Genomic DNA, 123,167 nt, shown 5'->3' on the forward strand with positions numbered 1-123,167 from the left:
CTGAATGTACAATATGAATGTCTTTACACAATGGTTCAAGAAAGCGTTGAGGTTTTGCGAAAGCGACCAGTGGTTTACAATGTATTTGAAGTCAGATGTTTAAGCGAATTTAATTATAATTAAGTGAATATTTAACTAAAATATAATAACATACATAAAATGAAAACTGACGGTCTTAAGAGGACGTCACACACCCGTTATTTTCTTCAAAAAACCCGCCTTGCGCGGATTAATTTTACAAAAGCTATAATCAAAACTAATAAACCAAATTTTTATATATATAGACAACAACAATGTCTGTGTTCTACCATCGCCCTTTTTTAATATTTCAACCAGTTAATGAATAATTAATTAATTAAGAAAGGACTTTTTTGAATTTTTTAAAAATGATATAACGTTGGTTGTATTAAGTATATCGAAAAAATACGGATGCTGGAACACAGATAATTTTGTTAAAAATAATACGTATGAATTTCTTTCCTTAACTATGTATAAAGCCTGAGAAATATTAATCCGCGCAAAGCAGTTTTGATGGCAAAAAAATTGTATTTTATGCTATAGAAATGACTGTGATAGTCTGACACAAAACATGGCAATTAACAAAATATCCTCAATACTGTATTGATTCGTATACATTATAGGTTAAACTCTAAACTAAGATTTTTCGAAAAATTGTCTATACTTTACTCCTTAGAAATGGCCGGTGTGGCGTCCTCTTAAAGAAAAATAGATCTTTTAAATAATAATGATATGCCACCATAGTTATGATGGTTCCCTCTATGAGCCTTATCAAGTATGAGTTGAGTATAGCTTTATGCACTAGATGGGGTTAGATGTTCTAACCAAATATTATATATTCAAAAAATTTCAAATTTTAATTCCTTTTTTTTTTTTAAATGTTTAAATTATTTTATAAGGTATATTTAAATACGTTTCTTTGAGTTACAATCATTATAATTGTATGATATCAATGACAGTAAATGGTAATGTAAAAGTAAAAATAGTCTTTTCCATTATGACTTTAGTTTATGACTTCAGCAAATAGTTACCTTGTGCGTCAGGAAAATGACATTTTTGTGATCGTCAGCATTGTAGAAAAACAACAAAAGTATTGACTGTGTATACAAAACTAAAATTCAGAGATAACTTAGTAAAAGTATGTCCAGAGTGTTTTAGTATTGGGTAATTTTTAAAATGAAGTATAAGATTAAAAATGCAATGTATAAATATAAAAAAATATACATAAATTAAGTTTTATTTCTAAGATGTATGACAAATACGGCTGGTAGACGTATGACTTGATCTCAGATATTGGAAAATGGTACTGATGGACACTAGGTTTAGTGGAATTCAGCACTTGACACAAGCCCTGTTGGCGCATTCAGCATTGTTGCTTCGTGGTGTACCTGCAGCATTCGAAAAGCTGGAGTTAGTGGCATGTGGGGTCTGTGGACATCCGACAGACGATGTGTACACACATTTTTTGTGTATCATGACTGTAATATATATAATTGTTAAATGCTGCATAGACGAGTAAGAGAGGCCTGTCTCTCGAACAGACAGAGTTGTATTATAACATATAATTATAATAAATAAATGACGAAGGCCTGGAAGTGAAATAACTAACGTCTCTACCACACCCAATGTCTTTAATATAATGTAAAAAAAGGTTAACCTAACCTTTGGAGATACACTATTAAAAATGTATGAATCAGAAAAAATCTATTCGGACGCATCTAAAAACGAAAATGGTGTCGGTATTTCGGTAATTTGGAATGAAAGAAACATCTTTTCAGACTTGTTAATTTCACATCTATTTACACAGCAGAAGCTATTACAATACTCCAGGCAATACATATCATTCAAGAAAATAATATAATGAAAGCCACTATCTTGAGTGACTCTCTTAGTGTCATAAAAAACCTAAACAACGTCTACAAACCCTCTGACACAACCACTCTGATTCTTAACCTATTATATAAACTTAAAAAACAAGGGTCTTTAATTAAAATAATGTGGATTCCAGGTCACTGTAACATAGCTGGCAACTAAAAGGCTGACATTGCAGCAAAAGAAACAATAACATCACAATTAGCGGAAACTACCAACATTCTCCCTCACATTGACCTAAAATTGCACATACGATTAACATATCATCAAGAATAGAATTCGCAATGGAGATCCTTACACACAAAGCTCAACGAGTTCAAAAATCACATTAATAAATGGATCCAGCCTACTGACTTAGCCAGAAAAAACCAAGTCCTCATTACCAGAATGACAATTGACACGCACGTTTGACGTATGGTTTCTTGATGTCTAAGACCGAACCTCCTCATTGTGAAGTATGTGGAGTTCGGCTTACTTTGAAACACATACTCACAGGATGTACACAATACCAGACCCAGCGAACTAATAACGGAATATCGGAGGATCTGTCGGAAACTCTCGGACCTCTTCCCGAAGCAATCAACAAATTTATTAATTTTAAAACCCAATCTAACTTGGGTAATTACTTATAAAAATTAACTATTTTTTTTTTACTCAGTGTTTCGCACTCTAATGTTCAATTGATGTATAATCAAATGTGTTGTATTTTATGTTAATATACTCTAATGTAACCCAATGGCCTTTGCTGCCGAGGGTAATAATAATAATAAAAAATACAAATAACAAAAAGAGAAAAAAATGGTTATACTGTTAAGTCGAATATTAAGATTTAAAAAAAATCAGTAGAGTGGAGTGGGGGCATAGTAGTGATGGATCATATTAGGGAGGGGAGGTCATAACTGAGAGGGATAAAAAACATTTTAATATAAACGCTTCGATACGAATCATTGCGTTATAGCATTGTAAAAGCTATGTTGTGCTTAAAATTATATTTTGAGTTTTAGACAGAATACAATTAGGGTTAATATTCTGTCAGTGATAATTTGTTGTCATTGTTACCCATATATTGTAATTAACAATACAATAAAATATTGTACTTTAATGATTGCTGAATTTAATGCATTACTTATAAGAAAGAGGCTTTTATATTTTATGACAAATTTAACGCAAATAAACATCAGGTAAACAATTCCTTTACATAATTATTCTATTTTAAAAACCATTAAAATAATTTCAGATATTATTTTATTTGATTGCAAATACTGTGTGGGTTAGGGAGGTTTTTCAGTACATGATATATGATTTAGAGTCATGTGGGAAACCTCGCAACGCGATGATAAGCAAACAGAAAACATTGGCGATTGGCGTAGGTGGAACAGTGTCATCAGACTCCTACAATTAAAATAAACAGAACAGAATTTCATTAAGCGTCAGTTGTTTTGTACAATTGAAAAGCCAGTCGGTGTCTTTTAATTGTTTTTTATGAATTTGTCTTTGATTTTAGTGCTGTTTCTAAAACCATACAATTTGACGAATATCAAGGCTTTCCTCTCAACTGAGAAATATCTTATGTATAACGCCATCGGAATCAACCGATATCGACCGTAGAATATTTATTGACTATCGTTAAACCAGATTTGCCACGTCATTTCCTTCCTTCGCTACTGAAAACTACCTGTAACAATAAGCTCAAAATCCTAGCTAAATTTTATGTTAATAGGTTATGGTATTACTGTTTATTTCAACAAAAGTAAAGGTTTTTTTAAAATTTTGTCGTTAACATACGCGTTTTATTTTTTAATTTATTATATTTATTATTACCCAGCTTGCATCATTCCTTAAATACATTACATTCTACATTAAATCAAATGCGACTTTCATCACGTAGTGTTTTATTGTCCTTTATATTGTTTAATATAATTTAAGAAAAACAAACAATAAATAATGCTAAAAAAAATAATGATGGCAGCTTGAAAATTATTGTTGATGAAAAGTTGGCTTTATAAAAAAATTATATTCAGTATCTTATGATTGACAACCGACTCAGTAATCACGGCATTGTTTTTTGAGATGAGAAGCTTCCAAAGTTTATTGCTCTGGAACTATTAGTTGACGTGTTAAAGGTTTAAATTTGTATATAAATAATTAATGTAATAATTTATTATCTAAGTTATAGTGTCTAAGATAAAAACTCGCCAAGCTTTCTTTGCAATAAATTATTAAATCTATATTAAATCGTTAGAAGACCAACAATAACACAACCGTCGGTTTTCCTAAAATATTAAATATGGCGGTTGAAAATTGTTAGGAATAAAAAGTTTTTACGCGTATGTATGGCGGTGATATTTAATTAAAACGAAAACCGTCTAATTTATATGCACAAGTAAAAACCTTGGATCTGCATTTAGTAATTATATACTTGTATCCTATGTATCTTTAAACTAATATGAATATAAGTACTCAAAAACTCGCATATTGTAATTGCACCTATATACCGGATTATCCATTTAAACAATATTTAAAATACTAATTATATTATTTATTTTTTAATTATACATTTGTAATAATTTATATAGTAATTTCAGTTTTAAAAAATATCTGAGACCGTATTGGTTTTACAATGACTCTGAAGACGAGTTCATTTTTTTAAGCTACATAATTTACTCAGGTAGTATCTTTGTCGATCAAATCAGAATTAGGTTGTTATTTATTTAGGAGCCTAAATTTAAAAGAAAATGCCGATATTTAAATACCCAATAACTTACAATTAAAAAACGGTAAAATCGAGTGTTTTTTAACCCGTTATCTAATACAGATAAATTAATCAAAAATTCATAATCGGTATAACAACAATGTATACCATGAAAACCCACCAAAAAAGTGATAATAAAATCAAAACATATATATACAAACAAACATACGTTATTGAAATATATTATTAAGGTAATATTAACCTTCTAGCTTCACAATAAAACTTAGGTGGATAACTACATTTTTGTAATCGCTTTACTGTGTATTTTGTATGCTTTCCACATTCTCTACATTCTTTGCCTAAACAGCCAGTACAATGTTTATTGTCTTAAGCTAATTCGATTGTGGAATTTAACCGAAACTCCGTTTAATATAAATAGACACGTGGTGATAAAATTGTCACGGTTTTATTTTTATTTGTTCAGTGTTTTTACAAAAACGCTAGCACTCCTTATAACTTGAAAGGTAACCGTTAAACGTCAAAATATTATTTTACACTAAATAATACATTTATAACCATAATAACGTATAAAGGTTACATAAATATGTTGGCGACAATTGATTAGTATAACAAATATCTTTATAATATTTTACTAGAAATTGAACGTATAGCTCGAATTATTTGCATAATTATTATATTTCGTATTCAAAATTATTTTTTGCTTTTTAGTTATAGTTCACAATGTAACTGTAAAATTATAGTGTACTTATATTTCTTTTTATCATTAAAAATATTTCCTAAACATTCAAGACATATAAATAGATTAAATACAGTATGATCTTTTTATAGAAAGACGGGCAACTTGATATTTGATAGTTTTTAAACGGCGCAAAGGTTATGCAATATAGGGCCATCTATGCATTGAAACCAATCTCGTGTATAATACAAAATGGATTATTGTCCAATTATTAATTTAATTAAATATAAATTCTTATTAATTAATTATACTATTTTACATGTCTCTAAATAAGACTTTTGTACAAGTAGAAACAATGTGATATTAAATTTTAACAATACATTTGATGTGATGACGTTAAGAAAATATTAATACTTCTTAAATCCTGCGTGGGTATTTTATAACGATAGAGGTTTTATTATTTAATTATGAATAGTTTAGAACCATGAATACACCTCAGAAATAATCCATCAATTTCTTGGTGTTACATAATAGCTTGTTAATGCCTACGCTGCAATAAGTTCTTGTTTAGTTTTGGGATGGTGGATCAATAGTACCCCAATGTTAATTATTAGCGCGTTGATGATCAGGAATTCGGGGTGTGAAGCAATAATAATTGTTCATAGAACGCGTTTGTCTTATAGGCTTACTATAATTGCCTGACTTATATGAACACTTATGAGTAGGTTAATTGTAAACAAATTGAGGAAGTTTAAACGCAATTTTTACTAAATAAAAAAAAAACTTCTCTTTCCAAGAAGACGAAATGTTTTGTTTCAATTTGATATATACACATCAACCTGATTTTATGGCAGTGGATTTATAATACTGCATGCTTATATAAGTAATATGGAAAAATATTGTTTGTACAATAAAATTCTTATTCGATGAAACTCACAGAAATGCTTCAAACTATAAAACATTTTATTTTAAAGTGTGTTTTTAAATAGGACCAAACATTGCGTGCAAGTTCTTGAAATGAAATATTATATAAAAAAAAGTTGTATGATATAAAATGTTGTTAATTTTCATATTTTTTAATTAAAATAATTTGAATGTATACATTAAACATATGTTTTAGGGGTATTATTATTTTATTATTCAGCCGTTTGGGTTAAAACAAGCTTTTTTCGGCCCGAGTAATGTATAAACGTTGAAAGTTTTTACCGAAAAGTGTATGATAATAATAAGAGCGATTTCATACGGTGCAATCTGGGCGTAACATTTCCAGGAAATTAATGTAACGATATTGAAGATCATATTATTTTTAATCTTTGTAGAACGTAACATGTTGTTTGAAGCACGTTTATCCATATTGAATATTTGTATAGCCAGGCGAGTTTTTAGTATAATAATCAGCACAAAATGCCAGCACAATAAGAATGGAGAATAGTGGAGATGGGAAGGATATAATGTGTCTAAATGAAACGCTTAAATTCGAATCTGTATATCATAAAATATAATGAAAGATTTTATATCAAGAAAAATTACAACATATAAATAAATGTGTTTATTTTTAAATAACTGGATTTTAGATATTTTGGTTGTTTTTTTATGGTACGAGTCTAATAGTTCAAAGTTAAGACCTAAAAACTACTCTTGAAAAAAATAAAATAAAAATGTCTTCTGGGTAAATATATTTTTCTGGGTTTTGTAATATAAATTTAAGAGTATCGAAAAAAAAAATTGAATATAATTGACGATTATTCAAAAGTTATAGCGTTCAGTATTTTTAAGAAGAAAAATATGTCAAATTATGGGCAATTTTTCTTACTTAAAAGGGAAAGGGTGAATGTTTTCAACTTTACGCCATATAAAGTACATACAGTGTACAACTTTTAAAATATACTATAAAGAAGTCAGAATGGCAATTAACAAGTAATTGGGGTTTACATAAAAATCAATAAAGTATACATCATTATAAAGCCAATACCTTCTTAGTTCCGCCTCGAAGCTTAAGTACAAAATTTCTGATTAAAATAAATAAGCAAATTAAATAAAAAAGTATAAAACAACTCTCTTATCATAATATAAGTTTTCCAATTAGTCATTGTCTCTTACTTCATTTTCTCATTTATTATTCTCCTTCTATTCAGACAAAATATTTCTTTTAACACAACTTCTATTCGACATCAGTCTTGCATTTCCTAATAATTAATGAATACAACAAATTGAATTTTAGAATTTTATTCAACTAACTTAAACGTTAATAAATATAAATATCTAATTTATTTGCAAACGTTTAGACTCAAATGTCATGTTATTTTTTTAATGTACTAATTAATGATAAAATTATAAACGTTAACGAAAAACGTAATAGTCAATATACGTGTAAATGCTTATAGCATTTGTCGACTATCTGTATAATAAGATTTATATAAACTGCGAATAGGCCGATAACAGTAATTGACATTTTGAATAGCGTATCTTACAATAAATGTAGTTGGGAATAGTACTTAATCCTTAACTAACTCATCGGACGGTTCTTAAAAACGAAATGGGATTATTTTGTCAGTCGAGCAATAAATAGATACAGGCTTGTGGTATAAGAACTCTTAATAATAAAATATAGGACGTTCTGTTTGCACGCATTATAGATTTACACTAATGCATTTAAAACTTTAACAGGATGCCATAAAAGGTCATCTTTGTCACTTAAAGTTCACTTATGGGTTATAATAATAGACACGAATCGATTGAATGTGGTAGAGTGAGTCAAAGACGAGTTGACAATTAAAACTACGATAGAGAATAATTGTACTATAATCGTGTCAGGGTAGTTATTTGAAATATTTTGAGCGAGAGTGCGAATCGTTACGTCATCTACTCGGCTAGAGGCTTAAACCATTTAAATTCAACATAAATCTGTAGAAGATTAATTTCAGCACATTGTACCACACTTAACTAACTTATTGTAATTTAAATTGTTTATTTCAAGCGTCTTCTTAGAATAAGATTCTAAGAAATTATCTTGATTAAGTTTAATATAAAAATTATACATTATTTGAAAAAAGTTTATGGCGTTATACTTTATACAATTTTGGCTTAGCAAATTATAATTATTTATCGATACTTTTAGATCGTTTTATTAGGTTTATATAATTTATTTCATAATTATATTGAATCTCTAATAAAAAAATATATTAAACTAATAAAACCGAGAAAATAATAAAACTTATTAATAATTTATTTTCTTATATTAATAAAAATAAGTACAATATTTTTGAATTACAATTATTTAGTTATAAATATAATATCAGGTGTTGATTTTGTTTGTCCAAATAGGTAACAAAACATTTTTCACAGCACTTGATATGCATTATAATTGTTTCCAGTATAGAAACGGATGTCAAACATGACTGAAATTAACTATAATCTATTTGCTGCAGAAACAACTACTTGTGTGTCTAGGGAATTGGAAAAATTCATACTCCAAATGTTTTGTCTAGTACTAAATGTCTAGTATATTTATCATTATTTATGCGAAGAGAGGGGTCAACAGAAACAGCGAAAAAGGATAAAATAAACAGATTTTCCTTAGGGAGGGTGCTAAAAAAATAAAATATAAATATGTATATAATAAATACAAAAACCTGTCAAGATCTCAAAGAACAGTTATATTTAACTTGTCTTATTGACTCACCGTGAAGTGAAAATATACAAAATCCTTTAGAGGTAACCAATGTATCGATATATAGTTACACTATATAGTACTTATACAGTATTAAATATGGTGAAAATTAAAAATTCTGCCACCAGAGGACCTAGCTAGGTCAAAAAAGACCTTCGGCATAAGCGACATACGTGAACAATTATTTAAAAGTAAGTATTTTGAATAATCATATTTTTTTTAATCGAACGACCAGACAGTTAAATAGGGATATAATTATTAACTAGCAGGATAAAAAAAATAAATTGTTTTTAAAATTGGAATATTTGTAATCAAACATACAAAAATAATTATGAAGATATTTTTCATTCAGTAGGTTAGATTCAGGATTTAGGTAAAATATTGAATACGTGTAAAATAAGTCTCTATGAGAATCTCTAGAAATGCCCTAATCCCGTTTTATAAACGCAATTAAATTAAATGACATTTTGATAGGGTGTATTTACTACTTTATGGTTTAAAATGTAAATGGCAATCTGAGTTTAGTTATTCGTATAATATTCCTCAGGGTTAATAAATAACAACAAATAATAAATTATAAATGGACAATAATGTGTAGTATACGTGTAAAAAAGTTTTTAATTGTTAAATAAATAAATACTGACTGTGCGCTTAAAATGGTCAGACTAGGCGAGTAAAAAACGTCTTCTATAACAAGTTAAAACCTGGGTTTATCTGTAAATATTAACGATTATATTTTGACAAGCAAACTACACACATACAAAATTATTGAAATATTAAATCCTGGACCTTCGTGAAAAATAAATTCCAAAATTTGAAAAAATCGCCAGAAAAAAAAATGTGTTATTAAAATATCTTAGAACTTTTTTGGCCTTTTTTTAAATTTAAACTGTCGTTTTTCGTATTGAAGCTAGAACTTAGGATTTTTTTTTCTTCAGCGAAGACAGATCGCTTTTCTCTCGTTTTTCTCCGATCTACAATAAAGCACTTGCTCGTATGTATACCGAATACTCATACAAATACTATAGGTTAGTAACAGTATGTGGACGGCTTAGGCTAGTTAGCCTTTGTTGCAGAGCGTCCAACACGCTAAGGGTACTCTTGGGTCGCCGACAGAGTGCGCTTAAGTTTCGGGGGCGCTCGTGAAGCCTCCCAGTAATTTTTTTTTGTCCGTCGCTTGGCGGTTGCTCCGACTATAGAAGCACAAACTTTGGCATACAGTGTTACGGCACCGGATCACCATAACGCACTAATCATTCTAACCGTGCTTTCGGACTACCACCAAATATCAGACTCGACGGGGCGCTGGTAGCGAAGCGGCTATTTACAGTATAACGGAGACGCTCGGCGGTTCACCACTGAAACAAATACATAAACACTGCACCACACACGCACATACTCACTGAGCAACAGTTACACAGAGAATTCGCTTTTACCGAACTTTCAGCGCGACTGCCAGGTAATTTTTTTTTTTTTACACTAATGTAATATATATATTTATTTATATATACTAGGTATCTAATTAAATTATTGAATATTACAAGGGGTTAGGAAAATTATATCATAAGCAACACAAATTATTTAAAGTACTTATTTTTTAAAAATCAGAAACAATTTTTTTTTTATAAACACATCGCATGTTTAAAATGACAGTTTTTGTTTTTATCAAAATGGTTAAGAAATAGCCAACTTTGATTTTAAACAATGATAAAAATATTAGACTCCGCCTAGGACCAGTATCGACGAGAAAACGCATTGCACAAATTTAACTTATGCATGTCATTTTAAATTAATAAAAAAATACAATGCATTCAACTATAAATACATATATGTTAATGATGGGTAAGAATAAGATGATAAATGAAACACATACTCATTGAGTAGATTGCAATACAAATATTATAATTGTATTATTTTACAATAATAACATAATTTGTATTTCGTTTTAAAACCAGTCAGAACTCAGAACTACATGGTTTTGAATATACTTTAGTTTATTGGATGATTACAACATTTAATTTAACTAAGTTAAATAAGAATTCAATTATTATTTTAGTAGCATTAATATACGTTATAATATTACATTTGTTTGAACTCATACATTTTTCGGTCTAATAAGTGTTTTTTTTAAATAATCAAAATAGTGTACATTATACAAAAAGTCAATACAATAGATTACCATGTCTAATAAAAATTAACATTTTATAATCGAGCCGTCGACAACAAAAAAGGCGTAAGTCACGTAAGTTAAAAATTTACAAACGAAAGATTAAAGTATAAAAGCTTTATATTTATTATAGAGTGTCAACAAAATAAAAGTTCCATGGTTTTCTGTAAAAAAAAATGGTATTTTAATGACATACATATTAATTCGAACAGTTTAAATGTCTAAAACACCAAAATATAGTATCCAGTTTGAATTTTTAGTCCAGTAAATGTAACATGATCACAAATGTATACTTCAATAATGTTTTGGTTAAAATATTGAAACAAACTTCGCTATGATTTTAAACATTATTCCAACAATTTAATAAATGTTCTTAATTTTGGTTAGGTCGTTGCCAATACACACTACATGTCAGTTAGGCGTCAACATTAGAGATCAAAAGATTATAAGTTACTGGTTTTTACTTAATAATGGAAATAAGTAGTGCTTTCTTCAGTTTAAACTTTCAGTTCTAACCGAATTCTTTTCTGTTCAGTTCTTTCAATTTTTCTTACTGTATTACATTATTGTACTCAGATTGTAAATAACGTATTTAATACCAATTGTGTAGCTTTTAACATGAAAGTTAAGTTAATTATTTAAATTACGTACGAAACGATAATATGATATGATTGAAATGTATGAATAGTATTTTTAAAGCTATTAAATTAATATTTTATAGTGGGCGTTAAATGGTTACCAATAAAAAAAAAAGGAAGTATTTTATGGACATTCATACAATTTATTATGATCAAGCCGAGATAAATTAATGTAAATAATTGCTCTATCAAGTACCGGTAAATCTAGACAACTTTTTTGATCGGTTAATGATTAAAAATAGCATAGTATCTTATTAGCAAACTTGAATAAGCATTTACGATAAAAATGAAAAATTGGATTATAAAAATATAGTAAATGACCCAAAACTCTATAAAGAAAATGAAACTATTTGTTGAGACGATGGCCGGTTTTTTTTGTGTATATATAGTATACTCTTTTTCTTTTATTATAAGGAGATATTCTTAAATTTATCATTAAATTAATTTGATACAGTACACACTGCCATTAGTATTATGCTAAAATAACGGTCATTAATTTTGTAGCAAAAATCTTACCAGCGAAAAAAAATGTTTGAGGATTAAAAATGACATTTTTATGGTTGGCGTTTAGTTTTTTTTTTGTACTCATGTATTAAATATTTAACCATGTAAAACAAGTACACTCTTCTTCTAATATTATATTTTACTTACTACGCCCTACACTAGTTTACTCTTAAAATAATTGCAAATTTGTAGTGTTTAATTTTTAAAATTTTTTTAATTATGTTACTGTATAATATTTAAAAATATTAAAATTTTTATTATTTTTAGTATATTTTGCTAATGCTTTATAAATTTTTAAAACTTAAATGGTAACGTATAAATTAATTGAATTTTTTAATTAAGAATAATTTACTAAATTTTAACTGGTCGATAACCAGTTTTGAATTATTTTTTTAAAAGTTATTTAAGTTTGAAATTAGGGACGGCAGGAGGAATACGGCTGAGTAATGTACGCAAATAAAAATAACTCTACTCTCCATCCTAAATTTTAAACTAAAATAACTTAAAAACCATTTATTCAAAACTGGTTATTGACCAGTCAAAATATTGTCATCAAGCATAAACAAAACAATGTTTAAAAAAAAAACCCAAATTTTTAATTGTTTTAAAAGAAAATTGATGTAGTGTATTAAAAGAATCACCCAGTAGTGTTGTAAGTAGCTTATATTTATAGTGTACAGTGGCATAACCACTTTTTCGTTTATACATCAAAGCAGCGTTTAGTAACTCTAGTAATCTACGTGGTTACTGTTTTCTATCCTGACATAACCTATCCATCCTTTATAATGCAGTCTTTGCTTTGGGGAAACAGCTATATTGTTTAGGTATAGATGAGTTTTATTTTGGTAAAGGATCATTGGACAGTATCATAAAAATCTTGCATTGTGTTGGTTTTTTTATTATGGACGGGTATAACTTTTTTTTTTTGTATGGAAGGATTTACTCTATACTGATATTTTTGTGCTGTCTCGTTAGACGGCGTTAGGAACCACAAAGAAACTACAATGGAACTCACCGGGTCGGGGATATGCGATAATTGAGTATAAATAATCCGTCATCAACCCTTGCTGGAGGGGAAACATTTCTGGAATGAAAATGCTATATTTACTCTTTTGTCACGACTGAGAATTTGAAATGAAGTAGGTCCCGCGTTTCGTTGTTGTTAACTCACAGTATTGACAATAACGCTTAACCACAGCTCGTGCATGGATACATATCCAGACTTGATATACTTCTATAGAAAAAAAACGTGACTGCATTTGCATAAAAGTAACATCGTCATTACATTAATTACCTAGGTCTGTGACAATACCATTTGCAAATTCACATTGTATAAGAAATAATATAGTTTACTGATATATATCTAAAGGGTTGGTATCTGAAGTCCTGAGTTCAAAATTAAACAGTTCTTTGCATAGTATAGCAAAATTTTAAAAGCTAATGTTAATCTTCATAAAATTAATCTAGTTATTGATGAATGAATAAAAACAAGTTAACTATTTGTTGCATTTACAGTAACATAATATTATGTTGCCTTTAAAAATATTTTACTTCACCTTATCAATACGTCAATATTTTAGGATTTTAGCTTCAATGAAGTTATTGGTTTTACAATTATGTGTTTTTTTAGTGTTTAAAAACATAATAATTTTTTTTCTCTGGAAACAAAATCAACAATATAATAAACAATATCTTAAGAGAAAGTGGTAGTATCATTGATAGTTCAAATAACCCTGTATAGTTTTTCGTATCTGTTAAAATACGAGAACATAGAAATAAAAATCAATTTCGAGCAAAACAACATTATTTGCACGAAAGTTGAATAAAAAAAAAAAATTAATCTGTTTTCCATCTTTTTATTGGGGTTATGAGTAATCAACTTTTTTTTTATTAATTTTAGCTATTGGATGAGTATGACTATGGGAAATAGGTACGGATATTACTTTTGATACAGACATTGAAGGCGTAAATATCTGACAATCTAATACCGTACTGCAAATTTTTAATTAGAGCGTAATAGAAAATTGACGATAGCAGACCAATTATCGGCACATGCCTATTAGTTTATACTAAATGTATACTAAACTATATAAGAGGGTTGATTAAATATTAAAATGTCGAGGCATTAAATTGAAAAAAAAAAGTTTTACGTGTGAGTGATTTCGATTGTAATGTAATTTCATATTACAGGTATTGAATGTTATGTCATTTTAAATAAAAAAATAAACTGACAGATGTCATACTCATATAACATATATGTTTCCATATTCTATGATTTTATTTATAATAAAAAATAGCACTGACAGTTTACAGAATCGAACGAGAAAATGCAGTATAGATATTTTTAAAAATTAAGGGTATTGGTGTCTGATTTATCAATGGTAGTCTTACCCCTAAATATATCTTCCTCTTTTTAAGAAACGTTTAAACACAAAAAGCAAGGGTATGGATTTATTGCCATGAGTTAACAAGTGGATACTAACTAAATCATAAGTATCGGGTAAAGAGTAAAAGTGAACACAGTTAAAAAAATACTTAAATATTATAAAAAGAAACTGGATACAAACCAGGAACCCTTCAACTGACAGTTTGATCTTGTACTAAATTAATCTTATTTTTTTCTTCAACTTATTTTTTTCTAATCTATAATACAATCGGCCAGACAGTATTGAATCCAACGTCATTGTTTAGTGTGGACTTACATCGTTAGAAGATGTCCAAATCCATAAAACAATTTTTACTCATACACAAATATGCGTATTCACGCAATATTCACGCAAAACAAGTGTTTTTTGGATTGGTTTTTTACTAATACTAAATTCTTTTCGAAAAGTTACTCTAATTTAATTTAATTTATCTATAAAATTTTCATAAATAAATGAATCAATAATTTACGGTTATTAAAATTAATGTCCTTTAATATTTGAATGGAAAGTTTTAATTTTCAATTAATTTATTCTTTAAGGGCGATTCATTAAATATAATATTATCTACTATATATTAAATTTGAATATGCAATTGAATTTTTAACAGTTTATTTTAATATTAGCATTTAATTTTAATTTTCAAATTATCTCCCAACTTTGTATAAACGTTTATTGCGATTATTCTTTGAACAATACAAGTTGTAATTAAAACTAAGTTAATTAAAATACTCGATAATCAGTTTAAGAGTGCGCCACATTACGTTCTTTGCATGTAAAATCACGTCTCGGATGATACCCTTTTTTAAAGAAGTTTGAGCAGTTTCATCTTTAAAAATATTTATAAAATTAAATTAAGATCAATAGTTTTTCTAGCATTTTGATATGGACAATATTTTTGATAAAATATTTTTGGTCAGAATTATAAATCATTATACAATTATAAAATCCAACAATCCCTATAACTCAGAACTATTTATGTCAAAATGTAGATAAAGTTTTGATATTACATTATATACGGTTAGGTTAGATTTTCTCGATATACGGCTGTGTCTCAGTTAAGGGGATTGCATGCGGTTGGTTTTTAAGGAGTTTTGTATAGGCAATATTTAAGGAAAAAGTGGTTTTAATAAATTTCGATCATGTCAATTAATTTGCCGGTTAATTTGTATTAGCTTCATGGTATTATTTTTAATTTAAATTATTTTGTCTATGAGAACAAAACCATTTTAGTTAATATAACATACATTTTTTGTTCCATCGCACAGGCTGAACCAGTAATCCGATAAGTAATCAGAAAACATATTTGCATTTGTCATAAAGTTTACTTATGATCGGCCAGGGTACTTTTTTGATACCTTATTCCTACTATGTACAAAACACACGTTTGAACATTATATAAAATTTCAAATTTTAAAATCAAATTTGAAAAGGATTAAAATTAAAAATTGAAAAAAGTACCCTGGCCGATCATAAGTAAACTTCATGGCAAATTAAAATCTGTTTTTAGATTGCTTATCGGATCACTGGTTCGGTCTGTGCAATGGAATAAAAATGATGTGTTTTGACTGAATAAACGGCCGCATGCAATCCCCTTAAGTGCATTTTCCGAGGTATTATTCCGATGTAAACTTTAGCTTCACGACAAATTGTCTATACTTAATTGTTTAAAAAAACACGTAGTTTTTAATACGTCTATTGGGTTCAAATAGTCCGCTGTCAAATTTTATAGGCTGCATTTTAATACAACTATAATAATGATAATGATACAATTTTTACTTTTAAATCAAAACTAAAATTAATAGATTATATAGCTTTATGGTAAATGGTTACTCGTATTTTATTGAGTTCGGTGTTTTCGGATGATTTTATTTTCATAAGCTAAAACGGATTGTTTTTATCGGCTTAAAAACGAGTTCACGTCGAAATCAATGTATTATTTAATGGTTTTCTTTTTCTCGTTAATTGACGGTGTCGAGTCGGCGGATAAACGAGCTTAAAAGAAAACTTTTGTTTCGTAAAAAAATATAAAAGAAGAACGCGCAAATCGTATACGTAATATTTTGGAATTGCAAATCCCTGGAGAAGATTACCGACGGAACGTTTTCTCATTTCTCAGTTTGGAAAGACCAAAGAAACATAAATAATCGCTGGTCTTAACAACAGGTCGCTGACGTCTGACCTCGGGAATTTGATTAATTTAAGCCTGTCGTCGGCATCCTGCATATAACGGCTAACCCCACTTAAGCGCTTTCGCCCTCACTAACATTGCATATCCGCCAACAGCTCCGTTCTCTGTCGTTTTTCCCAACACCTCCGCTGCCACCTCAACAGGTAAACGAGATTCAGATACATACACGTTATTAGCTACAACACAATGAAAATTCTGATTGTAGAGTATGTTACCCAACGCTGTATTATTTTTTCGCACATTAAAATATTTCTAAAAGACAGATAAATCATTATTTTACGGTTGTACCAATCGTGACTTACGTTGACGTTTGATACTGGAAACCCGTGGCCAAAGACAGAATATCCATCGAGTCTTTTTTGCTTATATTAGTTGTGTTATACTATTATAGTGCCTAACTGTCGTTTGTGTGTGTGATACTGTATATTTATTATGTATAATAATATGTTAGCTCGCCATTATGGTGACGCGGACGATGTTACCGCATCATCATTCATCGGTTGACGGGGAAGAAACATTTTGGTCGGGCCGCAAACCCGAGCTCTCGGATCGGGAAAAAATATCGCACAGCCTAAAGCGTTCTCACGATTAAGGGGACGGTGGTGACAACAGCGTATAGGTATTATATACTTGCGCCATCCGTGGGTATACATCAGGCATATTATACTCGGTTTCTTCGTAGGCCCATTACCGACCCTATCCTGGTCTATCTCTATCTTTCCCGGTCTTTTCCCGTTTTTCCACAGCTCGGGCGATATACTCGGTTGAGCTCCGACACAAGGAAGACGCCAATCAATTAGGATTTCCAACGTTCTACAAGAGTGACGTGCGACAGTTACTCCGGTTCACATGCCGCACCACGCAGAGTCATTATATATCCTGTGGGTTTAGCTTGGTCAGGTTAATCTTGTCAGCCAATTATTTATGCGTGCGTTTTAAAGCCGCTCGAAAACGGGCCCGTGCGAGTGTAAATTGTTTACATAAACGACGGTCCCGCTATAGGTATTATTAATACCATCGCCACCAGCTAACTATTTCGCGCCACATCCCTCCTCCACTTTGTTTCCCTGGAATATAAATTATTGTAGTGTTGGCACAAAAAGACACGAGACGCTCTCAACTATGTTTCTGTTAACCTAGAGTCTTATGCATAAATACCGAAAAAAATTGTGATCCTGTAAAATCCCGGACCCTGTAAAAATTGCCCGAATAATTGGATAACTAGCTTTTTATTATTCATATATAAAAGCCACCGTGAGGTACATGTCATTATCAAAATTGTCATTAAAATAATCAAATAAATTATATTATTAAACATTAACATTGGGCTATTAAGATCAATTGCTTTGTTTTTCAGATAATTTAACGTTAATTGGTTATAGCATTGAACATGCTTTAGCCTTGGCCCCCCAGCCCGAAAACGACACTTAATTGCGACACTAAAGCAGCTCAATAACTAAGCAACAGATCATTGTTTATTTGGCCAGAACATATAATTATGACCATCATCATAAATCACAAAGAGGTTATAGATAAAAAATAATCACTATTCAGGAGCCAGCAGGCTAAAGTATATTCCATATTTTATAACTTTATCCGTAAGGTTTTCAGTAGACTGTAACTTATTTTACTGTTCGAATCAAATTAAAAAAAAATAATAACTATTGATGGGTTAAATAGTGTAATGTCAGTGTTTACAAAAGACAACATAATCAATTTTACGGTTAATATAAAACTGAATACAGCAGCCAAGTTAGATTTAATTGTTTTATGTTTTATAGCCCAATTTCAAGACAACAAAAAACATATTAAATTCCTTTTATTTTTTATTGATACAGATTTTATTTTATAAAATATTCTGAGTAACGGTCGAACGTAGTTACTGAATTACTGTTCAGTGTAACACTCAAAAGGTATTATATGGAAAACTATTTCACCTTGAGCAAATCCAATTTTATAAAAAAAAAATTAGAAAAATCAAACAACCTTAGGGATGTGTAATTTAGTTTGTAATAAAATAAAAGAGCTGTTTTATAGATGTCATTTAATTCAATTGTGATTGAATCACATGATATCTGAACAGCTCTTTTATTTTATTACAAACTAAAAAACAGGTGATGGTGTTTTAAAAATATTTTATTGGTATTTAAAACATATGTTGAAAAAAGGATTACTATAAGGTCAAACTAAATAAATACATTTTCTTTTATACGGATATTTTCAAAGAGAATGGTTAATAATTAGATTTAGTTCCAGCATCCTTCCACTCTTGTCATGTGGTTGTGGTTGGCCAGTCAAGTATATTGTTTTAGTCGATAAAAAAAAATAATAGGATATAAAACTGTTGCGTTGTTTTTTACATTTATTGTATATTATCCGAGATTTTCTGACAAATGCGCAGGATGTTTTTCTAAAAGTGATTTTATCGGCTCCAATATTCAGGTTAAACATTTATTATTGGCAATGATTCTGCGAGAGATAACTTTATTGGTTTTGAATTTCAAATAGGGTAGGACGCGACCGTTTAAATTACGTTACTTTATGGTTGCGGTACTCGAGAAAAAAATACTTTTTAAATTACACTATCCGGTACGGACGACCTTTAATACGGTAGCCATATATTATAACTATTTCATTGTGGTCCTCCGACCAAACGTAAAATGTATTTTCAATTGTTACATATTGCCGGAGTCGTAGTTATACATAATATTATGGAATTATTGTTCTAGGCAATAAAACTCACGTGGTCCAACAAAGTTTCAACGGCACGTCATGTTTGGTATAAATTATTTTATTTTCAGTCTCTTTTTTTTTATAGCCAATTTTGTTTACTATAATAGTAACAGTAAATGTAAAATATCATTGAGGTCACCATTAGAATTTCTTTAAAAAAGTATCTATAACAGCTAATCGTTCCAATTTTTTTTTTTTTTGGGGTTAGTAGTTTTGAAATTTTAATTTTTCATCACGGCTAAAGCTGGTTACTTTACTTGATGTTTTTCGGTCTTAACTAGTGACCCATAAGAAGTACATGTCGCATAATTGCTGTGTTTAATGTTGTCTTTACTTTGTAACCGTCGTCAAATTTCAGACCTATTTCTCTTTATAGTTTATGCCACACTTAAATTTTAAATACACACACATGTATGAATATAAATATTTTTCAAGATAAGCCTTAGTTCCCACTGATTGTTTATAATATTTGTTCGTGCTGTCAACTCGTGAATTCGTGCACGTTTATTGTATATGTCGTGACACTTATGCCAAATATATTGCGCACGTTATCAGCTATTTGAACTTTGAAAACGGCACCATTGTGCTTGACGAACCGTCAAACTGCACGGGATGTATATTTGAATACGCGCATAATATACTATTTACATTCACTTGAGTTCATTTAACGGAAGCAACTCTGACTCCGTTAGCATTAGCAGGTCTAATCAGACTAATAGAACGTTGGAAAATTTAGCGTTGACGCCGTTATATGTCTCATATGTAAGAATAAATGTATTCAACTACTAGAATACAATAATATTGAAGGTTGTCGCAGTAATCCTGCTATGTCACTTGATCAATATTATTATATTTTTAAAGCTGAGGTTCGAGACATGACTTGTGAAATTCCAGGAAAAAATAAATTACTTTAATGAAAATAAAATCCAACGTTTTGTTCTTTTTCTCGTCTTGAAATAATTATTTGTCCTTTTAAATTTTGTTTCAATCATTCTTTTTGTTTAAAAGAATTCTTTATTTACTATGTAGTTGGACTCAGTCGATCACGTCCCGGGCAGCAAAGTATAAAATGAGCTTTCAAGAACTTCGTGAAAATAATGACAAACATATTTTGTGGCGTTAACCCGTTTAAAGTCCATAAATAATATTTTTACTATATTTAAAAAATTAAAATGTTTTGTACTGACAAGGTTGTAAGATAATAATTAATAAAAAAATAATAACTTCTGTTACTAGTGGTTTTCTGTAATGTTTTCTTATAAGAAAGTATGCTTTATCCTATGTTAGTAAAAATTATGTAATCCTTAAATAATTACATTTGTGTAAAAGTAACTTACTAAACGGAGTTTTAAACTTTCCCGTCTCGTACGTTATTATCATTATTTTTCTTATTACTTATTAGACATTGACCATATTTCCTTGTTACGATTTTTTACCCTAGCTGTTCCGCGTTCGGTCCTAAACAACGTTTATAAAGTTCTAAAACGAATGTATAAGTCAAAACTTTTTAACATTTACTACATAAACAGTTTTTGTCGCCGGAAAATATGCTCACGTCCGTACGATTCTTTATGCTGAAGTCAAAATTGGTTTTTGGCAAGCTTTAGTAGAAACAGGGTAGATTGACCGGTCCCAACTAATTTCGAATCATCCCTTACCATACATGGGTACATAGGTGTAACATACATAGGTATGCCTTAGGTATAACTCGGAGTTGGTTTTATTAATTTGGTGAATCTTTTGGCGTATAACCACGTTCGCAAACAATACTCTTGTGACCGTTGCAGTGTGTGGGTTGCTGCTGTTTAAAAAAAAACGTTAGTTTTCCTGGAGGCATTTATCCAAGGAATTTGCTGCTACGTCGGTGTTGTCGTGATGAATTACAAGGCCTTAGGGACGGAAATGAAAAAATATGTCTAATTGGTTTTCTTCCCGCGGTACCTCTTCGCTGCCGTTCCTATTCGTGCATAATATAAACTACACTTTTCACTCGCGGCTTACCAACCCTGAGATGTTGTAATTACCGCGCCGGAAAAGCCAATGGTCGTTTTACATGCCGTTGTAGGATTTTAACGAACAAATCCGGCATTTCGTCCTTAATAGGGGAAGCAATAGAGATTTATAGTTTTAACAATGTGTACACAATATATCCCGGAGTGTATTTAGATTGCATATCACAATACGTCATGTGCGCATGTTATTTATTTTATGCGTTACTCTCATGCAAATTAATTATAGTTTTACTTTCAGTTGAACACTAGAAGTGTTTTCGGATCACCTTAATGTAAAACTTGCAGAAGTGAAACCGATGGCGACACGATAATATTATTTTTAAGGCCTGTGGATAGTGATTACTCGGTATGTCAGCAGTACCTCCGTTTTGTTGTTGCATATAAGTTGAACGTGGTCCATAGAGGGAGAAGAAGAAATTAAAACATTGAATAAGGGAGGAAAAACGAAAGTCAATATGCTTTGAGAGCTGTGACTAGTATGGTATAAATATTTGTTTTAGTTTTGTATCTGATTACATATTGTTAAATATATTTTAATATGTACTTTTATCCCACACACAGTGAAACACTGTCTGAATTGTGTAGCTGAATATAAAAAATTACCACGTGAACGTCGAGGACTGTTTAATTAATGTGAGATTGGACACCAGTGGTAGGTCTTGATAAATTCCCGCGTTATAAAATAAAAACAATTGCTATCGAGCTGTATAGCGGTTGTTTTTGTTTCGCTCTTGTTTTTTTAAAATTAAACCTCTACGCTTGTCTTAGTGACTAATGGGCCGTAAAATATGCATCGGCCGGGAGATTATTAATTATTTTCATATTTGTTTACGTATACAATTGGTTGGCCGGACAGATTAGGTTACGCTGTCAAATATTTTAAAAAGGGTAGCCCAGGGAAAAATATTTAAATCCGCATTGGTCTCTTTTACCGTTGCGTCGATTCGCCTAATCTGACTTAAGGGGTTAAAGTAAACCAAACATGGATGGTCATAAAAAACGTATATAATATATACTTTACTTTTATGCATACAATTGATATTAGTTGGTCATTAAAAATACGTGAGTAATATATGTATTTTACAAAGCACGAATATTACCAATTGACCCGGATAAGCTCATATCGCATGTACATTGTAAACTTAATAAATATAATTAAATGAAATGCGTCTAATACATATTTTATTTATCAACTATTATTTATATTTTATTGTATTCATTTATTTATTTTACGGGGTCGCATTCTTAAAGTTCTTCAATTAAGTTATGACAAATCAAGAAGTAAAAACAATTTTTATTTTATATTTTAAATATATAAAACATATCAGTATACTACTATAGTTTCCTTTAAATAAGCAACTTGTTTGAAAAAAAATAAAATCTTAATATAAAAAATATTGAAATTGGTATGTTTTATACAACCCTTACATACATTTTTCTGTTATTTTTTTTAAATTCGTAATATTATTTAGTGTGTCAATTTTGTATACACATTTAGTTAAGTGCTCTTATGTGTATTTAAAAATAGATTAGCTCATTATTTATTACTTATGAGTTATGAACATGGCAGCAAATCGCAGTAGACGGTTTGAAAGAAGTTCTATCAAAAGAGTGACACATATTTTTTAATAACTCACTTTTGAACCTTAAGTCACTAAAGCAACATAACTAGACGCTAAGGAAAGAAATGTTATATGGAGGGATTGACAAAAGGATAAAAGAGGTATAAAACCGTAGGAAATTAAAACAGAGTAAGGTAAAAAAAAAGCCGGAACCGCACATACTATTAAATTATATACCTTGAATCACAATACCAAATTTGAATGAAGTATATAAATCAATTAAGGTTTTATGCTATCGTCGTGTTATGGAATCATTTCTTACCTGCTATAGTTGTATAACAACAAGTTCAGACTCCAGACTTCTCGACAAGTAGCAATAAATGAAACAATTATGTTTTAACTTAGTGTATTTATACTTACATTAATTTATTTTATGTTAAATTCGATATTTATTATTTTAGAAAATTGACAAGGTATAAATAATGGGCATGAGTATATTATTTGGAATAAAATACAATTTGATGTCCTCTGCGTTTTTAAATTATTTTCACACAGAATAGATTCATTGCTTATTTGTATCTATGTAAAACTAATTTAAATAAAATATATTGTTATTCGTTGTTTTTTATTTAATTTAATAAATACAGCTAAAATGACATAATAAAAAAAAATATCTATAAAAGTTTTTAGTACAAAGCAAGCCAGGTCAAATCCAATTTTTTATCTACTCTTACATTTTGTTATATGTATAGTTGTTGACTGTTGGATAGTAAAAACTTAATTTAACGCGTCATTGAATTCTAAGCGATTTTTTTATATTCGAAAATTGTTTCAGGTATCATGAATTTAGTCTTTCTGAAAAAACATTTTATTGAAGGGAATTCCGCTTTAACGGTGTAATTAAAATGTGTTCTTTGTGATGTGTTATAAAATTCAATGATTCTTAGGCACTCGAAAAGCGATTACCTGAATACTTCCCAAAATCACTATCGATGTATACTTAAGCTAGTATTAATATTGTATAATTTCATAATTCATATTACATTTTATGTTGTAATCTTAAACAATTTTTCCTAAGACTAATAACGTATAATTGTTTAACTAGAAATTTATTATTATTACATAAACAACACAGATTTGTTTTTTGTATCCAAAATGTATATAAAGTAGATCATACTTGAAAGAGTAAAAGATTATTTTTATCTATTTGTTTTTGTACTGCAAAGATTTAATAATTCTTTAGCCTAAGTTTATATGTTACATTTTTTTTTTTTTTTTTATTATATTTTAGCTAAATTTCTAACTGTTGACTGTTTGTTTTATAGAATGGCTAAGATATTGTTTTTTCACAATACTATTTGCTGACCCTATTCCGTTAAAAACTATATTCGCCGCTATTGTGCCACTTTTATAATAATATAATGAATGTCCTCCATCACTGTCAGCTTGAACATGTCATATGTAATATTTGCTTTATGGTTTATTGAATTGCATTAAAAATATAAAATGTAAGCGTTCGTATTTACATACACAACGCACTTCCAAGATGAAAATGTTAAAGTACTCGCATGCTATTTAGTGGCTTTTATTGTAAAGCGAAACATCTACAGAATAACGTTTCGTGTAAATTCCAAACGACTGAGTACAACAACGTGTTTTAAATAACAAAGTATTATTTTGTGTGCCGGAACATTTTTTTTGTTAAAAAATCGCGACGGTAGACATTGATAGACACCTTGCGCGTTAGAATACAATTTCACATTTTCTTCTCAAAGAATAATGAAAAAATAAACTAAAAAGTTTAAATATGTCTTTTGTATACGGTCAGTGTTGTAATAAAAACCAGAAAATAGTGACCCTACTCTGCTCAGTGGTCAACTCTGAGCCTTTTTAGACCCACTCGCCAAATAACTTAAATGTTCTTTACTCTGTAAAGCTTAAAGATCATACGTTAAATGTATAACTTATTTTCGTAAATCCTTATAAGTTACCATAATACAAGTTTTAGGAAATAAAAAAAACTTTTTCTTTTGTCAAATGTACACATTGAAATTTTCTATTATCTTATTAGAATTATTTATTTAGCGACTTAAACTATTAAAGCATGAAAAGAAATATTGTTTAGTTTAACGTAAAGTTAAAAGTTCTACGACTTAATGCGTTTTTCTAACGTATTATTTTGTTCTGTACTTACTATACATATATAAATCATCAAAATATCTGATTGACAGTAACTTTTATACTTGATCCTTAATTTCTGGGACCGCGTTTTTCATTGTCAGCACCTCTAGACATCATAAATAATATCTAATTTGTACTGAAAGGATATCAGTTTAAATAGTATCTACCATTAATCTCCCCCTCCAAAAAAAAAAAACGAATCCATACATTTTCCCCCTATTGAAACCATTTTTTTAATAACACATGTGGCTTTGGTTTTTAATTAACCTACGTGGACCTACCATGTAAAGCTGAATCATTCGTATAAAAGTCGATCGATCGATGAAAAAGCTCTTGTTTGTTTAGATAGAAAAATTAAAAATAAAAACAAAAAAAGACATATCATTAAAAAATCAATACCACTCGAGTTGACGTTGAAGGCTTAAGTAAATAAGTTACTCCCCTAAATTGGTAAATTAATTAGCCTAATTTTTATATGGACTCTTCACTTTGTGTTAGACGTATCGAGCATCGCTAAGTTTTCAGAAATTTAAAACTCTAATTATGTTGTAAAAGACTAATGTAGTCCTTATATAATATATGGTAGACATATTAAAAAAAAAAAATATTAAATAAAAAAAAAATTAACATTTAAATGTTGAAAAAATGATTTTAATTTCTCTTTTTGATGTGCATGTTTTTTAAATATTGCGTTTTATTCAAATTCCAAACGAAATAAATATTTAATTAAAATGGTTGTTTTTTAGGAAAGGATGGGAACTTTGGCACTCGTACATTATTGCCATGGTAATGTACCAGTTGTGCGCGAGTTAGGGTGTGTTTTGGAATTTTCAAAAATCTACCCGAACACAATCCTTTTTCAGGATAGAAGGTTTTGGTACACGGACGTTCAAAGCAAAGGAATTTATATGCGTATTCCATACATATATAAATGTATATATATTATATATTGTTGCCTATAGAATTGTTATTGTTATTATTTGTTGTCGGCTGCTCGTCGATACGTGACGTGCCGGCGAAAAAGTCCATATTATACTGCACAAGAGTGACTTCGATCCCTTAAAACGGATATCGAATAACCATTATAATAGTTTAAGTTATGCTACACGTGACGCGATAAAAAAATAAAAAAAATACAACAATATGAACGCAATAATAATATTTATAATTCATGTATTGGTGGATCGCAAAAAAACTATGAAACCAAAAATGATTATAGCGTTGCCACTTTGACAATGTTTTTTTTTGCTACATATAATATTTCTAGTCATGAAACGCCGGCACGTTGTTATAACGTGATTTCCAGGCATGTGACCACCCTGCTGGTACTTACACAGATACACATCCGAATAATATAAGCGTATCGTATTACCCTATATATCGACGAGTGTGCGTTAAAACATGTATACATATAAAGCGAATAAACATGAACGGTATAAAATGTAAATAAATATTCATACATATCCATATACAGATAAAGAAACGTGTATTTTTAAAAAGACACACGAATTGTAAGTGCCTCACCAGTTTTTCACACACCTATAGCTGTGGTGATCAACAGTATTCTTGTATAATGAACACCGATCTTCTTTTGGTATTACTCATTCATATTATTGTATTATGTTATACAATAAAATAATATTGTATTATGTTATACAATAAAATAATATTGTATAAATAAAATATTATTTATGTAACTAAGCGGGCCGACTCCGAAGTGACAGTCCACAATGCCACCTCTTGTAATAACTCACAATTTTGCGTCGAGTATTTAAGCTTCGATGCGGAGCTGAGCTTTATTACATTAATGTGGTTATTACTTTTATGTAAATTGTATGGACCCTATATCTCCTAAACCGCTGAAGCGATTCTTTTACCAGAATTAGTACCTGAAAAGTACTTCAATAGGCCAAAAATTCATCCCTAATTCTTCAAAACATATAAAAACAGTAAAAATATACAAATTTTTTATTTTAAAACTACGACACGCTATAACTTTTTAACAGTAGACGAACTTATACTTCCAAACATGTGTGAGATATTCTTTAGATATATAATACTAATCGTATCCACCCTTACACTAAATTTACAATTTCAAACAAATTATTGCCTTAATAATAATTTGTATCGATAGTTAATATTTGTACAATCTATATTTTATCACACGCCTATAATAACTTCTTCAGTCTTGTGACTACATCGACCATACTACACAATGACCTCCTTACCCCCTACTATGCACCGATCTCACTGTACTGGCTATTTTTTTATCGAGAGGTAGAATTTTTGTATTGACCCAATCAAGTCGTGTACCTAGATTATATATTATGATAATATCTTCTGGGGGTCCAGGGGTAAAGCAGACACGCCGACTGGTACAATAATAATACAGTTGTGCAGATAATAAACAATACTGGGATATATTCGGCAATCTCCGTGGACGTATCTGGCATTCAAAAGGCCTTTCCCGTTACTAAAAGTATATAACACGCCCTTATACGTTAGGTATATAATGCGATACTGCCGGTAATGCTCAAATAATGGAAAAGGTCGACATTAGCATTGCAATTTTGTCTAACGTCGATCAATCAAAGAAATATACATATCGTAGTATACAACTTGTAATGGTTACTATAACCCACAAACAATATATGTTGGCGTCGGGGTAACGGGTATAAGTAGTTTTCGAAAAGAAATTATCTTTTGTGGAAACAAGAATAGTAAAAGAAAAGTCAGGACAGTGCGGACGAAACAATTGACTGGTTTGGACGGTCACTGATTTGTAGTTCTATTAGGGTGTTTTTAGGTATATGCATATGGCAGTGGTGATTTGCAAAATTAAATATTTAGAACGGGGGGGGGGGTGGGGTGCGGTTGAGTAACACGCGTAGATAAAAATAATACTTCACTACACCCTTCCTCCCGTCCAAACCTAACCTAACCGGTCAAAATTGTCGGCAAATTATTCTTCTTTCAAAATGTTATACAATATTTAATACGTTCCGATTTAAATTTCAAAAGTTGATAGCGCTCAGGAAATTACTGAAAAGGTAAATATTTGGTAATTTTATAATATTATACGATAACGTAAATAAAAATGTATTCATAAAGAAAAACTAAAAAAAATTATAATTATTTTCTGATAAAATGAGTGTCTTACGTTAAATTGATTGCCGTATAATATCTAGTACGTAGATGGGAGAAGACAGGTGGCGATTTATTTTAAGAACGTTTAAAAAGTATCTTTTTAAGTAACCCGAAAAAATCTAAGTATACAATATTTTTTTATTATTGTAGTAAATCATCAAGGGTATGAGATAACTTTACGATCGTGAAAATAATATTTTGTTTTCATGAAATTAATTGCTTAATTGAATATAATATTAAATATGGTTTCAAAAGTGTTATTAAACAACTAGGTGAAACACTAATAGACGAAATACACATAAAATTATATTATGACGGAACAAACTAAATCTTAAAAAGTTAAACCTCATTATCTTATTAACAACTTTTTAGCACAATAATATACTTTCTAATAGTTAATATATTAAAAAATGTTTCCTTTATTATCCTCAGTAAACAATTTTCTACCCTGTATTCTAGTAAACTTTTAATAGTGTCTATTGTATTGCTATGATACATCTGAAACCCCTACAAAATAATTTAATTGCATTTTATACAATTAGAAACTAGTTTAATCTCATTTTTCTATCTTAATTGTCCAGTTTTTATCAGATGGATATACATTTTAAAACTAATGATGCTAATATAAAACTTTATTGGCATTTTTAATTGGGTTATTACTGGTTTAACTCTGGGTTGTCAGTAAAAAAGTAATTGTTTTTTAGCAATTACTGTAATTATACATTTTTATCTTGTTTAGGAGGATGTCTGTAAGGGAGAATTATTCTCAACAGACAGAATTATTATCAATATTTACTATTTTGAGAAATATATTTCCTCTATTATTATTTTTGTACTCTATCTGCAATTTCAAAATATTATAAAATTCTAAAAAGGATTAGTAATATACATTAATTAATACTTACTTTTAATTAAAAATAATACTATTATTGTTACAGAGAAACATTATTTAAAATTTTTAATTAAATAAAGCAAATTACTAGGTATTGAAATGGAAACGTTAAGCTATAAAAAAAGGCATTACCCTTAGGCTAGCCTCGGGTCTATTTAAATTGAAGTAATCATATTAAATTTAAAAAGTTTTAATCACCTGAAATCAAGGAGCCTCTGCAATGTATTTTATATGGACAACAGATTCTGCATTTAGGCATCTTAGAGATATATTACACTATATACATTTAATTAAGAAACTAATGCTATTGGGAATTAACTTGTGTGTATTCTTAAAACAAATTCTATTCTAGTATAACTAAAACTGTACTCGAATTAAAAATGTAAAATGTTCGAAAGATTAAAATAATTTAATTAGTTGTATATAGAACAATATAATCCTGTTATTATAAATTTGATGAATTTAGATAGTTTTAAATTCCTTTGGTCTAAAAACGAGACATACCTTACACTATCTATTAATTTCAAGTAATGTTAATATTTTTTAAGGAAAATGTCATATTTTTTAGGTTTGGCATAAATTCAGATGTTTGACTATAAATTACAATACGTTATTTTTCGAAGACATACTATCGAGGGCACGCGGTATAATATAATGTAATATACTGGCGTTAATAGTAATCCACGTTGTGTGTTCACGACAAGAGTTATTGGTCTTTTTTTATACTTCGAAAATAACTTAGATGAATAAAAATATGTTCTATAAGGTATGGTGAAACCCCTTATAACAATAGAAATAACTAGACTGGATGACTGTTTTTACTGGGTGAATAAATAAATACTAGAAGGGAAAAACAGCATAATACCAATAGCGTTTATGGACAAATAAATAAAACGCGTTTAGTACTCCAGTGAGCAATTCCAACGTTGTTCACTATTGCTTGCCATTTGTCTATGCGTATTAGCCCGAAGCTTTGAAAAGCAACATAGGGCCCAGCATCTAAAACCACAGGGACACATAATATACTATACACAAAAAGGTTATTTAGTTTACAATGGCACCGCGTGTCTAAAAAAAGTCTCCGCGACACAAACAAATAATATTACTGTTAAAAGTAAAATATACAGGTCTGTGGAAATTTGCTTGACTTAGCAGCTAATCTTGTCGTCTGGAAAATTACTTGTCAGCTATCGTCGTCGTGTGCAATCATTAAAAAAAAGGAGACTTTTCTTAAGAAGGTCAGACGATAGCAGGGTCGGTAATGTGTACATTCTTAGATACACAATAGTGTATATACATTATGCGTTGAGTACACTCTCCTATACATAAATATTATCATGCGATTACCGAAGAGTCGAGTAAAGACTAAAGACGATATTCATTGACTATAGCATGTAGGTATAGTTATAAAAAAACGTTGTAAAAAACCATTTTTATAATAAAAAAAAAGTCGGATATTATCCGTTATTAAAGTAATCAGTCTCAATTTATTATGACGTGTCATTATAATTTAAAAGTAATTTTTCACCGAAAATTAAATTATTATATTCAGTGTTGTAAAATGTAACAACTATGAAAAATGGTGTTGAATTGTGAACATCGACATTTGTAAAACTCTTTGACCAGCTTTTATTTTATTTTTTTATGAAATTAACTAAAATACAATAATTTATTTACGATTAGTTCCTGTTAGATAAAAAGTATAATATTATTGTTTTTAACGGCAAAACGATTTTACAAATTAACTCTTACATCGGCTATTGTGACTGAAGCATTATAGACAAATAAATGTTAGTAGTTATGGTATAACTGAATCAGATGCTATAAAAAGAACAAAAGAGAATATTTGAATAATTTGGATAAAATGCGCGAGTGAAATTTCTATGGAGAATGAAATTAAATGATCAGGGTAAAATGAATTAGGGGTTTATCTGTAATTGTGTCTGTTACAAGTTACCATAATGTATAACTTAACATTTTTTGTAAAATAAAGTTATTTATAAAATTAACTAATTTAATTCTAAAAATAAGACAAGTTTGTATTTATTTGTAAGATCTTTATTTTTATTTTGCACATTTTTTTGGACAAAATGTATTATGATACTTCATAGCTTTACAAATCATTCAAGTTCAAACGGGTTTAACGGGCATTCAATGTTTTTGGTTAATGGATTGAATAATATTAAATAGTTAGTACTTGTGAGCCGTTACATAGTTAAATTTATACTTTCTCCATCAGTGAACGGCACAAATTTGTGACCTAATAACATAATTATTATAATATTTAGTCTGTTTAAATTATTTACTTTGCGAGTTTAGTTACCAGTTTTAGGTCCACATTCAGTTACTGGAATGTACATTTCATTAAACACACTATTCCATGTCTAATGAACTACAGACATTACGCAAAAGCAAATCGATAAGTCGGCCAACGGAGGAACTTATCTCTTCGTTAGAATCAATGTATAACGTTTTCATACAATATATTTGTTACGATGTAACACGCGTGTTTAACAATACATAAATGAATAAATTATAGGCATTTGGGGGCAAACAAGTTTTGACATTGTGAACTTGGTAATTTATGTTTACACGAACACGTGTACCCAAATAGACTATATTTTATACTTATAGAAACATGTTAATGTATCATTCATAAAATATGTGTCTTCTTTGTCTCTAGGAATGGTAAATAATTTCTATTTAAATTAAAAAATATTGTACTAATTTAGCTAACATATTAATCACTATAGAAATACAAAGTATGAAGTATATGCATGTACTTAAGTCAAAGACAAGAGGCCTACAAGGGAAAAGTATATGTATAAAAATTGTTTGACGATGTTTTAATTCTTTATTATAAATAATAATAATAGTCAATTAAGCAAGTTCATATTATTCTGGAATAGGTTTTTTCATGAAACTCTTAAATATTTGTACACAAAATATTTTTTATAATTTAAGTTATAAAATGTCCAAACCGTATAAAACAAACCATCAAGTCAAACCCGTATCGCCCTCAAAACTTTAGTGCTTTGATATATTTAGAGAGAGAAAGTGGAAATACAATTAGAGAGGAACCGTTTCAAAAGTTGATTTCAAACGTGACTCATAAAAATGTTAATTAATGTCTAACAAAAATGTTTTGTGAGTTTGCAAATATTACTTAACTAGACTTATATTCTGCATTTGGATTTTAAAACGTTGAGTAATCAACGATAAATTAATTTCATAACTATTATAAATTGTAATACGGTAATATAGTGTATTTGATTTTTAATTATAAATAATGTCTTTATTAGTATATTATATGTTTTTATTGTATAAAAATAAATTTTAACATTTAGAAAAAACATAGATATAATTAATTAATAATTTTTAGTATAAAAGTAAAATTTTAATTTTGGCCGTAATTAGTTCTTAAGCAATAATAAAAATACAATAACTACCACATAAAAATATTTTATTTAAAACATAACATTTTTTTTTTAAACAAATTCGCTCTCTGTATATACATGTATATATAATATAATATACTCAATGGTTATACGTCATATTTTATAAGAATATTGCATTTTCATAATTATTTTTAGTTTTTTTGGAACTTAAAGAGACTAAAGACGACTGAGCAGTTGATAGTTGTTGAATTTAAAAATGAATAAAACAATTTTTCTTGTATATATTTAAAAAAAAAGTGTACTTAACTTATTAACCGTTTTCTTTGGTAGTTGGTTTATTTGATTTTAGTTTATTGCGGCTGGCTTATTAGATAATTTAATTTTTATTAAGGCTAGTACTTAAATAGTAGGCTACTGAGGGTTGAATTTTCTTAACCGGCCGATATCGTTTATTAGATTATTTTGTCCTTCTGACGGTTTTAAGCTTTAGCACTTTAAACTAATTGACGCAAGTTCAAAGGTTCACGGACTTTTCGTATAGTTAACATGACCGTTGATGTTTTTCAATAATAAAAATATAGGTAATTATTTTTAGGCATATTAAATAATATATGCAAAACACAGCAGCATTGGCCTGGTATTTTTGGAAATATTTTCTAAGCACGTTTTAAAATAATATTACTCCGCAATAATAAAAACAGCTATTAGTCGACATTAGTTTTTATAGTTACCTTTAACGAGAACGGCAGTTAAAACGGACGATTATTACCGAAAACCTAAAAGCCGTATTCGGGCCAAAGATAATAATAATTAAGAAACACTTATTATTAAAAAATAAGTAAAATATTTAGTATTGATTAGGTGTTACATAAATTAAAAAAATATATATTTGATCAAAAAACAGATAATATTTGCTTTATTTTTTGTATTCTATAACTGGAACAAGTACAAACCTAATTTACGTACACTTAAATCTCAATACCTAGGTATTAAAAACAAAACTGTTAGCAGATGTATTAATAATAATTTATATGTAGCTGTAATAAACAAATATTATTTTTAAAGATTACACTGCATTTGAAAAAAGTAAATAAATATTGTGCTCCTTCGATTCGTTAGCTGGATAAAATTAGTATTTCACTCTTGTGCTACCTTTATATAATATGCACTGACAGCAGACGTTCACTGTGATCAAAGTTTGAGCATATAAAAAAAAACTATTACATAATAATGTACATTACATGCCATTCCAGATAGGTATAAAAAGAGAGTTTTGGAAAAGTTTCCAACAGTTTTTCAGGGCCCTTCTAGATTATTTTTTAAACCTGCTCTTAATTTTTTATCTCTTAAATATAATTACCATAGAATATAGATTATGATTGATATTCTATGGTACACACGTATATAAAGAACAAAATAATATTCATCTATTTTTTTGTTCTGCACATTTTTTATTCCCAGCTTTATAAATTCTGTAAGTTTTTCATCTTGTTCGCAACTTAAAAAAAACTGTATGTGAATACCACACATAAATAATATTTTTCATCCTTGCAACTTATATTCGTTTTGCGGCACTCATAAAATATTCTTATAAGTGTTATTCTATAAATGTTATTCTAAGTAAGTTGTTGGTTACGCAGAACACGCTCGTATTGTGTTATATATTTCTTCAGAAAATAAATGATGTTCAGAAGTATTACTACATTTAAGGCGTGTTATAACAGTACTGCATAACATCATATTTTTAATCTCGACGTGACGCTGCATAATAATTAAAAAACATACTTAGCAATATGTATTATTCCAGTAATGAATTAAGAAAATAAATCTACGTTACACCTACGAAAACAACACGTGTATCCATAATTCTATAATCTTGTTTTTCACAAATTTGAGTTTTTGATAAAATCGCAGAATTTTTTAAATCCCTGTGTCTAAACATTTTTCTTTTAATCCATACAAAGTATGCGAGTTGTCGAGACGATTCATATAGAATTTAGATTTTAAGAATTTTTTGATATAAACAATATAACTTAAATTTTACTATCAATATACATAATGTATTTTCCCTCAAAAAATATAGTAAAAATATCACGTTGCCCGTTGGTGTATAATATATTATAATATTGTAATGCACGACGTTACGTTGTAATACTACTAAATTTCTGACAATGGTAGTGTCTAAATTATTTGGTATATTTGCATACAGAATGAAACCCATTACTCTTCTTTACTTTTGACTGAAATGTTTGATAGAAGATATAGTTGATTAACATTATTTAAAGATGTAATGTCGAATGGTCTTAGACAATATATAATAAATACCCCTATATTGTTTTTCTGTTTTTTTTTTGGCTCCAATACTAACTGATAATATAGTCAAATGACATTATTAATGTTTAAAAAAATATGAGTTGTGCCAGGTTAATACGCATCCTTTATTTAAACTTAAGACAGTTAATTCTGCATTGCCATTACAATGGAAAATTTATATTTGACAATTTATTGTTGTCTAGTGCGTGGCAGACTATAACGTTGACGTTCAAACACTTTGATAGTGACTTAAACTTCAAAAAATAGATTAATCTATCCTGTTTAATTATTTTTATCAACGCTGGATACAGTTTTCAATAATTTTCATCGAGTGTTTAAAATGTCATTAAAATTCAACAATCATGTCTAAAGCGTTTTATTTTTATTGACAACTCGTGGCCGTTCTCATTAACTTAGCCTTACATTTAAGTAGAGCTTAGCCTATAATTTTTGAATTTTTGAACTATAACTAAGTTTTAAGCTTAATTTGTGAGAATGTCAATAACACATATTTGTTTAAGACATTGTATCTGATTACAGACACGGGGAAAATCATGGTCACACGATTTTTTCTAGAAATTGCCCAAGTTTAATCGAATTAATCTTTTGGTAATATTACGGTACACGATAAAACAGCAGTGTTGCTCATGAAAGTAGGAGTGAAGTTTGGTTATGAATTAAAGAACTAGCAGACTTGGCCACAATGTAGATACCACTACTTTGATAGGCTGATAATTTTGGGAGGGGGTCTGGAACTTGGCCTTTATTCACTGTTAGGTTTTTGTTGGGATTACTATTACTCGCTGTACCGGTAGGCGTCTAAGCGGGAAATGTTTATTATACTGCATCACCGTCAAACTTAGGCCAACTGTACATAAGATAATTTATAATATGGAAAACACTCGTGCCATGATAAAAGCACACACATACATACACATGCCTATCAGCTCTCGGAGTGGCAAGCGAGACGATGACAGGTTGTGAAATTACATTAAACGAAATCCTCTGAGACAAGACAAAGTGCTGATATTATTGTAAGCGTCGTATGGGGTGAATGTGACCCATTCAATTGTTACAGTGTATAATAATAATAATAACAACAACAACAACAACAACATATACGCCACAGTTCAAGCAAAAAATACTTCTGACTACTACAATAGAACTGGGTTTCGTCATATAACATAATATACTACTACCTAAAAAAAACAAATTATCCCTATAAAGAAAATGAGAATAATAACAAATTAAGCTTTATTGATTAATAAAAAAATATGGTTTTCTAAAATGAAGCTCCGCAGTTCACGTTCAAATTTACACCTTTAGAATTTACTTGAATTCGTTATTTTAAACATAGTAGAAAAATTACTAATAACGTACAACAAAATATTATTTAACTATTAAATAGTATATTAAAATGGAAATATGCTAAATTAAAATGCATCAATTGTAATGTATTTACAGCTTTTGCAGTTTATTTTTCTAATTCGCCAGATAAACCAAACTTGATTAATAACTGCAAAAGAAAATTTCCGTAATGCCTAGTGATATTTATGTTTACGTATTTATATTATATATTTATGTATAGATACTTGTGAGTTTTTTATATGCAAACTCGAAAAATGAAACAATTTATTGTTAGCTTTTTAAATGTTTCAAATTGTTTCTCAACTTCCATTTGGTTAATTCATTCTAGAAATTCGTTTTATGTTCTCTGGCGCTATTGCACTTAACTGTACCTACCCTACTTCTATCCTAGTGTATTACTGGGATAGCATAATTACTTAAATTGTTTATGACCAACTCCGTACTTGCAAACATTGTCATCACAAAGGTCAACATTGGCTTTGTCATGAGTTTAAACCCCATAACTCAGAAGAGCTGAATGATAACTAAAACATTCTTCATTTAACTTTCATGTTTTAGATTTTGATAATATAGCTAAAATGTTAGCAAACTTATTTATTTTAGTTTATTTTTATAATAATTTTACAAACAAATTATACATATATAGCTTATGACCATAATTGGGAGGAAGGGTTCCAGAGTTTAACCTTCTCCCCCAGCATTATCAAAAGGCTTATTTTTTATTTAAGTTACATATCCCGAAATAATGTGATGGACACGATCATGAACACAAACATACATTTGAATATTAGTTAGATGACACTTTTATCAAACCCTACAAAATTGGAATAGTACCTTTTTCCAAATTTACTTTCCCTGTATATTTTTCAAATTATAATGGAGCATAGTACGTTTTTTTTTCTTTTTTATTATTTTAACGAAATCGCATAGTATGTTAAGCCAATAAAAATAGCATTCTGGTTTTTATCAAACAAATATCCTCAAATTTAAAGGACAAATTTATTGGAAAGTCCATTTTATATCATATCGATAAGATCTTAGATTAAACGCATTAGTATGTATTCATTTTATAGTAAAACGTATTAGAGTAGCGAGCCAACTTTTTTTTAGTTAAACAATTATGTATGCTTGATAGGTAAAGGAATATTTTAATCTAAAAAAATACAATACGTGAAGTTATATTTATTTATGTAATAGGTCAAATAATATAATATTTAAAAATTCCTTTCACCACAAAAAAAAATACAATATTATACTAATCACCATCTGCACTTACAATAGACTAAGATGTTTATATATGAAAAGTGTATAATTTTCGTGATAAAAGGTGTTTTTAAATATTTTATAATAGTATTACTTAAAGAAGATTTTAAGTTAAACTTTATTACATGTAATCATTATTTAACATATTTCATTTTTAAAATACTTATTGTTATATTGTTGCATGGTTATATTATTCCATTGCTAAGCTGTAGTATTTTATTATCAAATTTTCATTAAGTTTTTGACTTATCAATAAAGGCTTAAGAGATACAGTAAAAATATAAATATAAAAAAAAGTTCATGCTAATAATTTCACATTTTAAGAGGTCGAACCTTTTTTCTATGCAAGTTCCGCAAAATAGAACAAATATATGAGTCTATGAACTACACGACTACTAAAAAGTACGACGAATATATTATTGTTCCTGTTGTTACGTTACAATATTTATGATCGAAAATACAAACACTCTTTTATTTCATTTTCAACGTTATCCAGTCAACGACAATAAAAAAAACCAACAAATAATATCTAATTAGAAACATAATTTAGGTTAGAATAAAATTCGACTACCGTTATAGTTTCATCAAAATATAATATATTCTATTACTATTTACTACTCAGTATGTATTGTACAATGTAATATACTTCGTAGTTAGACGCCTTAGTGAAAAATATTGTTAAAAATGCAACTCCACCATGCATAGACAGAGTTCGTAGAATGTTCCACGCACAGTTTCCAAAAGTACATGGCATATCACATTGCTATAAGTAAAATAAAAACCAAGACCATCGCACTGTCATTAGTTAATAAAACCATGATGGATTGAGGCGGTATATATTAAATATATAGTTATATATAGTTATTGTATCATACACGGACATCCACTCACAGGCAATGTTTTAATTAGTAAATAAAGTTTAATGTTTCCGTGTGTAGTATGTATCCATGTGAATGTGTTGAAAATGATCACGTGTCTTTAAGTGTCAAATTAGCCAACGTGACAGAATGACTGAATAGAGCAATTTCGGATTTCATATGTACCAGTAGGTATACACTTTTAGAAATGTCCTAATAATATGTTTTCTGGAGAATTGTTAAAACATCCAGTTAATCCAAATTATAAATTAATTATTTAAAATCAACTTGTTTTGAAATTATTTCTTAACATGTACTTCAAAATGAAAATAAGGGGTAAAAGTTGCTTTACTTATTAAAAAAAAAAACATTCAAAGACTTCACAACATGCTATTATTTCAATGTTTGATTAAAGGATATACTACTCAACGTGCATTTTAGGAAAATCGTTTTGTATTTCATTTAATTTATTATTTATTTTAATTTAAACAAAAAATTATGTATACTAATTTCAAAAATTGTAAGAACTTAAACTATTAAAACATTTTTTTGGTACCTTTTACATAGTTATATTTTTTGATTACAGAAATAAACTATATATTTATATTAATTTTTTTTAAGAATAACTCAAAGAAACCTAAAATAAATGTTGTGTGCGTTTAAATGTTATACTATAAATCATTTTATAGTATTTTCATCGTTATCGATACATTGTCATAATATATTAACATAAATGCTACTTGGATAATTTACATTACATTGCGTGCGTAAAGTGTTAATTATCGCATCGTGGTTATAAGCAATAAACTACGTGAGGCACAGTGTCGCTATATTAATGTATAAGCGACTAGAGAGGAAACAATATTTTAACCAGATAGATTAGGTTATTGAACAAGGTGTAATTATAATATTGTCGAAAATCCTACATATTTTACAAAAACTGTCTCTCTTTCAACAAATTTCCTTTGGGATTTTATGCAAATTTATCACAATGTCATTCAAAATATTGTAAGATGTTTACCCATAGTATATCTTTATAATGTTTATTTCAATTACGTGCCACAATATTTTTTGCATCATGGTAAGTAGTTTGACAAAGTAATTATGGTACTCTACCAAAACGACCAAAGGAAAAATGTCCTCAGCATAATATTTAACCAAACAGTGTCTGAAACAAAAAAAAATGTCCAATTTGTATTTTTCTTGGAAAAGCTTGTATAGCGGTGGACATTATATTAATAATTGAAACTCAGAAGTTTTTTTTTTTTTTTTTATTAAGCGACACCTCAGGTCTACATTACTTTAGTTAGAGTTTAATTAGGTAAAGTTTAATTCATGTATACTTTGTTTAAAAATTAGTTTTTTTCGAATTGATTTGGAAAAAGTGACGTAATACATTAAAACACATTTTTCACAATAAGTTCGACACAAGTAGTATTCCAAGTTATCCAGTTTTATTGTACTGGTCTTTATAGAGAATAGCGATAAATATTTAAAATTCCTTTAGTAGTTACTCACAAATAAAATACATATAATTTTTTTGTATTTATCACTTGCGCTAGTCTTAAATAATTACTATTTGTTTAAAAGAAAACGTTTCCTGTTTTTATAAAATAACAATACTATTTAAAAAAAAACAAACTTATGTTTTCATTTAATAATACATTTAAATAATTAATGTAAATTTAAATATAGTGTATAGTTTAGTGAGTTTTGTGCTAACGGTGAACTAATTTGGTAATGCACGTAAAATACAGGATTTTATTTCGATTTTGAATTATATTATATAAAATAGTAATTCGTTTATAAATACAATTAATGTGATTTTCTTTAATCCTGCTGTACATGGGTTTCGAATTAAATTACAAAAAGTTTACGATTGCGCACTAGAAAAATGTGGTTTATAAGTAAGTAATTGTTAGGATTACAGCTTGAAAATTTGTTGTTTCTTATATTATAAAATGTATATTGTTTAATTGTGATCAACGAGTAAACTCAAGTTAAATAATATTTCTCGGGATAGTTATGCACAAATTGTTTTACTAGTTGGTCACCTAGACAAAGTGAAATACTTCACGCGGCCTTTTTATTAGTTATGTATTAATTGTGTAAAAACTACATTAATTAGTTGTATTAACACGTAACTAAATAAAAACATGAATATCCCATACGATTTAATCCATTATAATGTATAATTTCAACCCTTAAAATCTTTATTTTTTTGGAGTATAAATTGCTTTTAAACCTTAGAACCCACATTACTCTCCTTCTCCTCTTATTCTAACAAAAATAAGAAATCAGCTAAGCGTTCAACGTTAAGTTTTCTTTGTTACCAAAAGATGCCATCTTTTCTCGAATAGTAATTTTCCAAGGGCTTATACGTCGTAACGAAGATTTTTAGTGTCCAATCTGTAGTTCCCCGCCAAGTTTTGGTAAATCGCTAACTCGGTTGCTCGATGATAAATGAACGTTTTTATCCTCTTAACCGCGACAAATAAGTGGCCTCCGCTGTAACATTTTAACTAATTTTTATGGTCGAAATAAATTGTCTAATTTAGAATTTCCGTCTGGCCGAATTTGTAATTGTAATTTGACTTGTATAATTACATTTTTAAGGAAACGGGAACTTTTAGACGAAAACCATTCACTATTTAGGCGCCAGAATAGTAGTAAAAAACTGATGACAATCTTGACGCGGTCGTACTGTGGACGCAACTCACGGGTTGGGGTTAAGTAAGTAAGTTCACACAGAAACACAGTATATTTTCGATCACGCAATATTTAATACAAATTATATTAATAAGTTAACATTTTTGCATCCTGCGTCGGTGTGTTGGAAGTGATGTACTACCAATGTAATAATGTTGGCTTAATATCCGATTCAACGCGCACAAACACTCGGCTAATATACGTGCACCGAATATCTCAGTGGTGTAAATATTGTCGGTCAGTAATAATATACTTAGATTGGATACAAGGTGCACGTCTAGGGAACAGCTGGACCATTAGGATCAAATAAGATGGTGATCGCTAGTCGTGGATAGGCTGGCGGCTGCGGTGGAACGGCCAATAACTCCTGCGCAATCCCGATGCATAATAAGAGTGAGCCCCACTTGTCTAACTGGGGTAATAAGGCAAACTATACCTTTAAATAGCCATTAATCATGCAACGTTCGCCGCAGCGTTCAATTTCCCCCTTTTCATGCGACGCACAGCAGCGGCAAAACTGTCACATCAGCAATAACACCAAAACCCAAACATTCTTGTTATAGAAGTAATATTATAACTAGCAGTAGTATACGGGTTTTTTTTTTAAATAATTCTCTCTCAATACTTATGCGTTAGGTAGAATAACGTTTTTTCTTCAGCTTTTGGTTATACTACCCCACTTTTGGAAATTATATAAAAAATAATAAACTCAATTGTAGAATAACTTAGAAGTACAATAAAACTTATCATCATATCAACATAATGTTATAAAAAATAAAAATACATAATATTATTAATTATAAACAATTGTTATCAGGTCCAACTGTATATTTTTAACTTTTAATATATTATATACTCTAGATACTTTTCTAGAATTTGTAAAACTACAATGTTCATAAAAAAAAGGAATATAAAAATATGTGTTTCATCTAGATAACCTTACTTTAGAAAATGGTATGATATTTAATTCTAAAAAAGCAAAACTTGTTTTCGGAATTGCTAATTCTAAAATGTTGATTATCTTTTGTAAAAAAATATGTGCGCAATTTGCATAATAGAACATTTTCGTTGATTATTTTTACCTACATTGTGTTGTTATAATTGCGTTCCTTATAAATAGTTGGTAGTATGAATCAAATAACTTTTTTAATTTTACGGGTGCTTTGAGACCGTCGAGGATTGAAATATATAGGTGACGTTCAGTCAAACTCAGTGGACCTTATAATGATATTCATGAGAATTCGATACTTTTTATATTGCATTAAGTCATATATTCTACTGAATAATACGATATGCTATTTAAAAGTAGGTACTTAAACAAAACAATGTTATTCAAAATATTCAAATTTTTTCTGAACAACTTAATAGTCCTTCCTTAAATGAACGTCTTTCTTCAGTACTTTCAACAGTTATAGTGTCAATATCGGTTGATTCCCATAATAGTTTTTCGAGTTAAAAAGGAAACCCGCTTTGAATGTGCTTGAAATTCGTTCTCGAAGTTCCTGTCAATACTTTAATGATTTATGCGATGAATTGAAAGAGATATTGTATTTTTTCAAAGCTGAGTACAATAACAATTCGTTTAGGTTCGAACTTATTTTTTATTCATTATAATCGATTTATTGTCGACGGCGTATTATTTATTTATTAACAAACAATGGAAAGGATATTCAAAATGATATTGACGAAGTATAACATGTTGAATGCTTGAATATTTTTTTATGCCTACATTTTGGTCAAGTCAAAACCGAAACCAACGTGACTACCTGATAAAAAACATCTTCGTGCTAAAAGTAGCGCGCTAAGTATATTATTATACAAGTATTCACGTTTTTGTTAATAAACTTGTATTGTAGGCACGTCAATATACAAATATTGTAGTCCACAAATTATTGAGTATAAATTTGCTAGATTAAATCACATAAATTGAGATACAGAAAATTATATGAAGTGTCTGATTTTCGAACCGTTAATGGTTTTGTTTTAAAAGACCAAAAACATTACAGTAATGAACTATGTTTTACAATAACGCAATGTAATTTTATATTATATTAAAGCTGCTGATAGGAAAAGCTTTTGCTTTTACTCGTGTACATTAATAATTACGGACTTATTCCGAAAGCGTCATATCTCAGAGTTAACAATAATAAAATATGTCATAGATAAAAATGAGTGGGATATATCTTATCAAACATCATAATATCCACAGAGGAACATTATATAACGGTAGAAGATGAAACAGCGCTCAGATCTTTAAAATTAAACGGTGCTTTTATTATCAAATCCAGATTAAGACGTTTTTAGTGTTTTACTGTGTAAAACAATTGCAGCCCTCTTCTCTTAATGCTCAGTTATATGCATACCAAATTAGCCAGTTAAGATATTATAACAAATCTAAAAGGATATTTGGCTGCTATTTCTTGAAAAATTCGTTCTTAGTTTATGTAATTTACAACTATTTAAACGTAATGAGATAAAAACAAAACTAACAAAAACATAATTTATACGTTTTTTGATATCTTAAAACAGTAAATATCTAAGAATTATGTGCAGATATAGCTAATATTTTTTATGTGTATGGAGAACGGAATGTTTGAGAAAAATGTATGTATTGTACATACTATAGTATTATAGAACTGCTAAATACTACCTTGTTAATAATCAACAACAGACAACATTTGAAGGGCTGCGGGGAAAAAAGATTAATGTAATTTTTTAACATTCTGAGGAAATCATGTTTTTAATTTCAAAACGTAATACATTTTGCCTGTATGCTTGAACTTCCGGTGGTCGTTACTCTCGACTAATTTGTTTTTTTCCCTGGTTCGAGTCATAAAAAATACAATACATCAATACAAATAATTTTATACCAAAATCTCGTTATCAAAAAAAATTGACATTGATCTTTTTTCCCCGCAGCCCTTCATTTATATAAAACACATTCAACTTTCATATTTTGAAACAACAACAATTTTTTTCGAGAAGAAACCATCTATTTTATCTATTTTAAGCATCAACTATATTCTTACAATGCAATTACAAAAAATACATAGCACATAAACTTATTTTCCACAAAAATGTTTTTTTATTTTTATTTTCTACCAAGAGAACAGTTCATTGCATAAGCATATCTTAAAAAGCTTTCGACTTTGTTAAGCTATATCTTTTTTTGTATAACTTAAATATACAATAACAAATAGGGTTTATTAAAAACTTGTGTAACATTTCTAGGATCTGCAATGTAACTGTTACATAATTTTCTATAGATCAATGGGTAAATATTACATTGTTGTACTCCTCGAAATTGTATAGCATTAATAATAAACAAAATTAGCTGTAATTTATTACATGCAATAAGCATTAATGAATTATCATTTATTTTTCCATTTATAAATTGGTGGTTACATTTTGTTGTATGGCAAAAATATAATTATATCAATTTTTATTGGTACTTAATTTTATAAAGTATAGACAAGAGTGTTGTTATTTACAACACTTTATTGATTGAACCAAGGCGGTGAAATGTTCTTTTCAACGACCCGCTGTAGTTCTTAAGCTAAAATTTTAATCTAATTTCGGGAAAATTATTAATTTTAATTGCCAGCTGACTTTTCATAATTATAAGTGTACGCGTTCATGTCGGACTTGGGTGTAATTAAGTGAAAGTAATTAGTGTTATTGTGATACATATCAGTTTGTTTGTTTTTTTGCAGATAAAGAGTACAACGAGCTAAAGTATAAAAAAGAAAATGTCTTCTATTTCGCAATTCAGGAAGAACAAGCTCATGTATGTGTTCCACGTCTTTTTCGGTAAATATACATTTAAATTATTTATTTTCTACAATATATAACTATTTAAATAGTTAATTTATTGTAATATATTATGCTATTTAAAAATAAAGTCGAAATAATATTGTACCTATTATATATAAGAAAATGCTCTGTAAAATAATAATAACGGCTTAATTAGAAAATCAAGCTAATCTGATCAGTTAAATTCGCGTGAGTTACCTATTTAAATATATTCCATTCATTCGTGTTTAAGTATTATAATGATTGCGTGGGTAGTTTGGAATAATCTGAAAATAAAAAAATAAAAACATTCTCACAATAAAAAGATATTTAATATAAATCCTTAAAATGTTTAACAAATGTAAAAAAAAAAAATTATTTGCACCAAATGGCAAAATTAACAAAAAAGAAGAAAATATATATTATAATAATAATCATTTATTTTTAAGTATGGAAACTCTAGTGGTGTAAATTAAAACGAAAATTTAATTTTAAATATAATATTGTGTTACAATATAACATAAAAGCAATAAAAACTATTTAATTTTACGTTTTTTTTATATAATTCAATAGTTTAAACTTATACGTTAAATTACTTTTCCATATTTGTTTTGAAATATTGTCATGAACCTTGTCTTGAAACCTTTTCTGTCTCGACATTGTATGCAAAACGTCTTCTTTTAAACAAATTAAGTTGACATTTCTTTATCTATTATAATAACTTACTTCCACGTGGTGTAAAGTAATTTATTTTGTTAGACAAAAGCGAAGATCGTTAAGATGTTTTTTTTATTTATTCTGTCTATTGATTTTGTATAATACACCTATATATATATATATTATTACATTATTATGTCATAAGTCATAACTCATATTGTTAAAAAGAAGTAGCAGCTAACAAGCATCTGAGGGGGTACCTTTAGCAAGTACAATTTATTTATACATTTACCTTCTTTAAAATTATGTCAGCCGCTTTAATTTTATACATTTTTTTATTATAGAATATCAGATAGTAGTATAAAAATTACATCACCAAGATTCTACTATGGTAATATTATCTATAGAATTAGTTGGCGGACTATAACTAAAAATTTATAAAATATTTTATAATATATAACCACACGTGTTGCAAGACAATCAACCTTCTCCTTTATAATAATTAAAAATTAGTATTATCTTTATTGGTTTTTAAAACCATAACACTCAGTTGATAAATTCTTGACATAATCAAATAAAGAATATTTTTTAAAGTAGTTAACAAAAAAAAAAATAGTAAAATGTTAAACCAGAGTTTGTTTTTTGCCATATAACGATTAGTTTAAGTTGTAGTCCCCCAGAGCATTTATAAAATGGCTTTCATATAATGCTCTTATAGGCTTGTAGTTTCTTATCTCGGATCTATAAGAACCTATATTTAATGTACATATATATATATACAATGTAATGTATATATCAACATGTATACTATAATGATAAAATATACGCCGTCGTGTATGTGCCAAGCAAAATTTTGATAAAATTTAACGTTTAACCATCAACGTGTTATTTTTCAGACGTCAACTCGAGTGGAACCATAGACAAGAAGGATTTCGAGATTGCCATCGAAGTGAGTGATTGATTTTTTTCCATTTTCTTCTTTTTTTAGTTAATAAATAATAATTATTTATTGATACAGTGAGCCAGTTGTAAGTTAAGATAATTCCAAGAAAAATTACATAGATTATTTTGTATTAAACATTTTTTTGTTTTATTATCTCACCTATAACAATTTTGTTCATTTAAATGTAAGTTAAAAAGATAATAATTGTCTAACAATCTCATACTATCTTTACTATTTGTACATAAATGTCCTAAGTAGGTATTGGCAATAGCAATGCGGTTTTTCTTGTAAGCAACGGAATTACTTAGCATTCAAAGAACAGCGTGGCTCCGCTCTATATAATATATATTTTTATCAGACTTATTTTCGATGAAGTTCACACTATATAGTTTGCCAGCTAGAACGCCACGTGTGTATTATATATTCATAAAAAAACACAGTTGATTGGTATACAAGCGCGTTATGCAATTTAAAAAAATTGTATCTGACCTATTAAATTGCGAGACGCAAATTGAACGTTGGCTGTCGGGTTTTTGTTCATCATTTGATCAATTTCTAGAAAACGTTTTGTGGGGTTCCATTGAAATGGACCAAAGTAGATAACTCGTGTACGGCGAATATCATGAGGCAGGTACCTATATATAAAATTGATTATAGAGGATGAAGCTAAAAGATAAAAACCGTCAGAAAGACTTGTAATTTATAGACCAACCGCGGTGTATACACATTTTATATCTATCGACTCTCGAGAAGCACTATACAATTTTTATCGAATAAAATGTTAAATATCAACTAGGTATTATTATTATTTATTTTAAGATTTATATCTAACTAGTGATGAAAAATATGAGCGCTTTAAAACTATTTATATAAGTGTAGTTTGAATTTTTTATTCGGATTTGTCCACTTATTATTCAGAATAAAATAAAAATATACAACTGCAATTGTATGCTGAAGGTGCAGTGATTTGTGCATGTACTGTAATCAAGCCGACATCCGGTATATTTTAATTTATTCGGTCTTTGTACCGGAGCCGGTATAGAGAAAAAGCTATCAAGTCGTAGCGTCGGTGTCATTAAAATGTCTCACTCCAATAAACGATGAGTGGCTATCATTTTTATTCCATCAAAATTGACGTCGTTAAAATTTAATTCTGGTAATAAATTACAACTATACTAATGCTGATGGATGGGATAAAGCATTAAAAAAAAATAATGAAACACTATGTCGCTGTAATTTTGTGAATATGTCTTTTTTTAATTATGCCATTTCCCCTACCCTCAAAATTCATGGACTGGCATAATATTAATTTACTTTTGTATTTTTCAACGCAAAACTCCGTTATTTTATAAATGTGTAATATTCTTCTACCAAAGAAAAACATAATTTAGCACTAGAGATAAATATTTAATATGAGAAAGAAATTAAAAAAAAAACAGAATTAGTTTAAAAAAAAAATGTATTGAATAATTTCCACTTTAAAAATTATTTTTCTCGTTAATATGTATTGAAAAATAAAATAATTTTTTATGGTCAAACACAGTAATATGACAGGGAAGTTTTAATGGCTAGGTAAGTTATTACTAGTAATGAGTATATTAAGAAAGATATGAAGTTTATTCAGCATTAAAAAATAAAGAGAATTGGTTTAAATAATTAAAAAGACAAATTGTAAAATATACCATGTTAGTATTTGAGTAATTTTATAAACCTTCTTCAGTACAATTACATGTTACCATTTGATTTATACTATTGTATAACAAGATTATCTGTTTAAAAACTCAAAAGTTATTATACAAAAAAATGCTTCTTTTAGATTTTCGTGTTCTAAATGAAATAACTAAACAATACTTTGAATAAACGTTGTCATGCTTAGTTGTCTATACAAATAGGAAGAGTCTTTTAATTACGTTTAGTGCGAAATGTTCAGCAGAGGATAAAGTACAGAAGGTTCAAATGTAAATAGGCTGAAGTTATAAAACCTTTTCCATCTCCATTTTTTGTTATAGCTGAACAAACTGTTCTTCATTTTATGCAATTTTTTTTCCTTTATCTTTTAATCTCGGGACAATCTTTGTATGCTCTTTTATTTTTACTCTTCAATCCCAATATGGCGGTTTCGCCAAAATATGTCTTGCACATAAATAACGTGTTTTTCAGTAAGTGACATTTTTGTTTTATTTTATTGCTACTAAAAATAAAGAGAGAGACTTTTCCTATTAACTCTTTCGAGTAAAATAGTGAGTGAGAGAGATGGAAACACCAAATTCATATACGAGTTACAAAAATAAAATATTACCAAAATATATTGAACGTTTAATTTACATTGAGTTTTGCGACGTATGCAAATTTCTATGTATTTTTAAATAAAAATCGAGGGAGAAAAATGATCTTTTCTGGTGATGTTAAAGAAAATGAATCATTTATGATAGTAGAAAAATATTAATTTGAAAATGTAATACTGAATTGTTTGCCTCTTATGTATTTTTCATATTTATTCATGTGAGAAACACCCCAACACCGAGATATTGTATTTAAAGTAGGTATGGAAAACTATATAGAATAACATGAATATCACTAATATAAAATTCATATTATAATATATTGATTTTCCAAAGATAACCAAAAATCAAAACACAACTACTTGCACCTATCGAAAATACGATACTCATAAAAATGATTTATTAGTAGTGTATATTGAATAACAATATTGTGGCGGCCTTAAATAACTATATTAAACATTTAAGTGTAGTAATAGTACTGAAACTTTATGCCTAAATATACTTGAATAATTTTAAGTATAAGAGAGCGTATGGTCATAATGGTTTTTTTTAGTCAGTTATTAAAATTCTGTCCAGCAAAATGTATTTCAACGAAATTAGCTTTTCCCGGTTATAAGTTGAATTGAAATCCTTAATTTCAATTTCACTTTATCTCATAGGAGTCGATTTCACCTGAGGTATTTGTATTACGCTTCAAGCTACCCTAGAAGGGACCAACCAATTGTCAATGGCGACGGACAGAGCCACGATATAGCATCATGAATTCACAATTCGACAATAACAAAACAGAAACAAGGAAAAAGCGATTTTATTTTGCTATCGGTGGTTATGGCTAAATGGACTGGCAACTATAAACAAACCGACGGTCACTCCGAAAAAGCAAAAAAAAAAAAAATATATACTAGTCAAGAAACCGAATAGTAATAGTTAAAAGCGCTACTCGGTCGCACAACTTCTTCAAATAGAAATAATGTGTACACAATAATCATAATAATAACGGTAACAATAAAAAAAAATACAAAGTACTGTCGGGCCAGCTTAAAATGAAGAAAAGGCAGTACAGTTTGTATAAAAGTAATCACATGGATTTAAAAAAACGATGCGTGGTGAATCTAAAGATGTTGAAAAAAACATTAAATACGCTGAAAAAGCACTATTAAGTAAATTTATTTTTATTATTATTATTACTTGAACTTTGTAAATAACAATTTGTTTCTACAATTATGAAGAAAAAATGAAAAAAAGAAGAAAAATACGTAACAATTTAAAATGAAGGTATAAATAAGATAAATTTTCACAACAATAAATCAATACACTAGATCTCGTATACAGTATAATTATCAAACTTAAAATCTTGTAATTGCTAAAAAATAATTTGACTAGATTTTACTGAGTTATTGATGAGTTAATGTTGCTTTACTTTTTCCTTGCCTAAAACTATTTTCTTTCTCTGTATCTATTATACTTTATTTTTTTTATTTTTTTATATCAACTAGCATTTTATTATAATTTGATGAATGTATTTTTTATTTACTTCTTTTCGTTATTTTTTTGTAATCGAATGCCAAACGATGAGATAATTGTTTTCCTTAATTGTCTTCCAATTAATATCTTCTACACGTGTTTTAGCAAATCATCTTAAAAGGAACTTATTTTATATTTAAGAGGGTTGCATCCTATTGTAACTTCTTGTGGTGACTATTCAAACTTTGTGAATTGAATTCTTTCAAGTACATTTCAAAGAATAATTCTGCTAAAATTCAACGAATTTGACGCGAGAAATGTAAAGAGTTTTTATTTATTTTGCCACTTTAATATTTACACCAATAATATTTCAATAATCCACGTAAATTATAGTTTTATTTTTTTTACTATTTTATTATTTTAGTATTCCACGACTTTTGAAAAGCTAAGTTGACGAGTTTTTGCAACACTTTATACTTACTTATTCGAAAATTGATTTCATGCCTGTTATTATGTAAAACTAGGTATCTTATACCATTCTGCTAATTTATCCTGACAGAATATTGAGGTTTTCACAATTTAATTTTTGTCATTTGATGAGCTAGTCAAATTTCTAAACGTGCAAAAATGACAAAAACGTTAAATATACATAGAATGCAATTTAAAATGTCTACATTGAAATCAATTGCAACTTAGCAAATATAACATATAGAGTATAGACAAACAACTTAATATGTCAACTTCAATATTTAAAAAAAAAAAACTAAAAACTAAATTAATGATAAAATAAATGTATATCCATTAAGACAGCTTTAGTATTTGTACTGTTAAAATATTAATAGTGGTAATTTATAACAACTAACAAGTCCACTTTGATAAAAACGAAGCAATTTCAAAAATAGAAAACTTTAAAACGGTTCTCTTGTAAAATTTGCTATATTTCAAATTCTCAAAACTATTGTTAACGAATTACTCGCTGCAAATACATGTTCCTTGTTAATGGTGAATATGTATATAATATTATGTATAATATCGAATGGACAAAACAAATGGTATAAATGAAAATACCGGCGTTATGTAGTGTTCATAATTTGTCACCGGCGGCGACTCGAAAAATATCCTTTCATGGGGGATTTGCTGGATGACGTTATGATAAAGATGAGGCGATTTCGGTAGCAACAAACATAATAATATATATTTCATGGCGCACAATAACAAATCGGAATCTCGACGGTTGCGGCTTAAGCCTTAGTCTATAAGTATTTTTGTATTTCACATTTTTATATTCCGCTGACAAACACGTATCCAGTTCCTTCAACCCTATTGCCATGTGGCCGGGATCTAAAAGACGGGAAATTCGCAGGGGACTGCCCTCGGAACGGGATTGTCTGTCGTTATTCAAAACAAGATTAATGAGAACGCAGACGTAGTAGGCCCATTATAACGTTTGTGTGCAAATATTATGAACACAGCAACCTCTAACGTCCCAATCCCGCACTGCAGTGTTTATATATGTTTTTCCTTTTACCATAGACCTCGGCCCAAACATGTACCTCAACGCAACAACGATTGAATTTACCTGTTTTTGAAGAAAAAAAACTGCACACTTTTACACATTTAGTAATATATTATGTTTGGCTCGAGCATAATCATTGCCGATCCAATTTATGCGGTTCGTGTCTTGCATGCGCTAAAAACCTATTGTAAATTCGTTTTCCAATATTGTATAACCGGCGTGCCGTTGAAAACGTTATGCATTTATAATGCAAAATTATACAGTGCTTAGAAGAACCGAAGTTTGGAACTGCTTCTTTTAAAATATTAGAACGAGGAACTGGAGAGAATTTCTTTTTTGTGATATGTAGAATTTCCACGTCTAGTAAGCCATATTACCTGATAGTTAATTGGAATACTTAATTATGAGCCTTAAGTATATATTATTCGATGCGAAAAAACAATTGTTTAACGTTTAAAATTACAACTTGAAATATCCTCCATACCGTAGTTCAAGTAGAACTCACGTGTATATTTATTTTATTAAATATGAATATACATGAAACTGAACCAGTAAACTATATCTTTAACTTGCATTCTGCGCGTAGTTCACTTGAACTGTCGAGTCTCAATTCCCAGACCAGTATGAAATAAAATACAAAAAGTTCAAAGTAATGGTCCTTATCGTACGGTAAATAACGCTAAGCACAAGTACGTTTTGTCGCAAACGAGAAATATTTTTGAACAACAAGACTGTAAAATTATGGTTTTAATTTGAATAATAAATAAGTAAAAAATACACTTACAAAGTTGTAGGGTTGGATTAAACTTTAAAGCCCTTTATGCTTGCACTCGTTATTCAAAGAAACCAACGTTTTTCTCGACAGGGACTATAAACGTTTTGTTTTGAATTGGAGCGGATGTTTTCAAAATATTTTTATTTTTTGTTTTTATACTTTTTATATTATTGAAAAAAGTATTCGTAATTTTTACAGGAGATACTATTAACGCTGTAATAATATTTTAATGTTATAATATAATATAAATAAATCTCTTTATATATATTAAAGATTGGTGTTACAATATTTGACAATACAAAATTACTTTTGTTTTAATCTATTAGGACGTTTTTTGAGTTAGGTTCGTAATTTCAGGTATGCGCGATAAAGATTTAAGGATTACAATTTTTTAGGCGACATGCCAATCATGGCCATAAAAAATCCCTTTAATGTGATTAGATTAAACTTATAACTTCAGAATACTTTTTTTTAAATTAAAAAATTTGCTTTTTAAAGTTGTCTACATAAAAACATAGGAAAAAATGGGAACCCCAAATTCAATATCATATATAATTATATAATAAAATCATTCAAAAAGATATATTTAAAGAGATAATGTCATTAGTAAAAATTAAAAACTATAATATTGTCTGTTACAAATTGGCTCGAACATAAAACAGCATACTTTTCTTTAGGATGACAGCATTGTGGTATGGCGTATTGTGTACGTGTATCCTTATTTTATTTTCTAACGTTATGAAACCAATGGGAATAAGTTTAAACTCTAGTGCAACGTTAAGTCAGCTATTTTCGGGATACAGAAGGAACCATAAAACTATTGCTTGTTAAATGAGATGGCGGCGAGAGGATAACGAAGATATGAATTTTATTAACAACGACCGTACTTGTTAATAATGATTTATGACGGCTCTTTTTTTATATAACAATGTATTTGTAACTCTCGAGAATTTGTCATTTTAGGAAAATTCACGGTACATACTTAGTTTTGTAGAAGTACTGATTAATACAAATACTTATGTAAACATAACTTATTCAGTTTATTCTTGTTGAATAGTGTACTGGATGTATTATACACAATAAATTATATTGAGTGTCATATATTAAAGTTATAAGGTATAGAAAAAAGGGGAAAATATTATTTGACATTTATGTTGTACCTGGCAAATAAAAGCCACGTAATAAATGGTAATCGCCATTATTGTAATCAACTTTTGATCTTATTTCGAAAAAAGAAGAGGTACAATACATACAATTGGTTACATAGATAAATCGTTTTACGCAGATTCCAGTAAAACTATGTCAATTAAAAACCACATTGAAAAATTAATTAAGTTTCCCTACATAGGTAAAAAAAATAATAAAACTAGCCATCATGGTCGAAGATCCTCTCAGGAATGATATTATGACTTACAGTTTAAATAATTTTAGTACTTATTGGTTTAACAAAAAAAGGAGTTGGAGATGGCATGTTTTTTTTAATAGGATCTGTTTTTATTTTATATAAATCAAATTGAAATTCGAATTTTTAACCTACCTAGGATAGCTATTCTGTTTTGAAATACAATTAATGATATTAATAAATTGATAATAATCTGTAGGGTGTTATAACATTTTAATTTTACAAAAATAGAAATAAACACATTAAATAAATACAATTTTTTTTTTTGTAAATATTGGTAGCATTGTTTACAAGGAACAGCAATAATAATCAGATAAAACAAACACATAATTTTGTTCTTATGATACAAAATTTGGTAAATTCAAAAATAACTACACATTTTCAGAACAACAGTTAAGAAAGTACAACCTTATATAATTTCTCTGTCAATTAAATTTTTGATCAATAATCAATTTGTATACACCCTAAATAAGGGCTAAGAGTTAAAGAATCGACCTTTGTTTGCCACCAGTTTAATAGTTTTTTTTCGAGTGGTAAATTTATTAATATGCTGTTGAAAGCTTATATTTCAGGCAAAGAGACTAAAATATAAAGGACGTTAATGCAATACTAAATAATGTTATTGTTTAATAACGACTCATATGATTTACTTAGTCATTGTGAAACGATTTGTCTTTGGAAAATTAAAGCTTTATTATTTAATCTATTCGTTTAAAAGGAGTGTTTTTTTTCAACTAACAAACTTTCATTTAAAAATGTCTAATTGTATATGGACCGTGTACTTTTTTAAATAAAATGTCGATCTTATAAATATTTTAGCTTACGGTTTAATTTATAAAAATCTCTGAGCCTTTTTCATTTTGCCACTCTGTTGAACAGACTTATAGTTTAATATATATAATTTAAATTTTATTTAATTTTAAAAATAATACCATCTGTAAACTAAATGCAGACTTTTAGCTTTTTTATTTACTTGTTTGCAACCATAGTATTTATGTTTTGTTAGAGACCAGCTGTTACGCACAAGTGCTTTAAACCGATGTTATAAATTATCGTTGCTACGAACTCAACATACCAAATAGTATTTTGTAGCATTGCAGTTTAAACAACCGCAACGGCAGTGCTGATTTCGATTGCCGTGTCTTTAGTTTTTTGCTGCATTCGAAGCAATAAAAAAAAGGCCTCTTATTTTAGAAAAAATGAGAGTCTTATTTTATCACCCTGTATAGAGTACCACTTATCTTTATTCCTTAACAACGTATTTTATATATTTAACATTCTAAATACCCAGCAGATAAGGTAAACTTTATATTACACCTCAACCTCATCAAACATGGGATAAAATATTGTAGTTGACACATGCAGTGAATGCTATTATTACAAATTGTTTAGTTACTTATAATAAGATTAACTACTAAAACCGTGTGCGGTTGAATATAATATAGATAATGTATCCTATAATAATATCATAGGATATCATTCTAAATACAAATAATATACATTTGGACCATTTTCTATTGATTGGTATGTGGTTCTTAAAATAGGTAGTGGTTTACTAAACATTTTTAAAAAAACCTGTTCATACATATGTTAAAACTACTTGTGTTCATTGAAATCTAGTTTTATAGTAATAAGATCAACACGTTGGGTAGAAAACAAATTGCCAAACCCGTTGACATTTATAAATACAAATTCTATCCATTTTTACTATAAAATGTTTTTTTTACATAAAACATGTCATAATATGTTGTACATTTTCCAGAGATTTTGTAATATGCGTGGCTGGAGTGGCGATGCGGAGAAAGTGGAAAAAACTCGAACTTGTTTGTTGAAAGTTTGGGATGGCTTGCAGTCTGGAGCTGATAAGGATAATGATGGACAGGTAATTTTGGAGTTGTAAATAATAATTTTTTATAGTTGTTTTCAAATAATATAATTTAAGAATAATGTCCGTTGTTTATGATATTTTTATATTATTTATAATAAATCAAAAAAATGTTTTTTGGAGAAAGACATTCATTGACTAAAATTTGCGCATGGAGGAGGTGGCCAAATACATTTGATGTGGTAGGTTTGAAAATATGGGATTAAGGGAGGGATAGTAGGAAGTTAATCGACAGTAGTTGTTAGATTTTTCATTGTCCTTTTCACATCGAAAAACGAATTACAAGACTTTAGGTGAATTGGCTTGCAAAACATTGTGTCACGTCTGTACAGGAAGTGTTCGGGAAAAAGGGAGGAAATCACCCTTGAGCAAAACCCAGCAAAACCGTTCGACCCAGTAGCCTATACTTTGAGTTGGGCGCGTGTTGACCGTACTCCATTGTAAGGTGTGAGATTACAAAAACTTAAGGACCGACGTTGAAGGAGAGTGTGGACGTTCATGCGGCTAACGGATGTGTTTTTGTTCCAGGTTTTCATAAATCCTTTGTAATTTATTGTTGTTTTACTTTTTATTGTTTTGTTAACCTATTATTTTCGTGCTGTCTGTTTCACGGGATTTCGTATTATATAAATATTTTTCTTACACTTAACTCACGGATTCTTGATTTATTGTACTTACGCTATACGTTCTGAAATCCGTCGCGTACGTGTTTTGTCGTCCGTTGTTTACCTATATTTTGTATGTTGTTTTGAAATCTCAAATCCATTCGGTGATGTCAGACTCATATCTATAGTACCTATACTTGATAGCTTTTCGGTACTCATTCTTTAAACATTTAACGATCGCCAAAGAATCATTTTTGTTACTTACAACCATAACCATTTAATTTGACAAGAATAAATTTTAAAAATCTCAGCACAGTGGAGTCCCAGCATAGTAGGAACAGATCATACTAAGGTCGATGTAGTCACAGAACTGTAAAAATTATTATAACTGAGATTAATGAAATAAGAAGGGGAAGTAGGAAAGGGAAATTAAAAATAAAAATTGAGGGACGGGGAGGAGAGAGCCATTTGTAGTTTTTCCGTGCAGTCGAGAAAATGTCCCATTTTTTCTTGACTATTAAGTGAACTTTTCAAATATTTGGCTCAATAAAATACCTTTTAAGTGCGATATCTGACCTATAAACTTGCTACATTAAAAAAATCAGTTCAGCAGTTAAGGAAATGTCACGGATGTCATAGTCAAATAAAAAAAACCTTGTAAAAACAAACCCCCTTTCAGCTCCTCATCGAAACTACTATTAAAATATTAGAACTACAACCCATTTTCAATAAAAATTTGAACTCACATATCACGTTCCTAAAATTTAACGACTTAAAGCTGCAACCTGACTAATTTTTAAGTATATGTATTCATAATTAGTATTAAATGTCGAAATGCCCTAGAAACAATTTCTTAACTTCCATTATAAATTAATTATTTATACTGTATGCTAAAAATTTAATAGAATCTAATACATTATAATTCTTTTTTACCTAGTCTGTATAGGAAGATAAGAAGATTACTACAATAAAGAATAAATATTTTTATATTCAGTCATCATGCCAGAATGTATTTGAAAAAATTCGATTACATATTTGATAAATGTAAGAAATTATCGAAACTTGTGTATACCATAGGTAACCATACTTTTTATAAATAATTGAAGTAGTACATACTCCAAATGGAAACGTAGGTAAAGCTGATATCAGCTTGTCTATGCAAAATACATAGTTTTTTAAACCGGAGTTTACCCAGGATTCCTAGAAAAATGCAATGCAGAGGAAAATAAATAACTTAAAGTTATAAATCCAACCATAAAACCCCTAAAACCATTACTATCAATCGGTGTCGCATTATATTATATTTATATTACAGTTGTTAGTGTGTTCTTAAAATTGTATTTTTATTACTTTGCGCAATTAGGTGACTCAAGAAGAATGGTGCGCAATGTGGGATGAATTTTCCAAAAATCCAAGCGCAGCGCAAGATTGGCAAACACATTACATGAATTTTATGTTCGAACTCGTCGACACATCAGGTAAGCAATACTGTAATATTGCTTAATCTATAAAAATAATTAGTAAATAATTATGCTTAAACGCTTTAACGCTAGTATACAATATACCATTGTATTGTTAAGAACTAATGCAATAATTGGTTTTATTGTAAATAATCAAAAGTATACAGACAATATACTTTAACAAAATCTAACACGGACTAGCAAAAATAGTCACCTTTCGTTCATCCCCATCATTGTGGTCTGTCATTTGAAACTTTTTAAGTATTAAAAATAAAATCGATTCACGTTACTACAAAGTAATGCGTTTATGTAAACTGTAATCAATCATCTTCATGCTATATTATATATGTAAAAGGAAAGTATCTAATAATATGCAAACCGTCATTTATTTTACGCTTACCTAAACTCACCATCTAAAATATGTTGGTTAGTTTTTATGAAATAGTTATACCTAAAAATAATTTTCTACTCGCTCTAACCCTTAACGGTGTAAAATGTTATAACGTAAATCTGATAATTACCAATTTTCAAAACTACCGATTTTGGCTTACCTTCTTATTTGGTTTTCTAGTCGTTATAGCGATTAGGATGTTACGTCAAACACTTTCCTAATGGCTTTTAATTTAAAATGTTTGGTTTTTTATACTTTATAATATTTATTTAGGTAGCGAGCAACGGATAGCAATTAAAACGCATTCAACGAGTGTCTTCACTATGATTGTTTATTTGCACAAGAATCCTACCCGTCTATGCTATAGCTGTACCTATGTTTCGTGCAATAATTCATCTCGGCGTTTTAATTATTAACGTTACAAAATACTTGTTGTATTATAATTAAAAAATGGTTTGCGATTTTCTCGCACACATTCCGGCATACATCTCAGTGAATTCTTGTTGTTGTTATCGTGTAAAGGATTACCTAAGCAGAATTCCGATTGTCATTCGAATTTCCATATCACTGCACTGCGTTATTAAACGTCACCCCTTACCAACTACTATAACGCCCCTTATTGTTATCTTATTATTTCATCAACTTGAACTAGTTCAAGAGAACGCTGCGAGTGTGTTAATACCGTACTAAGTGTACGGTTATATAATAATAACTTAAAAACAAATTTAAAAAATTGCTGACTCTTTGCGTACTATTTGCACTTACAAAATTTGTATCGTACTTATTAATAACAAATAATGATATTGAAACAAATATTGAATAAATAACAGTGGTAATTTACGATACTCTAAAGCTATTATTTCAAGAATATAATTTTAGAAGGATTATCTCTCAAATTATCGTTGACTAATGCCAGAGCCATTGGTGTAGATAATAAATTGGAGAAAAAAATTAAATTATTAAATCGAAACCTAAACGTACTTGTATTTGAGATATTTTCGGGATAATGATCATGATTGATGGGTTAAATTGTCCCAAATAAAATTGATATGCCTACCCAAATCCATAATAAGAGCGGTTTAAATGTAAATTTATTTATTCTTTAATTTAAACCCATATTGTAAGTTGACCTGTTTAGACAAATTGGTATTCAATTATGGGTCATTACATGTGAAATCACTTAATGGGTGTGAGACTATAGTTCAAAAATAATTGAAATTTGTACTTATAGGTCCTTAATGCCTATACCACTATCGATGGTTAAATTACAGAATCAGAAACAAGAAGTGTTTTTGGATAATTTTTTTTTTAAATCAAACTACATAATATGTATGTCCAAAAAAAATTTTAAAAAATGTTTCACATTGTTTTGTCATTAACGATATAAAGATCTATAAGTAATGTGTGATAAACATTTCAAACATTTTTGAACTATAGTCGCACATTCATTAGGTGATTTCACGTGGAATGACCTTTATGTCAATTCTTCTGTGTAATTAAAGAATCCTAAAATAATATAATAGTTAATACAATTATTTAATTAAATTAAATTTGTGTTTTTCTTTTACCGATTAATTAAACAAAATAATCAAAATTAACTATTAAACTTCTTCGTTTTGTTATTGATTATGACAAATTCAAACAAATATATTGCGTTTATTTTTTTAGGAGATGGAGCCATCGACGAAGCTGAATTCACCGAAGTTTGCCAAAGCAACGGAGTGTCTCCCACAGAGGCTTCTGAAGCATACCAAAAGTTTACAAAGGTTTGCACAGTTTTGTTGTACAACTAAGAAAGAGCTTTGTATTAACAATGGGAAAAATGTATAGGTCTAAAAAGAACGTGAAAACGAGTGTAATGCAATCCATATCTATATGTAACAAGATAGTTTTACTTACTTTATTTTCAAATAGAAAATAATTATTTAAACCTTTTAGCACATTCGGTCAACCGTGAATTCACGCTATCCCTCCCTTGCTCGTTTATATATTTTTTCTTCGACATTATTAGATTATATGCTCTGTAGGATAATATTATTATCAGACTTGGGCATTATTTTTCTAGAAAGTTTATCTAAGTTTATTCAAACACAAATATTATTGTATACAACTTTTTGTACGAATAACTATTTAAATGAAACTTTGACCATCTCTGATTATTGTACATGGGATAAACTCAACATTGCTATACGATACCATTATGTGAACTCGAGAAATAGCACTACTTGATGATTTTCCCAGAACATTACATCGGTCGGTTTGGCGAAATTGAGTTTTCGTTCAACATTAAATGCCCTCCGGGTTTACACTTGAGTAGGCAAATTCATCGGTAGGCTAGTGCATAGGTACATAATTGGATTATTGAATTTTTGTTTCTAACGTTTGTTTTTTCTTAATATACACTAATTCAATTTAAGCTGTCTACGAAGAAAATCAATAAACGCTGCGAGAAGTTTATAATAGGGTGCCCATTATTTTTGCTTTTAGATGTTTCAATAAATATAATTCTGTTCTATCACAGCTCATGAGTATACCTTGGGGTTGTATGTGTTTTTCATTTAACAGTAAATCATTTTGCGAAATTGATTTAAGTTCGTGTCAAAAACTATTTTTATGTGAGAGCCACAGGCCTGACCCTCGAAACTAATCTTCGCCTTAACCTAATCTCAGATGAGTTCTCAAATAATTTATCCATATTCCTCCCTAGCAATTTTGTAGAACGGTTTCATTATAAATTATATTTTTTTAGACATCTCGTATGAGTTTATCGTCCATCGTATTTTTAAGTGACTCAGATATTGAATCTGATGTGTCTGATTTGTTGATAAACTAATTTTATTTTATTTAAAATCGTTTTATATTGACACTTGAGTGTAAAGTTGTATTAATAAAAAAATAAATGTTTTAGACCCATAATAATATTGAAAATCAAAATGTGAACATAATGATTTCAAATGAGATAGTATAACATGTTTTAGTTGTTGCCGGTTGGACCTATAAACTGAGGCGTCGCAATATTATAATAAGATACCATGTTTTCTCTAAGCACCAATGCACAGTTGTGATTTACTCGAGGTATCACGTACACTACATAATATATATGTATAGTTATGTATACTATATTACTTATATAGTATTTTAATTTTTAAAACATTTCACCGGTGTCCCGTAAAAAAATATACGAGGGTATCCCTGCCTACCGGGCTCACCACTAGGACAACAAACCGTTCGCATACAAAAAACAAAAACTATTGTGAAAAATATTTATCTGCGAACGCTGCTGTTGATGTATGCGATTGACAAAAAAATCGCATGGCTCGCTGCCACATTATTATTCAACAGGGCTAGTTTTATCGTTATATTATTGTATTCAATTATTGTCATGTCACGTTTTTGTGTGTTATTATTTTCACGCCACCTATACATAATTACATAGCATCGTAGTCGGTCGCGGCTACAAAACGACAATAATAGTAATTGTACACGTATTGTATAGTGTAATAGCCGTATAATATACAATGTAGCATTTCGCCATTGTCCGTGTTCAATATTTTGATGAATTGCTCCAATTCGTTTGCGAATAATAGTGGCAGTTAAAAACAACAACGTTTGTTTTAATAGTTATATTTTTTTGTCTACAGGGTGGCACAATTAAAGTGTCTCGCGACGAATTCGCCAAATACTGGGTGGAATTTTTTGCATCCGAAGATCAATCCGCTCTGGGCAACTTCATATTCGGCAAGACATCGTTCGACTAAGCTAGAAAAAATCAATACACATCAACCCTAACCCAATACGCCTCTTAGGTTATAAAGTTTCTTAATTTGTTTTGTCCCTTTTAAAAAATTCGAAAGAGCAAAACACCTATAAGGCCATTTTGACAAGCATACCTACCCGCAAATAAAATGTATTATGTAAGACGTCCTCTTCGCTAGATTTCAACTCTACATAATAATAATATATTATATTAAACTATATCATCTAGGTATATACAATTTTAGACGAGTGTTCTCGCGTGTAGCGATTTAGGATATTAGTAAATAATTATATTATTAATAGTCTATAAACCTATAACAAAATATATTATTATATCTTTAAGTACTATAATTGTTAAGCGCTACCGTAGGCAATTTTGTTTTTCGAGATTAAAACTCATGTGATACACACCTGCAGTGTTCCATGTAATATTTTTATTATTTTATATCCAGCCTTCGTGGTACATAACGTGCCGAGTAGAACAAGTTATACCTAATAAACCTATAATAATAATAATAAATTGAGACGCTTATAAAATTCGAGGGATACATATTTCACATGGGTTTCTTTTGGCGCTTTGACGTTTGGGAACTCATTTGTTGATAAATTATTAAATTCATTATATAAAAAAAAGTAATAATAATAATAATACATACCACAGTTAAATCCAAAAAAACAGTAATTTCGGTATTTAATTTGCGTGATTTTCTCTAATTAAAATATCATCAAAGTTCATGCGCTCAATTAAACATTTAATACATATTAGCATACTGTGTGTCTGTATCCATCACAAAATAATAACAATACGTGTAACCGTGTTTGACGTTCAGCCGTAGAATTCGTGTCGCAAAAAACCATCAGTGAAATTATTAAACATATTTATCTCTAAATAATTATAAGTACAAGTATACTGAAATCAATCAGGATGAAAAAATGATAGCAATCACAAATAAATTTGGTTAAACCATTTAATAATAATAATAATAATGATATAATTCAATAAAAATTATAAAATAACAACAAAACAATTAATTTGCATTATCTCTCACTTTTTTTTAACAAATATATCATAAGCGTAAAAGTTACTACAACAATATTAAGTAATCAACATAGTTCGAAGGATAATTATCTTCTATATTAATTATTATAATAACAGTAGCAGTAGTGGCACAATAATTATTATTTTATGGTATTGTACTTGAGTATTATATTATACTTACTGCTAATATAGCATAGTGAAATAATATTATATCATATTATTATAGTATATTGTAGTATAGTATTAAATATAGATGTGTTTCGGAAAAGTTTGTGCGCAATTATAATCTTCTTGTAAGTTTTCAAAATAATAATATATTATATTATCACATGTAAGACGACGGCTGTCATTTCTGTAGTTTTCGATTATATATATAAATATTAAAAAAAAAACGTAATAAAACTCAGACGTAGTACCGTTTGATTCAATTTTGTCTTTTTTTTTAATAGAACTATAAGTCATACACTTTCAGACGAGTCTTCTGCCGTTGTAACTTGGGCCGCGTTGGTGATCGACGATTGCCGTTCGATGGATCTGGCTACTTGCCTGGCGTGGACTTCGTCCAATCTTTCAGAGATCTCATCGCTTCTGGCGTTCGTTTCGCTGACCTGCAAAAAAAAATAACCAACTCAAATCGTTAACCAACAACGATCCTATAAGAACCATCAAAAATAGTTTTCAAACTAAACACATAGGTTTTTTTTACAACAACTACACGTACGTTTCAGACATATGCGTTGTTCTCAGGGATAAGTAAAAGTTTCCTAATTTGTGTGATGTCTACGAGAGACTAAAACGCCAAGCGAATAACTCGAATTTCGATCTTGATACAATTTATATAGAGACTTACACACACACACACACACAATAGGTTATATATTTGAACGCCCTCATACAACTAATGTATACTGTACATATGAAATAACAGCCCAACTCAAACTATAAAAAGGAACGCGCCAGAGAAAGTTTTTGCCGTTTATTTAAATCAACGCTATTCGGAAAACGAACGCCATGGGAAAAACAGCTGAGTTAACACTTAACAGTAGTGAACTCGCGATAAATCACCGACTCTTTACCTAATCACGATTTACACGCTTCCGTTTACCCTTTGATGACATCCATCTACTCCGGTCTTTGTCTCATCTCTTTATTTACTTTCCCACTTCTCAAACTATTCCTGTCTACATTCTCTAGTTTTCTATGTTTTTGGCACAACTACATGGTATCTATTATAATACACTCGTCTCTAGTTTATTGTCTGGGCCCTTCATAGTTAGAGAACAGAGGGGAAGGGAAGCTTATGATGAAGCTAAATTTTCTGAACATTTAAATGCCATCTTCAAAAATGAAAAAAAATTGTTCAAAAGCTTTACTACATAATATATATGGAATCATTTTGTGGTAGTTGAGTATGAAAAGGCGTTAAACTTCCACATAATGCCATTGCTTCTTGCTATTTTTATTTTCATGTATTTATCGAAGTCGTTTGAGTATTATGCAATTTTCCTTTCACATTACTCTAAGAATTTTTAATCGCATACACTCTATTTGTCACCTTGCTTCACTTTATCAGGATATATTTTAATATTTTACTTTATTTATCTTTTAGGAGACCCAATAGGCTTCTCTGTTCAGAGAATTTGTCAACCCCGTAAACTATTCCCTACCGATTTTATACTGTCAGTTCGCTAAGCCCTTAAGTTTTTGAACAAAACATGTTTCGTTTTAGAGTGAAGTTATTCAAGTGTTACTGATAGACCCGTCTTAATTGTTTTATTATTTCAGTTTTAAAACAAAGACTCGTGCCCTCAAAAGTCAACTCAGCATTAATAATTGTTATAAAAAAAACTCTACGAGTAAAAGATAAAAGTTTCATTTTAATCATTAAATGGTAGGTAATTAAATTAATTTCGAAAACTGGAGACATAATAAGTTTTACCTTAGAAATACCATAAAAAAGTTAAACGTTTCTTTTGAGAAACAAAATAAAATAGCAATGAAGAATAGGTATTGTGATAAACTGTATACCTACTTATAAAAGGGCGCACACCAGTTGCCTCCCAAAAACAACGAATTGCCTCCCTTGCTTATCGTAACTTTTAGGGTTAAAAACTACTAGTTTTCTTCCTTGCCGGTACCTAATATTTTTTATCCGAGTTGTCTCCCAAAGATATCCGAATTTACTCCGGTGATCTTTATTTCTTATCGTAACTTTTTAGGTCAAAAAGTACTAGTTTCCTCCCGTGTCAAGTACTTAATATTTTTCATTCGAATTTCCTACCAAAAAAATCTGATTTCAAAAAAATTGTATCAATAATTTGTTTTTATACAATAATAGTATTTTATGTTCTAATCATTTTTAACTCGACAACGTTTGAGGGCTATCGATATAGTTGTTATCTATGGGTATCGCGATATCAATGTTATTATAGATTAAAGTAGTTAGTCTAAAAAGCGGTAATTGCGTGGTGTTTAATTTCATTTAGGTAAAATGGAAGTTACTAAAGAAATGACAAGTGAAAAAAGTTAAACCCTAAAAATTTTAAATGGTTTTAAATTCAGTTTCCACAAAAAACTGATAAATAACATAGAACGATGGACTTGTACTGCAAAAACTTGCTAAGCTTATTTGAAGGTAAACACCAATGCGAAAATCGTAGAATGTAACTTAAATCATGATCATGAAGCTCTACCAGATAATATATAAAAAAGGCAAATCATGAGTAATACGCTAAAAAGAAAAGATTGCAAGTATTTATGTGAAATTATTAAAAATAAGTACAGTTTCGTTGTACTGTGTACCTGGTTTAAAAGGGATCGTTGGGAGGGAATTCGGATATCCCTGAGAGGTAACTCTGATGAATAATATTGAGTACCTGGCACGGGAGGAAACTAGTAGTTTATGACTCAAAATATTACGATAAGAAATAAAGGTCACCGGAGGTAATTCAGATATTCTTGGGAGGCAACTAGTATATAATTTTGACAACTACCTGAGGATGGGAGGCAACTAGTGTGCGCCCTTTTAAAACGATTTATACTCTTTAACCATCAAAATATGATAATTATTCTTAAACTCTGGTCGTTATTTGTATTGATTTGAAAAACCTATTACGGCCAACGTGAAACATACTTTTTTGTTTTTTTCTTTTATGCTATTTAGTTTTTTTTTTTTGTGAAATATTACTAAAAAGTAAACCTTTAGTAGGTTGTCATAACTAGTCATGACCAATTTTAGCAAAAATTAAGGTTAAACTATTTTGGATTCAGAATATAAATCTGTTCTAGAACAGTAGCAGTTAATTAGTTATGACTGCCCACCGAAGACATGTAAATGTTATTTTTTAATATTTTCAATTGGATACACATTTTATTAATACTGCTTTTTCTATCAGCTTCAGGTTGACATTTAAACATTTATTCATAAAAACTATAGCTACTAGTAGAATGTCTCTTCATGTTTTTTTAGGAATCTACACATCCTAGGACTTGTTAACTCTCAAACAGTCCAATTCCAATCGAATCAGGTAACTTATTATGTTAATTTTAAAAAAACATTATTATTTTAAAAGTTAGTGGTTAATTTCAAAGTTTTTAAATTGGCCTTTACCTGTCTGAACAACCCTAAGCATTGTTCTTCTAATCTTTTCAATCTAGCCGCTCTTCGTTGCAATCTCTCCGCTTCGTTCGGTCGTAACACATCACTATCTTGTGATAGTCGGTCTACACTTTCTTCAGACTGTGATATTGGTGAGTCCTGCTGAAGCCTCTCTGTTGGGTCAGCACACGGAACATCCGCGCTTTCTTGAAGTCTTTCCTCGGTGCTAGGTCGTTGAACTTCTAAAACTACTTCTGCAGTTATGTTTTCGTCGTTTGGTGACACTATAATTGATTCCGAAGAACTGACTTCAGGCATTTGAGTTTCCGTCTCCGATGGTGCCGTCTCTTCGTTGTCCAATGAGACTGGACGACTTGAGCGGCCATATTGGCGGTGTAACTCGTTTAACCGTTCATTGATGGAATCACTGGTTCGAGATGTGCGAACCATCTGGCTGAGTAACGACCTGTTTTGTTCTTCTAGTCTTTTGAGACCACTCGTTTTCGAAGATGTTTGAGTTTCGTCCACGGAATCCGATTCCACGGGCGTGTCCATGGACAATGATTTGAGCCAATTCTCATCGTCGTCACTACTGCAACTACTGTCGGCAATGGCAACGCGGCTGTCGTCGTCTTCGTCGAATCCACTCTCAACCGAAGTGCTGCATTTACGACGGGCGAACTCCTCACGCAAAACCTGCCAATCTTGTTCCGTCTGTGTGTTTTTCACTCTGGCTTCGTCCCATTTCTCTTTACAATATTCCAGTTCCTTCTTCAACTCGGTCAGTACGTTTCTCTTGTGCTGCAGTTCGTATCTAAGAATCTGTTCGTGGGTGTGCAGCTTCCTGTGTTGATCATTCAGCTTGGAAACGGCGTTCCACGCTTTATTTAATTCGGTAGTTACATCGGCAAGCCTTTGTTGTTGATGATCGAGTCTAGATTCGAGATGATCGTTGAGCGTTTTCAGTCGTCCAATGTCTTTGACCAGAGCGTTTTTCTCTAAAATCAAATCTTTTAACTTCAAAAACGTTCTGCTCACCGAGGCGACATGAGATCCAATTCTGTCTTCTGGTTTTGAGTTGTCTTCGGCGGTTTTCTCGTCGTAATGGCTAAGCAACTCCACTAATATCCTCCAAACTTTGGGTAAGTTTGAAGCTATTTTTTCGCGACTCGAAGTGCATTCGGCTTGTTCCGAACGTTCCAACGTGTCACCGGCAATGTCCATTAAAACGGAGGCTGTTTCATTGATGTCGCCGTTAAAAGTCAAATCTGATATTAGTTCTCTGTTTTCCTCCAACATACGAGCGAACCGATCAAAATCTGGACCCTCGTCACCGGATAGTAGCGTAGAAAACAAATTGTTAACCAAAGACATTTGTGAAGCCAAACTCATCCTGTCCGCCGATGTGGTCATGTACTTGGCTTTCATTTGTTCGTACTCGACTTGTTTTCCTTGTACTTCCGTTTCCAGTTTAACGATAAAATCATTCATGCCCTGCTTGCTGTTGAGTTCTTCGGCCAATTTGGCCTCTAACGCGGTGTTTTTAGCTCTTTCCTTGCTCATTTCACGCTCGTGTCCCACGGCGGCCGCTTCCGCTCTTTCTTCATAAAGTTGACGCAAATTCCTTATGTTGTCTATCTGTTTCTGATACTCCACTCGCAAGTCCGACAAGCATTCGTCCGCATGTGACTCCATATCTTGCAACCGTTTTTTCAAATCCGTCACCTGTTACAAAACACAACTACAATTTTACTTTGAACTCGCTTGAATATTTATTTTGTTTTGTATAGTACCTGAGCTTCTCTGATTTTCAGCATATCGTTGCTTATATTAGCCACTTGTTTGAGTGCTTTGACTTGTTGCTCTAACCCTGTCTTCTCTTTGTTTACCATTTCCAACTCTTCCTTGCACGCTCTCAACCGATTCATCTCAGCTTTGATTGCCGATAGAGCGTCATGGCGCCGTTCTCTTATACTGGTTATATATGTATCAAATTCATCAGGATTTTTTAGATCGGGCTCCGTTGGAGTTATTTCACTCATCTGTTCAATAATAGCTTCCTAAACAAATTATATTCCATTTAAAAAAAGGGAAATACATTTTAGACACTAGTTAGATTTTGTGAACTGTAATGTAATTACCGGAGCTGGCAAAGCTGGCAAGTCTGCCGGTCGACTCCATATTACGCCCATCGGGAAATTTTGTATACTGAAAGCAATATAAATGATACAATATATTTATATAACATTAGCTGCATTGTACGTTTCATTTATTTTTATACTCATTGATTATAAATTACTGAACAATAAACGTCAACGACCGTCTATTTTTACAGGTTGACCTACTAAAGGCACATTTTAATTATTATTGTATCACGCTACTAATCTTTATTAAGATAATACAACACATATACCAGCAGTATAACGAGCAAAGATTATTAAAAAATTGGATTATTATCATCTGTACTCAAATAAAGCTTTCTAATTATCATCATACATAGGTATACAAACCCTTAGATACATGTAGCCACAAAGTTATTAAACAGATTACTGAAGTACAATATAATTCTCATAAAACAAACTGAGGCACATAATGTTTTATTTAATTAAAACAATATTATATTCATTGAAAAATTAAAATTAAAAACAAAAGATAAATACAAGTAAAGGCGCAAATAGCCTAAAAGGTAAAAGGTCTATCAGCCCTATCTAAATACAGACAAAAAAAAACATCCTTTATAGGTTAATCCAATTATATTACTCAATTTTATTTACGTCAACGAATACAAAACTAACACTTAATAAGCGTTTTAAAATTAATTTTTTTTTTCATGGGCGCACATTTTTATTAAATAAAACAAAATAAAATGTAATATTTTATAAACATGCACTACTTAATTTTAAAGTGTTTTAAACAATAACAAAGTATTTTGAAATCATAATAATTTCAAGAAAAAATTATAATAAAAAATCTTTCCCTACTGGGAAAGACATTGGATCATGAACATGTTACAAAAAAATCTAACTGAAATTTTTGCCAGACCTCCGCCAGCGTAAAAAATGTATACCTAAGTTTATGATATTTATCTGTAACAATAATTGTATTTTATAATTTAGATAAAAAATAAAATTAAAAAATCCGGATATTCCCATCAAATAATATTTTTCAAAACGTAATTTGCACTTTTGTTATGTGCAAAAGTAACAGCTATCAAAATTACCTAACCCTATAATAATTAATGTAGTGTATTCGACTTACCTTTTTTTTCCAAACGATTCGTACCTATGTTCTAGTCAATGTGGTTTCTCGGCGGTTGCTGTAACTGTTGTTGTACGGTGTGTCCGAACTCCGATGTCTATAATTGTATAGGGGCCCTTTTAGCTGGTGCCGGTGGCCAACATAATAGACGCGGGTGCGCGCGCACCGGCCGGGACGTGGCGGGCTATTTTTACCCGACGTCTATTTGCGGCCAAGACGCAATTATGCGGCCAAATTCAATCGCATTTTGCCGCCGTGACGTTGCCGGTGTACGACCATAAAGCCATAAAACGGACGTATTCGTCAAGGGACAACGGACCCGAGACAAAAGGTTCCTAAAGACGTGGTACTACGTCACGCGGGTTTGGCGACCGTCCCGGCCGTTGTTTTCTTCCGGAAAACGCATTCTTTCACACGGATCCGCAATGGCCAACCGGTCGACCAACTGGCGCGGGCGGTTGGCACGTTCGAAGCCACATTTTTCTTGAGGCATATAAAGCTCATACATTCCGTATTTTGACGTAGACGTCAAGGTCGGTATCTGAAAACAAAACAAAGCAAAAAATTAGCCGTCGGTATTTAAAAATACAGTACATTTTATTCCGCGGTAACCAACTTGGTATCTTATTCTGTTGCGATGGCGAATCCTTTACGTTTCGGTAACCGCACAATGTACAGGGTTCGGAGAACACTCGAAATCTGTTGAAATTAGCCAAATAAAGTCCAAAAATATCCAATAAAACACTCGTCGTTGCTGACAATTGGACCGAATTATTGTAACACCATAACGGTTCACCGCAAGGTCACATTTTTTACAAAACCCAATTATACTTTCATGATATCATTAATAATCGTTAAGAAATATTATGCAACAAAGAGTAATAACTTTGCCAAAATTATACTCATATACCCGTTATCCAAATAGTTGAGGAAACTAGTGTACAAATGCAGTGATGAAGCATCTAGAAGACAAAATAAGGCGATGCCTACCCACTTATCTACATGGCTAATTACCTAACATACCTATATTTAATTGAAATAATGCATATTTTGTACACATTATATGCACGATATTTTTTGTCGTCTCCTCGACTTCAAGACTAACGCCCGGCTACTGTACAAATGAGTTATTGACGATTATCATAACAACTTACACAATTTCAAATGTGTATGTATATTTGTACTTAAATGTATTTAAAATGTATTCTTTACAATAATTATCATTTGCATTCTATGTACCTAATTTCAGTTTATTATACTATAAGGGTATAATTTCAAGTTTCAATAATATTATGATAGTAGAATACGTTTTTTTTTTCTATAAAAATATCCTCTCAAATTCTAATTAGATAGATCTACCGGTTTAAAAATTGTAATACAATTTAAATACCAAAATTAAGTAGGTACACTCTAACACGTCTATTTGATTGATTCTACCTTATTCGTATATTATGCAAAGGTTTCAATACAACAGATATCAATGTTACTATGTTATCTTATTATTCTGCTTTAACCGCGCATGTGATCGGTTCATCACTTGAATACTCCCTTTCATTAATTTATTATAATAAACTAACAACATAATATACTTTTTTACAATGCAATTTTTGAATAAAATGCGGAACCCTATAATATAAAAATAACAACGATTTATGTTATCTATTGCTGCTATAGTCCACGCGGAATACAGAGAGTGAGCGAGAGGAACTGTCAAGTTGAAAAAAAACTTTTTTTATAAAACGAGAGAGAAGTATTTGGAGATCAGTACGGTAAAAAATAAATCGAATTACGCACTACTGTGTGAAACTTGACTATAGTACGTTTTTCACTTTATAAATCCACTTTGAGTACACATAAAAATAGCAATTTGACGCAACGACACGGTAAGTCTTTTTAATAGTCTACGATATGAAAAATGTTAACGCTTAGGTTAGACATTATAGAAGAGACAAAAACTAAGTTTTTTATACAGCTCTAATTTGATTATTAATGAAAGTTATATTATAATGTACACATAATATCATTCCAGACTTCCTCCTTGAACTGAGTGCCAGCCACAGTGGCGCAGCCGGGATTTTATTTTGGGGAGGGCTAACCGTCGATTTACAAAAATTTTAAAAGTTATATATTATTGATATTTGGTAACTTTAAACTATAAGTTATAAGTTACTTTTTTAACCTCAGTGACTAAAACTTAATTTATACCTATAAAAAAACTAAACAGCCAAAAACTTTGAAAACCAACTTCCGTCATTACAATATTTTATTTATGTTTATTAATGTATTTCATATCTTATTAGTATCATGTTATTTTAACAATTATCTTTAATTTTTACATTAAACGACGCATCGAATTTTTGAGTGTTCAACACATAATTTTCGCTACACTAAAGTGATAACAAAATAAATAATTTTAACACGTGTCTTGACAAAATTTGGATGACACCTATATTTTAAGTGGTATTTTTAATTTACGGAAAAGTCTCCTCTAACATTAAAACTAAAATTCTCACATTTCTAATATTTGAAGCATAAACTATCAAAACTAGTAGCAGTAATTTATCATTTTGACATTTTCAATAGGTACTATACGCGGATTAAATATAAATATAACGATCTCACTGAATAGTTGGTATAATAAATATATATACATAGTTTTTTTGTTTGTTTCTGAAATAAATCAAGTGGCGGAAATGGGAATAAAAAGCATTATATTTTATACTATTTTTATATTCGCGCAGACGATATTATTATGATGTGCGTAGTAAACGAGCAGGATAATTTTGTATGAGAACCGCGATAAAGGGAAATAAAAAATTTTAAAGACTATAACAATAATATGTACCCACGCGCGGTCTGGTAGTGCGATTCTTTTTAAATACACGTTCTCTGAAATAATTTTGTGTTCTTAGTTGTTGAATAATACCTAATAGGCAATAGCAATAATAGTTTCAATACACAGTTCGTTCTGAAAAAAATTCAATTTGAGCATTACTCGAATTAAAGAGGGGGCGGGGTTTGAGTACCCCAATTATTTTTTCAACAATTGTAGCATACCCTATTAATTTTTATAAGTGGTGGTTTTTTTATGGATAAAAAAATGCCGGGTACATTATTTTCAAGTAAAAACGTCTGCATACTTTTGTTTTTCCAATTCGAGCACTGATTTTGAGTTTAACTGTCAAAGAATCACGATAATAGACAATATCGAGTGGTTCTCGCATGTATTTACTATCGGGTAATACGATCGATACATCAGCTGATGACTTACGTGGATGAGCAGGGCACATCTAATTGTTACGAGTATTACTATGCAACCACAATCGGTTTGAATGACCGACAAACGATACAAGTTTATAATAGCGTGTACGTATAAATTAACGTCCGTCTCTTTTGTGTAACAAATTATCGTCGTACGATTTGGCAGACACAGCGAATTGCACGGGTTAGGCTTAAGCTGAAAAACCATTAGAAATAATGTCATTGGTATAATCCGCTATGTGCTGGTGACAATAAATTTGGGCCGCTTACACAACGTTTGTATACGTCACGAACCAACTGCAAGTTTGATTTTGTTGCTACTGTTTTTTATCCATTCAAATCTCACTGAAGCGTGCTTAACCTAACGAGGGATCCACGTGACGACGCTATTAAAAGAGATTTTATTATGGACGTCGATTTTTAAATGGTACGGCGTTAAGCGCAGTTGTAAATAATTTGGAATCATCCTTATAAAACGTGCACTGTTGTTACACTTCTGACGGCAGTCATTTGAACGTTATTTGCATTTTCCACAGGCGTTCTGGATTCCGGAAATAAAATATAATATTTGTCCGTATCCAAATAATTATTTATATCATTATCGATCGTTGTTTTAAAAATCAACATCTCTATGAACGAGATAGAACGTCTGAACAATTTAAATTTAATAAATCTTCACACATCACTTAGAATGATCATCCGTTACCATTGACATAAGCCATTGAATTGAATAAAACACAAATAAACTGTCTTCAGTTCCTACTAATATAACTGTTTTAAAAACACTGTTAAGTGATTCGTTTTGTCTAAAGAAAAACACTCCTGTTTAATATTCCAAAAGTCGTGTCTAATGTCTATTGACAATAATGTACAACGTGGACTTTTATAAGAAATATAAAAATAATACACATTTGCCAAAAGCTTTAAATAATATTACTTAACGTTTTACCAGTCGGTTAGGTCAGTGATTGACGATTGCGCGTACAAATGATACCTCTTATAATATTGGAAAAACTAACTAGCTACGGGACACCTAAAAAAATAATTAAAAAATAGTATCAACCCTTTAAATTTTTATAATTCTCCAAATGGTTGACAATAACTACGAGTACATCTAAATTGAGCATGGACTTCCAAGTCTGCAAGCCGACTTTACAAATTGGTGAAAAGATTTTTAAGAAAATGACAAGCTTGTGTGTGTGAATTACATACAATCATAATATAATGTAAAGAGTTATAGTGCAAGATAAAAATAGTAATATAATATATTATTAACACTTTCCCTTGACGTCTAAAGACTACACGCTTTTAAACATCTGACAAGTAATAATTAAATCTGTTATTCAAAACTTGTCATCAAAAACATAATTTTCAGTAAATCGTCTGTTATATTATTGCAAATGGTAATATTTTATTCTTCAAATAACTGTCAAATCAACTTAAAAATAAATACAAATATAAATACTTATCTGTAATAGTCATGTGTTTGCCGTTTATTCCCAATGTAATACATTGGTTCAGGATCCTTAAAATAATTAGTGTTAATCCGAGCCTGTAGATAACATGTACAAATTCTTCCGAGATCTAAGTATAATATGAAGAACTACATATTGCATTTGACCGAATCGATAATTGAAAAGAATTTTCAAAAATCACATTTGTAGTAGTGCTTAATTCGTATAGTATTTGATGTAGTGTGAAAAATTTGATTACATCGTATAACCGATTTCTAATTTTGTATTAGGCCTTGTTCGCAAAAATGGTCAAAAACTTTATAGTGAGCCTAAAAAAACGGGTTCCGGTTTGGATAATACTACACGGCCCTAAGCGTGCAGTACTACCATAAATACGGGTCAAAATATCAGTTGAACAATTAACATCATACTTTCACAGGATCATTTTTGAAGTATGCATCGTCCCCTCCAGGTGCAAATCTGATCTGGAAAATGATGAGACTAGTTTATTCGCCTGAGCGTGAGACTACTGATAGTTGTCATTTAATGGCAGTAATCATTCAGTAACGATGATCACTTATGGCTATGCCGGATGGTGGGTGAACAGCCTAAGTGGTCCGCTTTATCTTTATGTATGTATGTATGAAAATATAATTACAATAAAAAATTGAAAACTTCATAACCGCCCATGAACTTCAATATAAGAAGTTCGAATATTGTATTGATTTCTTCATACCGAATAAGTAAACTGTGAAGGTTTTTTATTGCTTCCCATCACTCACGTAACTCCTAAGTGAGTACTATTGGCGGTAATGGTTTTTTATGCTTTATTCAGAAACTGGTCAAGTGTTAAGCAATACAAACAAAAGAGCAGTGTTGCTCATGAAAGTAGGAGTGAATGAGATTATGAACTAAAGAAATGGCAGAATCAGCCACAATGTGGATATCACTACTTTGATAGGCTGACTTTTTTAGGAGAGAGTCTAGAACTCTTTTTCACTGTTAGGTTTTTATTGGATATTATTAACCGTGCCATGTAGGCGTTTATAATAAAATGAGTAAGGTATTTTACTATTCCATGATGTCTATGTCTGTTCTTAAAATATAATATAATTGTATAATAGGTGGTCTTAAATGGTATACTATTAAAGACGTTTTTAAGCCCTTTTTCACTGTTAGGTTTTTATTGGGGATTAAATATACAATAGATATATGTCATAACTGTTATCAAAATTATTGATGGCGATGCTGAATGCGTATAAAATGTTTTACGGTATTTTGGATTAATAATTAAAAATTAAAATTGTATTCAAAATTAAAACTGAAAATAAATGTTAAATATGCACCGAATAGTTCAACATTTATTATTTTTCAAAGGTTCGCGTAATATTGATTGATAATTAAGTATATTAATTGTGAGGCTGGATGCAAGAAGGGCATTTTCTAGAAAACCGTGTTTTGAGATAAACGAAGTTAAAGCACAGAATAGACTAAATAGTCTATTCTTATTGACATTATAAAAAAGAAAAGCTATTAGTTATTTTATTTTAAGGCATTATTTTTATTACTTTTTTCTTAAAATATATACTTATGAATTTTCACTATGTTAAAAGTTATTTGGTACTGAATTCACTTATCGTCTGATATTATAAAGTTGAGTGCTTTTATTAAGCAAACAAAATGTATGTTAACTATTACAAAATTAATATCAAACATATTTATTACAAAAACTTTAACTTAAAATTAGATCAACTTCCTTCGGCTGTACTTCTATTTTTCTTGAGGAGATGATAGCTCGGTAATAGTTTTATTAAAAATTCACGATGACCACCGGGTACCTGAAAAAATAATAAGAAAATAAGATACCAAAAAGTAACCATCAAGTACTTATAGATATCATAAGTAAGGTATCAATACATAAATATAAATCTTAAGCTAATATTATTACCGATGGTTTGCAGTAAGCTTTTTGTCTAACACAGTTCTTTCCATACACACATATACCATCTTCAATTGGTATAGTAGACGTTAGACGACAACCAGCCCCGATTATACAGTCATTTCTAATTGATATATCACGGCCAACATAACCTTAACAAAAATTGAGCAATGGAACAAATATGTAACATTATTAGTCTAATAGCTTCGATTATAAATATTATAGACTCGACATCCAGAAGTGAAATTTGTCTTGGTGGGCCATCTATAATACTTACAATCAATGCTAATAGTTAATATTTTACTATTAATTCTATGCTAATTTAATTAACATACATTTTGATTCAAATATATTATTATCTCCTACATTGCTAACACCTTCGACGGTTGAGTATACTTCAAATACATTGTTAGAACCAATTTTTAATGTTTTAGGTTCAGACTGTTCAGCTCCAGGTGTAAATCTAGAAAAAAACAAAACTCATAATTATTACGTTGACATGTTAAAGTGAGACTGAGTTACTTATAAATTGCTTAATATCTTAAATTACAAGGTGTACACATGTTATAAGGTAAAACTGACTTCACTTAAATGATTAAGACAATAATAATGATAATAATAATTTTGTTTTATACACTTTTTAAGAATAATAATTATTAAATTGAATATATAAACAAATATACACTAAATTATATTTTAATTGTAAAAAAAGTAATTTAACTACTCGAGAATGGTTCTGTGCAAAAACAATTAATGTATAATATACAATTTTATGAATGTTCAGTAAAAAATTTGTAAAATAGATTCAATAATTGAGCACTGAAGGTTAAAAATATAAATCAGTCAACAGACGACATCTAATATGGTGAAAAAATGTCTGTAAAAAGGATGAAACATCTTTGTGCAAATGACGAATAAAATAATTGTAGACATTTTGACGAACTCATATTTTGCATAGTGATTTCAGTTTTTAATTGAATAATGATATACCATCAAACAATTTTATCGTCCTAGGTAACTGCCTATGATGCCTACCCACTTCTATGCTATATTTTGCTAATGAGTAAGTTTGAAATAAACATTAAAAAAAAAAATTTACATTCTACATACTTGTGTATAATACTGACATATTCTTCAATAATATTACTTTCGCCTATTTCAATAGGTCCGGCTTCAGCTATAATTGTAACACCAGGATGAACTATAGTGGAAGGGCCAAAAGTTACTGGTCCTTTGACTTTGATTTCTTTACACACCATAGCTCCTTGACCAATTTTTACTCTAAAAAAGGTTTGTTTAATATTAATCAAAGATAGTAAAATATATAAATAATAATAATATGTCTAAAAAGGTAATGAACAAAAATTGTTCCAATAACTAGGACTACTTACTTGGATGACATTTTCTTGGTTATTTATTATTTAGATCTGTAATTCCCTTAAACTTGAGTGATTTTCTTACAAAATTGATACTCAAAGAGTAAAAGAGTAAAAGAGACTTCAAAGAGTAAAGACTTATTAATCAATACAAATAATAAATGTTGTATTATTCAGTGCTTATTTAATATTTATCTTCAGTTTTAATTTATTTAAATTTTTAATTATTAATCCAAAATACCGTAAAACATTTCACAGGCTTTCAGCATAGCTTATCAATTTTGATAACAGTTATAACATTGAGTATATATTATATATACACTCAATGATAATATATTGTATATATTTTAATCTAGAGCACTGATCTCAATATATTGAGTTCAGTGATCTATGGTTATGAGCACGGTCTTATATATAAGACCGTGGTTATAAATTATGACAAGTGATAACATAAAATATGATAAGATAACACGTTTTTTTAAAACTTTAAACTTGTTCTTTTTCGGCTTTAGTTTCTAGAGCTGGTATGAAATGTTGTCCCATATCGGTATATTATAAATAAGTATTAATTAACTTTAATAATATTTTGTAAAACAGATATTTTTGTACAATAAACATTAAATATCCAAATGAATCGTGCTTAATAGTATAGAGCATAGAAGATAGTTTAATACCAAACACTATGTACAGGAATAGATGTCTTAAAAAACCACTTAAAATCGGATATTCCAATTATTCTGTCGATTTTAAACATGGCTAGTATAATTAGTAGTAAATATATTAAATAATTATTAAGCTATATACATTAACATGTTATTACATCAACAGGAAGAAATCAGATATTACCACTTAAATATGATATAAAATTTGTTGAAATGTCTAAAACAAAATCTCATAACATCATTGATCGAAAACCCCTATCTGCACACACTAATACATTTTCAGCCATTCTTCCACCTCCCAATATCACTGGGTCTCTACATTTGGGTCATGCACTCACAGCAACAGTCCAAGATGTGATTGCTCGATGGTAAAAATTTAGTTAATTACAACATAAAAATTGTTTACATTCATATAATATTTGTTAATTTTTTTTATTAAGGAGTCAAATGAATGGCTTAAATGTTGTTTGGGTTCCGGGTACTGATCATGCAGGAATCGCTACTCAAGTAGTTGTAGAAAAGAAACTTTTTGCAGAAAAAAAAATTACCAGGCAAGAAATAGGCCGACAAGCTTTCAACCAAGAAGTTATGAAATGGAAAGATGAAAAAATGTCTATTATTAAAAAACAATTAGAGAATCTTGGCGTTACATTAGATTGGCATAGAGAATTTTTCACAATGGACAAAGTGAGTATAGTTGATAAATATTTATAATAATAATAATTAATTATAATTTGATTTTTCCTATATTTTTTAGAAACAAAGCAAAGCTGTCTTTGAAGCCGTTATACGTTTATTTGATGATCAGCTTCTGTACCGAAAAAAGTCACTAGTAAATTGGTGCTGTTCTCTACAATCTACTGTTTCCGATATAGAAATTTCTCATCGTGAAATTGTTGGCAGAACATACATTAAGGTACCTGGAAGTAGACATCCTATTGAATTTGGAGTCCTGACTGATATTGCATACAAATTAAATAACTCCGGTAAGTATAGCTTAATGATTTTGAATACTTTCATGAGCATTATAGTATTTAAACTTTGTTCCATTTATATATTAGCTAGTCTTAGTTCTGCACCTCACAAAACAGAGACTGTGATGTATCTAAGCTATAGAAATAGACTAGAAATATACTTCATTGTATGATTTATAATAATTATTCAATAAAACTATTGAATTTTTTAAATTTAATTCTGTATACAAAAAAATATATACATACTACTTGACATATCGATTTATTGTGTTTAGCATATTTTTCATTCTTGTTGAATAAATTTATTCTTATAAACTCTTGAAATACATTAATTTTAGATAAAGAAATTGTAGTTTCGACCACTAGACCAGAGACAGTTTTAGGAGATGTGGCATTAGCTGTACATCCTAATGACAAAAGATACCAAGGACTTGATGGCGCCACAGTATGGAATCCTTTTAGAAAATGTACTATACCAATAATATATGATAAATCTGTTGATATGAATTTTGGCACAGGTAATAATTAACTGTTGGTGTAAATTGTTGTACTGTAATAATATAATATCATTTACATGTTATGTTTAACATGATTTATTCTATTATTAGGTGCTGTTAAACTGACGCCGGCTCATGATCTTTTTGACTATGAGTTGGCAAACAAACATAACTTACCAATCATCAATGTTATCAATGAATCAGGTGATATAACTAGTGAATATAAAGAATTTACTGTAAGTTTGACTGTTTCTGTTTACTGTTGATATTTAATTTATAATTATGTGACAAACTCTGTTATTTAAACCGGACAGAACTGCTAGGAGAAATTATATTGGACCGATAAATAATTGAGATTTTAATTTTCTTCTTTGTTAAGTTTGATAATAGAATCAAACTATAAACTTGATAGTTTCTGTTTAAAAGCATCTAATGGTCAATATGATTTTCAAACTAAATAGAATACCTTAAATTCGATTGGAGTTTGACACACCACTATTGATTTTGGGTTCATAATTTTATTATTATGTTAGGGTTTACCAAGATTCGAAGCTAGAATGGCTGTGATTGAACAATTGAAACACATGAACCTTTTTAGAGGTTCTTACGAACACAAAATGTTGATTCCACTTTGTAGTCGTACTGGTGATGTAATTGAATACCTACCAAAACTTCAATGGTATGTTATTTAATCAAAGCAAAAAAATTTTAAACCAATAATAAAAACTCCGGTTATTTTTACCCTATTAATATCTCAGCCCCACAAAAAAAGTAGTTTTTCCAACAGACCAGACAATTCTTATTGTGAGTTGCTGATTCAGAGGTTAGATTTCTGATGTTAGCTCTTGTTTTTTTCCTAACCTCAAAAAATTGAACTTATTCTGTCCTCTGGATTCACCGACTCAAAATACCTAAACATCAACAAGTCTAGCCTATCGAAAAGCTAATATTTTTTTTGTGGGGCTGTGATTTTAACTGTAAATGGCTTTTTATCATGTATAAATATAAACTAAAAAATATACCAAAATGGTTGGGCTTTTAAAAATAAAACCCAGGTTTTTGCCAACTCAGTATTTAATTAATACTTTAAATAAAATATTATTAAGATGTTTTTTAGGTTTATTAACTGTAAAGATATGGCTCAAAAGGCGTCTGCTGCTCTTCAAAATGGCGATTTAAAAATTGAGCCAGAGCATTATCATAATCAATGGTTGCTGTGGCTTGATAATTCAAGGTAAAATAAAAATGTAAGTATAAAGTAAATATTAAAAATTTAAAAAAATGTTTTTTCTTTTAATTGTAGAGATTGGTGTGTGTCTAGACAGCTTTGGTGGGGTCATAGATTACCGCTTTTCGAAACTAAATATGGTTGGATTGCAGCTCATAACAAAGAAGAAGCCATTAAAAAATTAGAAATCAAAATGAAATTGTCCCGTGATGAAATACAAAATTTAAAAATAACACAAGAAGAAGATGTACTGGACACGTGGTTTTCTTCAGCCCTTTTACCGTTTTCTTCATTTGGTTGGCCAGACGAGGTTTAAACTTGATACAAATAATTATTTAATTATTCATGCTGATACATATAATAAAATTATGTTTTTTAGACTGAAGATTTAAAGAAATTCTATCCTTTGAGTGTGATGGAAACAGGTCACGATATTCTGACATTTTGGGTTGCTCGAATGGTAATGTTGGGAACATATTTTACTGGAACACTTCCATTCAAGGTTTAGTTTTGTTCGATCATCATAAAAAATATTTGTGAGAGAATTTATTTTAAAAATTGGTATTTGTGAGTAGAATGTGATTTTGCACGGAATGATACGTGATGCACATGGTAGAAAAATGTCTAAAAGTGTTGGTAATGTTGTGGAACCAGATGACGTTATCAAAGGAATTTCACTTGAGGTAACTTAAGGATAATTGTTTTACTACAAATATTTTATTTAAAAACATAATATCAAGAGTCTAGTGTTGGGTATTATTCTAATAATTTGTCTAATCTAGAAGCAATAAATTACGAATCATCTTTTATTATTTGGCAGGGGTGGCTGAGGGGCTCCAGCTCCCCCCTCGAATTTTTTTTAGTCTGCCTATGAGCCGATAGGATATGAATTGTAGAAGTTTAATATTGTCAAGTTTTTATTAGGAGTTAGTGACTCAGCCCCCCACCCAAAAAAAAAAAAAATGTAAATATACCCCTGTAATATTTGGGTATTAAAATAACAGATTATCAATTATTTGTCGAGTTACAAATAATTTTATTCGCAACTTAAAAATGATTTATTATACAATTTTAATTTTACCCATCACTGATCAAGACTAGTGTCAATTTATAATTTGGATGAACCATAAATTAATACATTTTTTTTTAATTATAGGACCTTCGAGAAAAAATTCAAGATAGCGCGAAATCTGGCTTAATATCTATTGGTGAATTAGAAAAAGCATTATTAGGACAGAAAAAATTATTTCCAGATGGTATTAAAGAATGTGGTACTGATGCTTTGCGATTAACCTTAGTATCGCATAACATAAAGAGTAAGAATTATTATTTTATGATAATGTATAAAACAATAATGGTAATTATTACAGTTTCTTGAATTTATTTACTTATTATTTTATTAAGATCAAGTAATTCATTTTGATGTGAATGAATGTTATCGGAATCGTATGTTCTGCAATAAAATTTGGCAAGCATCAAGATTCGTTTTGATGTGGGCAGCTGAAAAAAATGTAGTGGAATATGATTCTCCAAAACCCATTACGCCTGCAGAAAAATGGATTTTAAGTCGTCTAGCAAATGTTGTTTCCAAAGCAAATATTTCTCTGGAGACTTACAATATTTATATAGCTTCAACTGAATTTAAGAAATTTTTCTATAATGATTTCTGCGATATTTTTTTGGTAATTGATGTACATAATAATGAATTGTATTACATGAGTAAGTAATAAATGATAAATTCTTAAATAATACAGGAGGTCTGTAAGCCTGTGTTTCAACAAGGCTCGGAATTAGAAATCCAAACAACGTGTCAGATATTACTTCATATTTTGGATACCTCGTTTAGACTTATGAGTCCAATAATGCCATTTTTAACACAAACTCTTTATCAGGTTTTACCTGGTAAAAGTGAACTACATTTAGAACTGACTGATTACCCAAAATCTAGCGAAGTTAGTGTTTAGATACCTCATTTATAATTATTTATTTAATATAGATGTACAAATTAAATAATACATATTTATTCTGGTACTCAGTACATAAAATGGAGTAACGAACAACTAGAATTTGATATGAAAATTGTAAAAGATATTATTTCTGTGATACGTAGAGTACGATCATTAAACCAATTCAGTAAAGACCAATCAGAAAGTAATGTAAAATTTATAAAAAATGTAATTTTAATGAAATAATTAATTTTTATTATTACTTATTTTTACAGTCATTTTGGTTTCAAAACATCATGAATTATTACAGCAATTTAAAAATATTATTCAAATTTTATCTGGGGTAAACTCGTTGTATTTAACTACCGAATCGCCAAATCTCACCTCTCAGTCGATTATGGATTCAGCTGGAGATCATTCAGAAATACATCTTTTGATTAAAGTATAAGAAATCAAATTATTAAGTACTTTTCTTTTTAAATATTTTAAAACGTTTGAATGAAATTTTTGTCTTTCTAGGGTGGCAGTTTAGAATATAGAAAATACTATAATTTATTGACATTGAGACAAAAGCGAATTGAGAAACAAGTTGCAAATATTAAAAAGTCTCTTTCCTCTGAATATCACATTGACTATAATACAAATAATATTACAGAAACAAAAGAAGATAAGGTATACAATTGTAAACATTACACTTTAAAAAAAAACCAAAAATACCTATTTTCATTTTTCTGAAAACTGAAAACACGCTTAAACAGAATAGTCTTTTAAGTATTAACTGTGAATACGTGACACCACTCTGTTGTAATTTAATTTTTTTTTTATAATTTAGCCTATAATATAGATGGAGATAAAAGTTATTTATTTTTTGCAGTATTTGTATAAGTAGGAAACATTTTTTTCACACTGTATATTTTTGTTGTTTACAGCTGCATTCATTGACTAAAGAAATTGAAAGGATTAAGATGTATATTAAAACAGCAAAAGAAAGAGATCCTAGTATCGGAGACAAAAATGTGCAATAACATTATATTATGATACATATAATCAAATTTCATTAACACGACTGATTATAGGAATATTTATTAATATAAGTAGTTATGAAATTTAATATTTCAAGATGTATAAAGCATTTGGCATTGTATTTTACAATACATACTTTCACATACATTTTTTTATGTAGTTATATGGCTGTAATATTTTAATGTTGCCGTTTTTTTAATTAAGTAGTTACAAAAAAAACATGTAACATTTGACAAAATTACATGCAAAAATTAAAATTTTATTGAGTTTTTAAATCGTCTTAACAAATTTTTTTTTTAGATACTTTTTGTTGGACAATAATAGGCGCTATGCTCATTACAATAATGATATTTCTCACTTTTGCTTTGAACAAAATTTAGACTATATTAGTAAATAGGGAACATTCAGTACAACATGCTGCATGAATACCTAATAAAAATCATGTTAATATATGCTCAATGTTGAATTTTCAAGCAGTGTTTAAAATAATATTTTACGATTTTGTTTAATATGTTAGATTACATTATAATGTATAATATTCATTGAACATTTTTATACAATTCTCAAATCCTTAATTACCGACTTTTTAAAAAATTAATCCAATTACAATGTACAATACTATGGTACATGGGATTATTTAAATATTATACACATTTCATATAGCTGTGTATTATTATTTAACACACATATTTAAGACACCTGAAATTATATGAATTATAATTTATATATAGATATAAAGTATGTTCCATTGCCACTAGACACATAACGTTATTACTTGGTTTGTTGTTTTAAATCATTCATATTTACGAACACAAATTAGTAAAAAGGTGTAATGATGTATAAATATAGATGACGGAAGGAAATAAAAACAAAAAAAAACGCCAAAAGTTTGACCTCGACGTGATTTGAACACGCAACCTTCTGATCTGGAGTCAGACGCGCTACCGTTGCGCCACGAAGTCATATGTCTCATATAGTAAATGTAACCTGTTTTAAGCAGTATGATTTAAGTAAGAGGTAGGTAATAACATAATAATATAATAGTTATAATTATATAATAGTATAATAATATAACTTGAGTTAATGCGCATTAGTGTACGGGTTTATACAAATAATAAATTATTTCGAATATTTAATGTTCCATGTTAAAAAAAAACGATTGTCATTCTAGTTTATCCCATAGTTTTCTATATATTATATTGTTTTTATATTTAAAGTGTTTTTTTAATACCGGAGTAAAAGTTAATTCGATTTGAGAAATTGAATTAAATTTTTAAGTCGCATCAAATACACGTTTTGTATGCACCTAATTATCGAATTCAGTGACTGCGTATAAACGTAGTAATAAGTAAAATATTAATATACTCAATATGAAACCATAACACCAAAACCAGCAAAATATTACAAATTATTTATACTTAACTATTTAATTATTGCAATACACTTTTATACAAATTCAAATAGTATAATTTGTATTTTTTTCTATAGGTACAATTTTACATATTATTTGCATTTTCCCGTACAGGGGACGGTCGCGTCGTCTCTTCCTTGCTCCTTTCTAATGGGAAACAGGGTTTATTTACTAAAATATTAGTAACAATAATACAAATATATTATACCTAAGGTATGAGTACTAAATAAAATTAAACATTAAAATTAATTTTGCACTAAATAAAATCATTCACCACTAAATTATGAACATAAATAAAATACATTAATTACAATATATCAAGGGTAGGTAAACCGTGGGGCGTGAAACCACGATGGGGAAATCACTTTTCGTCGCCTGTAGTGGTTTATCCGGTTGTGTCATTTATATTATTATTATTGCGCCTCTGTAATGTATTATTTGAATGTTGATGTATTTTTGCTAATTGCAGTTTGAAATATCCACAAGGAAATATACTACACCAAACCGATTTGTTTGTAAAAAAAAAAAAGAGTGTACCTTTATAGTAATTATAATAAATGAAAAAGGATTTTCTCATTAAGCGTCGCGAGCAAAACATTAGTTTGCCGTGTACCTACCTAACGGCGGGGGAGCAATTGCGAGTAATAAGTCTGTTGGAAAATTAATGAAACTACATCTTTCGTTGTATAAAGACGTTTCGGTCGGTGGTAATATTAATAACAATTTGTTTTAATATTCAAACCGATCATCTCTTTTGCCTCTGTGTTGTTTCCTTTTTTTCTCTACTCCGCATCTTTTCAGAGGAGTATAATTAAAAGATATTACTTTTCATTAAGTTGACAGCATCCTCTTCCGAAACGCGAAATCATTTCCACCCCTTATTGTGGATAAATATTATTATGATTGATGCATTTACGGTAAATCTCCTCCGCGCTCCGTCTTATTAATGTAAGTATTAGAAACAAGTAATTTGCAAATACCAAATACGGCTGCCACCTTACCCCTATTTTACGTTCGTTTTGCAAGTTATAATACATAGGTAATAAAGTCATTCTCATTAACGGCGATACGAGCTCATTCGGCTAAATGATTTTATATAATATGTAGGTACACGATAATAGAATTGAATTTGATAGAAATTAATTTGAATTATTGATAGAAACAAATCATATTATCACAACACGGATACCTACACAATATTAATATTATTCCAGTTGTCTCTAGGTTTTTCAATATGTAGGTACGTGTAACGTGTGTAAATACAGCCAGCGTTCAGCATGAAATATTATACACTTTCAATATAGGTACATAATATATATATGTACCTATCACGGTGTTTAAATTATCGCCAAGCCTAATTTCTATTTTACTTTTTTAACTACATATCCGAGGACCAGCCTCGTGTATCCGTCTTTTGATATCGAGACGCCGGACTCAACATTGACTGATTTTATTATGTGTTCTATACTACAGCAAAAACATTTAAATATTTTAAAAATGTGTCAAATATGTTTCCAGTATGTTCTGTTAAATATGTTTTGGCGCGAGCTTTTAACGTTGTGACGGACAACGGCTCGAACATATTACCATTATTTAACTCTTTTTTAAACAATATGTTTGAAACATTAAATTTCGCGTTAAAGCATACTAAAAAAATGTTTGACAGCATATTTTTAAAAATATTAAAAACGTTTTGCTGAATGGACTATTTGGTGAACCCGTAACAGCTCTGATGTCGTATAAAATATCATGTCCCTGGAACTTGGGAGCTATTTCAAAGGAAACATATTCTGTTTGTTTGTACATATTATTTATACATATATAAGTCGACTCGATTTGTATACTGTGCATAATAAGAGCGTGCAATCGCTTAAGCGTGTGTACGAGCGAGGAGTGGCCGGGTAAATTGTAAGGGAGAGGGTGTACTGCAACATTTACCATATCATTGGTATGCGGTATCACGGCCAAACGGTCGCAGAATCAACAAAACGGCGACGACCGTGTCCCCTGTTATCGGACTCGGCAAACGTCTTGTGCGACTCGTTAGGGGTGTGATAAAAGGGGAGGCGAGGGTGGAGAAGGGTTATGAATCGTGTTAATAGCACCGAGGGCGAGAAAAACTATTGTAGAAAGCGGCGGCACGCCACAGAATCGACACGCGACTGGACCCTCCGCCATGTACATAGGTTGGACAAACGAGGGTCTATTCGGTGCAGAGCGACGATCAACCGTGTAGATAAAACCTGTATCGGTGTTGTACACGTCATCGCGATATGGACGACATAACCATATTGTTGCACAGCAATGCGTGGCCCAACGATTGCAGTTATATTAGTGTAGTAATGTTTGTGCACCATTATGCGATAATAATGTGAACACTTCAATATTATAGTTACATACGAGTAGGTATGCAATAACTAATAATATTATAATATGCAGTGTTGACCAACAGAGCGCTAAGCAGGCTCTGCAGATAGCATCGTTCGCATGTACAATAAAGAAATACGTTATTTCTAATCATTATTTTTTCTTTTCATCAGCGATTCTTTGATAGGCACAATAATAGTAATCATACCTCCTGTAGATATACACGAACCGCTTCGGGCAATAACGATATTAGTCGTATATATTGTAATTATTAGTATAGACAGTAGTACCAGGAGACTAAGCTTCACTCTATTTCTACGTAACTTACTCTAGTTGTAACTTGTAATCATAATTTACATATTGTATTTTCGCCAGCTACATAATAAATATTCTATTGAATGTAGCAGTTAATTATTATAAACAAGTATAAAAAATCTACGTCTTATAGTTAAAGCAAGAGAACTAGTCATAATGTTCAAGTGAGGAATATTATAGGTTTTGGAAGAAATATAGGTATGTAGAAAGAACTCAACAAAACTCAGTAGACAATCTGGATTCGAATTAGGGATAAGTTTTATTGTTGCCGTAGTAGTAATTTGTATACTTGATCGTTTTTTTCCAATAAATCTCATAAATTATATTTGCTAGAATAAAGAACTATAGCTATAACTGTATAAATGTATTTTGTTTAATAGTGGAATCGTTGTTTTTTACCAAAACCCTTAGAGCTGTTTTATAGATCAAATATATATATATATATATATATATATATATATATATATATATATATGTATGCATTAAATAAAATAATTATTACTAGCTTTATAGTACAATGAATACATTATAATTATTATTACAATAAATCTTGTGTTAAACTTAAATTTAAGGTGAACATTCGTTAAGATTACATACCTATGTAAGAAGTACTCATAACGGAACTCTGTAAGAGGCAGTTTGCTATTTTATTTTTTTAATGATTTTGTCGTTATACTTACATTTAAGTGCCACACACTGATTTCTTGCAATTTGTTTCTCGATCCCCTGAGTTAATGAATTTAATCGTTCGTATAATCGTAACTTGGGTCGCTCGTAATTTGTCTCAAAAAGCACGCGATTTTTAATTATGTTCAGCCAGCTGCTCATAATGGGGAGTAAAAACTTCAATGGTGTAAATCTTTAATGTCGCTATTAAGAATATTTTTTTTTGTTTCAAATTTCTTTATTCACCCTAGCTGACGCTGACGTGCGTTTTTCGGCTCTTGCACTTGCAGTAGGTACTTTTTAATGTTTAACGGGCTCGCGCAACAACACTATATACCGTTCACCTATACTTGGGCAATGGTAGTATTAATAATTGTTATTATTATGGCCGACGGTTACCAAAAAAAAAAAATTACCATAAATCTATCGGTGGCAAAACTGCCGTTACACGCTCCTTTTGTAAACGTTTCGTTTAACTGTAATATATTTTAAAATGTATACGTCGCGTTGTTTATTATAAAGTTTCAAACGAACCTGCGTGATTATTTATGCGTTATTGTTTACACAGGGTAGTGCATTATTTTTAATGGGGGTTTTTATGCATGTAAACTGATATGTCTTATTGAGATTTGGGCTTGTTTAGTACATTTGGGATTACCCATTCTAAATTTTATCGTTTGAATATTAAATCAAACCTTAACCACCGTTATGACGTACATATCTAAGTATATATACATATATTATGCAATTAGTTTTTTCAATGATTGGAATTCATTCAGCGTTTTACTTCAAAAACATAAAGTACAAGATAAATAAATTTTCAAATGGTTACTTTTCTTGTTTAACTGTACTTTTCTGAAAAAAAAATGTAGCAACTTAGAAAATAAATAATATTTTGATTAAAATATACAAAGTAGTGGTATCCCTATAGTTTATACTGTACCTTATAAGTTATAACGCCTAAATTTTTTTTGGATTCTACATAAGTTGTATGATATGTTTACTGATTATACACACACCCTCCATAAAAACATTATTTCTATTTCTATATAATTCATAATTTCATTGAAATATAAAACATATCTTAAAATAAGTTTAACGACTTTGTCCGAACACTAAACAAATGCTTATTTTTGATTATGGTGTAATATCTCATCATGTTATTTTGATAAAACTTATTCAATACTTTGTTAATTGAATATTTTGACTATATTTATTTATTTTATGTTAGAAGCGTGCAAACACATATATTTAATTTATTTTTTATTCTAAATAACTGATCAAACAACAACAAGACGTAGGTAGGTGTACATATTATTTTTTTGATAAGATTTTAGGGCCTATATACTCTACATAATACGAGTTGGGTCGTTTTCTGTGCAGACGAAATTATATCGTAGGTTCGGAGAAAACCGCGTATATGGACATTATTATGTGCGGCGCTTTCAAAAGCAGGTACATGCCTACCATACTTACAATTTGTTTGCCGCGGATTCACCCTAGCTATAAGATCCCACGGGACGCCGGACCGAGAGCGAAAAGCAAAAACAAAGAAGAAGAAAAAAATCTCCTTGACTCGCACTTGTAGTTACTGTATAATTGAATTTCATCTGTCTGCAAAGTGTCATCGTGCGGCACACAGTACATATTATTATTTTTATTATTTTCGTCATCATATTATTTTTATACAGCGACCATAAGCTTATGTACCGCGTTGAAGGAGTCAGGAACGGCGGCGAAGGGTACATCGGCGAGTGGCCGAAGACGGCGGGAGCAACTAGGATTTCTGTTGTTGTCACAACAATATAAAACGTCGGCAAAGGGCGAAAAAACAAGAGACCCGCATGATGAAGATTTTCGGTCGATTTCACTTAAATAATATTTCCCCCCTCGCCGTCCGGCTGTACGCGCGTGTGTGCGACCGCTGCAATGTTATTAAAACAGTCGGTGTGTTGTGTGTTTGGGTGAACAAACACGAGTGAAATACACATTTTTTTCTTATGCCCTCATCCCTCTCTCTCTCCGTTTCACAAGTCCTGTCTGCCATAAGGTCGCCGTGACTCCCTGCCGCAACGCTCATGTACTGTAATATCAACCGCACACACCGCCCGGGAGACCCGAGAGTTCGACTCACATAGAAATTCGCGGATCCCCCTGCACTCGACGTCGTCTTGCCGGTGCGTTCGTTTTTAAATGATTTTTTTTCTCTATTGAAAACTTTCGGAGCGCGAAAAAAAAAAATAAAACCATATAATCAAAAACAAATCCTCCGAACATAACCTAACTCTTGTCACGTATATTGCACACACACACACACTCACACTCGGGATGTATCAATTTTGTGTACAAGGCCACCGCACGTGGAGCTTGTGTGTGTGTGTATGCGCGTGACGGTTTTAATATCACAGTCTCCGCAGTACAGCAGCAGCAGTAAAATGACTAGACGTGTATTATACAGCGTGGCTGGCGTTATATTAGCGGCAGATAAAGAGAGGGAGACGACTGCTGTCATATCGCGATATGACACACTATTGCGGGGGGACGTTTGCAGCCTCGAACACCGCTTAAGACCAGGTAATCCGGTCCGTCTGTTTTTCGGACAAGTTAATGCGGCGGGGTCGTAGGGCAAGGCAAACGGGGCGAGGTGATTGCGGTCGTCCCGCAAGACTTTGGCCGGGGGACTCCTCGTCGTACGCGGTTTGCGTGTCAAAAACGTCCGGAAAGGCGTGGGGAAAAATAAAAATAAAAACGGCAAATACGTGCTATAGGAACCGACAATATTGGGCCCGAAAACCGCGGTCCTCAGGTGCACGTATCTATATTGTAATAATAATAATATTATAATATAACGAGTTAACGATAAAAAAAAAATCATACCGAGCCGACACCAAGCAACGGTTGTTTTTTGTACCCGACAAAGTTGCAGAGAGAAAAAAACAAATATTTTACCGGAATATTATACCGCCGTCCACTACACTGCAACGTAGCGTTTATGTAGCCCAAGTATATTGAGTAACAGCTACTTAATATTACAGTTAGTCATTCTGTAATGTCTAGTAGGCATACTTTATATCTACAAAGAACAAAACGGTACTAGCTATGGAAAAACTTAACTAACTGCCATTTTGAAACAATTTCCTATTCGTAGGTATCAAACATAGTTTCTTTATTTGACATATTATATTATATAATATAAGGGTGTATGATTGATTCACTGACTATATGCTAATTGAAACCATGTCTATAAACGGTTATAACTCCGTAACTGTAACTGTAAAGGTTACACGAGTAGTAAGTAAATTGGCTTAATAACGACTCGCTTTGTTTACTTGGTGTTAGTTTAGTAGTGATCAATTGTAGGCACCAAGTCTTCAAACACAATACGTGTAATCAGAGTTATCCTAATAGTTTGTTCATAAATATTAATAAAATGGTCGCTTAAGAAACAGGACCACTTATGTAGTTTTTATCAGCTTTAAAGGGGAGCAAATAAAAATAGTTTTAATTATATGTTGCAACATTATTAGCGTGTTATTAATTATTCGATTTATCTATAGACTTTATCAAAAATCCGAGCCAGCCAGCCGTTCACCCGAAATGTTGAATAAAAATGTTACTAATTCAATTTGGCCAAAATGTGAGGTAGAATACAAAGTTTAAAACATAATTTTTTACATATCTCATTGCTTTATGAAAATTGTATTGTGTTATGCGTATACCTTATGAAATGTGCATAGCTGCACTGTGTTGGTTGCTTTTTCAAATCTGAGACGTTAAAACTTTAAAACTACGTGGAAATGATAACCAAGGGTATACCATTATTAATATTATAATTACAATGTCGTTTGAGTCATCTATTTAGATTTCCTTGCGAGCGCTCTTTGTGTACACTGTAGTGTTTGTATAAGTTGTACGCTTTTAGCGATAGCTTGATTTTGCACAATGGAAAATTAATGAATATTATAAGATGTTTCATCGAAATACTTTGTCGAATGCAATATTGTTATTTTCATGTCATGCACGAAAGGACGAGGGTGTTGATGAACAGTGCGTGATACCTGGTATTCCTTTTGCTCGATACAAATGAAAAAAGAGAAGAAACACATCTTGTGTAGCTAATTAAGACGTTTCTTGCTAAACAGGAGGGAACAATGATTTCAAAGCTTGACTTGTCTACCATACAAATAACATTGGTTGGCCTTCCAGTTGTGTGCGTATAGTTTATATATTTGTTTTAATGTCGACTGCGAAGATATAATTTTAATTGGTTGGCTCATTTGCAAACTTTTGCAAATTCATTTTACAAGACGTTGTTAATAAACTCTGTAGAGTGACGACGATACAATTAAAGTATACATATATCTCTGCATATTGATGCTCCAGCTTATAATTATAACAACTCAATGTAAATCAAAATAATTATACTAACTTAAAATCAATTTTTTTTTTAAATAAATGTAATGAGCAGTTGTTGCAGTTAATACTTTTTTAAAAATAATTATCTCCTACAAGTATGTATTTCAAGCTGACAACAAGTATGTATTGGTGATTAGACATCTGGGAGACCCCCAAATAAGCCCCTCGTTTTCATTTTTTCGATAAGTTAAAAATTGAAGATTAGTTAAGTAAAAAAATAATGACTTAAAAAAAAATGTATTCCTTGTTATTCAGTGCAAAAGCTCACCTTAAAAGAGGGGTCACATTCGCGCCCTTAACTCAAAAAATGATAAGAGAAAAATGATTAGAGACCAGAAATAAATGATAAGTGATTAAAGATAAATGCTAAGACATAATTGATAAGAGATAAAAGAAAAGAGATAATTGGTAAGAGATAAATTATGAGAGATAGGTGCTAAATGATAAGAGATTAGAGATAAATAATTAGAAACAAGAGATAAAAAATAAATTATAAGATATTAGTGATAAGAGATAAATTATTAGAGACTAGAGTTAAGAAATAAATGATAAGAAAAGAGTTAGGGGCTAAAAAAGACTGAATATGATGTGACCCCTCTTTTAAGGTTAGCTTTTTTCACTGAATAACATGGAATATTTTTTTGTTTTTTTATGTCATTATTTTTTTACATAACTGTCAAAACCTTCAATTTTTGACTTATCGAAAAAAAGAAAATGGGGAGCTTATTTGGGGGTTTCCTAGATGTCCAATCACTATTATTTACCTTTCATGCTGGAACACCTTGTATATACTAATGATTTCGGAGTGCTGCAGTACAGTTGTACAGTTTTTTACATTCTATAGAGCTCTTCAGTAATATTATTACTCAGTAAATAGTAATATCCACTCCAGGCGAATCGAAAATGGTTGACGGTATTTTTGTTGTTGATGTGATCTCTTTTCAAACCAAGTCGTTGATTCGACCATCACAATATTATGATATAAGTGTGTTTTTCTCCGTTGGTTAATTTCAAAAACATATTACATTAGTTTTAGCTATTGTTAAAACACCACAACTGACTAGATCCGGTAACTCGTACAAAATAAGTAACACTGTGGGTGTGTTTTATTATATTTCAACACGCCATTATTGTTGTAGTAAAATGCGATGCTCGGGGTGGCAATTACACCATAGTTCTTTCCAAAGTAATCGCGTAAACAGATAATTATATTTGACACAATTTTGTTAAAGAAGAAGAAAAAGCTAATATGAAAAAACGTTTTTATTATGTCGTGACTAGAGTTCATTTGAAATAAATATTCAATTTATGTTTTTTTGCTCCCACTAGAATAATAACAGTATTCATATTTCACCGAATTAGTAACTGAGTAGAAGAAAATGCATCCGCTTTATTTTACTAAGATAGTATTGTAACTATAAAACATTCAAGTTAGTATAAGTTCCGTAAAACAATGTATTTTCTTCTACATAATTGTTTGAACTAATTAATAAAAATCGAAAAAATTGCTTGGTTAACACAATTAACGTATTATTGTAACCTTTTGAATTAAATACTTATATTATATGACATTCTATAACAATACTATTTTATTTTTAATGAATTTTATAATATGAAACCGGGATAGAGAAGAGTGTATTAAAGCATAATTACTAAGAAAAATGTAAGTAGGTTATAGCATTTTGATCAAACTATAGAATTTTATTATTTTTCATTTTTGCAATATGTTTGTACATTCGTTTTTCAGCAAAGTAGAAGATAATGTTTTAGTGATATGACTTGTTCATCAGAGACATGTCTACAATAAAGCGACAATATATATTATACACAAGTGTACAAGCGACTTTTCAAACCTCGGATTCACAGTAAAATAACAATCTCATCGGGTTTTTTTTTATTAGTGTCAGTAGTTTTTTTAAACGATTGCCTAGATTATTATTATATTTTAAATATTTACCCAGAGTTTAACCTTAAAACCAAAATTGTCTTTTTCCGTTTTCAGTAATATTTAAGCTTTACAGCGTGGTTTTAAATTTCAACCACCATAATGCCATACAATACGGTGTGATGCATCACTCCAACAGTTAAAAAAAAATGCGTTAAAAACTGTGAAACGCCTCGACACCTCGTCGTAATCGAAAGCGCGAGTGCACTATTATATTATGTGTATATTGTTGTGCGTATGAAAAATAACCAGAAATATTTCACTTTATCACGTTATCCGGAGGCAAAGGAGGTGAGGTAGTGCGTGTGTGTGTGCTTTGGTCCCGGCGGCGGTGAAATAAAAGGCGCCTCTAATGGGATGGCAAGCGAGGACGGGGAAGCACCGTGTTCCGTATAATATTTTATTATTGTTATTTAATGTTGCACGTCATGAAATGAAATAGCGTGGTGTGAGAAAGCGACTGTATGCGAGCGAGAGAAGAGAGAAGAGGTAAAAAAATAGGGGGCGACTTAAAAATGAGGGAGTCGCATAATGACCGGGAAATATTTGGCTGTGATGAATGCGCCGCTGGCATCGAAAACGGGGTGACGGATAAAAAGGGTATTCGTGTGTGCCGGTATAGTGATGGCGGCAACGTTGAAATCGCAGATTTTTGATAAAAAAAAAACAATACATATTATATATACAATACAAATATTTACACTCAAAAAGTTGGACGCCAAAGTACTATAATTTGTAAGTATTTCGATAAAAAAAAAATAGTACAGTGGGGCCGGGGCATATTAGGGATGGATAGGTCACAGGTCTATAGAAATTACAATAACTGATAGTGATAAAATCACTTTTAAATAAACGCTTCTATGCAAATCTGTGAATAGTAGATACAAACCAGTACGGTCCAAACCAAGCACAGTAAGAAGTAGTAGTAGTAAGCGAGTAAGTACTATCTCAAAGTTCTCGTTTTTCCCTTATTCTCTTCAGGATTTATTCGTTTGTTATTCGTTCTGTTCATTTAGTCTTAAGCATTTTTTGATAACACCACATTTCAAAAGTTCCTAGTTTTCTTTGTTCGCCTGTAGAAAGTTTTGCAACCATATTCCTTTATATATATACTATACACCACCCTCCATACGTAATACATTTTCATGGATTTTTCCTTTTATTAGCAGTTTTTTTTCGAATGACACTAATCAAATAGCAAAACAAACTACCATTAAAAATCAATTTTTATACTTATATGCATAAAAAAGTATATTGGCATATATGTATTTTAGGCACCTACTACCTATACCTATGAAATATAGAGTAATAACACAGAATATATTAATTAAACTGATACTGATAGTAATTATACAGGTAGCATTGGGTGACCGTTAAATCGATTTGCCATTAAGTTGGAAAACAAATTTGTATAACCACATTTAAAAAATGATCGCAGAATAGATAAATATTATAACATTATCACAAATAGAAAAAAGACGATGCATTCTGTTTGAAAACATAGAAATATAATAGGATACAGACATACAGTACAATACTCAATAGATGCAAGACTGACAACTGTTACAAGATTGACTAACCTAAATACCGGACGTTTAAGTCTCTTAAAAACTAGTACTAGCCAAGCAAACTATTGATGATGATACAGAAACGTTTATTTGTGTGAGATGATTGGTGTTGACAAAAAAATAGAAATAAAAAATACGGGATAAAAATGTAGTTAAAAGGGGATTGCAATCGGTAGGTGTTTTTTTACGTTTTAGACCTAAAAGTCTGACAAAATTACGCCTACTTAGAATGGTCCGATTTCAATTCTGTAAAAATATTTGAGTTTATCGGCCTCTTTTCTAGGTTGTCGTGGGAATCTCTTTTTGAAATTTTTATTAAAATTGTGTTTAAAACCTATTTGAATCTCTCAAATTTTTAGTATTCACATCATTGGCTTTTTAAAGTAAACGAAGCAGTTATAAAAAAATCAACTTTCACGATAATATGGGAAAAGGTTGATTAGCTCAATTATTGTACAGGCCTTAGAAGTAAAAACTGATCAGTCTAAGTAGGCGTAATTTTGTCAGGCTCTTAGGTCTAAATGAATTTCTTGTAAGGACATAGAAGGCTTTTACTCGTAGAAAAAAGTGTACTAGTTAAAAAGTATACCTTGGACCTTATACAAATACAAAACCTAAAAATAAGTTGACACGGTCGAAATTAATTATAACTATTTTTTCCTTTAAATATGGCCATATAAAGCCCCTTAAAAACCGCCTACTTTCAATCCCCTTTAATTCTTTAACAAATTGCGAATATCAAGATATAATTGCCATCAGTGGCGTACCCAGAAATTTTCAATGGGGGGGGGGGACTACCGTAATAAATAAGCTGTCATTAAAAATTCTTATAGGAATATAATATATTATTATGATTCTATACTTTTACATCAAATTAGTTTTCAAATTTTTCTTTGTTACATAACAGTACAATTTTTTTGGGTATATTATTACTTGGTCCAGTCATCGAGTTGCATTCTTCTCGGTGCCTTTTTGAAAAATGATTTGATTATTCATCCTCATTTAGTAGTTCATTTTTGTTGATATTGGCCAAGTCAATCCATTTAGTCGATCTTCTGAGATGGTTGACCACGAATTAAGATAAACTGGATAGCCAACGACCTATGATAAGGTAAAACCAAAGTGGATACACCAAGTGCACAAATCATCTAGCGCTACCTATCATACAAGTAGCAATTTACTTTACTAGTCTACTAGTATAGTGATGAAATATATTAACCAATAAATTCATGGCAAAATAACATTTTTTACGGTACACGGGACCGTTGTATTGGAAACCCGACTTAGTAGATTATAATTTATTTATACTATCACACAGCCAATGGGGGGCTGAAGCCTCCTTAGCCCCCCCCCCTGGTTACGCCACTGATTGCCATACTCTTAATCTCGGGGTCGTGGGTTCGAGAACCGAGTACTCTTGACTGATGACATGCGGTTACGGTAAAGTCGACTGACAAAATATCATTGAGGTTAAATGTCTTTTATATTGTTTTACATTTTGCAACTAAGCGTTAAGTTAATTTAATTGTTTAGTAATCAGTCTCGAGTCGTCGGAAGCACTGCCCATATTTATTTTTATAAATTTACCTATATGGATGACGTGGTCATCATATAACATGTGCTTAATGATATTAAATGAACTATTAATGTAATTTCATATGATTATCATATCTTATTTATTTTATTTAAAATTACTGAAATACTTTTATGAACTACTTAATAGCTTTAGTAAATACTAACTTTCTAGCTAAACATTTTTGTAGCATGTGTGTCATTATACAATTATGAAAACAATATTTCAATAATCATTATAATTTTTTCTAATTAATATTCAAAAACCAATTTATTTACTCGATTATTACGCATAAATCTCGGATCTGAAAGGGGAAATACATCAAGTTAAGGTAGATTAAAATATCATATTGCGTAGTAATTTATTTGAGAATAGACTATCATAGAACTTCGGAGCGTCTGGACAATATTGCTGTGTTTAAGAGTTTAAATGACTTATACACTATACAGGTCGTATACTATGTTTCGCCAGACCCTTTAATCGGAGCTTAAGTGACAAAAGTTTAAGCGAGATCGACTCTTAAAGTTTTAAGTCCGCGCAAAAGGTATATTAATTCAATCGGTTGCGGTTATCTCTTTGGAGAACAGAGAGTTATGATTTATCGCTGGTAAAGGCTTTGGTTAGATTATAAGAATGGTACATAGAAGTGGAGGTCGACGGGACGAACTGGAAAATTTATAACGACCGCCAGCTAGTTTATTCTCTACTTATATATATATATATATATACAAAATACATATAATGTATATTTATATATTAAGACAACGTTCAAGTAAAACTCTCAAGGCACGGAAAACTTTTTTTCGAACTTCAATAAACGGATGAAGGTTTTCCCAGAGAAAAAGTTGAAAGTTTTGTTAAAAAAGTATACTTTTATTACGTTAACTAAGATTTAAAAAAAAATCAACAAAAGATACTTAAACGTAACAAAATAGCTTTATAGTTTAAGTATGAAAAACGTATAAAAGTATAAATTGATGTATATGTAGTCAATACAAATGTATTTGGATATATTAACTATAAATAATGTTTAAATATTATTTGTGGTCCTAATGTGTAATATTAGTGCTTTGTTTTTTTAAATATTGATAGCTACAATTTTCCACTTATATTTTCATGGAGATTTTTAAATCCATGTACATGTACTATTGATTTTTGAATAAAATTTGTGAAATATTTTCTACATTTAACTTTTTTTATGCCATAAGATTATATTTACAAAGCGCTAAGTAGCCCCAAAAAATCATTGTTCAGAAAAAAAAAATTACTATGAATGGACTTTTTTTTCTCCAAGTAATCACCAACCTGGGGACTGTTTGCACACTACTTCCCCTCCATTATGAATGGTCTTAGTTTGATCGCTAATCATAAAAATGATTTATCTGTTGTGTGCAGAAAAAAAACTAACACATTCGTAAAACATTTTAGCTTCGATGCAGAGCTGAGGTATTGTATTTACAATGATTGTTTTTAAAAAAAAAAATGTTTGTATCTGAAAAATACAAATTGGACCTCCTTTACTTACTCTCTTAACTCTTACTACTACTACTCGCTTACGCATAATGCTTACTGTGCCGGTAAACAGTGTAGCCAATCCAAGTACCGTATATGTACAGTATTTATACTGTACTTGGTTTGAACTATACTGGTTTGAACCCACTATCCACAGATTCGCATTAAAGCGTTTATTTAAAAGTAATTTTATCATTTTCAGTTATAATAAAACCTGTAGACACTGTACTGGCTTTTTTTTTTTGTTATCTCTTAATATGTGATGTTTGAAATTAATATTAAATTGCTATTTATACTATTATTTCTTGGTTAACGTGTAGAGTGTAGATAGATCAGTAGCGTTGCAATTTTACTAATATTATTAAAAGTTAATATTCAGTTCTCTGCATTTACACATAACCGGTATTTGTTAAAGTATTTATTTTTTAGTTTTTCTGAGGTATTTTAAACATTATATATTTTTTATTAAAGGTATTTTAAATATTATACATTTACACTGAACGCATTATTATGATTCCATACAACTATTTGAGTTACGTTATGCTATTTTTACATGCTTGCTTATTATTTAGAAGTATTTTTCATTAAAACAAGCTGTAGTGCGGTTAAATGGAAAATGCTTGTATAAATCATGTTTAGCAAGTATAACGCTATAGAGTCATTTTCAGAAAAATAACTTTGATTCCGGGATCAACGATATGAATGTTTTGGTGCGTAGAATATTTAATATATTATGCATAAGCCATTAAAAAAAATAACGGTACGCACGTAGAAAACACCGTAGTCATCAAGGTTCAGGGTTTTCATTTGTTTGGGTACCGTAAAAAACGCATTTGTCAACCAACTACCAGTCAAACGGTCCATATTATTAAAAAAGTAAGTACGGGTCAACAAGAGAAGAAGATAAATAGAAAAATTCTGAAAACGTACAAAAACCATTTTTACTGTCGTCTTCTTTACAGTTGAAATGAAAACGTTTTTTTTTACAAAGGAATGCTCTACTCGTTTTTCTTATTATTTTTATTGTACGTTTCCGGACGTGTTACCATCCAGACTTGTTTACAACAGGTTGTCATTTTTATTTCTATTACACTTATATTAAGTAACATTTGTACCCTTGAAGTACCATTTTAAATTAGGCCATTTAAAGGGACATGATTGTATGGAAAAAGTACTACAAATGTCCAAGAAATCAATTTTGAACCGTTAAATATTTATGGGAAATGTGAGCCGAAAAATAATATAATAAAACGTTCAAGTTTACTGAGAAAAAAAAGAAAAGGGAAGAGGCGTTATAACGCAGTAAATATACATATTTACTGAAGTAAATTAATAAATTAATGAGTACTAATACTTATGATCTAAGGTTCAATTAAAAATCAGATTCTTAATTTAATTTAGTATTGGTTTATACAAATTTAATTCCAAAATAAAAGAAACGTTTTGAGACTGCTAGTTAATGTCGTTTAAGTAAAGACATTCATATTGAAGTAAAATTGGTTATAATTACATATTTTGAGTGCGTACTGTGTTTATTTAACATAGCGTTGTCCGTATTAGTCATATTTTGATTTATTTGTTTTATTAATTAGGTAGTAGGACACATGTCCGACATACCTAACGGTAATGCCTAAGGCTGAAATGGCAGTGTAAATATAAGTGCGTGTGTACTGATCAGGTCCCAGCGGTATCTAAAAGGGTATACCCAGTTTGGATGTGGGGTCGTTTGGGAGACAAATCAACCGAGGGAGAGAAAAATTAAGGGTAGCATCTCCACTAGAGGACGTAAAAGTTATACAGTGTATTATGTTGGTTCAAATCGACATGCGGGGCATTTCACAATAGAGTGATTAGTCGTATAAAACTAAAAGGGGAAACTTGTAATTAAATAATGGAACATCACATAACATTTACATTTAGCGTTATGTAAACACTTATTTTTGAGAGCTCTTATTGTACTTTTTTAGTTCATAAAAACATGTGTTCTTAATGTAATTTTGTTGATAAAGAAAAATATAAATATTTTGTGCTCAGGAATATATTTTACCCGTCAGTATCTTTTTTTTAAATTTCGAATATTTATTTTTTATTTGTTTTTAGAATAAAGGTTACATGTTATCATATAGTATTTAACGTGTCAGTTTTTACGAAACATTGTTCACTTCAAACTATTCAAGAATTTCTGAAAATAACCTTGTAACCCAAGTTCCTTCATATCATACTTTCAGCGCTATCCTCAAATGCTGCTTGTATTATTTATTTGTGTAACGACATTTTAAATGTAGTATTATATTTTATTCTTATTTACCAACTGCCTAACCATTTATAATTTTCTCATTGCAAACCATATTAAACGTTACAGCCATAACATTCTTTGAATAATAACTAAAAAAGACCATAGATTTTATGTAACGGTTTATTAAATAATATAACTTGCTGGTTTATAGTCTCTGACGCAATAAGCTTCTTGTATAGGTATTTCCGTGTATACAGCATTGATAAACCCTTATTATTTCTTTTGTACCGTAAAAAAAACGTATTGAAAAAAAAAATAGATTTTAATTGAAAACGATCTGCTGCGTTTGATTTTACTGCCAAAGGTCGTATATATTTATGCTTTTTGACGTTAAATGAAATTCGCTTATCTTTTATATGGATTATTAACTGCCGGATTGGTGATAAAGTCATCCTTTCGCAAGATAGATTTCAATTCGATTCGTCGGCATAATATTATAATGACGCTGTTTACGCCTTCTCCGGTTTAGACGACGTTAAGAGACGTGCCCAGTGCGTTCCTGGAAAAGTTTAAGTTTATTGTTATCGCTAAAAAAACAATTACACCACCGTCGGTTGAACACTGTAGTTTTCTATGATACACAGTCTGCTTTTTTGACTTTAACAAAAAACACAAGTCGGTCGCTATCGAATGCATCAATGGGCGAATCGTCCCGAAGCGATAATACCGCGAGAAGTAGGAAATTAAAGATGACTGTCGCCGATACCGCCCCAAGTGTTATTCCCCCTTAATGACACCGGCCGTCCCCTCGGTCCTCTCTCTTATCACAACGGTTTTATGGGCTCTATAGATTATGTGACGGTTTTCCGCTACAGAAGGCTTAACGTTCAAGGAACAACACTCTGCCACGGCGGCGACCGACCAACCCCTCTTTCCATATGCTTAATATACGCTAATGACCGTTGTTCGTTTTTGTACAATATAATATTATATAAGTGAGTACTGTAGTCGTTTGTTGTCGTTTAGGGAGAGTGAGATAATATTATGTGTGTGTGTGTGTGTGTGAGAGAGAGAGAGAGAGCAAGGGTTAAATCATGTATATTCGTGTGTTTTACACATCCAAGATAAAACCAAAAACCGTTTAACCCATTAACAGCGAGTGATACATGATATTATATTATTATTATCGTTTTCGAATATGGACTTGGTTCTAACATTTTCGGCTGATAATTATTACTTTTTTCTTCCGTGTAAATCATGGTGTTCATTTTTTAGTCTCGGTTTTAATGTTTTTTTTTCTATCCCGCACTGATGAACGCGCTTTTGATGAGCTTAACATTCGAGTCGTTACACCGAACCACGCTCGAATGTAAATAGAAATAAAAAGATTCGAAATAAAAAATAGTGTTATGAAAAATTTTGACATGCACTGATATTGCGTCAGAGCAATGTCGCGTTCCTCAATGATTTACAACGCGTCCCACCTGTCCAATAAGAAAAACTTTATCCAAAGGAATCACGCACAGTGTTTCGCGTTCCCCTCTTATTTTTCGCTTCTCCGAGCTTTTAAATTTATATCCCTATTCTATTTTTACATTTTCGTGGCACGTCTTTTGTTGTGAATGAATGTTCTTAGAATGTCGCAATTAGAAAATTCGTTTTACCATCAGGGCCATCCCCTCTAAAATCTCTCAACCCTATAAAACTATAGTCGCAATGGATTGTAATTGAATATTCGTAAAATTCGTTTACTGCGCGAAAAAAATCCTTTTTTTTACCGAGGCATTTCCTAAACACATATTTAATAGAGAAACATTATGCTTATAAAAAGAGAGTAGACGGCAGACGATCGGTTTAGGGGATTGGACACCGATTATTTCCGTCTCTGTCTATCTCATGCGCAACACAGTAAGTTAGACGTCTATCGTATAAGAAATCAGAAAAAAGATTTAAATTCGTCATGAAGTTACTTGAGATTCTACAGATTACTTTTTTCAATTTTTAATTTTAAACTTTTCTAATTTTGGTTTTAAAATTTAAAATTTCATAAAATGTTGAAATGTTTCTTTTTATAATAGGAAAAAAAATATTCTGTAGGATCTCAATTAAACTTAATGACAAATTCAAATCTGTTTTCAGATTCCTTATCATATCACTAGGTATTTTGGTACGATGGACAAAATATCCAATCCTCTTAATATGCTTCTATTGACCGGTCCGTAATCAGGGATTTTGTCACTAAATTTCGTCCAATGATAGATAATTTATATTTTAATCTTGCTTGTAGTTAGATTTTTTTAACCGTGATTTTACAATTATTGTTCAGATAACTGTTACATTGTTGTTCTTTCCGCATTGTAATTAAACAAAACATGGCGGTATAATGAGGCAACGATAAATTATAAAAACAAATATATGTTGCCAAAAGCAGCTTAGTATGCAGCAATGGACATAAAATACTTTGAGTTTATAGCGGATAATCATCTAAGAAATTATTCTCGCGAGGTAGAAAATAGATAAAACTGCGGTAAAACAACAGCTTTTACTTTTACTTCTTCCCTGACCGTGCCTGTGTGATATGTTATTAATATAAGCATAGAAATTATCTTTATAGCAACGGGGGCAATACAAATTATAACAGCGTCAGTTTTTCATTATATTCTTATTAGTTATTTCTGATACCTACAGATAATACATGAAATATTACTAAATTAATCAATAAACGGCGAATAGTTTGTCCAAAGTATTATAATGCAAAGTATAACGTTACTGTCGTGTTAGTGGATTATTATTGTGTTGAAATACTCATTATCAATCTACAATTTGCGTTAACAAATAAATCACATCACAAACATTGGTGAAACTAGGGTGGGGGGGGGGGGGCTAAGGAAGTTTAGACCTTTTAAAAACTTGTGTACAAAAAAGTGCACTGTGGTTTTATTGCTCCGTCTTTCTAAAAACGCCACAATAAATATACCCGTTATGAATTATGAGTTTTTCCATCCACCGTTAAATAATAAGAATTAATTAACGGTGGATGGAGTATTTATCAGTTTTTGAATATTTAAGCTTTAGCTGTTGATTTATTGTCTTATCTAATTAAAATATAAACGATTGAAAAATATAATTAATTGGTTATTGATTTAACCACGTTAAGTTTATCTTTACTTTGCAGCTATAAATAAAATGTATTATTTGCAAAAACATTTCTATGACGTTTCACTTTAAATATTCGATCAATCTTTTTAAATTAAGTGCTTTTACATCAGTGTAATTTTGGTAGAAAATATTTCATTATATAATACTTGCTTGTTGCATCGAAGACATTTGTTATATTAATATTACTGTAAAAATGATTAAAAAACTTTAAAAATTTCAATTTTTCAAATAGAATCAAAAATAATTTTGAAATTGTTAACGTATCACGCTTGACGCCTTGTAAATGTTATGAATAATTTATACGTTTTTTCAAAACTTTAAAAAAATATATTCAAGTAGGTATGCTATGTTAATACATGAGTTTACAAATATTAGCTCAATGATAAGTTTTGTTGAAAAATTGCTTATACAATGCGTCTTAATAAATACTAGTGTAAAGGCCCATTTAACTAGCGACCACAAGACTTGTAACAAAACCCGTATCTCATATCCTTATCTAAAAACTGACGGGCATAACTATAGTGTATGTATTATTTATTTTTCTATGATTAACCTTTTTGACAGCAAGAGTTTCCTGGATATAGTGTAATTGAAACTAATTTAAAATAATTTTTTCGTCTTTAAAATACAGCTTCATGTACCGAGAAATTAATTTTAATACGCTGGCAAAGTATACAATTTTTTTTTTTTTGCAAATCCAGCAACGAATTCATTTTGAATCACTGCATATACTATGTAAATAACATAATATGAGGAAGTTACTTTTTAAATACCGAGCACGGTTATTTACTAGTTCTTCATAAACATGATATCTTTACGGAAAACTGTATGTATTATGCATGAAATATGAACGCCATCATGAGAAATAATAATTTTTTTATGTATACAAGATATGTACGGTTTTAGCGCTTGGTATTCAGATAATTTTTTTCTTTTCCCGTTCTGACGGAATGACTATAATAATAACAGTACAAATATACTGCTTTTTTTTATACTTTTTAAATTCCAATGACAATCGTTGTAGCTCAGGTGGAACTACTTTCAACAATAAAAACGATTCGACCATGATAATACAACTTTTTTCGTACAAGATGTAATTGTAAAAAATAATTTGTTGGAATTCATAAACTGGAATGTATTATAACTCGGAGCTTTCTTAACAACAGTTATTATTTATGATACGCTGTAAAATAACTTATGTAAGTAAATAATTTAATAAAAATTAACTATACGTATCTATAACAAATTAAGATTAAAAATGCGATGATAAAGATTTTGGTGGTAGCTGTAGTTAATTATTAAAGAATATTGAGATAGTTTATTATATACGAGTATATATATATAATATAATCTAATAAAACAGAATACTTGCAATGTTTTATCTTTAAAATCAATCAACGAGAGTAAATATATAAGTCATCTATTTCATGAACATGCTTAAAAATTGCGTTGTCGATAATATAACCTTAAAGAAATAATTTAAAAATAATTTTGTGAAAACGATCTTGGTATCTGATCTCACATTTACACTCTTACTTCTTTTGTTAAAACACAGATGTCGGAAGTGATTGAAGAACAGAATATTATACTAGTCAATTCGACTGTATTAAGGATTCAATACCCCCATTGCAGTGTTTGCAGCCATAAAATACATTCTTCTTCGGTGGTATATTATTATAATTTGGCACGAAAATCGAGATAGGGATATATATACAAGGCCGGCAACGCCTTATCATTATTTTATTTCACGTAAAAAATATCCCAGCAATATATTCCACAAGAGTGGATTACCTACTCGAAATTGGTTTTTATATATATATATTTATTATGCACCATTGGCGTAGAGATTGTTTGTATACATCGTATTGTGTTTTGACAATCGGTATCATCATGTATAATATATATACATGTATTTATTTATATTGGTGTAGGGGTTGGCTGGCTGAAACGGCAACACCTGGTGTCCTCTGACGGGCGACGACGGGCAAGCGGTATTGCAGGGGTCTCTCAGTAATTGCACCCGGGGGTTTAGCATTTCGGCAATTGTTTGATGCGACGTATGCCGAGATATATACTGTACGGTATGGTGTGCTTGTATATATATATATATATATATATATGTAAGTACGTGCTTGAGGGGGGGGGGAGGGTTCGGTCGAGGGCACATATGGCGTGGTTTATGAGCACCGTTCGGACTAAATTAAAACGACGGAGCGGCGCCTTTCACTCGGTCGACGGATTTATCGTGGCAAGGTGGAAATGGCGACGCATTCATCAACGCTGGTACCAAAGGCAGCCGAAGACATACTTCCACTTGCCCAGCACGGTTAATTATTATTGTTATTTTTGGGAGAAGAGTATCAAATTTTTTTATCACAATGGGCCAACGGCAATCGAAATCCCGCCCCGGCAGGAAATTTCCAGTAAACTTAGACTGACTTATCGCAACAATATCAATGTAATAAAAACAGGCCGGAATAAAAAGGACCAGTGCACAGTGGACGCAAACCTGTAGACATTTTATTGTGATCTGAAATTATCTTATAGGGTCGTACACTGTATTTTTAATAATAGTGAATATGAAAACATATATGCGATGAAGTGTCAGTACTCAGTACATAATTAAATATTCCTAAATCCCATGAAGTTAACTTCGTTTTAATAAAGTCAAAAGTTTCCCAGTTAAACACCCTCAAAAGTATCTTACCTCTCATTTGCTTTTATATTATATTTTAAAATGTTGTTTGTTAAAAATTTTGCTGAAATGTTTCTATTAAGTTTTTAATTTATGGTCTAGATTTTTACAAACAAAAACACTGTTATTCAAATAATTTCAATACCATTAACGAACAATTCGCGTGTATGCTACTAGAATTACTAGTAAAAATATAACATGTCGACGTTATGCCAGTGTACTTGACAATATAATTGTATTCTCGTTTGCCATGTACACTGTACATAGTCGTGTAGACAACACTGTCGCACGTGACACCATTTCCCATGCGAAACATTTGTTTCTTTTTCAACATATCTCTCGGCCGTCCAATAAGAATAGGTCGGGTTACGGCATAAATAAGCGGAACGGCTACACTATAAGTGCATTGTCATCCACGTCAAATTAGATTACTCAACAACCCTGTAAACGCCTTATTAAATCAACAACTTATAATCTATAATACATATATTATAGAGCCAATAAAGTGGAGTATAGTTTTTCCTTTGCATAATGTAATTTCCAAATAAAAATTTCTTGATTGGGAGTTTGTTGGCATGTGTACCTAATGCAAAAAGAGATTGACTAATTTATCATTTATTTCTTTAGTTCTTAAATAAAAAAACTGTACTCCTAAAATTCAACTTACATTGTAAATATAATGTTATAATTTTGAAGATGATCATAATTCATGACAAACCTATATTTTTGTAAATCATAGCTTGTAGAAAAAATATCATTAAACAAATACCTTTAAAATATCCGACTATACACATCATTATGATGACTAATGGTAAAAATTATGAAATATGCATTTGAAAATAATGAATGTTGTGTAATATTGATAAACTAATTGTCCCAACAGTACAGACCCTTCCGGGTATTTTACATTAAGTACTCAACTGATACCCAATAGAAACTTTCCAAAGAGATGCACATTGATTTTTCTGGGAGCTTCCTATTTTAATCCAATGATCAGCAGTGTAATATTTTATGGAAACCAATAATGTAGTTTCCGGAAAGTAATAATTGGTTGCTTGACGCTTCTAATTGTACAATTAGTATATTATACTCCCAATATAGTCAAGTACCCTCCTATATAGGTGAATTATCGTGTCATTGGGATTTGTAAATTTGAACGACTGAAAAGTAGAGGAACTGTTGAAGTCTAAAGGTTAAGTACAGGAATTATATAGATTACTGCATAAGTATCATTGAATACCATTCTATGGGTGGCTTTTGAGGTACTCATATGTCGTCTAAGACTACTGAACTTAATATATGGAACGCGTATTCAGTTTGAAGAATGTACCTGGGAGGCAACCATTTTGTGTACCGATTTTATGGAAAGTAAAAATGCTACATTACTTTTCCATGATGATAACATCGTCATATATATATACCTATAACAAATCATGGACAAAACGATAACTATTCACAAAAGCTTTCTACTAGTAGACATTGTCATAAGCAGACGACTATAGGAAATATGCGTTCCATATATTGAGTTCAGTGTCTTAGACCGTTCGGGGACCTCAGTTGGAATTTTCGATATCAATCGACATATTTTACTAACGGGTGGATCTAGTACCTGTTCGGGAGGGTGCTGTTAGAGTCCTGCCCGAATGCTTATTTTTGATATTGGTATTTGATATTTTTTAGCCAGTTCTGTTATTGTATTAACACAGTTGGACTTTTGTATTTTACTGGTCTCGCAGGAGTGTCAACGGTATTGTTCTGTAGTTGTTCTACTATATTATATTATATCGTCCGATAAGCCGAAACGTCCAATAACGAGAGCACTATAATATTATGATATGTATGTAATCCCTTTTTTCAGAACTCAAGGAGCCGCGTGAACGGTCGATTATGGTTTCTTGTCGACATTTTTGTTAGACCTTAACGTGGCATCGTTGATCGATGCGCTTACAGATTTTTCCATTGGGGATTCCATTCGACCACCCGCGACCGAAAATTAGATTATCCGCAAAGTAGCATTGCACACAGTAAGTAAGACGATCATGGCAGGGGCTATCGTCGTCACGATCACAACAATAATAATATCTGATATCCGTTATTATTATTATAATATATTTTTTTCGAGTGCGAAATTCCATTATCAACTGCATGCGTGGCACGTGACCGGTCACGTGCGAGAAAGAGTTATTATTATGACGTTGATGGATCTCGGTGCCGGGTTAGTTATCCCGATCGCTTTCCCTCCTTTCATTCGCATTTGAATATAAGCGTGATTATTATGTGGTCAAAAAAAAAGTTTATAATATTATGTCCACACACACTGCCGGTGATTTTGATTTTTGCCACATTGTTCGGCACGGGGACCAAAAACCGAAACCGTGTCAATTGCATTATGAATTATTACCGGCTACAGGGGTTATCTGCACACTGACCGCAAACCGGAAATATGCCAATCACCTCGTGCACTCTCATATCTCTTGGCGGAGTTTGAACGGAAGTTAAGCTTTCAGTTGAATTTTTAACACCCATGCATACTGTACGATAAAATTGTGAATACAAACTTTTGGTTTCATCGAGTCATCGAGTATCAATAGTCAACACCGAAAAACGGTTTGTATAAACTATTGATGAAAATCTACTTTATTTTTAATCAGTCAAAGGCAAGTGAGGGTAGTTTACCTACGGGTATTTTTATTTTTATTTTTTGTATTAATGTTTTTTCACGAAAATATAGGTACAATTTATAAATCGATTTCTATATTTTCGGTAATTGTTAGTCTCTGGATCACTTAAAAATAATCCTTTAAGTTTACGGACTTTGTAAAGGGTTTTTATACATTTAAAGACTCGCTGACTTTGTAGGTATAGCATAAATTAATACAGATACGCGTAGAAACAGAATCTAAAATAATCGTCATTGAAATAAGGATACTTAACCTATTATTAAATTATAAAACCGAGTTCCACTAAAATTTAAAAGTGCGTGAGATATTAGCTATAAAGATTTAAATAGAGAATAAATTATATATAAAATACGATTGTTTGATTATAAACAAAAGTGTTAAGTGTAAAAAGGGCGTCGCACCGCCCATTTTTAAGGAGCAAAGTATAGGCAATTTTTTACAAAATCTTAATTTAAAGGTTAAACTATGAGGTGTAATTGTTAGTTCAATAACTAGGACTCTATTTTGGTAGTTAATTTATTTTTTGGTCTATCACAGCATCCTTGAAAGCGATTAAAAAATATTTTTTCATCTCAACTTGTTTAAGCAGACTGAAAATAACTCGCTTAATTTTGGATTTAGAGTAAAAGCACCCATTATAAAATTAAAAGAAAACAATATTTTGGAGGGCAAGACGGTGCGTTTTTTTCATTATTCTAAGTATAACGCTCAATACATAGTTTAGAAATAACGACTATTTTAACATTTTTAAATGACTGTAACTTTCCAAAAAATACATTTAAAAAAAACGCACCGTCTTGCCCTCCGGAATATTGTTTTCTTTTAATTTTATAATGAATGCTTTTACTCTAAACCCAAAATTAAGCGAGTTATTTTCAGCTGCTTAAACATGTTTTCACCACTGAAAATCACTGGTGCGACGCCCTCTTAAGCAATACAAATTAAAGAAACACTGGTATGATGTGATAATGATTATAATACCATACTTATACATCTAGTCGTGTCTAGATTACATATGTACACATTCTTTCGAGTTGTTAGTATAATATGAAATCTACATATTGCATTTGACCGAAAAATAATTTTATATAGTCACATTTTAGAAGCGCTTAATACGATCAACAGATGGCGCTTACTTCGTATAGTATTTGATGTAGCGTTAAAAATTTGACTAAATCATTGAAAACAAATAAAAAACTGAAAACTTTAAAACCGCCTAATGCCTATGCAAAATAGGAGTTACGATATTGTATTCCGAATAGGTAAACTGTAAATGTTTTTTTCTTTTCTTCCGAGTTCTCTCCTTCTCATCACCCACGTAATTCCTAAGTGAGTACTATTGATGGTAATGATTTTTTATGTTTCATTCAGAAAATGGTCAAGTGTTAAGCAATAAAAATAAGAGGGCAGTGTTGCTCATAAAAGTAGGAGTGAAGTGAGGTTATCAACTCAAGAGATAGCAGACTAGGCAACAATGTAGATATCACTACTTTGATAGGCTGACTTTTTTGGGAGAGGGGAACTTGGCCCTTTTTCTCTGGTAGGTTTTTGTTGGATACTGTTTACCGTGCCATGTAGGCGTTTATAATAAAATGACTACGGTATTTTACTATTTCATGATGTCTATTCTTAAAATATAATATAATTGTTTAATAGGTGGTCTTAAATAGTTTACTATTAAAGCCGTTATTGATCCGACTGGAAGTTCTAAATTAATAATTAAACAGATACGCTATTTAAAATTTTATGTCACAGAATGTTCTTTTATTTTAATTAAGGTAAAACGTCAATATCATGTGCTATATAATAGGATAGCCGACCGCAAGGCCATTTTTAATAAGGACTAAAAGTGTTCAATAGTTTGGAAATAATCAACAATATAATATGAGTCAATAAGCTTTGGACACGAACAGGTGCATGCACAAGAGTAATTAGCAAGTATTTGTAATATTATGCTAAATACATTACTTGTACGTTTGTGGTTAACGTTCGGTTAATTAAATATAAACCCTGAAAATAATTAAAATGAATGTATATTTTAATAGCAATTATCACCGTGAACAATCACATTCAGTTTAGGAACGCTATGCTCCAAACACGTATTTTTTTAAGCACCTCACTAATATATAACACTTAAAGGATCGTGGATAAACACAAAATTGTACGATGGTATACAATAAAAAAAAATTAACAGAATATAAATATGATCTTTAGTATCTTTACAAACCTTTAGTTGGAATTTAAATTGATCAAGCATATATATTGAATAATACTAATAATAATACAACATGAAAATATTATTCATCCATATAGTACAATCAATTTAACGTAAGACATTACATTTCTTTTAAAATAAGTGTAATTGTGCAGCTTTTCTTTTTGAAATCATTTTTATTTATAGTATCTTACAAATTCTAAAATTATGAAATATTTACCTTTTTTAGCATTATTCATAGTGCAATCAACTTTTTAAATTAAATGATCAACATTTGATTGGTCGTTTTTGTACAACTTTATTATCAATACAATTGTACATTAATATCATTAGCCAGATTGGCACTTTATGGAATTCTCTGTTCAGAATTCCAATGTAAAATATACTGTTATAGTACAATAATAATTTTACTGTTAATAATAAAGAAATATGTATGTATATTAGGCCAGAGCATTACTACTACTATATTCCTCTCTAAGGGTGACTTGCGGTTTTGGTACCTTCTACATTTGCGAGCCGTGCTGTAATTGAGTTAATGTTGGGTCTTCTGGGAAATAATATTGAGTCACCTCAAGCTTGTCGTTGTCGTCTGGACAGCAATCAGTGGATGTTTTCAGATTTGTGTCCAACTCATTTTCGACCGGACAGTGGGACTTAAATAACTAATTACACAGGGCACATAATATAATCAAATAAGCACCGCTTTGTAGACTACATAATCAACTTATCATAACTACGTACTCTTGTCCTACATACATATTATAAATAATTATTCAAAACCTCTGAGAACGTTGTCGAGTAAATCATTTTGTTTTTAATGAAATAGAAAGATATTATTAAAATTTAAGATAGAATATAAAATAAGGATCAATTTAATTTACATAGAATAATAACACAGGTTTAATATATAAGGTCGGAAAAATTATATTTGTGATTTTTTTTTTAAAGAGAGATTAAATTTGATAAAAAATATTCATATTCGACTGAAATGTAAAATTGATTTAGGCTTCTATTGATTTGACAGAAAATCATAAGTGTAATTTTTTAACTATAATTGGTCTTAATCGGAGTTCAAAAATTAATTTTCAACTATCGATTATAATGGAACCGTTCAATTAATGGAAAAACCTTTTATTCGTTATTTGTACTTAGACTAAGGTATTATTATTGAAAATAGTAATATATAATTTTATTTTTATTTTATAAATAGGTTTTCATGTCAACTCGTTTAGTGTGACTTATTATTATCTTCATAAAGTTCCGATTTTTTATTGTAAGCTAAATAATAAACACCTGATTTATTTTTTAGCTTAATATATTTTGGTTAAAATTAGGTAGTTTGCTCAGGGCAAAGAGAACAAAAATATACATTGATATAAGAAGAAATAATTGCATAAAAATTTGTTTACTCATTTAGAAGCAATTATTTTATTGAATGTCATGGTTTTCAGTAAAGACCATTTCTTTGTTATAAATTATAACTACTTAAATATACTAATGAAGTAAGTGACTTTTTAGAAATTTAACCACTACCTCCACGAATTGTACTTAGTTAACGGTAAATTAGTGTATAAAAAATATACTGGTAAAATGTATTTTGCATATTATTATTTTTATATTTTCGAGCGTAAAATTAGCTTTAGAATTTTCAACAAAAAAAATTTTTTTAGTTGGACATAAATTTGTATATAATATATATATACATAAAGAAAATTTTCTTTTCTCGCACTTCAAATATAATCAAGAATAATTTATACTAAAACGATTCGAGCAAAAAATTGTTGTCATCTTTCATTTATTTTTAAATAGACTTTTACCGCATGAGCATAGTTAAGTTTTTTTTTAGTTTCACGATGTATTAATAATTGTCTCGACAATTTAATGATGGTAAAACGGTAGAAATTTATATGGCTTATATTATATGTGTAAAGAATTTATATAAAATGTAAAGGTTGAGTAACCACGAGAGACGAGAATAAGTTTAAGTAGGATCAGCTATCTAAGAAATCACCAATAAAACTTCCCCATATGTCATCGTCTCTCCCAACAGATTTACATATATTCTTGACATTATCAGAAACGTCCACTCGTTATTCATTTGACCTAGTACCTCAACAATAATTCCTTTTCTCTACTCACATATTTTTATGTTTCTCCTTTCGACATAACCTAATACAATATTATTTCTCACTTACTCTCATATAAAATATTATCTCACTTTCCACGTTTTTGGACAACGCTAGAATTCCATCTTTTTCAATCACAAATACTAATTTTAAGCATTATAAAATCTAGTTAGTCATCTAACTCAACGCTGATTTTTTTACCATTTCTATTTTCTTTCTGACTTCCATCTACCCGTATAATAGATATCCAAAACTATTTTTTTATGCAATATTTGCCAAAGCATACTTGCTCTCTAACGCAGCGTCCTACATGAGCGTGCACTGTTGAAACCAAATCTAGTCCACCTAATCTAATCTAATTTTAAGCTAAAATATTTCTTTTTACTCAATATACAGTCTTCTTGATAGCCTCTTTCCACTATTCTACTTTAACTTTTGATGTTTCCATATCCGGAACAACTACATTTGTAAAAAAACTTTAGTAGTTATTAACATTAATTATCAATACAACTATTGTATTAATAATCAACGGTAGTAAATACTTCTCCAGTACTCCCTGTAAATATCTTATATTAGATATGTTATGTTTTTAGCTATCGATATTTTTCAATTAAAAATAATATACTAGAATTTAATAACGATGACGTAAAAAACAAAACACCTTTAATTATTCGATTTACATATACCATTTAAGTCAAGGTTAGATTAGGTTAGGTTGGAATTATTCATTGAAATATTATAGTTTACATGAATTGTATCTGATTAAATACCACTGAACGTATATAAGGTCCAACTTCAAAAAATGAAATAATTCACGCTTATTGTTGGTACAAAAACAAATGAAAAAAAAACACAGGTAATACGATTATTGGATTTATGAGTTTATTGAATAGTAGTGTACACATTAGATTATATTTTTAATGGTTATTGTAAGCCACGTATTTTTTTCCTGATCGAGGATAAGAAAAATTGTATTTTGAGCAGTATTAAGTCATACTTGGTTTGGTTGTGGGAATTACAGGGGGGAAATATTTTATAACATTTGAACAGCACGCAATCGCTTCCATTATGCCGTAAACCATAATTAGCAAACGAACTAAAGGGGGAAATGTATTAATAATAATCATTCTAAAAACACGCCTGTCACACGCTTAGCTCTGGTATGCATGTAGATGATATCGAAGATGTTTGTATCGATACGGACACCGACCTCATATTATACAAAAAATAACTATAGGTGGGGTAGATTTGACTGAAAATCATATTATTAAAAAATGTTCAATAGACATCCTTCTAATTTATAACTATTTTAAAAGTGAAAGAAACGTATAGTTTAAAAAAGAACCAACAAATTTGGTAGACGACCCTGGTTTTTGAATTTTCTACGTTATGTACCAACTGAATTGCATTAAATACAATTGTTATAGGAATCATGTTACTAATTTGTGAATCAAACGACATGTTAAGCATAATAAATATAATGTATAAAAATAGAAAACTAGTGTGACAGCGAGTCCAATAGTGGTATCTGATGGGCAAATTGAAAAGGAAAATTAATTTATAAGTTATTGTAAACAATTGGAAGATAATATGTATGAGATTGTGAGAGCGAGTTTTACGTGTTTGTGTGTAGTGAAACGGAAAAATGTCCAGTTTGAAAAGGGTTTATCGCGGATCAGATATTTTGTGGTTTAAGAATATCAATAACACGAGTAAAGCTTTACGGGTGTGAACCCGTCTTCAACTTGGGGATCAAGTGGTAAACGAATTTAATGTCTGTTTTATGCACTGATGATGGTAACATTGCTGCCGAAGTGAGGTAGATCGAATCAGAATTGGGTGTGTGCTATACTGTAGTTTAATACGGTGATAGAAATTTGGGCCTATTGCACTTACATGTGATAAGGTGAAAAATTGTTGTTCAAATGTTTCGTTATAACAAAAGTCAATTTATCCATTGCGGACCACATGTTACTCGGGTTGAATTTAGTGAGACGTGCAAACTTTTAATTTGATTATAATGAACTTATATAAAGTTAAGTTAGGTTTAGCTGTTGTCTAACTATTTCCGTAATAATTAATTTTTGTTTACTTTATAAGGTATTAATCAAAAATCATAGTAAAATAACTTTGTGCTAAAACATAATGGACAGTAGAAACATTGGTAAGCAGTGGCATGTGTGTTTTCAGTATTATTATTGTATAATAAACACAATATGTAATACAAAGTTCGTTTTAGTTGTAAATACTGGTTTGGGCCGATGTTTAATGAGTATACAGACGTGTTTTATTCTTAGATTTATTACATTACGAGTTGACCGCGGGGCTTGAAAGACTCTTTAGAAGCTACCTTTTGTGGTATCCTAATGGACTATGAGACGAGCACTAAGATATATATACATTATAACATACACTATATTATACAGCATACACGGTACGTATATTATATTAAACTACTCTTAAGGTGTACACGATATGTAACACACTGGATTGTTGACACACACATATGACAGCACGAACTAGGCCAGTTGTATCTAGTAGTAGTAGTGGTAGTGGTGGTGGTGATTTGGAAGAGGATAAACGGAGAAGGAGGAAAATGAAAAGGGGTATATACACGGTACGCCATAATCATCCCTTCGGACGACATTGAAGCGAGAGTAATATTTCATCAGGTCTCAGGTGGCTTTGTCCCCGGCAACCGCTAACGCAATTAGCAAAACATCGCCCTAATGCCGCGAAGTCGAGTGGCGACCGGATGGTAGGGGAAGGTGGAGAGACGGAGGATATGGAGCTCTTCCTATGCTCACCACCCGGCCTGTTGCGGAGGACCTAACTTTTTAATGAAACTTTCAGACAGCCAAATTATGATCGTTTTGCTTTAATAATATGACAATTATTATATCCAGGGTCATACATATGGAGTAAGCCTGCTCGGACGGCCGTTACAAGAGTTTACTGCGAAAGTTCGGTCCGTTGGGAGACATTCTACAATCACCCCGCGATACAGCTGGGGGGGGGGGTAGAGAGGAGAGGGAGGGGCAGACAATGAATTGCACTTAAAACTCGTATATTTTGTCGTAGAAAACATATTATTTCACGTAAAATGTGTGACAGTAATGCCCATAATGGCTAAGGTGAATCAATGCGCCGCGCCGTTGAGGGTTTCGGGCAGACCGGTGTCAATAAATAGTCTACAAATCCGTTTAGCTTGGGTAAAACCTAGTCATAAAACGCAAAGGTAAACAATAATTAATATTAATTTCATAGTCGGGTATCACGTGTAGAGTTTCACGGACTTAAGCGCTAATAAATAATCTTTATCTATTTAGTGAGCTCATTTCTTGTTCAAAGCAGAGTAGCACGTTTCTCGACTTTTTACAGTTCATGGTGGTAAGCTAAAAAAGTTACTATCCACCTATTCAACTGACAACAAACTTATTCACAAAAAACAAAGTTTATTTCGAAATCAATCCAATTTTATAAATTAGTAATATCCCAAAATAAATTCATGAGGCAGTGTGGGATGCGTACACCAGCAAATTCTGGTTAGACGATAAGATGTGTTAGGTTATAGAATGCAGTAAAATGTTTTAATAAACACCTAAATTGATGCAATATCGAAGTGGCGCCGCTTAAAAATAAAACTGATGTTTCAGAAGATTTGTGTGAAAAAAGAAAACTAAATAAATCTTGTTGCATGTCCGACATTAATCACAATAAAATAGAACTTACATGATATTTTTCAATAATATGGGTGGTGTTTCATTCCCTACTGAGAAGGAAAATAAATTCTTCAATATTTTATCAAGTGAAACCGCGCATTATATAGGTACTATTCGATGTTGCCGAATTATTTATATAATATTATCTAGGCATTCAAATAATTTTTTTATTAACAAACCATTGAGAGGATTCGAATAGTTTTATTTAATTTACACGGACAAAGCAGGGATAGATTGTAAATAATTTACCCATATATCCAACGACATAATATAATATGGTAAAAGTAAAAACGCTGTAAAGAGTAATTAAACTACGCCGGCAAAAAAATCTAATTAAAACGAAACAAACCTACAACTGAAGTAATTCAAATACACAAATATATTAACACACTCAAATAAATTATCCACCGAAGTTCGTGCCCAGAACGGTAAAAATATAAAGCCCAGATGTGGCCAAATTAAGGCTTTATTTTTATATAGGAACACGTGTTTAGTTCATCCGGGAATCCCATGGGATAACGCGGACTTATAAATTATAAAACTTAAAAAAAAACTTTATACTTTATCGATAGTGTTCTTACGGCAGTCCAAAACGGTGTGGGTGCAAAAGGACAAACAAATAATACACCTGGTACGGTTAAGCGAACAACACGGTCATGTAAATTAGGTCGAGCAACAGATCCCATTCATCAATAAGACATAGCGTTTAACTTAAACATTTTACTCATTGGTTGCAAAAAAAACATTGGCGGAAATCAGGGGGGGGGGAAGGCTTGAGATACTAAAACATCAAATTGGCGCTTTACAAAATACCTACATTTATTTTTTTTAGTGAGAGATTTTTTGAAATAAAAATAAATGTAGCGTTAATTTTAAGTTTTAAGGTTCTTAGAATCACGCCAAAGAAAAAGGATATTATAAAGTGTCCGGTCGCGGCCCAGTTTTCCGCTAAAATAAATGTGTGTAAATTAAATTGTACGTTTCTAACACATGTCCACTAGCCGTAGGCATGTAGATAATAATTTACACTACCGGTCTAGTTGTGTATATGGTTTACTCGCACATACACACAACCTCATGCGTCAACTATACATATTGTGTCAACCCTTGCCGTTTGTCCGTCGCCCAAAATTCACCGAAATACCTGTTAGCCGGCGACACCCACCCCCCCCCCTTCAAGAGCTTCATAGTTGGCGTTATAATAGAACGAACGTGTCACATATTCGCCACTCGGTACATGTACACGAACCGGGTAAAGGTAACGTTTTACAAAAACGTGTTACAGCTATATCCACAAGCATAATATATTATATTTTATAATATGTATACAGCCAACGTCAACGCTGTTAATATTAACAACAAACCGCGTCCATTAGTTTACGACGACGTTGTCCGGATTTGCATTTTTCAAATTCACAGTGTCGTGCGTTATGAATTTTTATAAGTACTCAATGTCCCAAAGACTTTAACCGACGCCACTTCGGTCGTTCTGAGTACGGTTTATACCATTTCCGAATTAAAATATTAAAAAAACGAAGAAGAAACCAAAACTGGAAACTAACTTTGAGCAAACTGTGATTATTAATTTATTGAGAGGACATCTGAAACAGAATTCTATCTAACCGTTTTTTTTTTATATAAATGTATAGCATGTCAGAATTCAAACACATTTTTTTTTTGTTGAGAGAGTCTTACTGGATTTTTACAATTATTAATCGATATAGGCGCTGAACAAAATAGTTGCTTCAATGAAGCTGTTTAAAAGTAAATGTTGTCCAATATTTTTTTCATCTTGGAATCTAAAAAATAAATCTAAAAATTTAGTAGTTAATGGATCTGACACCAATTTAAATTTGAGAGACCTTATAATTAGAAACGAATTGATATATTTTTTTGATGGGGATAAATTCAGGGGTCCAGAATAAATGCTAAATTGTATTTTTCCTCCAATGTCCCGGCTCAAATCTCATTAACTCCGAAACTAACAACGGATTCCTGGGGTTATTATACAGGTAGTTCAGGTTCTCTAGTCTTTGACATGGTCTAAGATGTGATAACTCAATTTTAAAAATGTATTTATCGAATATGATATCAGTGCGTTAGCAATGCAACCCATAAAAATCCATTTATTTGTTAAATATCCAAAAAGTTATACTTGTTAAGAGTTAGCAGGCATTGTTCTGGAAATTAAAATCTTTGAACTTCATGTTTCAAAACTTGCTAAATACGATGAGATCGTCAGATAATATTCCTAGAAAACAGTTGTTCTTGAATATGTATAGTTACTCGTGTTCTCAGTTTTATAAATAACAGTATGTAGTTTTGTGGAAGAGTGTTTATTTAATTTTATATTATAAATACACAGCAAGCAACATTATTGTTTATTGACTTTTGGGACAAAACCTATTTAACGTGTACGTTTACTAAATAAATACCATGTGAAATATTACATTAAAACTTTTTAGCGATCGTCGTATTTATCCCGCACGTTAGTCTAAAAAGTTCTAAAAAAAAGTCAAAACGATTTCCGAGAATTTCTTTAAATAATATTGAATTTTTATTTTAAATATTCTGAAAAATTCACGAGAAAAAACAGTAAATTTGTCTCACTTGTATTAAATAAAACAATTTTAAAAAGTTTTTTGTCAAGCGATTGTACAAATTAGCAATTGTTGATACTATTCCGAGACATTGCAAACCAATTTCGGTACAATAGCTTTTGGCACGTGCTAGTTTATTGTTTGATTATAATATTAACATACGTTTTATATATTTTTTAATACAATTCTAAGCGTAAGACAAGTTGACTGTACATTAAAAAAATGTTTTGGGTTTTTAATTAGCAGACGACACTTGTGTTAAATTTAATGTTATTCCGAACATCCGTTTACTTTCAAACGTTTAGTTAATTAAAATAATTTCATTCGTTGTCTGAGCAGGATAATTGCGGTACAAATAAAAGTGTTCTAGTAAAAATGCCCGTTTTTAATGACTACATTTTCTCATTAAAACACAGAGACCATGTTCTTTTAATTTCATAAAATTGAATTCGTTTTTTTACCGTCCACTTGATGTATGTGCAGCAGGCGTACAGAGAAAGGCGGCGAAATGATAAAAGCAAGTTTTGCGCCCGTCTGACCACCGACTTCAGATGCATCCACGCGTGTACGTTATTGTTTTTGCGAGGCTGTGAAATTATAAATGCGGTTGACGTGTGGTGAAGCTCGGACGACAACAACGAAAACGATGATATGTTATACTCAGCTATGTTATTGCATTTTAATATTAATAATCAAATGAAAAACCGAAAAAGTCAATCACGGTAACAATGATTCGACCATAACGCACACTTTACTACTATTGGGTCTCGACTTGTATGAAGTGTTTTCATTATAAACGCAATGCTAAACGTTAGTGTTACTTTTTCTCTTAAACTAGTACAACTTGAGTCTATTCAAAAAAATACTATGTTTCCTTCTCAAGTTGGCTAAAATTAAAAAAAAAACAAGTAGAACGTTAAGTCATTAGTTGATCAGTTATGAAAGTTATAAGTAAATTGCTCCTAAGAAAACGTAGATTATTTTGCTCGTAGACAGGAAGACTTTGGATCATGAACATTTTTTTTTGGTAATATACCAACGGCTTGGTTGTATATAAAAAAAAAACTTTAGACATCTAATGGGCACTAAACGTAACGTGACGCAAGTTTGCAATAGACGTCCAGCCAAAAGACATGTTTATGTCATCATTGTAGTTTATACTTTAACATACAGTATAAAACAATGTCTTTTAGAGCATATTATTTATATCGAAAACGGCTACTAAAAAAAAATCACTTAAGTTGTTCATAAAAAGTAACTTTGTAATTAAGAAAAACAAACTTTTTCTGTTGAAATGTTAATGTTATCACTCCTTGACTGAGTAATTTAACATTTTAACTTGTGATTACCAGATTTTGATTATATACAAATGTAACGTAAACATCATAGTGGCTCTACAGCATTGATCTCGCAGTGTATTATTTATTTGTTTAGTGGAGTTAGTAATTGGAGTAAATCTAAATACTTACT

At 30.3% G+C, this 123,167-nt stretch overlaps 4 protein-coding genes, 1 non-coding gene and 1 pseudogene across 5 annotated transcripts; 3 read left to right on the forward strand and 3 right to left on the reverse strand.

Moving 5' to 3' along the window:
* The first annotated feature begins 10,133 nt into the window (after positions 1–10,133).
* Positions 10,134–63,702, forward strand: LOC126833313 (calexcitin-2). Its single transcript, XM_050564571.1, has 7 exons — positions 10,134–10,408; positions 45,021–45,117; positions 46,653–46,705; positions 55,901–56,020; positions 57,992–58,106; positions 60,148–60,245; positions 62,121–63,702. Exons 2-7 carry the CDS (start codon positions 45,057–45,059, stop codon positions 62,235–62,237), a joined length of 564 nt encoding a protein of 187 aa, XP_050420528.1. The 5' UTR covers positions 10,134–10,408; positions 45,021–45,056; the 3' UTR covers positions 62,238–63,702.
* On the reverse strand, positions 63,385–70,265 carry LOC126833312 (myosin-J heavy chain). Its single transcript, XM_050564570.1, has 5 exons — positions 70,131–70,265; positions 69,014–69,080; positions 68,666–68,932; positions 66,885–68,597; positions 63,385–63,882 (listed from the first exon to the last, which is right to left on the reverse strand). The coding sequence occupies exons 2-5, from the start codon at positions 69,062–69,064 to the stop codon at positions 63,733–63,735; spliced, it is 2,181 nt and encodes a 726-aa protein (XP_050420527.1). The 5' UTR covers positions 69,065–69,080; positions 70,131–70,265; the 3' UTR covers positions 63,385–63,732.
* Positions 70,266–75,266: 5,001 nt separating this feature from the next.
* Positions 75,267–75,457, forward strand: LOC126834018 (small nucleolar RNA U3; annotated as a pseudogene).
* Positions 75,458–76,412: 955 nt separating this feature from the next.
* LOC126833557 (dynactin subunit 6) lies at positions 76,413–78,418 on the reverse strand. Its single transcript, XM_050564974.1, has 5 exons — positions 78,176–78,418; positions 77,895–78,065; positions 77,120–77,247; positions 76,794–76,936; positions 76,413–76,683 (listed from the first exon to the last, which is right to left on the reverse strand). The coding sequence occupies exons 1-5, from the start codon at positions 78,184–78,186 to the stop codon at positions 76,594–76,596; spliced, it is 543 nt and encodes a 180-aa protein (XP_050420931.1). The 5' UTR covers positions 78,187–78,418; the 3' UTR covers positions 76,413–76,593.
* A 201-nt stretch (positions 78,419–78,619) lies between these two features.
* On the forward strand, positions 78,620–84,682 carry LOC126833289 (valine--tRNA ligase-like). The gene is made up of 18 exons (XM_050564534.1): positions 78,620–78,919; positions 78,993–79,190; positions 79,263–79,509; positions 79,580–79,808; positions 80,135–80,314; positions 80,405–80,529; positions 80,827–80,972; positions 81,411–81,527; positions 81,597–81,831; positions 81,901–82,023; positions 82,097–82,204; positions 82,678–82,837; positions 82,926–83,203; positions 83,276–83,473; positions 83,558–83,672; positions 83,743–83,909; positions 83,987–84,139; positions 84,397–84,682. Exons 2-18 carry the CDS (start codon positions 79,036–79,038, stop codon positions 84,490–84,492), a joined length of 2,832 nt encoding a protein of 943 aa, XP_050420491.1. The 5' UTR covers positions 78,620–78,919; positions 78,993–79,035; the 3' UTR covers positions 84,493–84,682.
* A 698-nt stretch (positions 84,683–85,380) lies between these two features.
* Trnaw-cca (transfer RNA tryptophan (anticodon CCA)) lies at positions 85,381–85,452 on the reverse strand. Its single transcript has one exon. It is a non-coding gene; the product is annotated as a tRNA-Trp (tRNA).
* Between the last annotated feature and the right edge of the window lie 37,715 nt (positions 85,453–123,167).

The sequence above is a fragment of the Adelges cooleyi genome, unplaced genomic scaffold (assembly GCF_023614345.1).
Source record: "Adelges cooleyi isolate 19-005CV unplaced genomic scaffold, UGA_ACOO_1.1 ACOO_flye_CR_arks_rails_tigmint_CR_PRNA_2, whole genome shotgun sequence".
In the NCBI taxonomy this organism is placed as follows: Eukaryota; Metazoa; Arthropoda; class Insecta; order Hemiptera; family Adelgidae; genus Adelges; species Adelges cooleyi.

Bases quoted from the DNA above. Each gene is read 5' to 3' on its own strand.
- LOC126833312 (XM_050564570.1), bottom strand. From the start codon at position 69,064: ATGGGCGTAATATGGAGTCGACCGGCAGACTTGCCAGCTTTGCCAGCT. The intron at 68,598-68,665 runs GTACTATACAAA...GTTTTGTAACAG, and splicing joins TGAAAATCAGAGAAGCTCAG to GTGACGGATTTGAAAAAACG. The intron at 63,883-66,884 runs GTAAAGGCCAAT...TTTTTTTTGCAG, and splicing joins GCTTAGGGTTGTTCAGACAG to GTCAGCGAAACGAACGCCAG.
- LOC126833557 (XM_050564974.1), bottom strand. The intron at 76,937-77,119 runs GTATGTTAATTA...ATTTTTGTTAAG, and splicing joins TAATATATTTGAATCAAAAT to GTTATGTTGGCCGTGATATA. The intron at 76,684-76,793 runs GTAATAATATTA...TTATTTTTTCAG, and splicing joins AAGCTTACTGCAAACCATCG to GTACCCGGTGGTCATCGTGA.
- LOC126833289 (XM_050564534.1), top strand. From the start codon at position 79,036: ATGTCTAAAACAAAATCTCATAACATCATTGATCGAAAACCCCTATCT. The intron at 79,510-79,579 runs GTGAGTATAGTT...TATATTTTTTAG, and splicing joins AATTTTTCACAATGGACAAA to AAACAAAGCAAAGCTGTCTT. The intron at 84,140-84,396 runs GTATACAATTGT...TGTTGTTTACAG, and splicing joins CAGAAACAAAAGAAGATAAG to CTGCATTCATTGACTAAAGA.
- LOC126833313 (XM_050564571.1), top strand. From the start codon at position 45,057: ATGTCTTCTATTTCGCAATTCAGGAAGAACAAGCTCATGTATGTGTTC. The intron at 56,021-57,991 runs GTAATTTTGGAG...TTGCGCAATTAG, and splicing joins ATAAGGATAATGATGGACAG to GTGACTCAAGAAGAATGGTG. The intron at 60,246-62,120 runs GTTTGCACAGTT...TTTTGTCTACAG, and splicing joins CATACCAAAAGTTTACAAAG to GGTGGCACAATTAAAGTGTC.